This window comes from Myxocyprinus asiaticus, chromosome 1, assembly GCF_019703515.2.
Source record: "Myxocyprinus asiaticus isolate MX2 ecotype Aquarium Trade chromosome 1, UBuf_Myxa_2, whole genome shotgun sequence".
Taxonomy (NCBI): Eukaryota; Metazoa; Chordata; class Actinopteri; order Cypriniformes; family Catostomidae; genus Myxocyprinus; species Myxocyprinus asiaticus.
The window spans coordinates 12,881,308-13,025,486 of record NC_059344.1 but is presented as its reverse complement, the minus strand read 5'-3'; the positions used below and the strand labels follow the sequence as shown (position 1 = coordinate 13,025,486).

Below are 144,179 nucleotides of genomic sequence, written 5' to 3'. Positions count from 1 at the left end.
TTTTACCATACTTGAATGAGCTAGTGATGGTAGGGAAAACCTCCTGATGGTAACCAACATGTTTTCCAAGTTTGCACAGGCATATCCTACACCAGACCATAAAGCAAGTACGGTCATTCGCATTCTTACTGAACGATGGTTTTACATATATGGTGTTCCGAAGCGGATCCATTCAGACCAAGGATGGAATTTGAGGGCGAGTTACTGAAACGCCTTTGCCAGTTGTATGGAATCGAGAAGTCAAGTACTATCCCTTACCATCCAATGGCAATGGGCAATGTGAATGTTTCAACCGGACCTTGCACGATTTGTTGCGCACTCTACCCCCAGAACAGAAAAGGAGATGGCCTCAACATTTGCCTCAGTTGCTGTTTGCTTATAACACCTCAGTGCATCGGTCCACAGGATTCTCCCCTTATGAGAAAGCCTCTCCTTCCTATAGATTCGCTTCTGGGACTAACAGAGGATGTGACATCAGGTGGGACAGCAGAAGATTGGGTTCATGAACACCAAAGGCATCTGACATCGACCTATCTTAAGGCATGAACTCAATTGGAAGCTGCAGCCGTTTATTGAGCACAACATCATTCTATCCCTTTGCCTATTCTGCCTATAGGTTCAATTGTGTACAGGCAATGTCATCCTTCTGGTCATCATAAAATCAAGGACCAATGGGAGCCTGTTTTGTATGAAGTGGTATAGTGCCTGGATGAGGTCAGGGTACTTTATAAAATTTAGCCCAAGGGTCAGCCTGGCCCAGAGCAGAATATTCATCGATAGGAGCTGCATCCATTGCCGATTGACCTATGCTCCCCTCACACTCATGCGACTGATGCAGAGTTAACTAGTGATATGCCCCAGGGGAACATGGCACCCAGCCCTCACCTCAGTACAGATGAGGAATTGGACTTTGTGGTGTAGCCACCCCTGAATTCACACGATTCAGCAGGGCAGAAAAGTTATGCTGCCCCATTTCTATCTGATGAGCAGCCATGTGAACAGTCTGCTCTATCAAGCCCTGACTCTACTGGATTGAGTCGATACTCCGAGGGTGGTAGTCTTGTTGAGGAAGAGGACCACACGGCTAAGTGCAGGCCGACATTCCAATCCATTCCACCTTCCTCGTGCAGCAGCAAGAAATGTAGAGGACGGGGAAGAGGCTACAAATCACCCTACTGTCAATTCATTGAACGTTGTGTTTAGACCCTGGTGTTAACCTTATTTTGTCTTGGTCACCGGGACAGTGACATTTTACAGGGGGGGTGAATGTAGCGAGTAAGATATTAGGACCCAGTAGACGCCACCTTTGAATGCTCTGTTTGTTTAGCTGCCTATATAGCGTGACAAGCCAAGCCAGCGTGTCAGCACAGTGTGTCAGCACAGCGTGGGGAATGAAAACACAAAGGATACATCCTACAAACATTGTTCTTGGTTCAGGTATGAATATTCCTGTGAATATTGAATGTATGTTAGGTAACCTGCTCTCATGACTTTTTATTATTTTTATAGGGGAACATGTCCAGTCACTGTTTTTCCTTGGTATTTGTATTTATATAATTACTTCATGCCTACCATAACTTGTTTAAGGTTGTGTCTATACTAAGCGCCCTGTGGGCGTGCTGTGCTGTGTATTTTATTTTATTTTTTTATTTTTTTTTAATTATTTCTGATAACATTATGTATACTCTATGGGGTTCTTTTAACAAAAATATTTATTGGGTTATGTGCAATTTTCAAAGAGACAAACGCTGCAACTGTGTGCTGTGTGAGGAGGACATTGTAGTGTGTCACATCTGTAAGGGATTTAACTAAGTGACCATGTGGGTTACTGTATTTGTGTGATTTTTGGTTTTAGGAGTGAAGTGAATTATGGTGTTAACTGAACTCTAACACGTCTCTAGGGTGAAGCTCTGTACATGCTCGTTTGTTATTTGGTGCCTTATTTTTAGTGTAATTTCTTGGAGTATATCATAGATGTGGTGTTTAAATGTCTATATTACTGATGAAAATTGTGAATTGTTTTTTTGATACACCAGCTCCCATCTGCGTACTTTAATTAGGGTGGTCTGTGTGGGACCCATGTGGGCCTATTGAGCAGGTTAAATATTGCTATAGTAATTGGCTGTAGATACACTATATTGCCAAAAGTATTCGCTCATCTGCCTTTAGACGCATATGAACTTAAGTGACATTCCATTCTTAATCCATAGGGTTTAATATGACATCGGCCCACCCTTTGCAGCTATAACAGCTTCAACTCTTCTGGGAAGGCTTTCCACAAGGTTAAGGAGTGTGTTTATGGGAATTTTTGACCATTCTTCCAGAAGCACATTTGTGAGGTCAGACACTGATGTTGGACGAGAAGGCCTGGCTCGCAGTCTTCGCTCTAATTCATCCCAAAGGTGCTCTATCGGGTTGAGGTCAGGACTCTGTTCAGGCCAGTCAAGTTCTTCCACACCAAACTCGCTCATCCATGTCTTTATGGACCTTGCTTTGTGCACTGGTGCGCAGTCATGTTGGAACAGGAAGGGGCCATCCCCAAACTGTTCCCACAAAGTTGGGAGCATGGAATTGTCCAAAATCTCTTGGTATGCTGAAGCATTCCGAGTTCCTTTCACTGTTTGTTCTTGTTCTTGAGCTAATCTGAAGGCCACATGAACTTTGGAGGTCTGTAGCGATTGACTCTGCAGAAAGTTGGCGACCTCTGCTCACTATGGGCCTCAGCATCCGCTGACCCCGCTGTCATTTTACGTGGCCTACCACTTCGTGGCTGAGTTGCTGTCATTCCCAATCGCTTCCAATTTGTTATAATACCACTGACAGTTGACTGTGGAATATTTAGTAGCGAGGAAATTTCATGACTGGACTTGTTGCACAGGTGGCATCCTATCACAGTACCACACTGGAATTCACTGAGCTCCTGAGAGCAGCCCATTCTTTCACAAATGTTTGTAGAAGCAGTCTGCATGCCTAGGTGCTTAATTTTATTCACCTGTGGCCATGGAAGTGATTGGAACACCTGAATTCAATTATTTGGATGGGTGAGCGAATACTTTTGGCAATATAGTGTATATTAACTCATCAACCTTGGGATAGTGCACATTGTGCTTCCTGCTGGCCACACAAGGAAAATAGTGACACAGCCAGCCAAAACATCCACTGCTCAGGGATACAAACCAGCCTGAGCCCCACCCACAGTGTTCTACAGTTGGACTGTGACAAATTAGAATGGCTCCAAGATACAGTACCGGAGGACGAATTCCTAGAGGAAAGCCAAGGAAGCCAAGACAACATACTTCAGCCTCCAGAAACACCAGAGCCACCAGAGCCACAGTCCCTCTCACCTCAACCTCTATTCCTCTCATCAGCGGAACTAAGCTCTTCCACTCCATTGCTGTGAGCCCCCAGATATCAGTCAAAAAATGGCAGGACCCTCTATCACCAAAGCCTCTAGGCACAGCTCACCCTCCTCCTTCCTCTAAGAGAGCTCTCTGGCCACTGCCACAATGCCAGGGCCCATACCGTCCTTCATCTGCTCTGGGTGAACAGCAAAGAACTGATAACAACTCTCAGTGATATGTGTCGTGTCCTCGCTATGGTAGCAGCAACATTCACCAGTGTTCGGGAACCCAATGTGCCTGTAGCTTTCTCTATATCTGTTGTATCAAGTGATAGAAAGACTAAAGCCTTCTCAAGATGTACGGAAAACCTAATCTAATTAGGTCTAATCTAAAAAGTCAAATCTGTTGCCTATTAGACATCAGTCTGAGATTACTGTGGAGCCAAAGACATGTACTGTTAAGTTAGCACTTTTAAACATCCAATCACTTGTCAATGATCTCATCACCACAAATAACCTGGATTTTATGTTTCTAAATTAAACTTGGTTTGATAACAGCTGCAGTGCAACTGTCCTCAATGAATCAGCCCCTCCAAACTTTACTTTTATGAGTATCTGTAGAGCTAGTAGAAGAGGTGGAGGAATAGCTGCTTAGTTTAAAGATGTCTTTCATTGCAAGCAAGTGTCTCTTGGTGATTACTTGTCCTTTGAGTATTTAAGTATTGTACTAAAAGGTGCTCCACGCATTCTATTTATAATTATTTACAGTGCATCTGGAAAGTATTCACAGCGCTTCACTTTTTCCACATTTTGTTATGTTACAGCCTTATTCCAAAATGGATTAAATTCATTATTTTCCTCAAAATTCTACAAACAATACCCCATACTGACAACGTGAAAGAAGTTTGTTTGAAATCTTTGCAAATTTATAAAAAATAAAAAAAAATTCAAAAAAAAAAAATCACATGTACATAAGTATTAACAGCCTTTGCTCAATACTTTGTTGAAGCACTTTTGGCACCAATTACATGATGCTACAAGCTTGGCACACCTATTTTTGGGCAGTTTCTCCCATTCTTCTTTGCAGAACCTCTCAAGCTCCATCAGTTTGGATGGGGAGCGTTGGTGCACAGCCATTTTCAGATCTCTCCAGAGATATTCAATCGGGTTCAAGTCTGGGCTCTGGCTGGGCCACTCAAGGACATTCACAGAGTTGTCCCGGAGCCACTCCTTTGTTATCTTGAGGTGTGCTTAGGGTCATTGTCCTGTTGGAAGATGAACCTTCACCCCAGTCTGAGGTCCAGAGTGCTCTGGAGCAGGTTTTCATCAAGGATGTCTCTGTACATTGCTGCATTCATCTTTCCCTCAATCCTGACTAGTCTCCCAGTCCCTGCTGCTGAAAAACATCCCCACAGCATGATGCTGCCACCACCATGCTTCACTGTAGGGATGGTATTGGCCAGGTGATGAGCGGTGCCTGGTTTCCTCCAGACATGACGCTTGCCATTCAGGCCAAAGATTTGTTTCTCATGGTCTGAGAGTCCTTCAGGTGCCTTTTGGCAAACTCCAGGTGGGCTGTCATGTGCCTTTTACTGAGGAGTGGCTTCCGTCTGGCCACTCTACCATACAGGCCTGACTGGTGGAGTGCTGCAGAGATGGTTGTTCTTCTGGAAGGTTCTCCTCTCTCCACAGAAAAACGCTGGAGCTCTGTCAGAGTGACCATCGGGTTCTTGGTCACCTCCCTGACTAAGGCCCTTCTCCCCCGATCGCTCAGTTTGGCCAGGCGGCCAGCTCTAGGAAGAGTCCTGGTGGTTCCAAACTTCTTCCATTTACGGATGATGGAGGCCACTGTGCTCATTGGGACCTTCAATGCTGCAGAAATATTTCTGTACCCTTCCCCAGATCTGTGCCTCGATACAATCCTGTCTCGGAGGTCTACAGACAATTCCTTGGACTTCATGGCTTGGTTTGTGCTCTGACATGCACTGTTAACTGTGGGACCTTATATAGACAGGTGTGTGCCTAACCAAATCATGTCCAATCAACTGAATTTACCACAGGTGGACTCCAATCAAGTTGTAGAAACACCTGAAGGATGATCAGTGGAAACAGGATGCACCTGAGCTCAATTTTGAATGTCATGGTGTAGGGCTTTACTGGTTGTTTAGATCAGTGTTACTATCAGAAATAATTAATAATTATTTCTTTAGTTATTAATTAATATTTAAATTAATTAATTGAATCTAACTCATTAAAACCTCATATGGGGCTCCAGTAAATGTAGTGTGCTACGTTTAGGAGCAAGTTTGGTTATTAGCAATAATTAATAATTATCAAAGATAATTATTAATTATTAAAATCAAGAGAACATTGATGAGAATCAATGTTAGCTTTTTTAATCCTTTAAATCAACAATTATCAAAGATAATCGTTAATTGTTAACATCGATGAAACATTAATTAAAATTAACACTAGCTTATTGATCATTCAAATTCAACAATCATCAAAGATAATTATCAATTGTCAAAAATCAATAGAATATTAATAAGGATTAACATTGACAGGGCACCACCCTGAAATCAGGGACTAATAACCAGATAATAAAACAGTCTCAATATTAGATTGTTTTCTTAGGAAAATCGACATCCGAAGAATATCGATTTTCGGGAAAAAAACAATGAATGAAGGTTTGAATCCGAGCACTGACATCCCGTCAGCATGACACAGGCGTATACAAAACAAACCAAAACACTTCTCTTTGTAATATAAACAAAGTTTATTTATGCAGTAATATCAATTAATAATTAATACAATGCAGTCAATAAACTTCCAACTTACAACTACAAACTAAACAGTGATATGATTAGATATGGAAATAAAAATAATCCTATAACACATAAGGTGTGTGTGTGACAGTGTGTGTGTGTGTGTGTAAGGAGGGGCGTGCACAAAATGGCGGACGTGACTCTCGTGGAGAGTATGTCAAACGAGACTTCCGGCCAGGGAATATGACCTTGAATGGGGCGGAGAGAAACCAGTCAATGGCGTCTACCAGTTACCGTGTGTATCCGCTTGTATGATAGCTTAGGGACAAAGCTGGGCTTTAGCATTTAAGCTATCTACGAGCCAAAATGTGTGCCAGAATGTTTGTGAGGGGTCGCGTGCGTGCATGTGTGTGTGTGTGTGTGGTTAGTACGAGAGAGAGAGAGAAGTGACAGCCCTAAAGCCGATTTCGCGATCGTGGGAGAGAAAGCAGCTGTTAGTTCATTGCTCAGAGACGCGGTGGACGGCTCATAAACAGTCCCGCGTTCTTTGACTCTTTAATGGATGAACTCAGTTTACCTGTCTCGCCCACGATGGCGAAATTGCACAACAGTCCAATTTGGTTGGACCACAATACAACAAAACAAAATCGTGATAATTAATACCCTGAGTATTAATAATGAGCGGACATGGCGGTCCGTAAACTGTACAAGCAAAAACCTTGAAACACAAGAATAACACACTATAATATTCTATCTCTGCCCAGACGTAAACCTCTTACTTGAATCACATGAGGACACAGGTAGAATGTGTTTTCCTCCGTCCTTTAACTCTGACTCGGTTCCTTGAGGCTCGGGTGATGACGGGAGGCCGTTTCCTCGCTCTGTCGGCGGGCGGTACGGCTGTTGATTCTCGGCGGGCTGGCGGAGAACTCAGAAATGTCGACTTGATTGAAGATGGAAGAGAAATCTTTAATCTCTTCACTTCTGTAGGCAAACGGATGAAGATGCAAATTGCTCGGCGGTCTCCTTCAGATCTGTTAGAGTGTTCGGTTGAACACAGAGTAATCTCAACTCATCCAGCGGGATGGAGATTGTATGGCCACAGTTTCAAGTCGGACGTTACTTCCTTGTGCCACGAGGCTGCACCTGAGAGCAACGATGAAACTGCGTCTATACAGGACGAACAAAGTTGCTGGAAGCAGAGGTATTTCAACTCCTGCTGATGTCATATTTGAGGGACGTTCTGTTGTGTGCCTCATCCAATAGGAGTTGAGAGTTCGATCCTTTAGTGAGCAAGGCTTCATGGGATTTGTAGTCTGTTTTGGACTCCCTTTGTTTGATTTTGGCAAGATTTTTATCAGTATAATTTACGACTTGGAATGTGGGGGCTTGAGTTAGGTTTTTACGACTGTGTTAGGCCTGCCTTTGTCTTCTGTCTGAATACATGAGGCCCAACAATGGCTAAGGCTGTGAATACTTACGTACATGTGATTTTATTTCGTTTAAACAAACTTCTTTCATGTTGTCATTATGGGGTGTTGTTTGTAGAATTTTGAGGAAAATAATGAATTTAATCCATTTTGGAATAAGGCTGTAACATGACAAAATGTGGAAAAAGTGAAGCGCTGTGAATACTTTCCGGATGCACTGTATAGGCCTCCAAAATAATTTTACAGAACTTTTATCAGCAATTTCATCTGAATTTGACAGTTTCATTATTGCAGGGGATTTTAAAATCCATATACTGTAGATAATCCTGAAAACAACACTGCCAAAGAACTCATAACCGTTTTAAATACATTTGATTTGACACAGCATGTAATTGGACCCACACACACATGCAGCCACACTCTAGATCTGCTTATTAGTAAGGGTCTGAACATTTCATCCACTGTTATTAAGGATGTAGTGCTATCTGATCATTTTTATATTTTCTTTTATGTACTGATTTCTCCACCAGAGGTACATAAATGAGAACACTAGTGTGCAATTTATGAAGGCTTTATATATGACACCAAGTATATCTGCAGAATCTGTTGATGTTCTCCTTGATAACTTTAACTCTAAAGTTAAAAATTCTGTTGAAGACATTGCTCCTGGAAAGGCCAGGAAGATTACTGGCAGGCGTAAAGTGCCTTAGAGAAACACAACAGCAGTGCAAAGCATGAAAAGGAAATGCAGAAAAGCAGAACGAATGTGGCGGAAAAAACTTGAAGCCCATTACAATATATATAGAGACAGCCTTCATGCTTTTAATTTGGAACTAGGCACAGCTAGACAGACTTTCTTCTCCAGCATTATAAACAGCAATATAAACAACACCTGGACTTTTTTTGCAACTGTAGAAAGACTAACTAACCCACCAACACAGCTTCCGTGTGAAATGTTCTCTAACAGCAAATGCAACGAGTTTGCATCTTTTCTCATGAGAAAAAAAAAAAAAAAAAAAAAAAATCAGTGACATTAGAATGGCAATCAGCTCGACCTCATGTTGATCTGAGGTTAGACAGCACCCACCACAACAACTTCAGAAATTAGTCAGTATGTCTGATTTGGAGGCAATTGATGTCAAAACTCTGGAAGAAACTGTACAGCAGTTTAAAACAATGACCTGCTATCTTGAAACACTACCCACATCTTTTTTCAAAAATGTGTTTAACTGTCTAGAAACCTATCTCTTAGAGATAGTTAATGCCTCACTCCTTTCAGGCACTTTTCTGAAGTCTCTGAAAACTGCAGTTGTTAAGCCCCTTCTAAAAAAAAAAGCAATCTGGATAATGGCCTATTAAACAACTACAGTCCAATTTCAAATATTCTTTTCATATGCAAGATCATTGAAAAGGTTGTTTTCAATCAGCTGAACAAATTTTTAAACTCAAATGGCTACTTGGACAATTTCCAGTCTGGTTTTCGACAGCATCACAGCACAGAGACGGCACTCATAAAGATAATAAATTATATCTGGCTAAATACTGATGTAGGCAAAATATCAGTGCTGGTTTTGTTGGATCTCAGTGCTATATTTGGCACTGTTGACCACAAAATATTCCTAGACAGACTGGAAAACTGGGTAGGGCTCTCTGGGACAGCCCTCAGCTGGTTCAGGTCATATCTACAGTGTATTCAGAAGTATTCAGATCCCTTCATTTTTTTCAAATTTTGATATGTTGCAGCCTTATGCTAAAATGCTTTAAATTATTATTATTTTTTTCACATCAATCTACACTCCATACCTCATAATGTCAAAGCAAAAACCAGATTTTTTATAACTTTGCAAATTTATTAAAAAGAAAAAACTGAAAGATCACATTGATATTCAGCCCTTTATTCAGTACTTAGCTGAAGCACCTTTGGCAGCGATTACATCCTCTTTTTGGGTAAGGTTTGCACACCTGGATTTGGGGATTTTCTGCCATTCTTCTCTGCAGATCCTCTCAAGCTATGTCAGGTTGGATGGGGACCATCGGTGGAAGTCATTTTCAGGTCGCTCCAGAGATGTTTGATTGGGTTCAAGTCCGGGCTCTGGCTGGGTCACTCAAGGACATTCATAGAGCTGTCCCTAAGCCACACTTGTGTTGTCTTGGCTGTGTGCTTAGGATCACTGTCCTATTGGAAGGTAAACCTTTGGCCCAGTCTGAGGTCCTGAGCTCTCTGGACCAGGTTTTCATTAAGGATATCTCTGTATTTTGCTGCATTCAGATTTCCTTCAACCCTGACCTGTCCCCCAGTCCCTGCCACTGAAAAACACCCCCACAGCATGATGCTACCACCACCATGCTTCACCATTGGGATGGTATTGCGCAGGTGATGAGCCGTGCCTGGTTTCCTCCAGACATGACGCTTGGAATTGAGGCCAAACAGTTCAATCTTTGTTTCATCAGACCAGAGAATCTTGTTTCTCATGGTCTGAGAGTCCTTTAGGTGCTTTTTTGCAAACTCCAAGTGGGCTTTCATGTGTCTTGCAATGAGGAGAGGCTTCTGTCTGGCCACTCTGCCATAAAGCCCAGATCGGTGGAGTGTTGCAGTGATGGTCTTCCTTCTGCAAGTTTCTCCCATCTCCACACATGATCTCTGGAGCTCAACCAGAGTGACCATCGGGTTCTTGGTCACCTCTCTAACCAAGGCCTTTCTCCTCCAATTGCTCAGTTTGGCCAGGCGGCCAGCTCTAGCAAGAGTCCTGGTTGTTTCAAACTTCTTTCATTTAAGAATTATGGAGGCCACTGTGCTCTTGGGAACCTTCAATGCAGCGGACATTTTTTTGTAGCCTTCTCCAGATCTGTGCCTTGACACAGTCCTGTGTCTGAACTCTGCAGGCAGTTCCTCTGACCTCATGGCTTGGTTTTTGCTCTGATATGCATTTTCAGCTGTGAGACCTTATATAGACAGGTGTGTGCCTTTCCAAATCATGTCCAATCAAATTGAATTTCCACAGGTTGACTCCAATCAAAGTCCAGAAACATCTCAAAGATTATCCAGAGAAATGGGATGCACCTGAGCTAAATTTCAAGTGTCCTAGCAAAGGGTCTGAATACTTAAAATATTATTTCAGTTTTTTAATTTTAATACATTTTCAAAGTTATCAAATATCTGTTTTTTTTCTTTGTCATTATGCGGTAGATTGATGTGGGGAAAAAAATATTTAAAGAATTTTAGCATAAGGCTGCAACATAACAAAATGTGGAAAAAAAATGAAGGGGTCTGAATACTTTCTGAATGCACTGGGAGGGGTTACTTTGTGAACATAGGAAACTATGAATCTGAGTGGACATCCATGACGTGTGGAGTCCCACAAGGCTCAATTCTTGCACCACTTCTGTTTACCTGTATATGCTCCAACTAAGCCAACTTATGAAAAAGAATCAAATTGCATGCCATAGCTATGCAGATGACACCCAGATCTACCTAGCTGTATCGCCGAGTGGCTACAGCCCCATAGATTCCCTGTGCCTGTGCCTTGATGAAATTAACAGTTGGATGTGCCAAAACTTCCTTCAGTTAAACACAGACAAGACAGTGGTCATTGTATTTGGCAACAAAGGTGAAATTCCCAAGGTAAGCACATACCTTGACTCTAAAGGTCTAAAGACAAAAAATCAAGTGAGAAATCTTGGTGTCGTTTTGAAGGCAGACCTTAGTTTCAGTAGTCAATTCAAAGCAATAACCAAATCAGCCTACTTTTATCTAAAAAATATAGCGAGAATTAGATGTTTGGTATCCAGTCAAGACTTAGAGAAACTTGTTCATGCATTCATCACCAGTATGGTCGACTACTGCAATGGACTCCTCACCGGCCTTCCCAATAAGACCATTGACAGCTGCAGCTCATTCAGAATGCTTCTGCCAGGATTCTCACCAGAACAAAAAAGACTGAGCATATCACTCCAGAACTTAGGTCTTTACACTGGCTTCCATTCACATTTATAATTGATTTTAAGGTACTATCACTCGTTTATAAATCACTCAACAGCCTAGGATCTAAATACATTCAGGGTTGGGAGGGTTACTTTTGAAATGTATTCCACTACAGATTACAGAATACATGCTGTAAAATGTCATTTGTAACGTATTCCGTTAGATTACTCAAGGTCAGTAACATATTCTAAATACTTTGGATTACTTCTTCAGCACTGGTAGATTTTTTCAATTGTTTTGACTATAAAAACTCTGCCAGTACAGTAAGACAAAATACACATGTTAAAAATACATTCTCTGAAAAACCTAAATATATTATGCAGTGTTGTTTCTAAAACAAGATACATCTAATTGACCTTGTTTCAAGGATTTTTTGATATTTTTACAGGAAAACAGTACAAAAATTATTATCAAGAATACGATTGTTTCCCTAATATCAAAGGTCTTGCTAGAAAAAAAGAAATTATGATCCAACATGAATTTTCTTGATAAAAAATATGATCGTGCCTGGTAACGTGCATGTAAAATGGCTAGAAATAGCATTTTAGCTTAGCGTAAAGCTGACAATTTACACAAGGTTTATTTCTATTTCTTCTGCTCCAAACTTACTTCAAACTTACTTCTCTGTCTGCTCATATCAATGTAACACATCATAGGAAAGTGTTTCACCGCTGTTCAAATGCATTTTGGATCACATCATTTATATGTATAAATGTTTTCCATCTGAAAGGACTAAATATGAAATGAAACAAATGGCAATAAAATGCAAAGTAATCTCTTCAGTAATCAAAATACTTTTTGAATGTAACTGTATTCTAATTATCAATGATTTAAATTGTAACTGTAGTGGAATACAGTTACTTATATTTTGTATTTTAAATACGTAATCCCATTACATGTATTCCATTACTCCCCAACCCTGAATACATTGCAGATATGCTTGTTGAATATAAACAGACCTCTCAGATCATTAGAATCAAGTCAGTTAGAAATACCAAAGGTTCACTCAAAACAAGGTGAGACAGTGTTTAGCTATTATGCCACCCACAGCCATAATAATCAGTTTCCAGAAGAGGTCAGGTGTGCTCCAACAGTAGTCACATTCAAGGCCAGACTGAAAACACATTTAACTGTGCATTTATTCACTGAACACTGTTCTGCACTTACTGATTGCACTGCACCATTTTATGGATGGTCTTAGGATGCAGTCTTTTCTATCTCTTCTATAGTTTTTCTCTAAATCAATTAAAGAAATTGTTGAAGTGATGGAAGCTAGGTGATTGGATGTTGTTCAGTCATCCTCTGGAACAAGAAGAATCCTGCTGAATTTACAATTACCTTTGACCCTTATCTGTGCCAGGGAAGGTTAACAACAGTTACAGTGTGTGTTAACAATTAGGTTATTGTTTGTGCTGTCAGAAAATATTAACAACAGTTACTGTATGGGTGATGTTAACAATTTAGTTATCCTCTGCTGTGCAAGGAAAGGTTAAAGAGCACCTATTATGGTTTTTAAACATGCCTAATTTTGTTTTAAAGGTTTCATACAATACATGCATCCAAGGTCAAATAAACACTTTAATTTGCTCATAAATTAAATTGCAGCATTACCTTTTTTCCCAGTGTCAAAAACAACTCGTTCAATGATCCGTTCTAAAGGATTCATTCTAAACTCCTCCTTTCAGCCTACTCTGCTCTGATAGGTCAGATGTCCCAGTCTGTTGTGATTGGTCTACCGCTTAATGTAGTGTTAGAGGGTGGGTCAAAGCTGTTCGCGAGCAGCCAGTGAATACCAGAGGCGGGTTTTTTGTTACTAAATTAGTACAGGAAGTAAGTCTGGAATTACTAACAACTCTTTTCAGGTGTTCAGATTCAGAATCGGTTCTTTCTTTTGGGAGTCAGTAACTCCACTTGTCATGCACTTTGATTTTTTAAACTTTTCAGACTTTTTTACATTCACAAACAGATATATAACACACTACATGAAAGGTAATATTTGAAAAACCATAATAGGTGCTCTAACCAATTAACAATTAACAATTAATTGTGTGTTAACAATTTTTGGCTATCCTCTGTTTTATCAGGGAAGGTTAACAGCTGTTATGGGTAGTGTTAACAACATAGTATGCTTTTTCTTTTTTATTCATTTTAATCATTTAAACATTTTTTAATTTATTTTATTACTTTTTATTCTTATTTCATGTTCTTAATTTTTTTTTATTTATCTATGTATCTTGTTTTTCTTTATCATTTTTATGTTAAGCACTTTGAATTGCCATTGTGTACAAATTTTGCTATATAAATAAACTTTCCTTGCCATGCCGTGCCTATTTTAATGTTCAAAAATAGGCCCCCATTCACTTTGATTGTAAGTGCCTCACTGTCACCCAGATTTTTTAATTTTATTTTTTTAAGAAAAGGAGGGATAAGTCCAAATAAATTTGTGTGGTAATCAATATTATGCCACAAATGCTGTCGATTGAGCTTAACTTGTATTGAACCCGGAATATTCCTTTAATTTTTCGAGGGAAAGCACAAGCTCCATATTGCGCTCATCATTGTTCATGTGAACACGTTTACTTTATGGTTTCCAGTAGTGTCTCATAGGCTGCTCTCTCGATGCGCTATCAGTAGCATCACAGGAAGAAGTAAACACATTTGAGTTGATGCAGAAATGTCTGATGGGAGGTGCCGCTTGTCAGTAATTCAGTGAAATGGCATCAATGTCAGGGCACCGGAATATTCGGTAACAACTTGTTGATTTCACTGGATAAATACAGGGTTGTGGGAATGATCTAAAATTACATTTCTAACTTTGGTAAGTTCTATCGTCCACTCATCAGATCATTTGCTTTAAACTACAAATTCTGCAATCAAGTAAGCCAGGACTGCCCTCGTAAATAAATAAATAAATAGCTGCATGACGCCACAGGACAAAGAAGATGTTCATGCTTTAAAGGAGATGTTTTCAATTTTACTCCTCACCAAGGACTCACAGATGTTTTGTAAAAGAAATGAATGCTGAATTCATTTTAGGCCATTAACTGCATTAAGATATGCTCTATGATGAGTTTGTGTAGATGAGTCAGATGCCCAGTCTTGTGTTTAATCTCAGCAGTGTATCAGAAGCCTTGACAGGGAACAGTTATAATCACAGAGTGCTCCTGACTTCTCCCCAGACTCTCACAAATTGCCTTCAAGCCTAGACACCTTCAAGGACACCATTCAGTCCTGCTGTGTTACTGTGAAATGTGTCAGCCAAAACTGAGTAATTTCCTGTTAGTTAGGTCACAAGGATAAAAGGGAAATATTGTCAATTGATTTGCTCTGAAGATTTACATTTACATTTATTCATTTGGCAGATGCTTTTATCCAAAGAGGAATAATACATCATAAGCGATTCATCTTAAGAAGACAGTAGTACGAAAAGTTCTGCATTACAAAGTTTCACTAGCATCAGAATAGTAGTATCCAAGACATATTAGAGTGCTCAAGAATATATATAATTTTTGTTTTTATTATAATTTTTATTTTATATTTTATGTCAATTAATTGACATAAAAGAGAGGAAGTAGCCACCCTAGTCCATTTTTTATGGATGTAAAAGTGAGTCATCTGTTATATTTGATTAACTATCGCTGAGAAATAAAGACAACATTAAATAGGTATTGTATGGGTACTTTTAGATACCACACAACAGGGGTTTGTGTGAACCATATACCTGTGTGAATGTATAATAACCATCTATTTGTTGGGTGACTGTTCAGCATTGGTGACTTAACAGATGTAATATTACCATTAGGTTGTGATTACAGGAAGTCAACAAATGTGAAAAACACCTAATTTATCTTAGAAGGTCATATCCATTCAATCTAGAAATAATATTGTGCCCTTTAAAAATAATTGAATATTTTACAGCAGTAAATTCCAAAAGGCTGAATTCATTAAAGGAATACTCCAGGTTCAATGTACTGAAAGTTTATCTCAGTTTACAGCATTTGTGGCTTAATGTTGATTTGCAAAAAAAAAAAAAAAAAATCATTATTTTGAAAACCTGCACAAATCATGGTTACAGTAAAGCACTTACAATGAAAGTGAATGGGCAAATCAAAAAATTTTAAGATGAGGGTTTATTTTGCAATAACAACTAGCTGACTGTACATTATCTTGCTTATGACATGGCTACTAACCAGATAAATAAATACATGGTCTTAAAATAATGGTTTGCATTGAAATTGTGTAATTATGTGACAAGAAAGATATTGCTGAACAGCTGAAATCTACCTCCGGTTTCCGAGTTCTGTTGGTGTTTATTTTGTGAAAATGATCATCTGACTCCTCATTATCCAGCCTATTACAAGACTACTTGCCAAATAAACAAATAAATGGACATGAAACATTGATTTCCATTGAAATTTTGTAATTATGTTAGAATAAATAAATAGCTGAAAAGCTGAAATCCACCTCTGGTTTGCGTCGGAGTTCTGTTGGTGTATATTTTGAAATATACATCATGCATTTAAAACTGTATATATACAGTATATATATATATATATATATATATATATATATATATATATATATATATATATATATATATATATATACACACACACATGCAAATCAGGTAACAGCATAAACATGGGCAAAAAAAAACATTTGCACACTGCAGTTCTGCATCAGTTCTCCAGCAGACTGGTTCTGATGCACCTGAACTGGCTTTAATGCCAAAAGTGTGGGCATATACACTGAGAGTCTGGATATATGCCCTGTTATAATGTTTTGCTCCACCATTTGATGAATTGCTGTTGCAATGATCAATAGATAATGTACACAATTGACTAAAATTTGCTGTTTATTGGTGCAATGCTAATTGTTGCAGGAAAATAGCGCTGGCTTTTGGGACTAAGGTGCATTCGATAATAAGACTGATTTGTATATTAAAGAGGTGTATTCACACTGAAAAGAATAGCAAAAATGTAATTTAAATATGCCTGCCACAATGCTAAACCAGCACACATAGCACATGGTCAGTTAGGACTGCAGGTGGTTAGTGAGTAATTTGCAGGTATTTGCGCTGAAATACTGCATGCTTAATTGATGTAACTGTTTAGTGAATTCGCTCTATACAGTAAATGACAGAGGGTGAGTGAATGAAAACAGAATGTTCATGTTTACACAAACTATTCCTTGATTTATTTGGAAATGAAGAACACATTACAGATGTTAGACTTTTTCTTAGATTGACTGTTAACGTGGGTGTGCAGGGAGTAATTTAAACCTCGAGCACTGCAAAGCTGCAGCCTAGCTTCGACAAAGCTATTACAATGAAATCAATTTCTCTCTGTTAAGTTCACTCATAAGCGTTAATCTGTTGCCAATATCAGTACATTTGAGTAATTTACCTTTTACTACTTAAAAAGAGTAGTCTCATGGATATCATGAAAAAGATTTGAGAATGGGCAGTTATTTAGTTAAGGTTAATATGAAGCTCCTCATGAATTGATCTGAGAATTGAGAGCTAATTTCCAGTATATTACATTCAGCCATTCGATATTCAAGTCTGAACAAACACATAAAATAGATGGCACAACATTTCATAGATAAGAAGTCACTAAGCATTAAACATGATTCAACAGATCAGGCTCACTAATTCTCTTCCAGAGTCAAGTACAGTGATATTGTTCCTGTGCATATACATGGAGGAAAATTCTTTAGTGTACATCAAGAAAGACTTGACTGAATGTAAATTATTGAAGATGAATGAACCATTAGTTAGGCTAAGCATTTAGTTTTTGTGTTTAGCTAGTGTTTGATTAAAAGGTTACGGCAAGCTATTAGCTGTTCCAACAATTAGCTCTGTGGATTACACTTGTATAGAGCTGCGTACCAATTAGCGTGGTCATTATGGTTGTTCAAAGACCTTTTATTTTATATGACAAGTTATTAGCCAACTAAACCCTAAAGAGTGGAGATGGGGAAATTATTATGATAGTCAGTACACTTCATAGACCTGTGTCCAATGGTTGCCTCTACTCATGATGAATTAATTATGAATTGTGAAAATGAATTGATTAATTAAAAGATTTTTGGTCAAAGTTTTCTTTCCTAGGGGCTGTAATATATCAAAACCTGTTTCTGCAAGAAAATGTATGGCCATGCCTTCAAATGAGAGGCAGAGGAGGTTGTGCTGGTTGGTGCTACACTAACAAGACATCACATACTGTATATAATGAGGACAGAGAAGAGACCAGAAATGTGAGATGATAATTAGATATGATCGGCACATTATTTTCTCGCAACGTTTTTGAGGCATTGATATACTACTATTAGCCGACATTTTTTTAGAAGCCTTTGTTTGCTTTCCAATTCACAGTCAGTTGGCCTTCTGTTTAATGTAGTTGAACAAGGGGGTAATATAACATTTACTGTTCTTATCAGCCACAACATTAAAACCACCTGCCTAATATTGTGTAGGTCCCCCTCATGCCGCCAAACAGCACCAACCCACATCTCAGATGCTATTCTTCTTACCACAATTGTACAGAGTGTTTATCTGAGTTACCGTAGACTTTGTCAGTTCAAACCAGTCTGTCCATTCTCTCTTGGCGCCTCTCATCAACAAGGTGTTTCCATCCGCAGAACTGCAGCTCACTGGATGTTTTGCCAGATTAATTATGCCAGATGGGCTGGTTTGAGTATTTCCGTAACTGCTGATCTCTTGCGATTTTCACACACAACAGTCTCTAGAATTTTCTCAGAACAGTGCCAAAAACAAACTGAGTGAGCGGCAGTTCTATGGACGGAAATGCCTTGTTGATGAGCGAGATCAACAGAGAATGGCCAGACTGGTTTGAACTGACAAAGTCTACAGTAACTCAGATAACCGCTCTGTACAACTGTGGTAAGAAGAATGCCATCTCAGAATGCAATTCTGAGAGGCGGGTTGGCATTTTTTTGGAGGCACGAGGGGGGCCTGCACAATATTAGGTAGGTGGTTTTAATGTTGTGGCTGATCGGTGTAATGCTAAGTTACCATCACCTCTGCCACCCTACATTTATACAGCTGGTGTTTCACATTGTGTTTCATTGTGGGTAACGTTGTGGCAGCTAATCAAATGAGAGATTTGTTTGGGGAAAAAAGAAGCAAAGTTTGAGTTATTTCGGATTCTGGGTTGATGGAGCTGGCCAATACTTGGATAAATCAAAAACAGCGAGTAAAAAGTGCAATTCAGAATTGCCATACTCCGGGAACACATCCAATAGGCCTTATTCAAGCTAGCACCATCTTTGATTTTTAATAGGAATGACAACGAGGCTGTTAGGGATAGACAAAGAGTCTCTTCAATGGGCTGTACTGTAGTTTAAAGTGTTTTTGGATCGTTCCGCAGACAAAATATTGATAAAATAGCTATCCAAGAACATTCAGGATACAAAGAACTCCAGACAATATGATTTGTGGAAAATCAGATGTGATCTAGGAGCTTTATGCAGCTTTATACCACTCGTGTCATTGAAGAGATGGTAAGTCTATCCCTCACAGCCTCATTGTCATTCCCATTAAAAATCAAAGATGGCATTAGCATGAATAAGATCTATCAAATATCCCATATGAACACATATCATGACGAATGGCAGGGACGTGCAGAGAAAGGCAGTTAACAGGACAGGTACAATCTACAATTGGGAAGCTTTGAACCCTAGGAAAAATTATCATTTTATTCACTACAAGCCATGAAGCTAACGAATTGTGTTGCTAAGTTTATAGTCAGAGATATGCAGCCACTTAACATGGTGGAGAGTTCCCTTTTCTGAAACATGTTAAAGGAAATAAAACCAGAGTTTTAGTAACACAGCTTGAGAAGGCCTGCAAGGTAAGCCTTTGCAGTGGATTTAAATATATTAAAATATGCCGATATAGACTGATAATGATCGGGAAAATTATCGATCTATATAAAATTCTGATGCATGAAAAGGGCATTTATCCCAAGCCTAATGATAGTACAACTACAATTTTGGTGCAGTCTCATTCTCTTTCCAGGGGTGTTTCTAGTCTTTTAATAGTACTGGGGCACAAGTCCCCCAAAGTGTTGTGTAGAGGGGGTTTTGGGGAATAGTTCCCCACGAGAGATTTTTATTTTTTCCAAAAATAGCACCAAAGCGTTCAATTCTGGTGAACTTTGGGAGAATAATTCGCTAGATCAAGGCATCGCTAGTTCTAATTCTAATGTTTAAAACGTTTCTCAGGTCTGTATATAGCAACATCCCTCATTAGATAAGGATTTATCAGTAAAATTGTACAGGGGCATAGCAGAAATTTACTGGGCGCTTGCTACTTCCATTATGTTATAAAATATTTTTTTATATTTTTCATTGCCCATCATTCAATGTAGGTCAACACCGTGATCTACAAAAACAATGTGTACTTCAAATGTACTGTCAAATATGTATCATATAAATGGACAAATCTAGCATTCCCTTCCATAAATGGATGAATTGAGACTAGAGAATGGCTTCAGATGATTTTCAGCTCCTTATATTGAATTGTCACCACCATCAGACTGAAAATCTGAAAGGGTTGACAGCTTAATTTTTTGACTAAATAACCATATTTAGCATATTAAAATGCGGTAAATGCAGTAGTTAGTGTTGCTAGCTATGGAAGCCTATTAGTGACATGCAATAATCAATCGATAAATAAATAAATAAATGCAATATTCATAATTTTGATTAAATAAAGATAAAATCAAATGAAATAATACTTTAAATGGTACATGAAATGGTACATTTATTTGGCAAAAAATGGCAGGTAAAGTCATGTGACACGTTTTTGTCCCATGTCTCAAGAATCAGTGCCATAATATAAATTATTATATCCAACGCTATTGAGATGCAAAATTCTATAGTGGATATAAATAACACATTGAAAATAAAGAAGGGAAATACAACAAAAACCTCAATATGCAGAAACTTTATTGGGCAATATACATACACACACACACACACACACACACATATATATATATATATATATATATATATATATATATATATATATATATATATATATATATATATATAACCCCAATTCCAAAAAAGTTGGGACAGTATGAAAAATTATATAATCATATAATGTACAGTTTTAGTGCTTTCAATATAGCAAAGGGTGAATATAATTTACAAATCACTCCTTTTTGTTTTTATTAGCATTTTTCATACTGTTCCAACTTTTTCGGAATTGGGGTTGTAGTATATTCTCCATTGTGTAACTGAGTCTGTTTAATTGTTCTATTAAAGTAAACCACAGTTGTATCATATTAAAAAGGAGAAAGAGAGCAAAAAGTACAGTACATAACTAGTGCTGAATTGTTCTTTTTATAGTCTTTGCTGGTGTCCAGTTTACCACTAGAGGCCATTAAAACACCTAACAAAGCAATAAATCTATCCTGCTCAGATGCAGAGACAAATCATAGGAGCTTACATAAGCTCTTTGTCATACATAAAAATTGAAACCTTTTATATTAACTGGCCTCTCTTTTAATCCAATTATAAGACACATTTTCACACTAATATCTGTAGCTCTCGAAATTATTTTCTACAGACAAATGGTTTCCTGCAACCAAAACAGCCCTTATCAGCATTTTTCAGTCTGATCAAAACCATTAATGTAAGTGTTTTGCATGCTATTGACTGCACCAGTAAGTCTGTCAGTTCATTAGGTTACATTAGGTGAAATAGATTTGTAGTAAGTTACTCTTTCCCTCTCTAATGTGTTTAAGTTAGTATAATGTTCGCTAAAATGCTGAGCTGCTGTTTTTCTACTTTCAAGAAAGGCATTAAATAGATTATAAATATATTGAATCATCATGACATCATAAAAGTAATCCAGACAACTCCAGTTGTTTAAATCCATGTCTTCAGAAATTATATGGTAGGTGTGGGTCAGAAAAAGATCAATATTTAAGTACTAATTTAATATATTTCTGACATATTTCACAATGAATCTCCATGATGATAAACTGAAGCAGTAAAAGTCAGCCCACTTTTCACATCCTTCGGAAACACTTTTTCATTTAGGAAAGCGCTGTGGTGGTGTTTGTTGCTATTTACTGTTTAAGGAGAAAATACAATTAAAAGAGGGGCTTGGGGGGGACCTTTAGCCCTGTTGCACCATACATATTAACCATTTAAAGGTGTTTGGTATATAAAAGCAACAGAGGAACATAATCCTGTGATTGACAGGTTCTGGAGGTACAAAAATGTAGAATTTGAGACTGACACTAACTGGGTCATTAGCTTGTCAGCTCAATAGGCCTGAGGGGAAAGCTGAGACAAAACAGGAGGAACGCCTGTCTAGTGATGCCAAATGAAAATCTGCCAGTGAATAAATTAAAGCACTGGACCGCAGGATAGTTTATAATATCCATGATGCTTTCAGATAACATGCTTTTTACAGCTGACTTAGGGTAGTTTCACCCTTTAATTACTGAACATGCTACACACAAACAATGTAAAAGTGGTCAATGTAAAAGAGTCCATGACTGAGAGCTTCATCAAGAACTGTTTTTACAGCTGATTACATAATTATCAATAATGAGCAAGACAACTAAAGCAACTTTACCTCGTGCCTCGTTAGAGCTTCAAAAAAATAAAAAATAAAATCAGAACCTAAGGTGTGCATCTGTATATTGGACTTTTTTATTAATGAATACAATTTGTATTTTTTTATTATAATATATTATTATTTTTTATATTTGTTACTTTGTTTATTAAAGCTGCACTACGGAACTTTTTGCTCTCTAGCAACATTTGTAATTAAAACTTAAAATTGCAAGCAATTTATGGAAGAACACTTTACATGAGTTGTGTTTCGGCACTGATGACTCTTGACATAATGAAAATTAAAGAAAAAAGCCCCGCACCATGGTACGATGATCACACTCATCCTCTCAAGAGAGCAGCTTGGAAGATGGAGTGCAAGTGGAAAACACAAAATTAGAGGTATTTTGCGGTGCATGGAAGGATAGTGTCTGTAGCTACAGACAGGCACTAAAAGCTGCCAGGTCAGCATATTTTAGCAAACTCATAGAAAATAACCACAACAATCCTAGGTGTTTATTCAGTACTGTGGCTAAATTGGTTAGGGATAAAGCCTCGACTGAACCAGATATTCCATTGTCAGCACAAGAGTAATGACTTCATGAATTTCTTTACTGATAAAATTGAAATCATCAGAAATAAAATTGGAATTATTCAATCGTCTGTCACTGTACCTCAGAAAACAGTGTCTCAGAATTTTCCTCACGAGCAACTTCAAACCTTCACTGTCACAGGTCATGAAGAGATAACAAAACTTATCGAAACAACAACATGTATGTTAGATCCAATTCCTGCTAAGCTTTAAAGAGTTGTAATCTCAGAACCTCTTCTTAATATTATTAACTCTTCGCTATCCTTAGGACATGTCCCCAGGTACGTTAAAATGGCAGTTATCAAACCGCTTATTAAGAAGCCACAGCTTGATCCTGGAGAACTGGCAAATTATAGACCGATTTCAAATCTTCTAAAATACTAGAAAAGGTAGTGTCCTCCCAACAATGTTCATTTTTACAGAGAAATAGTATATATATGAACAAATTCAGTCAGGATTTAGGCCCCATCACAGTACAGAGACTGCACTAATTAGAGTTAAAATTACTTGCTCTTATCATCTGATAGCGGCTGCATTTCTTTTCTAGTGCTATTAGATCTAAGTGCTGCCTTCGAAACCGTAGATCACGACATTCTCTTGAATAGGCTTGAGAATTATGTTGGCATTTGTGGACTTGAATTAGCATGGTTTAGGTCCTATTTAGCAGACCGCTACCACTCTGTCTGTGTAAATGAGGAATTGTCAAATCAAACAAAAGTAAAGTATGGAGTGCCACAGGCAGGGACGGATTAACCACCGGGCCGATTGGGCCGGGCCTATTATAAACCACCGGGCCTATTATAAATCCACATAAATGTCAGCCTTATGTGAAATACCATTTGTTCTGTCGAATTCATGCTGGACGACAGCAGAGTGAGCACAGACACTCGAGTGCGCTCTCAGGGATTCTGCGTCTCACAGGTGCTGCGCGTTTATTTGAAGGACTACAGAGAACAGAGTCTGATTTTCAAAATGCTTCCAATCACAAAGATAAGTTGTAGTTTACCCTGGCTGTGTACAAAGCTGATTGTTTCAATTCATATAAGTGACATAATTCATGCATCAGTATAGAGGACTTAAAAATGTTTAAGTCCTGCATGCATTAAATGTTTAATGATAAAGAGAAAGGTGCCTTCATACTCTAAATATGTACACAGTAACCTTTTGTTATATTTGGTTAACCGCGAGAGTTCACGAACGGTTATTCTGTTATTTGTCGGGAGTCGGACTATGGAATAAAGAAAGTTTATTGCCATGGATGCGTCAAACACAATCTCAGAAAGCAGGGAATAAAGTGCACAGTGAGATATGAGCCTAAATAGCACAATGCATAGATCTTCAAATGATAAAATCACATCAAAGTCAAACAAAGATAATCTCTGTCACTGCCTGCAACATAGTAGGCCTATTCTTAACCGATGCAATGGTTCACTTTCCATGAGGCAGTGAATGCCACGGATTACAGGAATTCTTTGGGATTGATTTTTAAATGATTCACCATTTAACTTGTGTAATTATTGTCTGCACACCAGAGCAAAAGGGGGAAAAAACATTGGCTCACCGTTTATCAAGTGCTGAAACTTTGCCAGGTGAAAAACAAACTGGAATCATGTATAACAGTCACATTAAGTCCTCTTTGCAACCTGAACTTTATCAGAATGTCGATTTTTGACACCTGAGCTGAAAAAGCTTGATGCAGCGCAACAAATGATAAAACAGAACACAGGTGTCTTGAGATGCATTAATAAATATTGAAATTATTGTTAAGTTAACAGTGTCTAAAAAAATGCGATGGTCCTGCACAACGAATTGTAAAACAGAATGCAGGTGTCTAGAGATGCGTTTATAAATATTAAAGTTCTTTTAAACTTAACAGTGTCTAAAACGCTGAAAAAAGTGAGTTCAAAGACAAAGACATCCATCCAGTGCGTGTTTACATGGCCTCAACGTTCGTGTGAACAGCCCGTAACTTGCCCTATAGCCTACTTGAAAAACTGACCCAAACCTGGCCCAAAACCTGTAGGTTTGTCGGGTAACGTCAGACTCAGATCGGGTTGAAGACCTCTAAAATAAGCTAATTGTGATTTTGGTATTTGAATACCACGCATACTATTAATAATGCATATTTTGGATCAGTTCATAATTAAAAAGTACATATAACTGGCTGTGTAAGACATTGCTCCAAACTTTTCTTCCGTCAATTTGAAAAATCCAACCAAATCTGGCAAGCGTTCTGTAACACATAAAAGTGAACGAAGTCACGTGAGACATCATGACTTTCGATGGATGTACTGTTACATCGTCTTCTACAGTGAAGAACTTAGGTGTTATATTTCATACCAATCTGTCCTTTGAAAATCACATTTCCAAAGTTTGTAGAACAGCATTCTTCCACCTCAGAAATATTGCTAAGTTATGACACGTTCTCTGTCGCTGATGCCGAAAAACTAATTAATGCTTTCATGACCTCAAGACTAAATTATTGTAATGCATTGTTGGGAGGATGTCCAGCAAGTTCAATAAATAAACTTTGGTGTTTGACAAAAGACAACGAGGCCAAAGATGCTGTGAACAACTGTGCGTCTTTACTCTCACTCAGCACATATACACTAACTCTCTACTAGGCAGAACCAATCAAACACTTCACAGTCAGGCATGCATAGTTATAACAGAACAATCTATCGTCCCATAAAACAGCATTCTCTAGTGGACACAACATTTCTCCCCCCTTTCCTCCCCTGCTGCTCTCTAAACGTTAAAAGCAACAAAGTCTTTTAAGTGACCCGGCCGGGACCATGTGCGAAGCTGATGGGCACGGGGACCCCGGGGGCAGAGGAATTACAGACAAGGTTGGGGAAACAGGGGGCTGAGGCAAAGTAAGGTCCTGGTCTTGCCTGCCAACCTGGGCACTGGGGTTTCCCACTCCAATGAGGGAATGGTACGAGACAGGTCCCTGCTGCTTTGTGGGAATTCTGGAAGTGGCACAGGCACTTTTCAGAGGCAGATAGAGTGCCATTGGGTACCATCATCCAGGAGATAGGATGCCCCGCCTAGCCAACAGGTAACTCTCAGGGGAAGGGACCAGAACGAGGCCAGTTTATTGGCCTGTGGGGCATGCGGACTCTCACCCAGGCCTCGACAGCGATGTCCAGCACTTTGACACATTTGACTCTGTTGAACCGCTGTTTAATCCGGCGTGCTGGCGAGTGACAAAGGCTTTAAACCCCAGGGGAAATCTCAGGGGCGCAGAGGGGTGAAGCCTGTCAAGTGGCAGGTTGAGCTCCCTGCCCAATATGAGGAAGGCACCCTTCGGCCAGGTGTGCTCTAAGGTCGTTTTTTAGGGACTGGTGAAAGCATTCCATGCCACCACTGGACTGGGGGTGATAAAGGGCAGTACGGATGGGTTGGATACCCTTACTCTCCAGGTAAGATGTGAAGTTGGCTAAAACTAACCGAGGGCCATTGTCTGTTGTGATGGTTTGTGGGAGGCCCCTACGAGAGAACAGCGAGTCCAAAAAGTCCACAATGACTTGGGAGGTGACGGAGCCGGTGGTAGTCAGATCAGGCCAAGTTGTACATTACCACCAGGTATCACTGGTTTTGGGGCACCCCGTGAATCTTGCCACAGATATCCAGCTGCAAGTGCTGCCATGGTCAAGAGGGCCAGGCTAGGGGCCGGAGGGATGTGGGAGGTGAGTAACCTGTCTTTCCGCTCACAAGGCAAGCTGGGCAGTCTTTAACTAGAATTTCATTCTCCCTGTCTAGGCCCAGCCACCACACCCGGTCACGGCAGCACTGCTTGAGCTTCACAATGCCTAGGTGTGCCTCATGTGCCATTGCAAACACACATGCATGAAGGGGCCCTGGGATAACAGTGCAAAGCCTGCATGCCACGCAGATGTCCTCCCAGCAGGACAGCTCGTCTTTGACATGGGAGAACGCAGCTAGTTCTCCCGACACATGTGATAACAAGCCATCTCGAATGTAGGCACTGAGCTGCAAAAGAATAGGGTCCTGTTCCAAGGCTGTTTTGAGCTCCTGTAATGACACGATGCCTTGCAGGGGTGTGTGAAGCAGCTGGATGATGTGCGTTTCAGAGTGACTAGAGTCCTCGGGCATGTCCTGAGCCAGGACGGAGCGAGACAAGAGGTCAGCCACCACATTATCACGGCCTGGGGTGAACTGTAGGCTGTAGTTATACTGACGGAGGCTGTCATACCAGTGATGCAGTCTCAGTGGTCAGGAGTAGGGAAATTTTTAGTGGCCACCACCAGATTTGAGATCCAGAGTGAAGTGTCCACTGGCTTAATGATATCAGTGTCCAGCAGGCGCTGTAGCTCAGCTCGTGCAGGGCCAGGGGGATGCGACATAGTGGCTGAATGGCAGGCGTGGTCGATGAGGGGTTGGTGCGTGAATGCGGTGAGATATCCAGGCCCTTTGAACAGTGTTGGCCACTGTTGCTGCCACGTTGTATTCACGGCCAGGATTGCAGCCACCCCCCCATTCCGTAATGAACAGTCAATGTAAGTGACCCCAGTATTTCAATTTTGAAATCGCCATAACCGCAAAGGGCCATGAAGGGCGTGGTTAGGGGAAGTGCTGTCCGTAGGTGTCAGCATTCAAAAGGGACACGCTAGCCCCCATATCCAGTAGCAGTGGAATGCAAACATCATTTAAGATTACAGTACATGATTTGAATGGCACGAGTCCTGATGTTACATTGTGGATAATAGTGGGTGTTGACTGAGAATTGCGTGTCACTGGTCTACTAGGGGCTGAGTGCAATTATGGCATGTCTGGTCCTGGGATGGACAGTTGTGAGCTCTGGTGATATGGGAACGAGATCCACAATTAGCGCAGGACTGTTGTTGTCGTGATCATGTGTGTTATTGCCACGTGAGGTGCATTGCGGTGTCGGGGATATCCGCAGCCGCTTCCGCGCCACCGCTGGGTGACTGCTCTACAGGTGGGGGTAATTCCATGAGCGCCGATTGGCTGAGTGAGGGCTTAGTTTGGTTTGTCAGTGTGGCCGCACATTCTGCTGCGCTCTCCACTTGGAATGCCACTGCTATTGCCCTAGATAGTGACAGATCATCAGGCTGTAACAGCAGGGCATCCCAAACTTTGTCATTATTAGTGTGTTCAATCAATTGATCATGAATCATTTTGTCGTGCAGTACTCCGAACTTACAAGAGTTTGCTAGTCCTCTCAGATTAGCCACATAATGATGAACTGACTCACCTGGAAGCTGGTGGTGCAGGCGGAATGTGAACCGTTGCAGCAAAGCACTCTGTGGGGCAGCGAAATATTTGTTTAAGAGAGTCATCATCTGGTCATAAGTGCCATCGTTACCGTCGCTGATCTACCTTCTACCAAGCTATATATATATAATTCTGGCCTGTTAATAGTTCCTAGAATATCAAAGTCCACAAAAGGAGGTAGATCCTTTTCCTGTTTGGCTCCTAAACTATGGAATAGTCTTCCTAACACTGTTGCAGACACACTCACTCAGTTTAAGTCTAGGCTAAAGACTCATCTATTTAGCCAGTCATACACCTAATTTAGAAACAAATTGTCAAATAGGTGTGCAGATCCAAAACCCAATTTGGGCTCAGGTGCAGGACAAAAAAATATGAATGTCAAAAAAGAAGGTAGATGTCTGCTCACTGAAATTAAAGCTCCAAACTTTTATTACAACAAAGCTATTTTTCGACCGGTTAGGTCTTCATCGGGCACAATCCAGGCACATCAGGCACAATGCATTTGGATTGTGCCTGATGAAGACCTAAATGTTCCAAACATTGCTTTGTTGTAATAACAATTTGGAGCTTTAATATCAGTGTGCGGACATACAGTTAATTCATCCATCAACTCAAAATTAGGCTGCTTTAGTTAGGTCTGCCAGTACCAGAAACATTTATCATGATCTATAACTCTGCAAAAAATGTTATGCCATCTACACTAATATTATTCTAACTATTTCCCTGTCTTCATATCCCGAGTTTACCAGAGCCAGCCAGATCCAGCTCCATTGCTGCTTGGTGTCAGACTTCACTGCTATGTGTCTCTGAGTGATGATGACTAAATGCAGCTGGTGCCAGCCAGACATCATTTCAGTCTATTACGATGGACTTCAGGGGATGAACTGATGCCAACTCCAACCATAAGACATGGGATACTTCATACTCCACTGCCTGAACCTTGGATTTAGGATAGACCTAACCGAAATGACCTGCCGGTTGAACTGCGATGCACCTCATTGATCTCTGCCTGCATCACCTTTGTTTAATTGATGGACTACACTCTTGAAATTGAATACATAGACTATCAATTAATTGCCAACAAAAGCCTTCATCAGCCAACTAACAAAGGACAATGCATCTATGTGAACTTCTGCAGTTAATCCAGGATGAACTTCAAAGACATTAGTCATTTGTCTTACATTTCATACAAAATATTTGTTTAAACACTGACCCTTAACACTTTCTTAGTTTACTTATTTTAAACCATGACTTGCACTGCACATAAATAACTAATATTGGCATTATATTCATGCCAAAGTTATTTTTCTCCATTAACCAACATCTAATGGAGTTTTGTGTTCCTTGCCACAGTCACCTTCAGCTTGCTCACTGGGGTTCTAAATACAATTATTATTTAATTGTTTATTTTTATATGCAATTTACAATCATATTTAATCAAACTACACAATGATGACTTTATAGATATTACAGTTTCATTTTCTGTTAAATACATGATGTTCTTTAAAGCTGCTTTGAAATGATGTGTGTTGTGAAAAGCACTATATGTGAGCCGGAGTCAAAATGTTTTAATTTCATATTGATATTATATTATATTATTCCAGTAAACATTTAAAACCAAAATATTACTTGCTTTGATAAAGATAAACAACATTCATATTTACATATTTTGAATGAATGTATGAATGAATTTTACACTTATAACACTTTTCTGACACTACACTCAAAGCACTTTTACACTGAACAAACCACCACCAGTTACAAGTATAATTTAATATGATCATTCAAGTATTTTATCTACTATTAATGTTTGTATTGTACTACACTTATTAATTTAATAGGTGAAACTCATGATATGGGTGAATAGGCTGATATGAGTTCAATAAAAGACTTTATTATTTTATATTATATTCTACAGCCTCAGTTGATATTGCAAGTAAAACCATAATACAACAATAGTATGTCTATGCACTGCACACAATAACACATTAAACTAAAAACATAAAACATAAAACGAGGATTCAATAATGATAGGGATGAAATATACTTTATTAAAAATGAAAATAATATGCTGAAATATGGAATATAAAAATTACAATAATGTGTGTAATTCATAATTTCTTCAGCAGCAACGTTATAATACTGTTGATAGATGCTAACACACTAAACAAATTAATATGTGCATTACTGTGCTAAGAAATCAGTTAATTTTAAACAAATTGAGATGATTTTACATTGTAAACAGACAGACTATATGCTAAAAGGACAATAAGTGATAGCTTGTGTATTTCTGTGATTGGGACAAAAGAAATTAGAAAACAGTGGAACACACACTGTTAGGGAACCTTGAAACTGCAGCAATGTAATAAAATACTCAGACTACTCAGACGTCATAAATATTTGTAAACATGTTACAGCAACTTCACCGGACAATGTAGATACATTGCGAGTATTGTTTGATTCATAAAAGCATCACAAGCAATATAAGCTTTAACATCCCTTCCAGACAACATATCCAATCATTAGCAAGTAAAGAACTTCGCCAAACAGTTAACAGATAAACATCCATCCAGACTGCAGCAATGCTGTCCTGAACTGTGTGACAGTGAGTGACTGACAGAGCTGAACAGCATAGTTTCCCCAGCCAGAATATGTGATAACCAGTACTTCTTTTCTGTGTTTACGGACATGACGTAATGATGTAAGGACGAACAATATAGTGATTTTGCGCCAAATCCGACCCAACAGCTTAAATTACAAATAACATTTGTAGGCTCACCGTAGTAAATTGCTGTAAGGTAAGGACATTGTTTTGGACATTGTTTTTTATGTACTCAATCAATAAAGACATTTTGTAATTTTTAGCAAAAAATTATTCTGTAGTGCAGCTTTAATATATACAAATATATACCAGGCCTTTCAATATTTGGATGAGCCATGTCCACAAAGTCAACAGCTAAAATGAACCAAAATATGTGTATTTACATTTCTGTTGAAATGCATTGTAAAACAGAGCACATACTTTAAATCAGTTTTGTCATGCATTTTCATTCCATGCAACCTAGATACAAGACCCAGTGATTTTAGGCAACATGATGGAGCAACGGCTAAGAGAGCAACACAGCAATCATTCAAATCTACAGCAATCTATTGATCCACAAACACCACCTAATCGATACAACCATTCGGGAAAAGCAGAAAACAAGACCACAAAAGAAAATGGACCATTTAAAAGCAGCAATGAATGCAATCAGTGATTATGTGCACATGGTTTTAACACCTTGTGCCACCCATTTCATAAACGCATTAAGATCCATTTACTTGATCTCTTTGTTGTTAGAATGGTTTTCTCAAAACTCAGACAATCCTTAGAGAGAAGATAATATTGGTGAGTGAACATTCAATCACCTGGGGCAGATATTGATTCTATCATAGTAGATTGTAAAGGTTAAAAATTTGAAATGAATATAAAAGTATTAAAAGAGCAATCTCTCAACATTTTAGATTAATCTATAAGAACTGCTTTGCCTTTCAGAGTAAGGTCCAGCAGTAGCATACTGTAGTTTGGTAATCACACCTTCAAAGAGGCTGCACACTGTTTAATTTAGTTGTCAGGTCTTGCTGTTACACTATTACAACATATCATTTCCCATAACTGTAAATGTTGCATAGGTTAGAAACTTTGTGTGCTTTGATGTCTAGCTGTCCATACTGTGTATTCGTAATAATTCGCAATTGAAAGAGCATATGGGGGTTTAAACAGAAAGACCAAAATATGGATTATATGATATCTTTATCGCACAGTCATTTGAGGTAAGGCATAATGTAATATTTCTATATTCCGTATCTGAGGCCGTATCAGTAAGAAGATTTCTTCTTTAGCAGCTGTTTTGTCTAGAATCTCTCTCTCTATCTCTTTATATTTTTTAGTCTCATTTCTGATGGAAATATATGTGCATCTAAGGTTACAGTACTTATTTGAAAGTTCCGTGGGTGTGAGGGGAGATCAGAAAGTTAGTTTAGATTGAATGTAATGTAGTTGTACTGCAACTTAAAGCCAATTGTTTTTTTACTCCTTCTGAGGCATCTGCAATTAGAAGTCAACCCTGATGGAGGCAACGTCTGTATCTGCATTTTCAGGAAATGTTGACTTGATATTTTTCCAAGGATCTACCAAAAAGTTTGTAAATCTTAAATGGCATGAAAATAAAAGTTCTTTAAGTCAAAAGTGTGTGATATAACAATTATTAAATATTCACATTATTTAAAATGCTAAAAATTGAAAATGTGCATGTAAAAATAAATAGAAAAACACTTTTTATTAGACAAACACCCAATTTTAGTTGAATTTGCTTGACCTAACCCTTAAAAATTAGTTTTGTTGGTATAACCTAATGTAGTTAGGTTGATTCAGTCATGATTTATTTGTATTTATTTATTTATTTATTTATTTGCTCTAATCAAACCAGTTACTTAGAAGTTACCACATAAATAAAAAAAAAAAAAAATGTAGGATAACCTTTTTGAAAAATTTTGAAAAACTTTTTCTGTGAAAAGATGGAACCTTTTTTTATACAATATGCTCAAGGAAACAGAGCCATATTATGAAAACAAATGTTTCTCTCACTGTGTATTTTGTGTAGAACTATATATATATATATATATATTATTTTATTTTTTTTATTTATTTTTTTTGCAGTCTGATCTCACAATGAATACAAAAACAGTAGGTTGACTTTCTTGAGCTAAACTCGGTCTGTGCTTACAGAAATTAGATGCAATGCCCCCAGTGTCCGAAGCGGGAAGTGTTTTTGAATGTAAGGGCACGTGTGAGCTCCATGTTGCAATTGATCACACGGGAAATCGGTATGTTGTTTCCCAGAGTTCCAGGACCCTAGGACTGGCCACATTATGCTGACTCATTGACAAGCACCATTTCCTATCAGACATTTTTGCATTGGCTCAAGTGTGTTTATCCTCCCTTGTTGCACAAACGAAGGTGCATTGCGTCAGCATTGTGGGAGGCCAGGGTTCAGATCTCGTGTTGAAACCAGGAAGTAATCATGTTTTCATAATCAGCGATGAGCGATTCAGAGGCTCCATTCTCCCCCTATAATATACAATTTTTACTCCACTGATGGTTAGGTTTAGGGTTTGGATTGGATTGGGGGGTACAGTTGATAAAATATGCATTCCTCCTCATTGTATTACAGCCTGTACAGCTGCAAACAACTCGCTTCACAACTAACTTTTGGTGCCCCTCCGTGGACATTACACATGGAAATGGAGCTCACACTTGCTCATACGCCCATCAACATTTACCACTTTGGCCACTTGGAGTAGTGTTTTGAATTTCAGTAAGCACAGACAGCTGAAGAAACATCAACCTACTGTTTCTGATTTCACTTTGAGATCAGTCTGAATTGATTGATGGTCTTCCAAAACAACAAATCAAATTTCTGCTAATTGTTTTCAGCAATTTCGTAAATTTGCCAACACTTTCTCTAAATAGCTTCAACCATTAACACATTACATCTGGATTGTCTTGTAAGAAAATTGAGAGGAAGGGGGTAAAGCCTTATGTGGTTGGCAGGGTAGCAAATCAAGAATACTTAATGGGTTCAGATAAACTGGATGGATACTATGGAGACAGCTTGTTAATATCCAGACAAAAGTAAATATCTCAAAAGCCATGGTAAAATCTTAAATACTTCTCAGCCTGCTTAACAGGGACTTCTTCGAACATTCTTAATCCTTTCATTTTCCCCAGAGGGATTTTAGTTCAATTTCAGTCTTCCCATTCTTCGGATCTGTACCAGGTCATAGAAGGGGCTCACACCCTCGGTTTCTCATAGCTCTGTCCAATAGGTGTAATTATTATAGATGGTGCAATTTCCAGAATCTCCTTTTTCTTTTTTTTTATTTGCCAAGGGAGTCAAATCTAGCTTTCTCACAAATGTAATGACTTTTCAAAGGAACGCACTCACAAAAGTGCATCAACAGCACAGTGTTTGAGAGCTGACCTCAGGCTAGGTATGGAAAAGCGACAAATCAATGACTAAAGCATCTAATGACACCTTTATCTTTGTGCTTTAGGAAGCCATGTTCAATGACTCATTTATGTAGTTTTTTCCATCTTACATCACCTAAATGTCAAGCCACCCTCTTATTATGTTATTTTAGTAAATAAGTGGTTGTAAAGCCAACTTCTTATTTTTTTTACAAGAAATGTCAAGTTGTGCGGCTGCAGCCTAGTCTCATAGAATGAACGTTACTATAACAATAATCTGAGTTTTACATGCCACGTTCTACATTTCACCGCAGTTTCCTGGTGAAATTAACACTAGAGGTGCTACAAAAACTGTACGTTTCATTTCACAGAAGTACAACGGCTGATTGTGACTATTAATAGTTATTTTTCTTTATTACTGACACACTGATGATATCGATACACTTTTACTCTAACACATCATTTGAAAAACAACACATTTTAATGCTTGTATTACAGACCCACCTACATTTACACACTTATTCCAATGAGATTATCTTGCGCAGTAGCTCACCTGATAGAATGTTGGACTTTGAACTCAGAAAATCAAGGCTCAAGCCCAGCCAAGCACACAAGCTGACTCGTGAGACAAGTGTCATAGAAGTGACACGAAATGACATGGTTGCTTCCACAAATGTGCTTTTCATTTCGCAATTGCGTTAAGGAGACTATTGGTTAGGTTTACGTATTGGCTTACAGTAAGTATGTCTGTTTTGTTTACCTCTCATTTGCTTTTAGGAAACTATTGGTACAGTTTTATGTTAGGGAGGTATGTTTTACTCATTAAAACCTCTTATATTCACCTTTAAAACAACACCATTTCACACGCTTTTGCCGCCCCCTGCAGAACATTTCACTGGGAAACTGTGGCAAAATGTGTTCTGAAGCACGTAATTTCTATGCCCTAAATGACTAGTACTATACTTAGTATGCCCTACATTTGGGATGGGAGAAGAAGAAAAAAACACTGATTTAATAATGTAACTTATAAGTCAGATAAAAAAAAAGGAAGCATACTTGATCCATAGTAAATATTCTGACCTGTTATTCACTACAGAAACTGTACTCTCCTCCCAACCCGGACAGTCGGATATCAAAATTATCTCAGAGTTTCCCAGTCCTTATTACGACTTAATGTGTCATTCATGTTCCAAATGGGTAACACATTTTTACCATAATTAAGATAGCATGTGAAGGCAGCAATACCCCTTCACACCAAGAAGCAATGATATAATAAATGTGACAAAAAAGGTCCTAAAACCAGAAGTTTTGTGAGTTTAGACAGTATTAACCAGAATAAACAAGGTTGTTAATCACTAGTTAATATAAATACATTTGTGATTTGTCCTTCAAGTTGTTGGTGGACCACAGGTCCAAAAATTATTCTTTATGGGATTTTTATTTACATTACATGAATTTTAAGTACACTTTGCTTTTGAGATTGTTTCCCATTATTCTCAATGGCCATTCTTATTAGATTTGCTTTCCTTTATCACAGTTTAAAAAAAAAAAAAAAAAAAACACAAGAAAAAAAGTAATACAATATATTATGTTTTACTGATTCATGTAAATCAGTATAGATTTAAGTACTACAATATTCATTTAAGTACTAACAAATACTACCATGATGTATACATACTTTATAGAGCTTTCATACATTCTTTGAAATTTTGCATTATGGTGATGACAATTTGGGGGGACAATCATCATTGTCCTAAAATAGGCTTTATTTTGTAGTAGTGGTTAGGCATTCCATCCTTTATAAAGGTTGCACAAAGTCTCCTAAGCATGTCGGTACTAAGGAAACTGAAATCTAAGCCAGACACAGCCCAAGGTGCTCCTGTGTTCACTAGGTTGGACAAAAAGCATCTTACAATTACAACATGTAATGCTGTGCTTGTTTTAGATCAATAAACCACATATAGCGTATCAGATTTTCACTCAACAATGCAGTAAATCAGTATAACAAAAGAAAGTTTCATTTGAACTGAGGAAACATACAGGCAGGTTTGTGGATTTCTGCAGATGTTGTTTGTGTCCACTGTGGCCTTTAACTAAACATACTATAAGGCTATTTGCTGAAGTCCAATACACCAACAGACTCTGCACCAAAGATTTTGCATCTTGAATTCCGCATTTTAAAGGCTAGATTAATTGATTCTCGGCTTTGTTTTTAGGGGTGGTCATTCAATTTAATTTGAAATGGGACTTGGGTCTGATCTGCAAACAGAGAGGAGGGGAAAGTGCTTTCAGAAGCTCTGTGGAAATATCAATTCTAATATTGTCAAGGAGTGTTTAATCCTCTCAGACATGACAAAGCAGCATGCTGGAGATCTGATTGAAGAGAGTGGACAAAAGAAGCAGATCAGCTAATTGTTGTTCAGCCCCTCAATAACCTCACCTGATCTCATAGAGCTGAGCTCAGCGCTTGCGGTCTTTAAAGGGAGGAAAGTTTCATACTTGCACTCCATTTATTGCTTTCTGGACTCCATTTAGATGTCTCTTAAGACCTCTAAGACCCTGTTTTAACCCCCAATTATAAATTAATCTGTTGAGGTAAAACGTATTTATGAGCTAATTGTGACTAATTTAATTTGAAATGGGATTTGGATCGAAATGTCTCTACAGCTATGCGTAATGTTCTTTTTCTCTCTGTTATAAGCTTAGGCAGTAGAGTCTTGTGTATGCTTAAGTGCAAAGATCACTATATGTATACATGAAAAAAAAATCAAACTAAAACAGTATGTCGATGTCTAATATATGGATTTATAGTGGACTTTAGATATGGCTTTGGTGTAAAATAGTAGCACCCCCACCCCCATCTACAAACTGTAGATCCCACAGCTACACTATTTCTGAGGAATTTTGAGTTTTACCAGTTAAGTAATTTCTCCTAAAAATCCCAAAACACTGATAGAAATGACTCTTGTCTACAGTTAATTTTCAGAAACCTATGTAATCAAGAGTCCTAAATAATTCATAGTATTACTAATTCCAGTTTCCACTAGCACAGCACAAAAGTTAATGACTGTGGGACTCTGACAACTAAGCGAGAAAGACATAAAAGTGCATAGGAGAAACCCAAGTACAAAGTGTTTAAATCTGACAAGACAGAAATATGCTGTCCAAAAGCATTTTAGGATTTCTTTGTATATTTTCCTTTAAAAGTGGGGAGGGGGGATCCCCACTGGTTGATCTAGCCACCATTCTTTGTTCAACTACTGCCCCCAAGTGGCAATATTTTAATAGATTGTTGGCCTGACATTTTATTGTTGCCCATTTTATTGTAAGGACAGTGGAGATAAATAATATAGAGGAAAATAAAACAATAAAAGGAATATAAAATAATATTATTTTCATCCTGCCCCAAACATTTTGAAAATACATGCAAAGATCAGATCACTCAAAGTAAAAAAAAAAAAAAAAATTTTTTTAATTCTGCATACACAGCCAGAGGAAGTGGTTTCTATTCATAGTGACAAAAATATCAATAAACTCCATCCACATACATAAATAAACAAAGGGTGTATTGATGGGAAGACACAGTGACAACATCAAATCGTATGGGACAATAATCAAAGCGTGATCAAAGTACTGATCCTGTATGACGTGTGTGACAATTTGAGAAACACCTGTATTGTTTATGTTCCTCTGATGAAGTCTAGGGACCAAAATCATGGACTCTAAATGGTGCTAAATAACATACACTAACAGTCCATTCCCCGACAGTCATCATTGTTCATTTCTTCAAATATTACAGACCCATTATGAAGCGGCTGACTTGTTTCAGGTACTCTGGCTTCAGGAAGTCCTGGAGTTCATCTTTTTTCACCCATGCAAATGAATTTTTCTCCAGGGGTAAGTGCTTATGGCTGGACAGCACGGCTTTGAAGAAAAACACCTTGGCTCCAACATTGCCCTCCTTTTGAATGTCTTTCGGGTATCTGTATTTGTAAAATCCACAGGGTGCATTGCCAAGAAAAGTAGCCTTTAGATCTGCACCTACAGATAAAGATAGGTCAGATTAAATAGAAAGTTAACTGGTAGCACCTTCAATTTGTTCTTGTGGTTAGCAGTAACATAATATTGGAAGATCTAGGTGGCCTTTAGACAAGACGTAGACTGAATTTCTCTGCACTCAAAAGCCTTTTTTTTTTTGTAGAGTGGGGTAAGAAGTGACAGTGGGTTGCCCCAACCCCATTAATCTAACAAATTATGTATAATTTTGTCATGTTGCCATTTAGTAAGGCCCCACTTTGTTTATCTAAGGTTCCATTCACACAGAACAGGTTTTCTGAAAATTAGTAAACAAAGTTGTGAGTGCTGAAAATGTCCAGGAGTCCGTTTGCTTGTAGAATGCGGTTGTCGTTAATAACCAAACGATTTCTGAATATAAAGGCCGGTTTATACTTCTGCAGTGAACCAACGCCCTAGGCTCCGTGCAGTGGCCAGCACAGTGGTTTGCATTTATAGTTCTGCGTTGGTGTGTCTGCGTTGTTCTGGGAGTACACAGCCAAAGTTCTAGTGTATTGAGATGCCTTAAATGCCTTAAAGGAATATTCCGGGTTCAATAAAAGTTAGGCTCAATTGACAGCATTTGTGGTACAATGTTGATTATCACAACAAAAAAAAATTTCAACTCATCCTTTTCTTAAAAAAAATATAAAATAAGAGCAAAAAAACGAGGTTCCAGTGAGTCACTTACAACGGAAGTGAATGGGGGCCAATTTTTTGGAAGTTTTAAAGGCAGAAATGTGAAGCTTATAATTTTACAAGCACTTGCATTCACTCTTCTGTTAAAACGTGTGGATTTTTTGAGCTGTAAAGTTGTTTAAATGGTTATTTTAGGGTTTGTTGACATTACATCGTCATGGCAACGAAGTTGTAAAATTGGCTATAACTTTACACAGAAAAGGTTAGTAATCGATTTTATAACACTAAAATTATGTTAACATGCATATTGTTTGTCTTGTGGCTATAATTTTGAAAAAGTGAGTATTTTAACGTTCAAAAATTGGCCCCCATTCACTTCCAATGTAAGTGCCTCACTCACTGTAAGTCAAAATTATTTTTTGTGGTAATCAATATTGTGCCACAAACGCTGTCGATTGAGCTTAACTTGTATTGAACCCGGAACATTCCCTTTAGTTGGGAAATAACTGTACAATTCATAAATAAACAAAGGCGATGTATTTTGTGGATTCAAAAGTGTTTATTAAAATTTTGTAGCATTAAAGTGTACCGCCATGCGGAGAGACAATAAATCAGGCATAGACTATATGCTTGCTTCTGAGTCGAATAAATAATAATAAAATAAATATTGTGGCATACTTTGACACTCCGTGATTAAAAAAATAATCAAATGAATAAATAACTGCTTCCTTGACCAACACACAATGGGTGTCATTTTAAAGCTTAGAATCTTTACAATGCATTTAGGCAAAATAATCAACTCTACAGGTGCTATTTATTCTGCTGACAAATTAGAAGCGTTCCGTTTTCATAACTAATGAAATATAATTATTTACTGTGGACCATTCAGTCAAAGCATCATTCAGATCGAAAAGGTCTTAATTAGAATACAAGTGTTGTTTCACACATACTAAATATTTATCGAGAATATATTGAGTAAAATACCCAAGAGAAAAGCAGAGTTGTAAACAGATGTGTTGCGTTTTCGCTTCTTCATGAAATAAACCGAATATAAAAACAGCAGATGGTCATAAAACATAAACGAGTCCGAATGCAATGTGATTGTGACATGATCATTGTTCATAGAGATAATCTTGGAAAAAATGCACCGCTACTTCAGATATCTTTTTTGTCATGCTGGGCAAATGTTTGGCTGACCAATCACAGTTTTTGTCGTCTGCGTTGACGCACACGTCGTTACATTTTTGAAGAGGTGCACGAAAGGCTACACTGTAGTCCAACGCTGAAGTATCAGTCGGCCATAACTGTATTTAGCACTCTAAAACAAGAATGACAAATGCATCCTGCTGCTGTGTGACCATAACCTAAATGGAAAGTACATTAAAAAGTATTACCTGGTAGACTTGCAAGTGCACGTTCGGCTGTCTGTCGAAGCATCTCACCGTTCTGCCACTGTATCTGAGGCAAGAGCCAAAGCTTTTGACTGCCAACATCTTTCTTACACAGCAAGATCAGGCTGTCTGCTAAACAACGCTCTAAAGAACTCACATCTGTCGCATCAACACCTGTAGAATCATTTGTGGAGAGTTGTGTGTATTGAGTAAGTTTCTCAAATCCAGATAAAGAATGACACTAAACTACACTGAAGGGAGAAAAAATGATTTATTAACTCAAAAACCATAACGTACGAAAATAAATAGCTTCTACTTAGAAATGTACATATTTATAACATTAGAATTACTTAATTTTCATTAATGTGTACAACACAGAATATACATTTTGAGGTGAACTTGGAGTGATACATAAAGTAAATTAATACTTCTGAGTTCCTTGAACTCTAGCTTACAAATCCATATAACGAAGGTTTTAAATACTACAAACCCAAATGTTCAAGTACAGAACTGAGGTTGCGAGGAATACCCATAATTCCTTGCACCTGAACAATTTAAGCATGTTTGTTTGAAAAAAAGGAAATTTTGTGGGCATTTAATGAGTTGTTACTAAGAATTCATATAGACTTAAGCTATTTTTAGTATTATTGATGTTGTTTTACTGTAAATAGCTGTTTCGTGTAAAGTCACCATTAGGGTGATTATAGTGTTCAATAAGTGGTCAACTTGGATCCTGCACAATCATTGTAATTTTTCCTTGCACATGTGAATATGCATAACTGAAATGCAGCTTTATGTGCTCTTCTTCGGGGAATAAAGTTTAAAGTCTGACCTTAATTATTATTTTCTTTAGGGCCAAGTAAATTAAGTAGAAACAGTGATACAAAATGTTCATTTGAAACAACTTGCTATTAGTTGATAAATCTTATATGTGTGCCATAAATTTTTAAGTAAATAAAGTTGAATGAACTGATACTGTACATTTGTGCATATCTAACAAAAGGTTTTCTAGATGTGCTGATATAAAATGACCGTAAGTTGAATATACTTAAAAAGTGCAATGCAGAAATGCTATGTAAATATATTTTAAGTAAATCAAACACATAATCTTTTCAGTGTACTGTGAAACCTCTTGAAAACAGAAATTCAATGATTTAAAAGGATAGTTCGCACAAAAATGAAAATACTCTCATCACTTACTCACCGCCATGCTAGATGTGTATGACTTACATTCTTCTGCAGAACACAAAGATTTTAAAATAATATTTCAGCTCTGTAGCTCCATACAATGCAAGTGAATGGTGACCAGACCTTTGTAGCTCCAAAAATCACATAAAGGAAACATAAAAGTAATCCATAAGACACCAGTGGTTAAATCCATACCTTCAGAAGTGATATGATAGGTGTGGGTGAGAAACAGTTCAATATTTATGACTTATATATATATATATATATATTTATATACACACTCTAAATTTCCACTTTAACTTTCACCTTTATATGTGAAAGTGACACTAAACAGGCACTACATATGACTTTAAGATGTAAAAGTGAAAGTGAAAGTGGAGATTTAGAGTAAAAAGTTACTTAAATATTGATCTGTTTCCCACCCACACCAATTATATCACTTTTGACGATATGGATTTTAACACTGGAGTCTTATGGATTACTTTTATGTTGCCTTTATGTGCTTTCTGGACCTTCAAAATTCTGGCCACCATTCACTTGCATTGAATGGACCTACAGAGCTGAGATATTCTTTCAAAAATCTTTGTGTTCTGCAGAAGAAAGAAAGTTATACACATCAAGGATGGCATGGAGGTGAGTAAATGATGAGAGAATTTTCATTTTTGGGTGAACTATCCCTTTAATCTCATTTTGAGAAAGAGCCTCTACGCAGTGAAGTGATTTTTGCAGACTGCTCACCTTTGGACCTCAGAGCAGGTTGAAACTGCTTCAGTTTCTGTTCCCACGAATCCTCCAGATCTTGTGCCGTAACAATTTCTTTGCCTCCATAATCCTCTTCCTCATCTGAATCATAGTCCTCTTCCTGTTTCCGACTCATACGTGCGGCATCCTCAAGGAGTCTCAGCTCATGGTCTGAAAGCAGACTTCTCTCGAACTCCATCTGTAACAGTAACCACTCCTGAGATGTACTCGACAGGTGGCTTGTGGCAAGTAGTTTAAAGGATAGGCAACACTATATGGGCATGCTTTCAATGCGGAGCTCTTTATTACTAAATACTAGGGCTGAAACGACTAGTCAACATCATCGAAAACGTCGACAATAAAAAATTGTCTACAAAAATGTCGTTTGATCTAATTTAACGTAACATGAGATCACATTAAACTAAAGATGGTGTGTGAGAGGAGTACCGCAGCTTGCACCTGATTGAGAGGAAGAATACACAGCTCACAGATGCACTCCAAACTTTGCAAAGAGCTTAAAACCACCTGCCTAATACAGTGTAGGTCCACCTCGTGCCGCCAAAACAGCGCCAACCCGCATCTCAGAATAGCATTCTGAGATTATATTCTTCTCACCACAATTGCACAGAGCTGTCATCTGAGTTACCGTAGACTTTGTCTGTTCGAACCAGTCTGGCATTCTCTGTTGACCTCTCATCAACAAGGCATTTCCATCCACAGAACTGCTGCTCACTGGATGTTTTTTGTTTTTGGCACCATTCGGGGTAAATTCTAGAGACTGTTGTGTGTGAAAATCGCAGGAGATCCTCAGACCTGCCCATCTGGCACCAACAATTATGCCATGCTCCAAATCACTGAGATCACACTTTTTCCCCATTCTGTTGATGTGAACATTAACTGAAGCTCCTGACCTGTATCTGCATGATTTTATACACTTCACTGCTGCCACACGATTGGCTGATTAGATAATCACATGGATGATTGTTGGTGCCAGACGGGCTGGTTTGAGGATTTCTGAGATGCATAGTGGAACATTTTCTGTCTGTTCTCACCTAAAACCAATTGGATCACTTCTGAAGACATGGATTTAGCCACTGTAGTGTTATGTATTATTTCTATGCTGCTTTTATGTGCTTTTTGGAGCTTCAAAGTGTTGGTCACCATTCACTTGCATTGAATGGACCTACAGAGCTGAAATATTCTTCTAAAAATCTGTGTTCTTCAGAAGAAATAAAGTCATACACATTTCAGATGGCACGAGAGAATTTTCATTTTTGGGTGAACTATCCCTTTAACTCAAATCCTTTTGTCTTTGATGTACTATTAAAATAGTTTATAAATAATTTTATGAACACGTGAATAACTGGTAGGAAATAATTTACAACATATGAAAATATAATTAAGAATAATAAAGAAATTATTTCATATTATTTCATTTTATAAAGTATTCAATATTATATGACGTTTAGATTTATATTTAAAATATTACATTAATTACAATATATTACACAAAATAAATTAAATATGAATTGGTTCCATAAGTTGGTTCCACAAGTTCCATGAGACTGGTTTACTCTTACCTGATGCATTAGTTCCATGAACTTCTCCTCTATGGGGTTCCTGTCATGAGAGATCACTGGCAATCTCTGCAGATAAACAGCTCCATGCAGCGCCCAGGGAGATGCAGCACTCACAGTTCTAAGACTTTGCGCACAACACTGATTATTAGAAGAAACATTTCGTACCCCGAAGCTCAATGTCCCTGATCCATGTATTATTCTCCACAACGGCCGACAGCCTTTCCTAAAGGGCGCCGCCATGTTGATCACACGTGTTCCCACAGTGCTGTTCAGAATTTGCGAAACGGACGCGACTATTTTGAAGACGGGGGGAACAGGTTTTGGAAAGCAAATGTTTGTTTATATATTTGGGGGGGGGGGGTAAACAAATGCTACATATAAGGGAATTTTATTATTCCAAATACACAATACGCTACTCAGTGCAAAATCAGACATGATGTGTTGACGTCTAAAAATGCCGGGCTTAAACATCCCCCCTCTGAAACATGTTTATTGAACATTCCTAATACACATGACCTTCAATGTCCGCAAAAGAACCTAAAGTAATGTGTGTATGTGTCCGCAGATTAACTGTATGAAATAAACACTCACACACACCATGTATCGTAGGTTATACAGCCTTTTAAGAGGTTCGTGTCAGCAGATTTTGGAGCCCTTAAATTCATCGGGAAGATTGAAGTGAAACATATGCTTGTAATAGAATCTAGTGAATACATGGACTGAAAAAAAAATAAAAAATTCAAATCAAATCCCTTTATTGTCACAACACCATATCCACAAGTGTACTGGTGTGAAAATCTTGAGATTTACTTGAGAAAATACTTACATTTGTGTAATAGACATTCATTACTATGGTGTAGTAGTGTGGGGGTGTCTTTCCTTACTCAAGGATTTGTGTGTTTTGTGTTTTTAAATAGAACTACTATGTTTTTTGGATATGTACCATGGTAGTGCCATGGTATTCTTTGAAGTACTATGTAAATACTATGGAATTGAATATAGTAATTATTCAGTATCATGGTACAAGGTATCATGGATCAAAGTACCATGGTATTCCCATCTGATCTGACACTATTATTATTGTACTATGATGAAACCGCACTATACTGTTTGTAAGGGGTCTTACTGGTTGTTGTCTCCTGCAGTGGAGGACATGTGGGATTTCAGCGTCTGCTGAAGCCAGACCAGCGGGAACCAAGTGTCCATCAGCACCCATCAAAAGATTGAAAGAGTATGGCTTAGACATAAACATTACACACTGACTGTCATGTCAGCACATCTTCTTACAAAAAGTTAACTAAGGGGTTCTTAACCTTTCTTTTAGTAAAACACAAATGATCCAAATTATTTACTTGAAGTACCTCCTCCTCACATTTCCAGTAATGTTCTAACTAGTAGCTGACCGATACAGGTTTTTCAGTGCCAATAACGATAACAATATAAAGAGAGCAGAGTGGTTGGGGATAAATTTAATCACAACGGGACATACACAAAACTACTAAAAGTAAATGAAATCTATCTATCTATCTATCTATCTATCTATCTATCCAACCGTCCATCCATTCATCCATCTGTCCTTCCATCCATCCATTATCCATCCATCTGTCCATCCATCCATCTATGTATCTATCTGTCTATTTATCTCTCTATCCATACGTCTGTATGTACGTAGCCATTGTTATCTGGCTACATAGTTAACATAGTGCAGCATCACATCATGTACTCATATTAATATGATACATGCATTATGGTTTGAATAATGTTTTCTGAATAAAGATTCTTTATTATATTTCTGTTTTAAAGTGTTTATCAATATTTTTCCATTGCTGTTGTTTTGTCTTCCTCATGTAGTCCCTTTCCTCCATTTCCTGGTCAGGAGAGCTCCTTGATGTGGGACAGCAAAAAGTCTGAAGAGTTACCGATCACACACATAAAAGCCACATACAACAAGTAAGCTGCTTGACAGAAATGAAATAGTAGAGATTGATTTTGTAATTGGTTCAGACATCTATCGGTCACAATAACAAATGCAGGATATATTCACTAATCTTTATATATCATTTCAGTTAGATCAAAAAACTTTCAGCTGGTGTGGTACCAACAGGGTTCTGTTAAAACTGATTGACAGACTGGCACCATATTGCTCACTGTCTGTTGTCTTTAATATCTTGCTTCAGCACACATATACAGGTCACGGATAGTGTGGGCCAGTACATGGTGAGAACCTTATGTGGATCAGAGGGCTTCAAGAATGTGAAGAAATCCACACGAATTGCAGCACAGACTGCAGGGATTTCAGCCGCTGCTGTATGATAGATGTGAATGCGGGTTTTCGAGGGCTTGAAGTGTGAAGTTACGGTGTTTGAAACGTGTGCGAGGCGGAATTACAGTGAACCAGAGGGGATCTCCACTTCCTTCCAAGACCCACCCCCATAATTCGCACCCTGGTTTGAACTGTATAGTTAACTTATACATCAGATATTATATCCAGAAAGATTGTTGCCGTCCACTGGATGGCAGCACATTTCTCTCTAGTAATTTACCACACCCTGCTAAATGGATACTTTCCACAGAAGGGTGACACATTTCTGCCTTAATTTTGCAGGGTAAATCTACCCTTTAATTTAATTAAAATGAAATATATATATATATATATATATATATATATATATATATATATATATATATATATATATATATATATAGGAAATGTATAGTGGATTATTTTTCTTTTGTTGTTGGACCAAATGGTAATGCAAAAATTGTGTATTTGCTATGGTCTCCTATTTACCTCTATATAAGTTAACCCTGCTATAAATTCTTGAGGCTTATTAAAGAAGTAAAACACAAACAACCTTTTAAAGCAAAACACAATAAGATGTTTATAGGAGAAGCGATCTATCTACAGGAGCCTGCAGTTGCATTTAAGTGTGTTTATTTCATAGTTTTACTTTGTTGTAGAGTGGTGTTCATTGCTAGACTTGTGCTGTTTGTTTACTGCTTTTTTTATTGATCGGCTTGTTATCATCGTGTATATATTTGACTTGAATGCTGACGCGGAAGCGGCAGCGGAAGTGGTAGCCCTCGTGTAAAGCCCTCCTCGTGTGAAGACCAGCGAGTCTACCTGTGCGAGTCCACCGACAAGGTGCCACTCACCATAGCACTTAAGTATCTTGTTATTGTATCTCTTTTCTTTTTTTCCTTCTATATATTAACATGTCTACTTCACGAATAACATATGCCTTCAAGCACATCCCTGTTATCTGTTACAGACTGTTTACACGATATCGATGCAAGACCAAACGCAACCCACACAACCTACGGCCACTTTGCACTTCAGCACCTGCTCCGCTCTCTTTCTCAGTGGGACTCTGGAACTGCCAGTCAGCTGTGAACAAAATTGACTTCATTCCAGCCTTTGCCACGCAGTCCACCCTCAGCATCCTGGCACTGACAGAAACATGGATACGTCCAGAGGATACAGCAACACCTGCTGCTCTCTCCAACAACTTCTCCTTCTCTCACACCCCTTGACACACCGGTAGGGGTGGTGGAACAGGTTTGCTCATTCATAACAACTGGACTTTTTCACCACACTCTTCACTATGTAACAATACTAGTTTTGAATTCCATGCTATTACTACAATGCAACCCACAAAAATACATGTTGTTGTCATCTACCGCCCTCCAGGTCAGCTAACAAACTTTCTTGAGGAGTTGGATGTCCTGCTGTCCTCCTTGCCGGAGGATGGTAGGCCACTTGTGGTTCTTGGTGATTTCAACACACACCAAGACAAGCCCCAGGTCACTGAACTGAATAGTCTCCTGGCCTCATTTGACTTGGAAAGACTACACACCACAGCAACTCACAGATCGGGCAACAAGCTGGACCTCATTTTTACACGTAACTGTACCAACTCAAATATTCTTGTTACTCCTTTACATGTCTCTGATCACTACTTTGTTCAATTCAACATGACTCTCCCATCTACAGTAAAACAGTCTCCACCTTTGGTTTCCTTTCACCGTAATCTCCGTTCTCTTTCACCCTCACGCCTCTCCACTGCTGTCTCTACCTCTCTTCCCACACTAAATGTATTTACCACGCTTAATGTAAACACTGCCACAGACACACTAAGCTCTACTTTAACAACCTGTCTAGACAACATCTGTCCTATCTCCTCTAGGCCAGCACGTGCTACACCACCCAGCCCCTGGCTGTCTGACGTCCTTCGTGAACATCGGATTGACCTCAGGGCAGCTGAGAGGAGATGGTGGAAATCTAAAGATCCAGCAGATCTAGGTAAATATCAGTCTCTGCTTGCAACTTTTTCAGATAACGTTAAATCTGCAAAAACCTCCTATTACCAGAACAAGATCAACAGCACCACAGACACTCGCAGCTTGTTTAGAACATTCAACACACTTCTCTGCCATCCCCCTCCACCACCTGACACATCACTGACAGCAGATGTCTTCGCCACATTTTTTACTTATAAGGTTACAACCATCAGCAATACATTCTCAGCACCACACCCTGTCAAACACCCGTCTCCTGTATGCAACTCTTCTGTCTCTATGTTCTCTCCTCTGACTGACACTGAGGTCTCTAAACTCCTCCTCTCCAACCACCCCACCACCTGATCCCTTGACCCCATTCCTTCTCACCTTCTCCAGGCCATTTCTCTGTCCATCCTACCTGCACTCACACACATAATTAACACATCACTACTTACAGGCACTTTCCCACTACATTCAATCAGGCTCAAGTAACCCCGCTGCTGAAGAAATTCGCACTTAACCCCACCCAAATAGAACACTACAGACCAGTCTCTCTCATCCCATTCATGGCAAAAACACTTGAAAGGGCAGTTTTCAATCAAATCTCTGCCTATCTCTCACAGAACAAGCTGCTGGATGACAATCAGTCAGGTTTCAAAAGTGGACACTCCACCGAGACTGCCCTGCTGTCTGTCACTGTGTCGCTGAGACAGGCGAAAGCTGAATCCAGATCATCCATCCTGATTCTGCTGGACCTTTCTGCAGCCTTTGACACAGTTAACCATCAGATCTTACTCTCTACCCTCTCCTCGCTGGGCATCACAGGAACGGTGCTTGACTGGTTTAACTCCTATCTCTCAGGTAGGTCCTTCAAGGTAGCCTGGAGAGGTGAGGTATCCAAGCCTCATCAGCTACTTACTGGGGTACCTCAGGGATCAGTGCTTGGGCCACTTCTCTTCTCTATATACACAACATCACTGGGACCCATCATTCAGGCACATGGTTTCTCTTACCACTGCTACGCTGATGACACACAACTCTACTTGTCTTTCCAGCCCAACAACATCACAGTGACTGCTCAAATTTCTGCCTGCCTGGCAGTCATCTTAACCTGGATGAAGGAGCACCACCTGCAACTCAACCCAGCCAAGACTGAACTCCTTGTCTTTCCAGCCAACCCTGCTGTTGAACACAACATCACCGTGCAGCTGGGTGCAACTACAGTAACGCCTTCCAAATCAGTCAGAAATCCAGAGGTAACCATTGACAAAAGACTAAATTTCACAGACCACATCTCAAAGACCATAAGATCATGTAGATTTACACTCTACAATATCAGGAAGATAAGACCCTTCCTCTCTGAACATGCCACGCAACTGCTTGTCCAGTCACTTGTCATAACTAGACTGGACTACTGTAATGCTCTCATTGCAGGCCTCTCTGCATGTGCAATTAGACCCCTGCAAATGATCCAAAATGCAGCAGCACGTCTGGTCTTCAATGAACCAAAGAGAGCGCATGTTACACCACTCCTTGTCTCTCTCCACTGGCTGCCGGTTGATGCACGTATCAAATTCAAGGCTCTGATGCTGGCATACAGAACAGTCACTGGGTCTGCTCCAGCATACCTAAAATCATTTATGCAGAGCTACGTGCCCACTAGAAGCCTGCGGTCAGCTAAGGAACGTCGCCTTGTTGTACCAACACAAAGAGGCACCAAAACACTTTCCCGGACTTTCAACTTCATCATACCACGTTGGTGGAACGACCTTTCCAACTCCATCCGTGAAGCTGACTCACTCTCTGTCTTCAAAAAAATGACTAAAAACACATCTTTTCCATGAGCACTTAACCAGTCATAAAAAAAAAAAAGAATTCTATTCTGATGCTAGTGAAAGTTTGTAATGGCACTTTTCATACCACTGTCTCCTTAAGATGATTCACTTATGTTTTCCTCTTTTGTAAGTCGCTTTGGATAAAAGTGTCTGCCAAATGAATAAATGTGAATGTAAATGTTAAGTTCCTGATAATAAAATAATATTTATTTTGTTCAAAATTAAGGGAAAAAAGTATTTGGACCCTTCTTGGACACTTCTTGGGCACTTCTTTTGTCAGTCTTTTGGAACATGTCCATAGTTAATGTAATGAACTACACCTGTGGTTACTCTGGTTCAGCACCAGAATTTGAGAGGAACTGACATTATAAATACATTTGTGAGACCCATCAGTTAAAGGAATATTTCACCCAAAAATGAAAATTCATCACTTACTCACCCTCATGATATTCCAGTTTTGTATGATTTCCTTTCTTCACCAGAACACATTTGAAGAAAAATAAAAAATATCTTAGCTCTGTAGGTCCTTAAAATGCAAGTGGATGGTGATCAGACCTTTGAAGCTCCAAAAAGAACAGACAGTCAGCTTAAACGTCATCCATACGATTCCAGCTGAAAAACTGATGTCTTCTAAAGCGACACAATCGCTTTTGGTGTTAAAAAGATACTTTTTAACAATAGACCATCGTTTCTGGGCAGCAATGGTATGCGCGTGTGATGTAATCGTGTTGGCATGTGAGACGCGAGAACACGCTGTACAGAAGCTTTGTTGGTTTTGGTTTAGATCTGTATTTGTGTCAGTTTGTTTACTCACAATGGTGCGTTTGTGTGCTTATCCTGGACAGGGTTCGGAGTAACGGAATACATGTAACAGGAATACATATTTAAAATACAAAATATAAGTAACTGTATTCCACTACAGTTACAGTTTAAATCATTGGTAATTAGAATACAGTTACATTCTAAAAGTATTTTGATTACTGAAGAGATTACTTTGCATTTGATTGTCATTTGTTTCATTTAATATTTAGTCCTTTCATATGGAAAACATTTATACATAGAAATGATGCGATCAAAAGTGTATTTGAACAGCGGTGAAACACTTTCTTATGATGTGTTACATTCATACGAGCAGACAGATGAGTAAGTTTGAAGTAAGTTTGGAGCACAAGAAATAGAAATAAACCTTGTGGAAATTGTCAGCTTTACGCTAAGCTAAAATGTTATTTCTAGTCATTTTACATGCAAATGTTACCAGGCACGATCATATTTTTTATCAAGAAAATTCACGTTGGATCATAATTTCTTTTTTCTAGTAAGACCTTTGATATTAGGGCAAAAATCGTATTCTTGATGATAATTTTTTTATTGTTTTCCTGTAAAAATATCTAAAAATCCTTAAAACAAGATCAATTTGATTCATCTTGTTTTAGAAACAACACTGCATAATATATTTAGGTTTTTCAGAGAATGTATTTTTAACATGTGTATTTTGTCTTACTGTACTGGTAGATTTTTTATAGTCAAAACAATTGAAAAAATCTACCAGTGCTGAAGAAGTAATCCAAAGTATTTAGAATACGTTACTGACCTTGAGTAATCTAACGGAATATGTTACAAATGACATTTTACAGCACGTATTCTGTAATCTGTAGTGGAATACATTTCAAAAGTAACCCTCCCAACCCTGATCCTGGATGTCTCACCCGAGAAAAGAACGTGAAATTACGTCCGGAACATGCCAACTCGAAATCGTCACACAAGAGACCATGTGAATTCAGTGCTCATGAATGCATATACTGATGCTTACCAGAAGCGATGGTTTATAGTTAAAAAGTACTTAAATATTTTTAAGTACTTTTTAAAAGCTTTAGAAAACATTAAATGAACCGTCAGAGTCATATTTAAAAAAAAAAAAAAAAAAAAAAAAAAAAAAAAAGGGGCAGTGGTAGCTCAGCGGTTAAGGCTCTGGGTTACTGATCAGAAGGTCAGGGGTTCAAGCCCTAGCACTGCCAAGATGCCACTGTTGGGCCCTTGAGCAAGGCCCTTGACCCTATCTGCTCCAGGGGTGCCGTATCATGGCTGACCCTGCACTCTGACCCCAGCTTAGCTGGGATATGTGAAAAAGAAGAATTTCACTGTATATGTGCAAATGTATAATGTGTGATAAATAAAGAAAATTATTAATTAATTATATCAAGGTCATTTCATCATTTACTTGCATTTTAAGGACCTACTGAGCTGAGATATTTTACTATTTTCCTTCAAATGTGTTCTGTAGATGAAAGAAAGTCATACACATCTGGGACGGCATGAGGGTGAGTAAATGATTAGAGAATTTTCATTTCTGGGTGAACTATTCATTTAAAAGTAATTGTAAAAATTGCTAAGACAAGTGAAGTTAGTAGAGTCATCCATGATTTCATTTTTCTTTTTTATTTGTAAACTTGAAACATATGTTTTGCTAAGTCTATGTTGTTGTAGTCCTAAATATAGACTACGACTCAAAAATGTTGTAGGCCTAAATTAACATTCTTAAAGCATGAATAACATAACGTGTTAGCTGAGTTTCTTCACCAAAGATAAATCACTTTGGCTATCAGTTTTCATATTTGTCATTGAAAATGTTCATATTTTCTATATTAAAATAGACAATAAATGTTACTACTCAGTCAGAGTGACAGATAATGATTATTTGTACCGCAACCAACAATACATATACTGCATATAATAATGTTTTACTAAGGTTCTTTATGTTTATGTTGGAGATTATGTTGATCAGCAGTACTTGATTGACTGTTCAGTGACGCTTATACTGATAATTAGACTGGCCAAGGTTTGAAATAACATTCAGAGCTTTAGTTTCATGTTTATACATCTCCTCCGCTACTACCATGCTATTTTATTTTTTTTCATAAGCATCTACCATGAAGAGTCTAATGAGAACTATGAGTCACAGCGGTCTGCATAATCAGCATATATCTTCTCACTGATAACCATTCATTTACTGCATGGACACAAGTTATGACCTAAATTAGCTGTTTCAGGCAGATCTCAAATTCTAAGCCCCTGCAATTTAGTTTTTCCTTTGAGATTTATTATTTTGGTAATATGCTAAATGTTGTGAGTTTATGCATTCTTTTCTTGAGCAGAAGGCGAGGGCAAAAGGAGTTTCTTATGTTCGTGTGCTGGTGAAAGGACTCTTTGTGAGTAGCTGAAGGCCTTAGTCGATGCCTTTACACAGTTATAACGGAAAACTCTCAGAACGCTGGGGGCGGTATCAGTTCCTTGTAATTAACGCTACATTTAGGGAATATGATGGCATTATCAAGACCGGGGCTAGTTGTCTCACGTTTCACCACTGAATATTTCTCAGGGTTATTTATTTTTATTTTTTTAAGTCCATTTGGGGGTTGGGGTGTTAACATTTCATGTTAAAATGAAAGTGAACCTGGTTGCAGTCAGTAAGAGATGTCAGCATCATTATTTACAAACAAAACAAACAAAAAAATTCACTGTGCCATATGATAAACTTTAAAAGAAGTGCATTTTGCAGTAAATACCAAGTTAAAGGGATAAAATAAATATGACTGCAAATGCAAATGCAAAATAATAACTAGATTTTGCATAGTTATTATAATAACTTTAGATTTCTACATTTAAATATATATATATATATATATATATATATATATATATATATATATATATATATATATATATATATATATATATATATATTTTTTTTTTTTTTTTTTTTTTATTATTTATTTTTTTTATTTTTTTTTTTTAGGTTCTAGATGCTTGCCCGTGCAGTAGTTCCTAGGTGGTTATTTACTGACAAAAAAGCTGACCCCCAATTTTCTGTATATGACATGATATGATCCCTAGATACGGCTCAGGTCCCTCCTTTAATGACTTGTGGGATTAATTAATTTTTCTGTACGCAGACGCTGAGCGTTCATGTCAAAATCGAAGTATACTTTGGGCTTAAGTATTAGAGGTAGACCGATATAACGGTTTTACAGATTAATCCGTGCCAATAGTTTTTGGAACTATAGTTATCGGCAAAACTCTATGGCAATAGTTGCCAATAGTTTTTCATCGTTTTGTTATTTCAAAATAAGAGTCCCTGTTTTGGGCTTGTATATACTTAAAAGTCCCATGTTATGCGCCAAATCGATAACGATAGTTCCAAAAACTTTTTCTGGTTGTTTCAGGGATTTTGGATGAACGATAAACTGCATCTGGGATTTTATTCATTTAGGACTCTATTTCTGTGCCCGTCATAGCAAGGAAAGGATAATATATATTTTACATTCTATAAATCCATTTTTTAAAAAAAATTTTTAACTATTGGCTTATTAATCGGTTATCGGCCTTTCCCACCACCTTAGTTATCGTATCGGCAAAATCCACTATCAGTCGACCTCTACTAAGTGTGAGCAATAGTACTGTACAATAGTAATAGTGATGCTTGCCTTAGCAAGCACTACTACAACCGATAAACAAGAAAACAAATAAATAGTACAGTGAAAGTGATAATGAGAAACACTTCCTTAGCGAAGTGCAAATGGCCAATCTGAGGTGCAGTTTGCAGCTTAGGTACACAGATGTGCTAATAAGTAAGAACAGGTTTGGTGGGGGGGGTTGCTAACAGACAATACAATACAAAACAAACAAAATAATTGGCATGGCATCAATAAATTGATTCAGTATTTTTGTGTTAAAAGAAAATAATTTAAGTGCAATTATTTGTGATTCCCCAGCCAATGACCCTTTGTAGATTAATATACTGTATGTTTAGATGATTTATATTATGATTTTTTGTTACCTTTGCATTCTATATTAGTTTGAATTTAAGATTTTATTTGTTCATCATCCCTTTATGAATGAATGAATGAATATTACATTTATATAGCGATTTTCTGACTCTACACACAAAGCACTTTACACAGTGAACAGGGGACTCTCCTCAACCACCATCAGTGTGCAGCATCCACCTGGATGATGCAACAGCAGCCATAGTGCACCAGTACACTCACCACATACCAGCTATTTGGTGGAGAGGAGAGAGGAGAGTTATTGAGCCAATTAATGGATGGGGATTATTAGGAAGCCATGATTGATAAGGGCTAATTTGGGATTTTTAATGACCATAGAGTGTCAGGACCTCCATATAACATCTCATCTAAAAGACAGTGCCTTTGTACAGTATCATGTCCTCATCACTATATTGGGGAATTAGGACCCACACAGACCCCAGAGTGAGCACCCCCTGTTGGCCTCCCTAATACCTCTTCCAGCAGCAACCTTAGTTTTCCCCAAGAGGTCTCCCATCCAGGTACTGACCAAGTTCAACACTGCTTAGCTTCAGTGGGCAACCAGTCTTGAGCTACAGAGTGATATGTCTGCTTTAATACCATGTACGCAGTGTTTATGTGTCATTCTCTGCATATGCCCATATGGGAGGTCTGCAGTTATAAGTGTTGACTATTAAATCAATACTGAAACTGACAAATGACTCTGAGCCAAGGGAGGACATTAAGGCTGGGTGTGAATCTAATGAGCCCCTCCAGAGCTAAAGCCAACAGGGTGCTTTTAACACATGCATGACTCCTTTACATACCTCTGGTTTATTCACAGTCAAGTTACAAGCTTCTAGACTAAAGTTAAATTTAAGCAGATTGCGGTGTGGCATCAATGCAAAGCCACCAACTGCAATGCTAAATTATTTGAATTAAATTACAAAATATGCAAAAAAAAATGTGTGAAGTTCTTTGCAGATCTCCAAGCAAAAAGAGATCTAGATTTTGTGGGTCAAATACATAGAGTATCGTGCATAAAATAAACAATTGCTCATTTTAATGTATATTATAAATTGGATAGTAACATTCCTGGATGCTGATTGGTCAACAGAGCATTCCAGCCATGCTAAAAAATTTAAAATAGTTACAGCTATGACACTATGACCTTTGATCACCTTTGATACTGTATCACTGTGCGGCACCTGTAGAGTAACTATTAAGTTTACATGTGAGGGACTAAATCTTTAGTGAAAGGATGGTATTTAAAAAAAGTTCTTTGTAAAATAATGTTTTAATGAAAACTTGTGTCCTTAATAGTTGTATAATCCATGTACTAATGTTTATATAGTCCATGGAAGTTAATAGTTAAAATTAGGGCTGTCAATCGATGAAAATTCCTAATTGAATTAATAACATGATGTGCTGATTATTTAAACGAATTAATCGCAATTAATCGCATATATGAATATTTTCTGACTTCTAAAAAGGCTCCCAAATAAACATAATTCAATAAATAATAATAAAATATTTATAAATAATGATATTTAAATAATTTTAAATAAAGTAATTAATTAATATTTTTATAAAATAAATTAATAAATAGTTAAAATACATTACATTATTGTGGCAGATGAGTTAAGCATTGATTAAGATAATAATTATTATTATTATTGTTAGAGAAAAATAGTAAGCCTGTCTTCAGAAAGATGTTAGCAAAATTAAATAATTGGCTTTTATATTGTTATTGTTCTAAAGCTAAAAGAAATTACAATTATATATGTAAAATATTTTCTTTGTATTAAGTTTTAGAGTGTATTTTTGTTCTTATCTTGTTTTCACTATTGTAGCAATGTAAAATGTGTAAATCTTAATATTTTGTTTAATTAAGTTCAAATGTATTTTGTATAACGTTATTCACAATAAGTATTGTTCCAAAAAAGAAAAAGAAAAAAACAATCCTTACAATTAAACACTATGGATATCAATAGAATACAACATTGTTATTAATGTCATTATTTCCTAGTTTAGAATTCAGAAACTAATTATTTATAAATTATTTGTCAAATTCAGTTGTCAAACTTTTTTTTTTTTTAATTGACATTTTCAGTGGATGCCCTCGTGGCCTCCAGAAGGCAATATATTGTTTATTTCCATATTATTGAACATAAGCCTTTTATTGGGCCATAGTCAATTTTGCAATTGAACCCATCAACCAGTCCAGACTTTGGTGAGGTAAGCGAGTGCAGTCCAATGGGGTGCTAGTCAGCAAGTCCACGAGGGTGCATTAGTGATAAAAGTGTGTATTTGGGACAGACTTCAAGACTTCAATCAGATAACGGGATTTTCGAACATTACGTTTATCATATGCATGCAGTTTCACAAATTATTATTATAAAAGTCATAACATTGAGAGATAAATGAACACGCTTTGAACTAACTCAATTAAATTTTTTATTTTTATTAAATATTTCCAAGCAACACACAATAAAGCATTAGACATTTTCTTCAAGAACCTCTGAAAAACAAAGGGCACATATAACAACAACAAAACCCCATCGTTTTAAATATTTAGAGAATAAATAAACATTATTCGGATACATGGGTGGTTACAAGCAGGTGCCTAGAACACAGTCAAATGTATAGAAAGGAGAACATACGTCTCTCACCTGCAGTAGATCACACAAAAAAAAAAATGTTTATTAAATGCACACAGCCACACTTTTTCAGGTATAAATGTCACTGTTAGACCGAACATAGCTATAAATAAATATAATGAATCCTACGAGCTACAGCTATGTGCAGGGACGTTTTCTACCCTGTCTTGATATTTGTTTGAAAAAATAATAACAAATGTTTAGTGTTAGATTATTTACTTTTATGCAAGTAAAACTATTAACATTTATGAAGAATAACTATTCAATAAAAACTGAATAGGAGTAATTCCACATCGCAGGAAACCTGAATAAAACAAAGCTTTGAACCAGTTAGATATGTTAAAAAAGGATTATTAAAATCAATATTTAATCCGCGATTGATATTGCATCGTCCGCCATGTTTTTCTCTCCGCAAAGGTGGCACTCACGAGCACTCCTTGGAGCGCTAAAATGTCAAATGGGACACAATGCGGTCTCGTGGACTTCGTGGGAATGCTCAAATGAAGGCCACAAGACTGCAAGTCCACATGAAGTGTGCCATTTGGGACAGGGCCTAAGTGTGGTTTGTTGTCTGTACAGCTGCACGTTGCCTGTTCAGCTGGAGTTGCGCTTACTGCCCCCTGCTGATCGAGACTCATAAAAACATGAAGGTGAACATTCCTTTTATGGTCCGAGGCATGATTAATTGCATACATTTTTTTAATACATTATTTTATATAATGAATCGCACTGAATTAACGTATTAAATTGACAGCCTTAGTTAATATAATTAATGAAAACCCTGTTTTTAATCTTTGATTGCTGTGGACTGTAGGCCAGTGACTGGTCTATGTTCAATGAAATGGAGATAAAACAAGCAACATATTGATTTTTAAATGTATATTCAATGATTTACTCATGTGCAACAATAATGTCTTTGTATTATTTGCATTACCCCAATTTTGCATTGCATGTAAACACCTTAACCAAATTTTTTACCAGCTTATCCAATGTGCACAAGTGTTGTGTGCACCCCTGTTTACATTTTGACGTCAAAAGCAGTGAATAATAAATCTCATGTAAACACAGTTCCCTATCTATAACTCACTCGATGTTGGTGTCGATGTAGTGACACTAGGGGTCACTCTTGGGAGCCCGAGACACCTCTGGTCTTTGATAAAAGGCCAATGAAAATTGGCGAGTGGTATTTGCATGCCACTCCCATGGACATACGGGTATAAAAGGAGCTGGTATGCAACCACTCATTCAGATTTTCTCTTTGGAGCCGAACGGTCATGCTCATTGAGCTGAATACTACTGTTCATTCACCTCTGCTGGATCTGACGGTGCATTTCAGCGGCTTCTCCCCCCTCTGCACTGGTGCACTGCAGAGAACGCCCCTGGGTGCTTCAGCAGAAAAACTAGAGAATATATTTTCTGAAAGAGCATTTTTCCCCTCTAAAAGAGTATATATTTCTCTAAAAGAGCGCACACACGGAACGTCTTTTTAAAGAAGCGTCTTTTTAAAGATGCTTTTCCAATTGTGTGTTATTCCTGGTTGTGCTCGTTATCTCTCGCCTTCTGACGGTCACGATCACTGTCTTTCGTGTCTGGGCACTGCTCACGTGGAGACAGCGTTCGTGGATGGTCATGTTCTCATTGCGAGAATATGTCCATGGCAACGTTGCGGTCGCAGCTCACCTTCGTAAGAAAGTGAGCCACCCCAAAGGCTCGCGCCTCGGTCCTTTTACCCATGGATATGAGGCCAGCGCGGCTAGCACTGGGGGCGATTTGGGGACCCCAATGGGACCGCCTCCACCGGGTATCCCCCCGCGGACCTCCCATTCCCCAGCACGCTCGTCTGCCCCAATCGGGCTTCCGGGTGAGTCCGCCGGCTCGTCTCACGGCGAGTTCGACCTCTTATTCGGAGCCCGCGAAAGTGATGAGCTCTCGAGTGCAGCATCGGAGAGTGGGCTCGTCCAGTCGGAAGCCTCAGCTGGGCTCCTCCCTTCGGGGTCGATTGCCCAGTCACAGGCTGATGCGGAGATGACGACATGCTTTCCCGGGCAGCCGCAAGCGTCGGTTAGAGTGGATTTCACTGCTCTTCCCTGAACCCTCGCGGCTCGGTGATTGGTTCCAGGGCTCGTGGCGCCGCTCAAAGCCACGCCCCGCCCCCGTTCCTTTCATCCCGGAAGTGCATGAAGAGCTGACAAGGTCGCGGGAGGCACTTTTTACTGCCCGGTCCCAATCTTTTCGGCTTCCCCGCTCTCACTACCCTCGATGGTGGGGCGGCCAAGGGCTATTCGGCAATCCCCCGGTGGATAAAGGCGCTCGCAGTGCACCTATGCCCGCAGAGTGCCGCCACCTGGCACGGGTGCCCAAAGCCCCTGTCCAAGGCCTGTAGGTTTACGTCGTCTCTGACGGCCAAGGCCTACGGTGCCGCTGGACAAGCCGCCTCCACCCTGCTCTCCTGCAAGTCCGCCAAGGCGCTAAAGGAACTGCACGAGGGTAGTTCCGCCCCGGGATTGATGCAGGAACTGCGCTCAGCGACCGACCTCACTCTCCGAGCGACGGAGGTCACGGCACAGTCTCTCGGGAGGATGATGGCCACACTAGTGGTCCAGGAGCCCCACCTTTGGCTCAACCTGGTCGAGATGGGTGAGGCCGACAAGACACGATTCCTTGCTGCCCCCATTTCCCAGGTGGGCCAATTCGGCGACACCGTCGCAGTTTTCGATGGTAGAGCAGTAGATGGATGCTAGCCGGCATATCCTGCCCCGGCGCGGCTCAAGATCCCGCACCCCGTCTACTCATTGCCAAGGGCGTCCCCCTGCGGTGACTGCACCTGCTCCACCGCAGCCCGCTCCTTCGGCCCGGCCCCGGCGTGGAGCCCACCGCAGGAAGCAGACGCCACCCGTCTTGCGGCCGCCCAGAACCCGTGAAAGGCTTCAAAGTGCCCTTGAGACGGGCGACCCAGGGACAACAAAACCCGCTGCTCTGGAGCTGGTAAGCAGATCTCCATCTTTTTGTTACCTTTTGCATTTAATTGCACTGCATGCCCAAGTGGCTGCAGTACTCAAGAGCTCAGCAAGAGCGGATTCCTTGTTCCCTGGGTCACGTATCTGGTGTACGGCCGTCATCACGACCACCGTCCACCACTCTATTTGGCAGGTTTGGCGCTCCAGCGGCGGTCTCCAGCCCCTGAGCGCCCAGCTGTGGCACAAATCCGCCCCCGATGTGACAGTCTCCACGGGTCACGAGGACAGGCCTCTTCCTCCCCCATCCCAGGCTGTTCCGGGGGTGGTCACAGGGAGCCAGGTAAGAGCTTCGATGTTCTTAGACTCAGCACGGCCACGACGTGGTGTGGCACCTTGAGCTCCGCCCCGCCGTGAGGCCTCACCTGCTGGTACATCTGATGACGTTGTCCCTTTGGTCCCCCTTGTGCGGAACTTGGACGCATGGCTTGCGCTTTCCAATCCGTCACGAGGGCTGGTCCGGACTGTCCGACTCGGCTGCACGATTCACTTCGCCGGGCATCCGCCCAGGTTCAGCGGTGTCCACTTCACCTTGGTGAAAGACAAAAACGCTGCTACCTTGCGCGGAGTTCGCTACCCTCCTACGGAAGAACCTGTCCCTCCAGCCGAGATGAAGAAGGGGTTTTTCAGCCCCTACTTCATCGTACCGAAAAAAGGCGGTGGGTTGAGGCCAATCTTGGACCTGTGAGTTCTGAACTAGGCTTTACACAGACTCCTGTTCAAGATGCTGACGCAAAAACGCATTCTGGTGAGCGTCCGGCATCAAGATTGGTTTGCGGCGGTAGACCTGAAGGATGCGTACTTCCACGCCTTGATCCTTCCTCAACACAGACCCTTCCTGCGGTTCGTGTTCGAGGGGCAGGCGTATCAGTACAAAGTCCTCCCTTTCGGCCTGTTCCTGTCTCCTCGCATCTTTACGAAGGTCGCAGAGGCTGCCCTTGCCCTGTTAAGGGAGGTGGGCATTCGCGTTCTCAACTATCTCGACGACTGGCTAGTCCAACCTCACTCTCGAGACGTGTTGTGCGCACACAGGGACCTGGTGCTCTCACACCTCAGCCGACTAGGGCTTTGGGTCAACTGGGAAAAGAGCAAGCTCCTCCCGGTTCAAAGCATCTCTTTTCTCGGTTTGGAGTTGGACTCGGTCTCCTTGACGGCGCGCCTTATGAACGAGCGCGCCCAGTCAGTGCTGGCCTGTTTGAAGGCATTCAAACAGGGAGCAGTGGTTCCACTGAAACTTCTTCAGAGGCTCCTGGGGCATATGGCATCCTCGGCGGTGGCCACCCCGCTCGGGTTGATGCATATGAGGCCGCTTTAACACTGGCTCCAGACTCGAGTCCTGAGACGGCCATGGCGCCACGGGACACACCGTGTGGCCATTACATTGGTCTGTCACAGTCTTTTCAACCCTTGGACCGACCTCTCGTTCCTACGGGCAGGTGTTCCTCTAGAACTGGTCCCCAGGCGCGTCGTGGTCATGACAGATGCCTCCAAAACGGGCTGGGGCACTGTTTGCAACAGGCACACAGTCGCTGGCCTCTGGACAGGTCCGTAACTGCATTGGCACATCAACTGCCTCGAGTTGTTGGCAATACTGCTCGCCCTGCGGAGGTTTCGGCCGTTGATCCAGGGTAAGCACGTGTTAGTTCAGACAGACAACACGACAACGGTAGCATATGTCAATCGCTAAGGTGGTTTGCGCTCTCGTTGTATGTCACAACTCGCCTGCCGTCTCCTCCTCTGGAGTAAGCAGCACTTCAAGTCGCTGCAAGCCACTCACATCCCGGGCAACCTCAACACTACAGCGGACACACTGTCAAAACAGGTTACCCTCAGGGGAGAGTGGAGACTCCACCTTCAGGTGGTCCAGCTGATTTGGAGTCGATTTGACAGGCACAGGTGCACCTGATCGCCTCCCAAGAATCCTCCCTACTGCCCACTCTGGTATGCCCTGACCAAGGCCTCCCTCAGCATAGATGCGCTGGCACACAGCTGGCCCCCTGGCATTTGAAAATATGCGTTTCCCCAGTGAGCCTGCTTGTACAGACCCTGTGCAAGGTCAGGGAGGACGAGGAGCAGGTCGTCCTGGTAGCACCCTACTGGCCCGCCCAGATGTGGTGCTCGGACCTCACGCTCCTCGCGACAGCTCCCCCCTGGTAAATTCCCCTGAGGAAGGACCTTCTTTCTCAGGGAAGGGGCACCATCTGGCACCTGCGCCCAGACCTCTGGAATCTCCATGTCTGGCCCCTGGACGGGACATGGAAGACCTAAGCTGTCTCCCACCTGCGGTGGTAGACATGATCACTCAGGCTAGGGCTCCCTCTACGAGGTGCCTGTATGCCTTTAAGTGGTGTCTGTTCACTAAGTGGTGTTCTTCCCTTTGGGAAGACCCCCATAGATGTGCAGTCAGATCAGTGCTTTCCTTCCTGCAAGAGAGGTTGGAAGGGAGGCTGTCCCCTTCCACCTTGAAGGTGTACGTTGCTGCCATAGCAGCACACCACGACGCAGTCGACGGTAAGTCTTTAGGGAAGCACGACCTAATCATCAGGTTCCTAAGAGGTGCCAGGAGGCTGAATCCCTCCAGGCTGCACCTCGTTCCCTCATCGGACCTCTGTAGTTCTTCAGGGTCTACAGAGAGCCCCCTTTGAGCCTTTGCAGTCAGCTGAGCTTAAGGCACTCTCCTTGAAGACTGCCCTCTTGACTGCGCTCACTTCCATCAAGAGGGTAGGTGACCTGCAAGCGTTCTCTGTCAGCAAAATGTGCCTGGAGTTTGGTCCAAGTTACTCTCACGTGATCCTGAGACCCTGACCGGGCTATGTGCCCAAGGTTTCCACCACCCCTTTAGGGACTAGGTGGTGAACCTGCAAGCACTACCCCAGGAGGAGGCAGACCCAGCCCTGTCATCGCTGTGTCCGGTGCGTGCTTTACGCATCTATTTGGATCGCACGCAGAGCTTTAGAATCTCTGAGCAGCTCTTTGTCTGCTTTTGGTGCACAGCGGAAAGGAAGCGCTGTCTCCAAGCAGAGGATCGCCCACTGGCTCATTGATGCCATAACTATGGCATATGTCGCCTAGGGCATGCCTTCCCCGGTAGGGCTACCAGCCCATTCCACCAGGGGTGTAACGGCTCCATGGGCCCTGGCCAGGGGTGCCTCTCTAACAGACATTTGCAGAGCAGCGGGCTGGGCAACACCCAACACCTGTGCAAGGTTCTACAACCTCCGGGTGGAACCGGTTTCGTCCCAGGTAGTGGCACGCAACACAAGTGGATAAGCCCGGGATAGCTGGCCGGGTGTATCGCTTGCACATAGCGCCTTCCACCTCCCTTGGAGCTGAAGACGTGCGCCATTAATTCCCAGTAGTGTTCACAGACTTTGTTCCCTGGTTGACTTCCTCCGAGCCCTGTGGCAGTCGAGTTTTCGGAGAGACTCGCTGCCGGCCCAGTACATGCGCTAACTAAGAGTCCTGTTCTGGGGTAGGTGCTCCGCATGTGGCAGTTCCCTGTAAGGCTAACCCCATGCGATCTATATCTTCCGCTAGTTCGTTTCCCTGCTGGCAAACTGCGTCTTCCTTGGGCAGAACCCCTCTGCCCCAGTCTCCATGTTTGTAGTAACTCCTCCCCCATTGGGCAGGATCTACCTTGAAGGCTCTCCACATGGTTGGAAAGACCATGTGACGTATTCTTCCACTTAAATATCCCCCCCCCTCTCTTGGGGTGAGGTGTGGTCTCCGCGGTGTCTTCCCCTTGGGAGGGACACCCCCAGACTAGACCTGGTGGCCCAGTCGGATAATCCCCCTTCTTTTTTAGGGAGTGGAAAAAGAGAAGGGGAAAAGAGGCCACGACTGGGTTAAGCCTGTCTCTATCTTTGGGTAGTCGACTTGTCCCCATAAAGGGCCGTTCGACACTCATAACTGTGTTGGGGGAGGCTACGTGTCGACCTGGTGTGCTGGCTATGAGGCACACAGCATGTCTGCCCACCACACACCGCCAGTTCACGTAACACAGTTCAGCCTTGTGGCATTTTGTATAGGGACCCCTAATGTCACTACATCGACACCAACGTCGAGTGAGTGACAGATAGGGAACGTCATGGTTACTGGTGTAACCTCCGTTCCCTGATGGAGGGAACGAGACGTTGGTCCCACCTGCCACAACGCTGAACTACCCGGTGAAATGGCCGGACCTTATATCGGCTCCTCAGCGTAAAACCTGAATGAGTGGTTGCATACCAGCTCCTTTTATACCCGTATGTCCGGGGGAGTGGCATGCAAATACCACTCGCCAATTTTCATTGGCCTTTTATCAAAGACCAGAGGTGTCTCGGGCTCCCAAGAGTGACCCCTAGTGTCACTACATCGACACCAACATCTCGTTCCCTCCTTCAGGGAACAGAGGTTACACCAGTAACCATGACGTTTTCTTGCATTGTCGTATTTTTTGCATAAGCTGATTTTTACAAGTTACCATTTTAGTGTGCATGTTAACATGCTAAATTTGAATCAATTGATAGCACTAATAAAAAGTTAGGCAGTATATTGACCTTTTGGTTTTCTCATTTGGAGGTATGTTTCTTTGACACAGCATCAGAGCAGTACACACTCTAGAGTGAACCCACAGCTGAATTAGCCTACAGCGATGTTTTTCCTCTGTGTAGTCTGCCATTAAAGGGTTAAAAATGGGAGGACTGGAAGTCATTTCCATCACTGACAACACCCCAGTGCCACACAATGGCTGTCACCTCGTAAAGCGAGAAGGATGTAAGGAGGAAGAAACCCCTTGAACCCCAATGTCTGTCTGTCTGTATCTTTGTATTGTCTTTGATCATCCAGTCTAAAGAGAGGTTGAATGCTCAACTGTGCAGGTCAACAAACTTAAGTGTATAATGCGTTTTTAAGGTTGTTTGTTGCAGCTACAATAAGGTCTCAAATGTTATGCTTAGGTTATTTACCTTTTTGATGATAATTAAAGTGTGAAATTTTCACTCAGTGTCTGTTTCCTTTTCTTATTGGTGCATGCATTGCTTTTGGTTTGCGTGATTGCATACATTCAAATACTTTCTAATGAACTGAAGTGTTGAAAACAGAAATAGGCGAAAAGGTGGGATAGTGGCTGATTGTTTCAGGAAATTACACAGAATTATCCTCCTATGTGTGCTTTCAAAAGAAGTTTTGTTTTTGTTTTTTTACAAACATTTCTCCTCAACATGCTAGCACTTAATCTGAGTCTGTTTCCTAATTGACAGGCAAAGGGTGGAATAGCTCCCTATAAATAAATGGATCCTTGTAAGATTATTGCCCTTTCCTACCATTACATCAGGTGCTTTGTTGTTATGGCAACAGCAATTAGCAGGAACTCAGGCAGGCACTTGAATATAAGTCTGTCCTTAGTACCCATAGCAACCAAGGTCAGGCCTGCAATGCACATCTGCCTTTATACTAGCCCAGGCTTTAGTGTACTCTATGGCTTGAGGAATGGAGACACAAAACAAAACAAAAGAATGCTAACAAGGGTATAAGCTTGGTGGACCTTTGTAATTTATTGCGAGATTGGAATGATTAAATTACATTTCAATAATTAAATTAAAGGGTTAGTTCACTTAAAAACACAAATTCTGTCATTTACTCACCCTCATGTCATTCCAAACCCATATGACTTTCTTTCTTCTGGGGAACACAAAAGGAGATATTATGCAGAATGTAAGGGACTGGCAGCTTCAGTGGTCCTTCACTTTCATTGTATGGTAAAAAAAAAAAAAAAAAAAAAAAAAAAAGAGGCAATTACAGTCAGTGGTGAGTGAGGCTAACATTCTGTCTAACATCTTTTGTGTCATCCAGAATTAAAATTTTGGGTGAACTATCCCTTTAACTAAGCAGGTGGACAACATCTTACATGCTTCATGCTTTATAGGGACTGTTCTTCTGTAGCTATTGAGCAACAGCTGTCCTTTCCCAGTCTCCTTTCACTCCAAGTGTCTGAGCCCACCTCAAAACACGTCTCATCAGCAACAAAGCGTGACTCCTAGCAACGTTTAACCCAGATGGCCGAGCATCTCTGATGTCCTCAGATAGCCCGTGCATCCGGTGGAGTCTCTGACATGGAACCTGAGACTCCCTGCTAGGCTTTTGTGGGCAGTGATTTGAAACTGGAGCCAACAAGGTTGATTGAATATAGAGTTTAATGGTTTTCCCTCTATATAGGTGGTTTTATATCATATAAATATTCTTGGCATGAGTATTATAATTTGATCACTACTGGACACTACTCCTACATCATTTGGGAAGTCTTTGTATTGTATGTATTTGAACATATCTTGTTTTTTTTTTTTTTTTCATTTCTAGGTTTGTTAGTACATTTACTGTAGAATTTATGAGTGGTCCTTGCCTGTGCCTGTTGTGGGGGGTTGCCAAGGAGCTGCTATGTGGTTGCTACGGTGCTCTGAGGGGTTTTTAGTGCATTGCTAAGCAATGGCTTAGATGTTCTGAGTGGTTGCTTACTGGCCCAAAAGAAACCACCCTCAGGATTCTATGATATTCTGGTCCCATATGGCTCAAAGTTCCTCCTTCAATATAAATGTACCATCCAACAGGCAAAAAATATTATTATTCATGCCTTTTGCTGAAATAATGCAGGATGATCTACAGTACATGTGTAGTTGAATATTTAAAGGGACAGAACATGCCGACATTGTATGGAGAAAACGCTACATGATCCCATGTAAAGTCGGCATGTTGATTCCGAGAGTTCCAGTACTCTAGTATGGAGATGGAATTGTTTCATATTAACATACAAATGGAAAGAGATTCACAAACAGAAAGTTGGTTCACAAATAAATTTAATGAGATCCACAAATAAATGTTAGGAGTTTCACAAAAATGAAATGAATTCACAAATAAAAAGAATGAGATTTATAAATATATGTTAGGAGTTTCACAAAAATAAAGTGAATTCACAAATAAATAAAATGAGATTTGCAGATATAAAGATTATTTACAAATATAATATTTAACTCACAAACACAACTCTGTCCAGCATTCATTTGTGCATCGCATGCATTTATTTGTGGGTCGCTTCCTGTGCATTTGCAGATCGCTACACACATTTGTCGATTTTGAAACAAATCTAGCGTCAAGATGTGCACACAAATCTACAAATAGGTGGACTCCACCCATCATCTACTAAAGCCAGTCAAATAATGGCCACATTAGTTGGACCAATCATAGCACGTTTTATCTTCAACCAAGTAAAACGCTTCGTTTTACTATCATGGCAGGACCAGAGTCACAGCGCTCTCATGAGCACTCAAGCACATACAGATAAGCTCCAAGCCCCGCAAACTTTGAAAGAAACAGACGTCATCAGAGGACTACTGTGACTTAAGGTTCTTATAATTTTCTCTCAGTTATAAACGTGTAGTGTCTTGTTAAATGTCGACAGCCAAAGACAATGTTTCGGTTTATTTAAATTGTGTATTGCACTTTCATTTCAAGACATGACATTGTGACTTAAAAGAAATATGACTTGACAGAAAAATAAAGAGTCTCATATTACACATTTTAAAAGGTGTCCTGTATTGGAGCTGGAACCACTGAGTTTAGGAGCAGGTGAGTCAAGTGCTCAAAGTTGATGGGCAGTACACAGGGGAAACATCTGAAAAAGATGGCAATAACTAATGAGTCAATTATCACTGTCAGAACATGATGCTGTATTTTATGAAGGGACACTGTAAAAGAAATTCCTAAAACATTCACACAAAAGTGCTAAAATACAAAATTACAACTGCTTTTATTAAATACATTAACATAATGTGAAACCAAATTATTGGCATAGCAGATCTTATACACTGTGTAATATAGGGTATTAATTTATGGTTTGTGCTCCTAAGATCATCTAATATGATTAATATTTTATAAAGACTCTATCTGAACTACTGATCTTTTGCAGTGTCTAGTAGTGTGTCTGTTTGGATCTGCCATGTAACATTAAGAGTAAAGGTTAATGTTTAACCTAAAAAATTTCTTGATTCAAAAAATTTGTAATTGAGTACAATTTAACAATAAATATAATTTAATGTGAATTAAATAACTTCATTTTAATTTATATTGTATATTATTTTTATTTTAAGTTGTTCTTCACAAGGTTCCAAGGATCTCCCAAATATAACTAATATAAATCTGTTAGAAAAGCAGGTTGACTTCAAACTTAACTTGACTTAGTAATTTTTTTCACCATTAAAAAAGAAATTTGGTTAAAATTAAAATAGCAGACACATGCAGTCAGCCAGGTAAGCTATAAAGCTAATGATCAGGATACTCTACAAATGGGCAATTTTCAGTGACATTTAACAAGACACTACACGTTTATAACCGAGAGAAAATTATACAAACCTTAAGTCACAGTATTCCTCTGATGGCATCCGTTTCCATGCTCATGAGAGCTCTGTGACTCTGGTCCCACCGTGATAGTAAAACAAAGCGTGACTGGTTGAAGACAGAACGTGCTATGATTGGTCCGAGTAATGTGGCCATTATCTGATTGGCTTGAGTAGACAATGGGTGGAGTCCATCTATTTGTAGATTTGTGTGCACATCTTGACGCTAGAATTGTTTCAAAATCAACAAATGTGTGTAGCAATCCGCAAATGCACAGGAAGCAATCCACAAATAAATGCGCGCAATTCACAAATGAATGCTGGGCAGTGTTGTATTTGTGAGTTAAAAAATAAATTTGTAAAAAAAAAAAAAATTATTTGCAAATCTCATTTTATTTATTTGTGAATTCACTTTATTTTTGTGAAACTCCTAACATACAGTATATTAATAAATTTCATTCTTTTTATTTGTGAATTCATAAAATTTTTGTGAAACCCCTGACATTTATTTGTGGATCTCATTAAATTTATTTGTGAACCAACTTTCTGTTTGTGAATCTCTTTCCATTTGTACGTTAATATGAAACAATTCCATCTCCATATCTAGCATCCACATTATGCTGACTCACTGACAAGCACCATCTCCTTTAAGACATTTTTGCATCAGCTCCAGCATGTTTACCTTCCCTTTTGGCATGGCAGGAAGCATGTTGAACCAGCAGCGTGGGAGTCCCGGGTTGGGAACCCGCTTTGAAACCAGGAAGTCATTACAGTACGTTTGCATAATCAGTGACAAGCCCGATTTGGAGGTTGCATTTTTCCTTCTAACATTACATTTTTACTCCACCAATGGTTAGTTTGAGGTTTGGGGTATGGGTTAGAGGGTACAGTTTATAAAACATTAATTCCTCTCCACGTTATTACAGCCTGTACAGTAAAAAACAGAAAAAATAAATAAATAAATAAATAAATTTGCTTCACAGCTCGATTTTGGAAAAAAGCCCAACGCCAGTTACTTCTTTGGCCACTGTGGGCAGTATTTCGAATTTTGGTAAACTCAGACCGATGTTAGCTAAAGTAAACTCCACCTGCTGTTTCTGATTTCACTTTGAGATCAGTCTGTCAGTTCATCCTTTAAAATATCTTTGTATTCCACAGAGGAAAGAAAGTCATCTGAGTCTGAGATGGCATGAGGTAAGTAAATAAGGAGAGAATTGTTATTTTTGGGTGAACTATCTTAAGGTTAGCTCATATTTGTATGAGCAATAGTGATGTTTGCCTTAGAAAACACTTCTAACAAATAAATTTTTATTATTATTGAATGAATGTTAACAAAGCAAACAAAAGAGTATTTATTAAATGTGACAGCCTTTCATTACAAGCTTAACCAAAGTTGCTGTGTTTGCAACTTTGCATACAAGAGAATTTGTCATGAGTGTTCCAATAAGACATTCTCTTGAAATAGATCCATTATATTTTGTCTTCACCTAAATGTTTCTTCAGAGCCAAGAGTTAAACTGGCTGTGATTATTGATGTACTTGGAGGCAAAACTGATGGATTGAGGCATCTATTTGCACATAATAGTAGCACACACTTTTTTATTCACTGCATAGATTTTGCAATCATAATATGCATTCTCCATTTAATTGCACACTTATAGGATATATATAGGAGGTAATCATATGAAAGCCACATACAAATTTTACCTGGAACAATTTATAAAAATCCATTGAATAATTACAAATTCTGTAACCCTGTTGTGAATACGGTCTCTTATTTAACAGCCAGACTACCCGCAAGCTGTCGGACTACACAACAATTCCATGTGACAACCAACCCAACTAACCTTTCAGGTTGACCTCCTCCAGCATACCTCAGCACAATCTTTGTTGCACTATAGCACTATAGTTAAAAGCACAATACACTTTACAAACCATAATGGAACTTCTGCCCTTCAACTTAAGTATGCATTGTTCAGTTTTGTAATGCACTGTTTTACTTGCACTTACTTTTATTGTTTATCATTTAGGTTAGCATCTATGGTCAGCAACCATCATTGGTTCTTTCATCAAAAGAGGTATGTTTCATATGTCTACATGACAAACAAGTCTGGGTCATTTCACCACAAAATCAAAAGGAAAAGAAAAAGAAAAAAAAGGTTAAATAAAGTTTATTGGGACCCTAGTTTTTTATTATTATTATTATTATTATTATTATTAAGTTATGTTTATTATGCCTTCATTAAATCCCACTTTCATTACTGTAATGCAAAAAGTAAAAAAAAAAAAAATTAACATGACATTTTTACATTTATACATCATGGAATTTGTTGCGCTACCTTTAAATAAAATTGTATCATTATAAAAAAAATTACTGTATTACAGTGAGAAGCTAATTACCATTGAGGATAATGGAAATTACTCACAAAGTAAAACATCCAACCTCACGTTACATGCAAAAAAGGTTTAACTTCCTTCATGCAAAATGGAAATTCCTGTTTTCTTTTGATTTGGGGTGAAATGTAACCTGGACATATTTTTGTGAGATTCACCCAAATATATTGAAATGAGAGGAATGACTTGATTCAAGTTGGGTTGTCTTCAGATTTGTCAGAGAGCGAGACAAAGAGACCCAAGAGCAGAGGAACAGTTCAAAGGACTTTAACTGTTCTGGTGAAGAATGGAGATCCCGGCACCAGCTGCAGTTGAGGGAAGGAGTTTTGGGGATGATTGCGTGCATTAGCTGCACAATAGTCAGATCCGTGAGTGTGTTCGTAGTAGAGTGTGCTTTGTGGAAATCAGGAGCAGATTTGTAGGAATCCTCCATTTAAGCGTAGTGAGGTGCAGAGAACACCGAGCAGATTGGAAGGCAATCACTTTCCAGACATGCGGGCAGAGACAAGGAATCCTCCGTTGAAGATCTGTGAGCAAGCAGGAAGGTAACCACACTCCCAACACACAGGCAGAGACGGGCAACCAAACAGATGCACAAGACAGGACCAACTAGGCAGAGAGAGTGAGGTAAGTTACTTTACATCAAACAACAATCTAGCAAAGATACTGAGAACACAAAGGGTTTAAGTAGGGAGTGAATTAGAGGAGAACCAGGTGTTGCTAGCATGCCAATCAATGTTCCCATGGAAACACTGATCATGCATGCCGGCTTCGCCTGCGAGCATGAGGGAGAGAAAATAACAAAACAATCAGAATAAACCGACAAACTCACCAGAGCCGTGACAATTTTTGCCTAAAAATGAGACTAATGCAATAAGCACCACAAAAAACAAAACAAAAAAAGACTAAATGAAACTCCATATAAGACATAATTTCTTCTTGTAAATCATGTTTCTTTTTTATCTTTCAGCAGTCATATTTCTTCTAAAATTTCTTCCTCAACAATTCAAGTTGGAAAATGTAAGAGTATTAACAATACCACTCCATGTGTGGCTTGAGTGCTTGATAATGGGCTCCAATCCAATTATCCGCTTCTAAGAATGTAGACATATAAGATGTAATTTTCTGTAATGGCAGGCTGTGGTCATGGGGGAAAAAGGAAAAAGTAAATAAAAAAAGAAGACGACAACGTTAGAAAAACTATGATATGCGCATTGCTGTATATTTTTCAGATTTTGAGGTATTTTTGGACCACAAGACTTATAATGCGCAGCCCTTTAGAAAATGTTGAAGTGTAATATGCCTGTGCCAGCTCCGCAAAAGCATCTTGAAGACGACCTCTTTCCCTTTTTATTTTCATCCAAAAATGACCTGTAACACCCCTCCCTCTCCTCGCTCAGGCTTTTAGCAGCTGCTGGCGAAGGTACATTATCAAATGGAAAAGGAGGCAGAGAATGGAAGATTATAATGCTCATTGGCTATTTAGTCAAGAAGACTAGTGCCCACTTGAGCTCCATTTGGGTGCTCTTACCTGTCCTGCTGCATTGAATAGCACCTTTGTTCTAACAACGAAGAGCAGGAGAAGATTGCAGAGCTGCTGAGGTTTACCGGAGTGAACGTAAACAGTAGCACAAAGCATAATGCGACACAACAGTGCATATTTTGTAGATGATATGATGAATGAAAGCCAGGGACAGGCACTAATTGTTGAAACATTATATAAATTAGTACTTTTTATACCTGCTTTACTCATGCCTTTTAAAGAAAAAAACATATTTTATAGCTTCCCTGGGGGGCACATATCTGCAATACACTTTGAGAGGTACATGTCCCTCCAATATTCAGATCATAGGTTGATCAATATTGGTTGTTCAATGACAGATTCTTTAACTTTTACATATTGAATATCTGGTTAGGCCCCATTTGAATATTAAGATATTCATAATTATCCACAAAACAATGTGTTTCTTGATTCAAAAAATTTAACAATAAATATAATTTAATGTGAATTAAATAACTTCATTTTAATTTATATTGTATATTATTTTTATTTTAAGTTGTTCTTCACAAGGTTCCAAGGATCTCTCAAATATAACTAATATAAATCTGTTAGAAAAGCAGGTTGACTTCAAACTTAACTTGACTTGACTTAGTAATTTTTTTCCCCATTAAAAAATGTTTTACTCCTAAAGAAATTAATTGTAATTTTGAAACATATGTATAATATCATGACCACTCACATGAGATGAGGACACTAGTCATATCAGTAACCTTATAAAAGCTATTTTATTCTACATGGGGCAGGGGCGCCCTCATGGGGGCTGCCATTTTAGAATCACATGACCAGCTGAATACTACTGGCTTAATCTCAGTAACTGGCTTGTAATTGGACACTTTCACTCATGGATTAAATTAATCATGACTGATTGTGAATAGTGAATTTCTACAATGGCATCTGTATCTGAAAACTATTGATTTTGAATGATGCTGCATCCACACCACTAGGTGTCACTGTAAGTCCAAGATGATACGATCAAAAAGTCACTGAGTGCACTTTTAAAACTGTTTATTTATTTATGTATATAGAACAGGGTTGTGTCTAGTAGGTAACCATCTGGCTGCTAAAGTCTCGCAAAAGTCACATACAATGTTCGCACACTGTTTATTTGTAGTCCCACAGAAACCCTACACCTACCCCTAAACATAACCCTAACCTTAACCCTACCCCTTGATCTAACCCTAATCTTAGTAATAGCAAATAAGACTTTCGCAAGACCAGCAGCCAGACTGTTACCTTCTATACACATCTATGGAACAGGGCTACGTCATGGGTGCCGCCATGTTGAGATCACATGACCAGGCAAATGCTTCACGCTTTATCTCGATAATTCCCCCATTATTGTACTCTTTTGCTCACAGAGTAAATGAACCATGGCTGATTGTGAAGTGTATTTTTTCAATGGCATCAGTAACTAAATAGCCTACTATTGCTTTTACATGATACTGCATCCACACAGCTAGGTGTCGGTTAGCCTACAATTCCAAAACAACTGCTATTAATATTGTACATAAACCAAAGAGTACTGATAGCATTTTTAAAGTGCAATGGGACAAAGGTGTCTCGAGGTGTTTTTGGTGGGCTACTCAGACTAACAGACTCCATATGGTTAGTATTTGGGATGGGGCAGGGTTAGGGCATTTGCTGCCTGCCTGGAACACAGCAAGGCACCTTTGTACAATGGGCCTTTTAAGCACCATTTTGTGAAGTTTTTCAAAGCATCTTTTTGTTGCTCCTGCACAACTCTGTTTTAAGGAAAATGAGTACCTTCAAGTTACGCCAAAGTGTACCAAGTGACATATCAATGTACCCAAGCAGAGAATTATTGTGACTGAGTGACTAAAAGGTCATCGTAGGAAAATTCTACACACATCATGTCAGTAAACTGGCAGCTGCAAAACAAACTCTCCACATGCAGCATTTGGTTTGTCAAAGAGGTCCAATGAGGGACTGCTTGGATGATTAGCCATAAAAATGACAGGTCTCTGTTGCTTAGGAACATGACGAGACTGCATGAATTGATGCATCGCTTGATCTTCTCCAAGCAGACTCACACTGACAGCAGTTGTATTTTCCTTTTCAAATGTGTATGTTTACTTACAATTATTGCACACAATCTTTTGCTGTCCCTATTTGTCATGCCCTGTCATGCAAGTGTAGACAGCAGGGCTTTAGTGCCATGTAATGTTGACAACTGTTAATGCAATTTTTTTTTTTTTTTTTTTTTTTTTCTAAGGGTGCCATAAAATACATCCAAGTTTGAATGGACTGGCCCTCACTTGCAAACATTTCTTGCTGTAGTGGTTGCTTTATGATGCTGGTTACTATGGTTACCTCTGGGCACCAAACAAAAGGGAAGGGGAGGGGAACCCAGTGCAAGCTGGTGACTGCCCTTGCTTTCTGAGTTTCATTTTGTAACAGGACTGTATATGTGAGGATAAGGGTGATGTGAGTTGTGTGTATCTGTCTAGGCTACCCTTGAGTAAATGTAAGCCTCTAGTTCTGTTCCTCGATTTTTTCCAGATATTTTCATGCAAGGCTGACATCCAACCACCGACCATTTCAAAATAAGCATCCAATTTTCTTGGTTTAAATGTAGACTATATGATATATCATACAATTTGGTCACTATTTGGATACTTTATTGATACTGTGTGGAAAACTGGGGAAATAATTTAGATTTTTATTAATTATATAATGTTTTTAATTATGGTTTTACAACCCCAATTCCAAAAAAGTTGGGACAGTATGCAAAATGCCAATAAAAACCAAAAGGGGTGATTTTTAAATGTACTTGGACTTGTATTAAAACAAAAACAGTATAAAGACAGGGTACTTCATGTTTTACCTAATCAACAGCATTGCTTTTTGAAGATATATTGTACATTTTTTTTTTTGTTTTGTTTTGTTGTTTGTCTTAAATTGATGCCATGTCCTTCATGAGCAAGAATGGGTTGAGGTTTGCTAATTTGCCAACAGATGCAAACAATACATTTAAAAGATTTAAGGGATCTGGTCAAAACTTAGTGCGTAAAGGGCAAGGCCAAAAACAACTATTGGATGCACGTGATCTCCGATCCCTCTGTCTTAAAATCTGTCATGCACCTGTAATGGATGTCATGACATGGGCTCTGTAATACTTTGGTAAACCTTTGTCAGTCAACACCATTCGCTGCATAGTAAAGTTAAGGCTTTACTATGCAAAGCAGAAGCCATACATCAACACTGTCCAGAAGTGGCGCCGACTCCTCTGGGCTCCTCTTATCTCAGATGGAAAGTAGAACAGTGGAATCACAAGATAAAACATCAGACAATGTGTTGTTTAAGTGCTTTCAATATAGCACAGGTTGATTAGTATTTACAAATCACTCCTCTTTTGTTTTTATTGGCGTTTAGCATTTTTATGGGTTATATAATAATAATAATAAAATAATAATATAAATAATATAAAACAATGCACATTATGTTCTGTAAATTATTTTATAATTTATGTAATGCATCTATAATATACATTATGCATTATAATATAGCCTTAATATAAATTATATATATATATATATATATATATATATATATATATATATATATATATATATATATATATATATATAGTATATAATTTATATGAAGTATTTATTTATTGGTATAAGATTCTTTTTTTCCATCGTCCCAATTGCGGTGACGTCATCGACGTTGTTTGTTTCCCCCTCTAGTCCCAATCGCGGTGACGTCATCAACCTCCATGAAATTGACGGGCCACCTGTCGGTGGAATCGACCTCGCCTTTAAGAAGCTCTTGCGGGATGAAGACTAGAGCTGTTCACAGCACATGGTACTGAACGAAGCCGCTGAGACATTATGCAGAGCGATGACAACACCAAAGAAACACTGTTGTGCTGGAAGAAATCTGAGCAGTTTCAAGAGGAACCGAAGGAGCAAGACATCGTTTTCACAGTGTGAAGCTTTCGCTTTTTCTCAGTTAATAACCATGTTGATAAAATATCATCTGTTTGCGTAAGCGTGGGAGTGAGTGCCGAAGACATGACTGGACGAAGCAACAGGTAGTTTTCATCATTGATAACATTCTCGATTTCTGTTCTGTTTCTATTCACCAGGAAACTAAACCGAGAGCTATAATTCTTATTCTGTTTTAAACTTCTCAGGGTAACTAGTCTGTTAGAGATGTTGAATTGCACATAGGCTAAGTCTGAAAGATTTCAGTGTTCATCGTCCTCTTTGTCACTCCCATTGCACAGATTGTGAGGTTTGTCTATTTGGTGAATTGAGTGTCAGAAACCTCTTATTATGCTTTGCTTTTGTTAATGTTTTCATTTCTGGTCATTTGCAATGATAGCCTATGCATAATTTTTTTTAATTTTTTTTTTTTTTTTTTTATGTGTCATTCAACAGTTTTTGTCTTTAATCTCCATTTTTAATGTCTTTAAACAGAATTTTGCTAGGTTTAATAGCATACTGCCTATCACATAGTGACAGTCCACCTGTTAAAGGCCCCACAGTGCCTTTTCATTTCTAATATATTTTAGAGAAGTCCAGTACACATTCATGAACAAGACTGTTTCATTGCTGGTCTTGTGTTTTTATCTCCAATAGTCCAATAATATATCAGACTAATAACAATATATATATATATGCTACTTCTTTTCCAAATTATAATCCAATATTATAGATATTTTAATTTTAGGCTGTGACCATAGCTGGCAAATTTGTACAAATCTTGATCCCATTTATTTATCAGATATGCATGCTGACCAACACTGGTGGCTTTCTTAGTTTATTAAATACTGTATATATTTATCTATGCAAACATATTGCTATAACTGCCTGACTGCAACGTACTGAATGCATGTTTACAGTTTACTCTCATGCATTTAACGTATTGCCGTATATATTGTCCGTATATATACTTCACATATGGTATTGCCACGAATGTACACACAACTTTGTAGGGACCTGCTTTTGAAGGAGCAAGCCTTTTGAAGCCCCACACGACCTTAGAAAAAAAGGAGATCAAAACTTGATAGAATGTGTACAAAATGACCAGTTCAGGGACACATCTGATGTGTCATCACAATCAGGCCTGGAGGAGACCCTGAACCTGCCCTATAGTCCCTACAGGCTGGCAATGACCTCTTTTAATCTGAATTTTGAATTTACAATATATATATATATATATATATATATATATATATATATATATATATATATATATATATATATATATATATATATATATATATATATATATATATATATATATATATATTGTATTTACATTGCAACATTTTTGCTAGATACTGAGAACATTAATCAGCCTTGGATGGCAGGACTTGTTATAAATCTTTATCTGTGACTTTAAACCGTCCATAAAAACCTCCACTGTAGCCTAAATTTGGGCAATGTTTGTGATCTAATGACAATAATGTGCCGTGATTTACTGTCATGCACTATTTCCATATTTCAGTGCTTCATCTCTCGAGTTGAAGGCAAATGAAAACTATCCAATAGATACTTGTAAATAGAGTGAGAACAGCAAATGAGGTTAACTCACAAAATTGTCTTATAATATGATCATGCTGGTGTCACAGGATTTACTGCAGGGTCATATCTGGTGTGTTACCCAGCAAGAGGCCTTAATGAGGGGCACGTTTACAAAAAACAGTTACCTAGTCTTTTGATATGTTATTGAGCAATTCTGATTCCTCCATGTTATTTTAAAGCAGTACTACATTTCAGAGGTTTAGGTATAAATATGTAAAACTAAGCACTTCAAGACACTACTGATTATACATACATTGCAGATTACAAAGAGATGTATAATCGGCAATAGTTGTCTTATTATCACTATTTTCCTATTATAATCGTTCACAGTACTTCAGGCTGTGGTAATTGGTAAACAGTATTTCCGAGGCAATTCTGACTTGTTTGTGCATAAACATGAACAGACCATTTTTTAATGTCTTATCACTATTTTTCCTCCATGAACATTCACAGGACTAGTTCAGATAGTGGTAATTGGTGGTAGTTAATCAACCATCTGTGATTTAGCCGAATCATGGAGTCAAAGGATTGTTTGTGAAATGTAACTGATATCTGATGTACCACAAAAAATAGTACTACAGAATCCTTCCACTAGAATTAAGTAAGCATTTTCAGGGTTGATCGTTACATCATGAAACATTAACATTTATTACGTAATTACTGGCATTATGACATACAATAAGATACGGTACGATAAATGTTTTCCTTTATTTCTATTATTTAGTTCTGTGTTGATTGCATCCAAAATAGTACAAACCTACAAACATAGAAGGGTCATCATTTGAATAAGTAAACTTGTCCATGATGGGCAATATTATGCCTTCTTAGCTAACACGTGTAAAGATGTTTGTTCTTATTATGCATCCACACTAATTGACTATGTGAGGTTTTTATTGCATGATCAGCCTCTGATTAGTTTCCCCTTGAGATTTAATAGCCTCCTATTAAACAAACAACTAAACAAGACAGTGTAACTGTACAACCGCATTATTTGTGTATATGTGAGTGTGATTGTGTGTTTGTGTGTTAGTAAAGGAACAGTTCAGGAGTAGAAAAATAAGATACTAAAATAATGCCTATTTTTGCCAGGAATTTCATTTCAGTGCTCAGGGAGGTAGAAATTAATAAAAGGAATATGAATAAAGCAGCACATTAGACTTTCCTGTCACACTCTGTGAGAAACAAGCTTGCTTGATGAGGCATCATAATCAAATTACAGTAGACGATAGAATACTGCCCAAATTTACAGGCATTATTTTTAAGTAAATGCTATTACAATATATGCACCTCCAACTGAATGTTAATTTTGTTGTTATATATTGTTTTGTTATTATAACCCCCAGAGTTGTTATTGATATTTATTGGAGCTGTATGTGTAATTACTTTATTTATTTATTTTATTTTTTTTTCACTTTAAGGTTATTTATAGATCCACAGCTAAGATAAACATAAAAATAAAAACAAATTAGTAAAATCAAAATAAAAAGTGAGGGTGTCTGAGGAGGATGCAGTGCTACTAAGCAAAGACAAATAACTGAGAGGGAGAGAAATAGATTAATTTGACAAAATAAATGTTGTTTTCTTTTTGTTTTCCTATTCATTTAGCAAAAATGTGTCATCTAATAATGAATCAAATGGTTACCATCAAATAAGGAATTAACTTCACATCTTGTAAAGCATCGATAATTCCCTGAAAACATGATCTGTTAATTTTCTCTCTATTCTTACATCTGTCACTCTCTCAAACATAAATGGCTATAGAGAGTCTCTATCTATTCTTCCAACAAAACCGACTAATTAAGGCATTATGCTGAAATAGGGAGTCCAGTTGTTTATTTTAACAATGGGCACAATTTTTCCAAACAATATTTCTGTTGTTTGAATTGTTTTCCTCCTTATTTCCGAGTGTGAAAATGGTTCATGTGTGTCAAGTCAAGTAAGTTCCACAAGTGCTTATTATGACCATTTATGTCTATTCAAACCACACAAGAACAAAACTAACCACTGCATCCACTTTTCCCCACAGCGCTTCAGTGAAAATTGTACAAAATTTAAGACATTCTTTGCAACTGGAGGACATGATTTCTTAACATTTCAATAATGCATTATTATTCAACTATTACAGTATATCTGCCAAGAGGCTGATTGGACAGCCAGAAGTAAAGGGGACCTTTTTCATAAAACAAGACTTTTAGTAAATGCCTGAATCCATGCATATACTTGCAACATGGTTGAAAAGGGTTGGAATTGGTTTTTGAATGCAGTCTTGACTATATTAGGACACCCTGTATAACCCCAATGTGATTTAATTGTTCATTTGAATGGATGGATGGATGGATAGGTGGGTGGATGGATGGATGGGTGGATGGATTGCTGGATGGATGGATGAATTGGTGGATGGATTGGTGGATGTGTGGATGGATGGGTGGGTGGATGGATGGGTGGATGGATTTGTGGATGGATGGATGAATTGGTGGATGGATTGGTAGATGGGTGGATGTGTGGATGGATGGGTGGGTGGATGGATGGGTGGATGGGCGGATGGATGGGTGGATGGATGGATGGATGGATTAATGTTAACATAGGGAGCAGTTACAAATGAATGGTGTTTTTATAGGTGCAATCAGATCTGATCTCAAATGGTCAGATTGATACATTTAACATTTTTTGAACCTCCAGGCAAGAGTTAAAATTATGCAGCACAGCTGTTTACAGATAGCATGTAAATCTTTTATGAGGGCAGCCCCTCTGAATCCACATTTAACAAACTGGTGGTAGCCAGCATTAAAATGTACTAAAGGATCAGTCTAAGAAGCTTGAGTAATGAGGAGTCTGTTGATAACCTGTGGATATAAAGACGGATATGGACAGCAGAGACTGCATCTGGAAAGGGCATGGGGATTCAGTGGCTTGACATTATTAACAAGAGACATTTTTTCAAGACTGTGTCTTCAAGTCACTTTATATTAAAGGAGTCTTTTATTGGCTCTCTGGTGTTTTTCATCTTTTTTTTTTTTTTTTTTTTTTTTGTAATCCATGTGACTGATGATCAACATTTTTCTGTTTTATTTATAATGTAACACTGTAAAACATGTTTTGTCATGTAACCTAAAAAAAATCTAAATAAAATCTAAATTATTAACTGTTTTTACAATTTAGTCAAAAATCGTATTTAGTGTGACAAAATCAACTGGAACACTTTAGGTTACAGCAACAAAACTAGAAATAGCAACTTGAAGTAACAACCGCTTGTAACAACTTTTTAGTGTATTCATAATCACAAATAACATGTTGTGTATTGTTTCAGCTGCGCTTTACATCGGAGTTTCTGTTATTTTTGGGCACCATGGAAGACTAGTGATTTTGTTGTTGTAAAGTCACCAGTGCTGACAACAAATCACAGTCTGCCTCAGTGACCAGGATCCAGTCACCGTGAACTTCATTTGCCTTTGATTGACAGATCATCCAGAGCATTCCGGCTTCCCAGAGGACATTGATCTTTGATGCTGTTGTTAATTAGTGTAAAGAACCAGTGATGTAGAGGGTGAAAATGTCAAATAATAATGATAGTACACTTATTTATTACAAAACACAGTGTTCTGTTATATTTAAAGTTTTGTAATAACATTTGAAATAACTGGCAGCCTTCTTTGTTCTGACCTTACATAATGTGATATTCACAGTATTGTTGTTCACTCTTTTTACTTGTTCACTCTTATTATTACAGTCTTATTACTGTACGTGTACTAAGCTCTATGTTGCTGTGGTCTCCAAATAAAGAAATCAGTGAAATAAATAAGCCTTTCCTTTTTTCCCCCTATTGGAACCTATTTAATGAAAACAGTACATTAAAAAAAAAAAAAAAAAAAAAAAAAAACCTGACTGATGTGCAAGACAACCGAATGATTTCACTTACTGTTGTGTAAGACATTTTCAAATAGAAATGTAGCACCTGAGAATGAAAAGCTGAGAAAGAGAATGTGGCTCGTTGCATGAGATACTTTACTATACTTTGCTTCATTTAATACATTTGAACCTAAAATCTGGATGTTAAGGTTCATGTACATGTTATTTGTCAACTACCCTAATATTGTTCGATAAAATTACTGATGTTCCTCCACTGATCCAATTTCATAAAAATTAACCCCTAAATACATACCTCGGGTCTTTAGTGACCCAGAACCTCATTTCACCTCCTTTACCTCATCCATTTTTTGGAGTTATGCCCCCACTTCTTTAGTATTCCTCAACCTTTCTCTTATGAATTTTATAACAATAATAAAAAAAGCCAAAATTGCAATAAATTAATAAATAAATACAGTTGCACTCGAAATTATTCAAGGAAGCAGTGGCAGCACAGAAACCAAAGAATGTCAATGAGCTGGAAGCTTTTGCTCATGAGAAATGTGTAAAAATTCTAACAGAGAGGTGTCCGAAGCCTGAGAACACCTGTAACATTTATTTGCTGTTATTAAGGATTAAGGATGTTCCACAAATGATTGATTTTGGGGGTTGAATATTTTTGACATGACATTTGTAGAGAGAATTAGTTATTTTTTCATTTTAAAATTTGGGTAAACTGAACTCAAATCACTCAAATGTGTATTAAAAACTTACTTTGACTGTTTACTGAGGTTTTAGTTGATGTGTTTTAATTCACATCACCAGAATGTATTGCTGGACAGGGGGGTTGAATAATTTCGATTGCAACTGTATAGCCTATATATATGTGTATAGGGTCGCAATATATATTTCCCATTCTATAAATCATGTTTTAATGATAATTTAATATCTTCTAAGTTTACTATTACTGGATCTCTCTTTGTTTATTACTTTGTTATTATTTTATTTAGAAATTAGTGTCATATTTATACAAATTACCAGTATCCCATGTGATTGTACACAAGCATTTTAAACATGTTTCCAAAAGTTTGGAATAATGTGCAGATTTTGCTTTTTCGGAAGGAAATTGGTACTTTAATTCACCAAAGTGGCAATCAACTGATCACAAAGTATAGTCAGGACATTACTGATGTAAAAAAAACAGCACCATCACTATTTGAAAAAAGTCATTTTTGATCAAATCTAGACAGGCCCCATTTCCAGCAGCCATCACTCCAACACCTTATCCTTGAGTAATCATGCTAAATTGATCATTTGGTACTAGAAAATCACTTGCCATTATATCAAACATGGTTGAAAGCTATTTGGTTCGTTAAATGAAGCTTAACATTGTTTTTGTGTTTGTTTTTGAATTGCCACAGTATGCAATAGACTGCCGTGTCTTAAGGTCAATATTAGGTCAAAAATGGCAAAAAAGAAACAGCTTTCTCTAGAAACTCATCAATCAATCATTGTTTTGAGGAATGAAGGCTTGAAATTGCCAAAAAACTGAAGATTTCATACAAAGGTGTACACTACAGTCTTCAAAGACAAAGGACAACTGGCTCTGACAAGGACAGAAAGAGATGTGGAAGGCCAGATGTACAACTAAACAAGAGGATAAGTACATCAGAGTATCTAGTTTGAGAAATAGATGCCTCATGTCCTCAGTTGACAGCTTCATTGAATTCTACCCGCTCAACACCAGTTTCATGTACAACAGTAAAGAGAAGACTCAGGGGTGCAGGCCTTATGGGAAGAATTGCAAAGAAAAAGACACTTTTGAAACAGAAAAACAAAAAGAAAAGGTTAGAGTGGGCAAAGAAACACAGACATTGGACAACAGATAACTGGAAGAGTGTTATGGATCAGCTTTTGTGGGATCAGCTAGACTGTAAGGTGCGTGAGAAGTGCCTGACAAGAAAGCCACATCTATGTCAAGTGCTACAGGAAGTGTGGGGTGAAATGTCACCTGAGTATCTGGACAAACTGACAGTTAGAATGCCAAGGATCTGCAAAGCTGTCATTGCTGCACGTGGAGGATTCTTTTGATGAGAACTCTTTGAAGTAGTTTAAGAAGTTCTTAAAAAAAAAAAAAAAAAAAATCAAATTGAAATAGTATTTTTTCACATTATTAATGTCCTGACTATACATTGTGATCAGTTGAATGTAACTTTGGTGAAGAAAAGTACCCATTTATTTCCATAAGAGCAAAATCTGTACATTATTCCAAACTTTTGGCCACCAGTGTATAGCAAGTGTAATACATGTACAGTATGATTCGGCTATTGTCATTTGGGTGCAGGCTACTACTGAAATTCTGAAGATTGTGTTTCTGTTTAGACTCAAAAAGTGCCTGAGAAAATACATTTGTGTAGCAATGTGTTAAGTGTAGCTCAATATGCGTTTGACAGCCAGTTGAGTCTCATAAAATTACAGGATGGAGATAATGAATCCCGTTCGATTATATATCAGAATATTTTCTTTTCTAATTGTCTTAAAAATGCTTTGAATTTTAAACTATCTGGGCATTTTAGTAGGTCCATTGGTGACAGATATAAGGGCCGGGACGCTAGAGGCCCAAGGTATGTATTATCTGGCAAAACTACCATGCATTTAAGAGTTCATCTAACAAGTATGCTATTTGACCTCCAGTCGCCCAACAAAGAAATTGATATTGTGAAGGAATTAAACTGCTAAGCAGGCCTACCAGTAAAAAAAAGTTCAAATTCTTAAACTACATTGGTACACAAAGGTACAAAAATGAACTCTTTTACATGTGTATGTAACACAAAGGTTTAGTTAGTTAGATAGTAAAGACAATTTGTCTTTAGTGATGACATAAATACTGAAGCAGACTATTTTATTCAGGCATTTGAGAAGCCGACTGAATGATATCGCTGCATCCCTGAGCTCGTCGTGGGCAAGACTGCTCTCAGTCCAGGGAATGGGCTCTGGATTGGGAGTGTGTTGTGCCCTGCAGACTCAAATTGTTGGACTGGGAAACAACAGTTAAGTTTGAAAGTTGTGAAAAAGCACTCAAAAGTTCTCACCACAGAAGTAGCGTTTGAGTGCATAATGCAAACGCGTTGTGTGTTTTAATATTTGCATGCATGTTTCCCTAAACTTTGCGGCGATTATGTGTAGTGGGTCTTTAAAAAGATCAAAACATCACATACACTTTTAAAGAGTTTGCTTGCGGACAAACATTTGTAGCAGTTCGTCATCTCGTCGCTGTCGTTGTTTAGTCTGTCTTGAAAATATATTTTGTTTCTGCCAGCAACACGTTGTTTACTCTACATATATTTCTGTTTAGAAACTGTTGATAAAATATAAACTGATATGCAAACCTTTCTTTTTTTCTTTTTTTCTCAAACTAGTTGGGACTGTGTTAGCACCGAAAGTTATCAGTTATCAATGATGCTGGTATAGAACCGTTCAACAACATTTCATGATAATTGATCAGATATGTATATAGCTGATACAGTGTTCCCAAAAACCTGACAATCATCTAATCTTTAGTTTATCTTGCGTTTTTTCTTCTTTTAAAATGCTTTTATTTCTGTTTTAGTAGTGATTTGTATATTCTTATATATATATATATATATATATATATATATATATATATATATATATACAGTGGTGTGAAAAAGTGTTTGCCCCCTTCCTGATTTCTTATTTGTTTGCATGTTTGTCACACTTAAATGTTTCAGATCATCAAACAAGTTTAAATATTAGTCAAATATAACACAAGTAAACACAAAATGCAGTTTTTAAATGAAGGTTGTTATTATTAAGGGAAAACAAAATCCAAATCTACATGGCCCTGTGTGAAAATGTGATTGCCCCCTAAACCTAATAACTGGTTGGGCCACCCTTAGCAGCAACAACTGCAATCAAGCGTTTGCGATAACTTGCAATGAGTCTTTTACAGCGCTGTGGAGGAATTTTGGCCCACTCATCTTTGCATAATTGTTGTAATTCAGCCACATTGGAGGGTTTTTGAGCATGAACTACCTTTTTAAGGTCATGCCACAAGATCTCAATAGGATTCAGGTCAGAACTTTGACTAGGCCACTCCAAAGTCTTCATTTTGTTTTTCTTCAGCCATTCAGAGGTGGACTAGCTGGAGTGTTTTGGATCATTGTCATGCTGCAGAACCCAAGTTCGCTTCAGCTTGAGGTCACGAACAGATGGCCGGACATTCTCCTTCAGGATTTTTTGGTAGACAGCAGAATTCATGGTTCCATTTATCACAGCAAGTCTTCCAGGTCCTGAAGCAGCAAAACAGCCCCAGACCATCACACTACCACCACCATATTTTACTGTTGGTATGATGTTCTTTTTCTGAAATGCGGTGTTACTTTTACGCCAGATGTAATGGGACACACACCTTCCAAAAAGTTCAACTTTTGTCTCGTCAGTCCACAGAGTATTTTCCCAAAAGTCTTGGGGATCATCAAGATGTTTTCTGGCAAATATGAGACGAGCCTTAATGTTCTTTTTGCTCAGCAGTGGTTTTCGTCTTGGAACTCTGCCATGCAGGCCATTTTTGCCCAGTCTTTTTCTTATGGTGGAGTCATGAACACTGACCTTAACTGAGGCAAGTGTGGCCTGCAGTTCTTTGGATGTTGTTGTGGGGTCTTTTGTGACCTCTTGGATGAGTCGTCACTGCGCTCTTGGGGTAATTTTGGTCGGCGGCCACTCCTGGGAAGGTTCACCACTGTTCCATGTTTTCGCCATTTGTGGATAATGGCTCTCACTGTGGTTCTCTGGAGTCCCAAAGCTTTAGAAATGGCTTTATAAACTTTTCCAGACTGATAGATCTCAATTACTTTCTTTCTCATTTGTTCCTGAATTTTATTTGGATCTCGGCATGATGTCTAGCTTTTGAAGATCTTTTGGTCTACTTCACTTTGTGAGGCAGGTCCTATTTAAGTGATTTCTTGATTGAGAACAGGTGTGGCAGTAATCAGGCCTGGGTGTGGCTAGAGAAATTGAACTCAGGTGTGATAAACCACAGTTAAGTTATGTTTTAACAGGTGGGGCAAACACTTTTTCACACAGGGCCATGTAGGTTTGGATTTTGTTTTCCCTTAATAATAACAACCTTCATTTAAAAACTGCATTTTGTGTTTACTTGTGTTATCTTTGACTAATATTTAAACTTGTTTGATGATCTGAAACATTTAAGTGTGACAAACATGCAAAAAAATAAGAAATCAGGAAGGGGGCAAACACTTTTTCACACCACTGTATATATATATATATATATATATATATATATATATATATATATATATATATATATATATATATATATTATGTTTTTATTATTCTAAAATATGAAGAAAATCCCTGTTTTTGTTTCTAGTTTTGTTTAACTCTGTTTTTGTATGCATTCGCTTTTTTGTCCTATTATAGAGGACCACCTTTTTGTTGTTTATTATTTTCTTGATTATCATTTTTTTATTATGATCACATATTATTATTATTATTTTGTAAAATAGAAATGCTACACATATTAATAATAAAACAGAGGTTGGAAGAGAACACTTTTTGTCAGTAGTTTTGACCTATACTCTGTTTAAAGGAATAATTCACCCACTTGTTTTTCTTGTGCAGAACACAAACAAAGATTTTTAGAAGAATATCTGAGCTCTGTAGGTCCACACAATGCAAATGAATGGTGACCAAAACTTTGAAGCTCCAAAAAGCACATAAAGGCAGCATAAAAGTTATCCATACGACTCCAGTGGTTAAATCCATGTGTTGTTAAAGGGATAGTTCTCCCAAAAATGAAAATTCTCTCAGCATTTACTCACCCTCATGCCATTCCAGATGTGTATGACTTTCTTTCCTATGCAGAACACAAACAAAGATTTTTAGAAGAACATTTCAGCTCTGTAAGTCCATTTAATGTAAGTGAATGGGTCCCAGAATTTTGCAGCTCCAAAGTCCACATAAGGGCAGCATAAAAGTACTCCAGATAACTCTTGTGGTTAAATCCATATCGTCAGAAGCGATATGATGTGGATGAGAAACAGATCAATAATTACGTTTTTTTTTGTTTTTTTTTTAACTATAAATTCTCCTCCCTGCTCAGTCAATTTTCACTTACTTTCACTTTGACATTCTCCTTCTGTTTTTGATGATTTAAAGTCTTCATGCATATCACCCCCTACTGGGCAGAGAATTTATGATACAAATATTGATCTGTTTCTAACCCAAACCTATCATATCGTGTCTGAACACATGGATTTAACCACTGGAATCATCTGGATTATGTTTATTCTCCTTTTAAAATTAGCTTAAAGCTTAAAATTTTTGGCACCCATTCACTTGCATTGTATGGACCTACAGAGCTGAGATATTCTTCTAAAAATCTTTGTTTGTGTTCTGCAGAAGAAAGAGAGTCATACACATCTGGGATTGTGTAAATAATGAGAGAATTTTAATTTTTTGGTGAACTATCTCCTTAAATGTTCCAATTTTTTATGCAGTGGACGGAAGATGACCGAAGTCGTGTCACAGACCTATAAAAGGATGAGGGGCTGAGAATCAGTTCAGCAATGTCTCCCAAAGGACTTGGGCAGAGTAAGGTAGAGGAAACGGCTGTATAGGTGGCTGTCCGGGTGCGTCCACTGCTGCCCAAAGAGATTTTGCACAACCATGAGCGTTGCGTCACTGCAGACCCAGAAGAGAGGAGGGTCATCCTGGGAAATGACCGCCACTTCCACTGTGACTTTGTTTTCGAGGAGAGCTCTAGCCAGGAGGATGTGTATACAGACTGCGTTCAGCCCCTCACTGAGGCTTTCTTTCATGGATTCAATGCCACTGTTTTTGCCTATGGGCTGACAGGCTTGGGCAAAACCTACACCACTGGAGAAGCCAACATTTGTAAGTCTTTTATGTGTTGTTCTTTTAAGTATCATATATGGACGTGCAATGCATTATTGTAGCTGATGTGTTTAGTAAACAGATAAAAAATGTGCCTTTCTGGAGTTGCTTACAGCATATTATTAATTGGGCTTCATCTAGACAAGTTTTGATTCACAAGGCTAGGAAAGGTTTGTCTGTGTCTTGTTAAAATGCTTCCTTGTGTTTGCACGTTGGTGCTGCCAACAGCACCTCCCCCGGTTCAGTTGCCACCGCTTCCCTTGCCTTCTGAGATCTTGCTTTTTAGCATTCTACCTCACGGTGTTATTCACTGACCTGCTGTTGTTTTTTTTTTGGCCACAGCCACTTTTAGGAATGACGAACAGGGTATCATTCCCAGAACTGTGGCCGAGATCTTCAAACTGCTGGACGAGAATGACCTCAGTGACTTCTCCGTCCGGGTATCATACATTGAGGTTCACAAAGAGGTCTTCAGAGATATTTTGGAGGTTGAGACAGACATAAAGACATACATATTCAAGTGGATGAAAAGGGCAATGTAGGTAAGTTGCATGAGAAGAACTAATGCAAGTTTGCTAAGAGACTTCTGGAATGCTCCTGGGTAGTATATATGTATATATATATATATATATATATATATATATATATATATATATATATATATATATATATATATATAACATACAGTGCATTCAGAAAGTATTCAGACCCCTTAATTTTTTCACATTTTGTTATGTTGCAGCCTTATGCTAAAATGCTTTAAATTATAATCTTTTTCACATCAATCTACACTCCATTCCCTATAATGACAAAGCAAAAAACAGACTTTAAAAAAGAGTCTGAAATATCACATTGACATAAGTATTCAGACCCTTTGCTATGATACTTGAAATTTAGCTCAGGTGCATCCCATTTTTCTGGATCATCATTGAGATGTTTCTACACTTTGATTGGAGTCCACCTGTGGCAAATTCAATTGATTGGACATGATTTGGAAAGGCACAAACATGACTTTATAAGGTATCACAGCTGAAAATACATATCAAAGCAAAAACCAAGCCATGAGATCAAAAGAACTACCTGCAGAGCTCAGAGACAGGATTGTGTCGAGGCACAGATCTGGAGAAGGCTACAAAAAATTTTCACTGCATTGAAGGTTCCCAAGAGCACAGTGGCCTCCATAATTCTTAAATGGAATAAGTTTGGAACAACTAGGACTCATCCTGGAGCTGGCCGCCCGGCCAAACTGAGCAATCAGGGTAGAAGGGCCTTGGTAAGAGAGGTGACCAAGAACCCGATGGTCACTCTGGTTGAGCTCCAGAGATCATGTGTGGAGATGGGAGAAACTTGCAGAAGGCCAACAATCACTGCAACACTCCACCAATCTGGGCATTATGGCAGAGTGGCCAGACGGAAGCCTCTCCTCAGTGCGAGACACATAAAAAATCACCTAAAGGACTCTCAGACTGTGAGAAACAAGATTCTCTGGTCTGATGAAATGAAGATTGAACTGTTTGGCCTCAATTCCAAGTGTCATGTCTGGAGGAAACTAGGCACGGCTCATCACCTGTGCAATACCATCCCAACGGTGAAGCATGGTGGTGGTAGCATCATGCTGTTGGGGTGTTTTTCCACGGCAGGGACTGGGGGACTGGTCAGGGTTGAAGGAATGCTGAATGCAGCAAAATACAGAGATATCCTTAATGAAAACCTGGTCCAGAGTGCTCAGGACCTGAGACTGGACCAAAGGTTAACCTTCCTACAGGAAAATGACCTGACAGAACTCGAGAGGCTCTGCGAAGAATAAAGGCAGAAATCCCCAAATCAAGGTGCACAAATCTTGTTGCATCACACCCAAAAAGACTTGAGGCTGTAATCGCTGCCAAAGGTGCTTCAACTAAGTACTGAATTAAGGGTCTGAATACATATGTCAATGTGATATTTCAGTTTTTTTCTTTTTAATAAATTTGCAAAGCATTTTAGCATAAGGCTGCAACATAAAAAAAATTAAGGGGTCTGAATACTTTCTGAATGCACTTTGAACATTACAGTGTGTGATATATATACTTACTTACTTATATACGTACTTATAATTTACATGACCGTTGAAAGTTTGGAAATACAAAGAAATTTTATTCTTGATAGAAATTGATGCTTCTCTTAACCTCGTTAAATTGATCAAAAACACTACCTTGAACATAAATGCTGCAAATTATTATACAATTAAATTGTTTGAAATAGCTGTTTTATTTATTTATTTAAACATTTAATTTTTACCCCATTTTCAACAGTCCTACTCCAATCTGCTAAGAAAATAATGTCATGTAATCGTTAAGAAATTATTCGAATTTGCTTATGTGGTACTCATTTTTTAAAACACTTAAACACTTTTTTTTAATTATTTTTTTTTTTTTATTAAGTATGGACATCTTAAAGGAATATTCCGGGTTCAATACAAGTTAAGCTCAATCAACAGCATTTGTGACATTATGTTGATTACCACAAAAATGAATTTTGACTTGTCCCTCCTTTTCTTTAAAAAAAAAAAAAAAGCAAAAATCTGGGTGACAGTGAGGCACTTACAATGGAAGTGAATGGGGCCAATTTCTTTATTGTATTTCTTGCAAGTCACTTTATTCTTGCAAGTCAAATTTTTGGTTTAAAAATGGCCAAAAAGAAACAAATCTTTCTAGAAGTGCATCAGTCTGTTGTTTATTTGAGAGTTGAAGGCCATTCCATGCACTTCTGTCTTGAGAGGGAAGTGGGACGGCCCAGATGCACAACAATAAGAGGAGGAGTACATTAGAGTCTCTAGTTTGAGAAACGGACCCCTCATTGGTCCTGAACTGGCAAATTCAATGACCAGTACATGCCAAACACCAGTTTCATTTGGGATGTTGGTATTTTAGGCAGACTTTCAATGAAAAAGCCACATCTGAAACTGGCACACACACAATATTTAAAGGGTAAAATGTGTGATTATTTTCTTTTACAATTAAAAATGTTATAGTGTTTCAAACGTTTGAACTGTAGTGAACATATGAGGAGAAGTGTTTATCTTAGGCCCTGGTCACTATTTCAGTCTTTTTAAAATTGTAAGTTTTTCACCACTTTAAATCAACTTTTAGCCATCATTAGTTCATTGTAGATTAACTAGACCTCCTATGACAGCATAAAAACCGCATGTATACTAATTATTGTAGAATTGGGGAAAAAGTTTTAGATTATTTGGGCATTGCTGAAATTGCTTGAAATTTCATGTCAACTAGCCTCCTACAATATCCTTAAGGGTAATTTTAATATTATTTTCTGCAAAAGCATGCCTTTTCCAGTATATAACAAGCATATATCCCAAATAAATGTTTTTTCAATAAGTTCTTTGGGATAAAATCTTATTCAGGAAAATACAGACATCTTTTGTGTTTATCCGCAGTGCTTTGCGGTGTGAAGGAATGTGAAGTGGAGGGACTTGATGAGGTTTTGAGTGTCTTAGAGTCAGGCAAGATGGCCCATCACATGGGGGCCACCCAGATGAAGCCCCCATTCCAGTCGCTCTCACACCATCTTCACGGTGCTCATGGAACAGAAGCGTGGAGGTTCTCGAGCAGCGAGTGAAACTGCGCAGATCCTCTCTTCCAAATTCCATTTTGTGGACCTGACTGGATCAGAGCGCATCCTCAAAACCGGCAACACCGGAGAGCGGCTCAAAGAGAGCATTCAGATCAACAGAGGACTTCTCGTTCTTGGAAATGTAATTGGAGCTCTTGGGGACCCCAAAAGAAAAGGCATCCATATCCCAAATAGGGATTCCAAAATCACCAGGTACAGATCACTTTGCTCATTTTATTTAATGATGGTTCTAGTATGCTTCCAAAAAATAGTCTAAATCAAACCTTTTTGGCTAATTCATAACATAACTAGAAATTCAGTAATGCAATTTTCATAAGAATCATCAAAATGTAGCATGTGTGATATCTAAAAATGACACACAGCTGTATATTTCTTTACACTATTTTAGGTTTTTACTACACTGCTCAACTCTGTTTGACCAAATAGTTTAGGCCAGGGGTCGGCAGCTTTGTGACAACCTTGTAAAAAAAATTCTAGTTTATTGGTGTGCCATATCAGCATTTGGAAAACAAGTGCTTATGTCATCCCTTCAATTACAAATTATTGTGTTAGAGCAAAAAAGCTAGCCAAAGTCAATCACCGCTGTGGCTCTACGGTGAATGAGTGTGGGACGACAGTACCAAATGAGTCCAATTGGCATTTTGTGCAATGCTGTTTAAAATGGTCTGCAGTGCACAGTTGAAATGGGTCTGCATCACAATACACTGTCTGCACTGTGCTGTCCAGTGGGTTACGCAGATAATTGGTAATAGCTATGCGTTGCCTATGCTGTAGGTTCGATGCAGAAGTATATATCAGCCTTAAGGTTGTTGACCTTTGGTTTAGTCAGTATGATTGCAACAAACTGTATGCATCTTTGACTTAAATGACTAAATTCAGGCATGAAACTCTACAACTCTATAAGCTGATAGGTCTTTGAAATTGTTAGCCAATCAGCTTGCTAACAAGTGTTATGTCAAGCCAGTCTGCTCACATGGTCATTTGACATGTAATTGGGTAGCCAATCAGCATTTTCTCTCTTTGCTTAACATTTAAATTAGCTAATTTAGCAAGTAAGCCAGTTCCGTGCAACACGCTACAAGAGTTTTCTATGAAACCCTCCACGTCCCCAGTACCACATGTCTAGCTCTGCTATATGGGGATTGTATTTATGTCTAATTGTGCAGCAGCATGTAATACATGCTTGAAGCAGCATGTCTTGTGTTTGTCCAGTTGTGCTGCAGCAGTAGCATGTCCACATGCTTAACTCAGTATGTTTATGTTTGTTTTAGCATTTGCAAGTCTCTGTGCTTGCTCTGCAGCTTTTGAATTTGTCAAGCTGCATTACTTGCTTTTCTCCATTCCTTATTGTTGTCAGGACCTTAAAGGACTCTCTCGGAGGCAATGCCAAAACACTCATGATTGCTTGCATAAGCCCCTCCTCTTCAGACTTTGATGAGAGCCTAAATACACTCAACTATGCCAAGCGGGCTCGTAACATCCAGAACCGGGCCACGGTCAACTGCCAGGGGGAGCCTGACTGCGTTGATGTCCTGAACTTCAAATCAGTCCACTGAGACGAGCCCTTGTAAACCGCCAACGCTCTGAAACCCGCAACATCACTCGCTCTGACCCTCAAAAGAGGCTTCAGCCCCTTGAATTGGACGTTAGCAAGCTGCAAGCCAAGAGCATCCACTACAGGACGTGCACAGACTCAGCCTACAGGCTTTTTACAGAGTTGCAGGGGGAAGGGACTCTGAACGCAGGTCAGCTCCTGCGGGTGAAAGGGTGGCTGTGCGCCGTAGAGGAAGAACGTAGTGGCCTGACCTCAGCATCAGGGCTAGACAGCGGCATAGAGAGCAGCTCTGCTGAGGACAGTACAGCACTCAAAAAGGGACAGGCAGCACTGAGTAACCAGGTATGCTGTAAGCAGATCCAGTTTGAAAGTTATTTTTGTTTAAATAAGTTTTCGTAGTTACAGTTCATCATAAAGGGTCATTTACTGTATATACGTTGTTATGAAATTAAAGGTGCTTGCTGTTAGGTCTTGGGCTGCACAACTGAGTGAGTAACTGAGATTACAATTACAGCTGCCAGGATTACAAAGTTACAGACATTGCAATTGCTCACTTTGTGTAATTTAAAAACAAATTTGAACAGTTTCATGCTAGTCAGAGTGTCATTAAATGGGTCTCCATACACATATTTTAATGCGCATTTTGAAATATCACATAAAAACTGCTGGATGGAAACACCAAGATGCGAATAAAATCTTTTTTCTTTCATGAGCAAGCACCACTCGTGTTTTCTTGAGAAAACATAAACATTTTAAGTGAAGTCTTAATTTCTGAAATACCATAATGTCAACTTTTGAATGTTTACATGATTCTCACTGCAGTGCCATTTATTTGTGCCGAATGACCGTGAACATGTGAAAGAGAATTGGAGAGGAGACATAGAGGACTACGTTTCCCAGCTGCTAGCCAATATACAGCAACTAGAACAAGAAAACACTGACTTCTTAGCAGCCTTAGAGGATGCAATGGAACAATACAAACAACAGGTGAGGGAATACAAAAAGGTCTTTACCAAAGTCTCTGTGGTTAAAAATATGTTTGTTTGTTTTTTGTCTTTTTTTACATGGAGGAGGTCGGCCACTTATGGGTGTTCCCATATTGACATTACATGACCAGCTTTGTCATGCAATTAACAGTTACTACTACTACTACTACTAATAAAACTTTTTACTTTATATAGAGTATAAACATACAAGTAGGGTACAACAGGGCTAAAGGCACCCCTTAAGGAAATTTAGTTTTTTTTGTTGGTTTTTTTTGCTAACAAAATGTCAAAATGTCAATTTTTTATTGAATATTGATGGAGCAACATAATCTGTTTAAAAGAAATAATAATGGAAGGTTGTTTCGATTAAAATTCAGTTTTTAAAAAAAGGTGGTGAGGGAGTCTTTTACCCCACACTTTGGTTAAAAGGTTCCCTCACTTGGGGTAAAAGGCCCCTAGGGGGTTTAAAGTGATATTGTATTGTGTAGATAGCAGGCCAATAGTTATGGGGCACAATTTGTCTGCTAATGCAAATAATTTTGAGACAGCAAGATGCTTTTTGAATAACAAATTAAGATTTCTCTTTGAGCTTACTCAAAATAACTACTACAGAAAACGTTACACATTTGCCATTTTATTACATCTCAAGTATACTATAAACAAACTAATCTCTATTATGATTGGATCAGTCAATGTGAGCCCACTTTGAACATTTTTCATAACAAATATATTCGCCGCACTTAAGAAAAAACGTGTTTAATAGGGGCCTTTAGCCCCTGCAGCATGGGGGGCTTTTTACCCCAAATACTATCCTTACACTTATTGAACAGCTATTGAAAAATGTTTGATTTAATGAACTTAAACAAAACAGAAAATGATGAATAATTTTTCTCAAAAGAAATGTGTTAAATTCAGGGATTTTCATTAGCTGCAGAAATTTGCAACATTTTAAAACATCATAAAAATTAGATCAAATTGCCTCAATCAACCTTTAGACACCGCACAATATGATCTCATGGAACAGGAAAATCTTCCAGTGCATAGGGACAGACGGGTGTTAAGGAAAGTACTGTGGTAGTTTTTGTTGTTATTTAGTGTTTTAGGAGAAAAAAAAAAATCAGTGGAGCCTTTTACCCCGTGGAGCCTCGTTGTACCCTACATATAAACAAAACAAGCACACCAAACTATATATTGATTGGCTGACCCTGCACTCTGACCCCAGCCTAGCTGGGATATGTGAAAAAGAAGAATTTCACCGTATATGTGCAAATGTATAATGTGTGATAAATAAAGAAAATTATTAATTATTATATTAACTCAATATACATACTACAGACACAATATAATGGAGCCTGACTCAACCAGAGTCGATGGTATGATGCTATGCGACTCACCAGACAGTCCAATTAGATTGAGTATAAGTGAAAAATGAAGTGTTCAAACAAACAGTGATGAACCGCAGCTCTCACTACAAGATCAAGGACAAATGCAGTGACATCAAGCACAGAGCACGAACAATGTGGAGGAAGTAGAGAACAAGTTGTTTTTGCAGCTTGTTTTCATAAATGCTGTTTTTGCAGTTAGGAGGAAGATTTTAGTTCTGAAACTTACACCATGTTCTTATAGTACAATGAACTCTTGTCAAAAGATCAAAACAATTTATATATAATATATAAAATATATAGTCTATTTGTTATGTTTAAACTGCATTTACGTTAGTGGTCAACCAACATATAAAAAAAATCTGCTGATTATTAAAAAAAAAATGTAGTTATTGACATCGGCCGTTACATTTTCTCATTTTGGCCGCAGTTAGGGGTTAGAGTTAGATTGTTAAGCTGCGAGGGCGCCGAGAATAGCCCGCTGGCATGTAAAGGAGCCGTCTGTGACATGTAAATGAACAATCACAGTTTGTTTTGTTACTGCCAAGTTCTCACAGTGGCTGAAGTAGTAAAGATGCTAGCACAGAGGAAAGAGACAGACAGCGTTTTGGTTAAATAGCAAGTGCATTTGTGTGGATTGGTTAAGCGCTCAAGGAACAGATGTGTTTTCTGCTGTTTCTTGAATGCTGAGATGGTATCAGCAGATTATGTGGAGGTTGGAAGCTCATTCCACCACAGGGGAACAGAGAGGTTGAATGATCATGACTTTGTGCCTCTTTGCAACAGGACCACCAGGCGCCGCTCATTTGAATCCAAGCAGCAGATCTGGGCCGAGTAAACTGGAAGCGGTCAGTAGATTGCTGCTCTCGCTGTATCCGCACTAGCACGTTAGAGTAACTTTAAAGTAAAAGCGCTTTATGTGCGCTATAAGTAAATGGCATATTCACTGTGCGCTGTATTTACTATTAGTTTGATTCAGTCTTTTGTGAGAAAACCCGTGGTTGCTGGACTACTGTGTGCACTGTTATTTCCTTCTTCCTAATATATTCACAATTTATTTGTGCAAAAAAAATTACTAAAATTGGATGACAAAACAGAAATCTGCTTTGGTCTCTATCTACCATTTAAAATACAATTGTATTTTTTTTAAAGATGATTTTTACAAAGTTAAAGTTTTGTGTGAAATTGAGTAAATATATTGCTAGATAAAAGTTCATTTTTTTTATTCTTTTTTTTTAGCAATTTTATGTATTTGTTATTTACTATTTTAAATTTTGTAATAGATCTGGATTATATTCGCCTATAGGACACCCTGCTCTCTGGATATCTTTATTGGCCATTAAAAAAAACCATGTCGGTTGACCGCTAATTTACATTACATTTACATGTATTAAGTTAAAAGACACCTCTTCAAAGCGAATTAAAAATTAAAACAATACAAGCAGAAGCAGTTCATTAGCATAGCATTCAGAAGCATATTGTTTTCTGTGCTTTGAGACACATGATGGTAGGAGAATAGTACAGTGTTGTATTGGTGTGATACAGAGAAAAGTACAAGACGAGTAATTTTGTTTGCTGTGACTTGATGTTTTAGCTGTGATACAGGATGTAATATTTATCAGTTTAAATCTGTCACAATTTTTGTAAAAATAATTTTGCAAATCACTATATTACTATTTACTAAATACTATTTTTAAAAAAAAGAGATGTCAAAGTCCATTTGTTTGTATATTCAGGTTTTTTTCTGTTTTTGTATATATTTTACCCATTGAGATTGTTTTGACTTGGTATCCCTGACCACAAAAATATCACTGTAACACAAGCAGGCAACAAAGCAAAGCCATCAGGGTGATAGATAGAATATGTGACTGATCAGAGCTCAGCTCTGTATCAAATTGTTCAGCATGACCAATAACCACTTTAATACTTTCAGTTCTGTTTTCAATTGTTACAAAATCTTAAATTTCCAGTCAGAGTGTGGGATTTTGGATCCGTTTTCCCCAAGCAGTGTAGTGGAGAAATTCTTGCAAAACCACCTCAATTAAGAGAGACCCTGCTGTGCTAATTATCTGAGCTCAAATTGAAGTCACAAGTGAGCCGCAGTCGACAACTAATCTGTCACATCTGACATACGTTGCTGTCAATCACTAATATCAGAACTATATCAGCCTTTCTCAACTTTTGAAAAATCTCTGAAAATAGGGACATTGTGTGGTCGTTGAGCAAGACAAATCTCCTGTTAAATGCTTGGGTGGAGGAGGGAATAGAACCATAGAGTTTTTGGTCACATTTGAGAGCTGCACAAAATCCTTTAAAACCCAATACAAAGGCTTGGTATATTTACTGTCGTCATCTGTCACTATGGTTACAGGCATTACTCAAGGTTTTCTTGAGCAAAAGAAGGAGATTGACCTCAGTTACCTGTCCATGCAGACATTATTTAGTCCGCTTCTGTCTGCTGTTGCATGCACAGAGCAGTCTGAGTGTCACACCTGTTAGTAAATACCATTTCTGTGCATGTAGCACTAAAAAAATTAAAGGCTCTTGAAAAACCTCATGTAGTTTTTTATAAGGATTTTAAAACGATCTCACTTTAAAGGGTTAGTTCATCCAAAAATGAAAATTCTCTCATCATTTACTCCCCCTCATGCCATCCCAGATGTGTATGACTTTCTTTCTTTTGCTGAACACAAATGAAGATTTTTAGAAGAATATTTTAGCTCTGTTGGTCCATTCAGTTCAATTGAATGGTGGCCAGAACTTTGAAGCTCCAAAAATCACATAAAGGCAGAATAAAAGTAATCCAGACAACTCCAGTGGTTTAATCCATGTCTCCAAAAGAGATATGAGAAGTGAGGGTGAGAAACAGATCAATATTTAAATATTTTTTTTTTACTATCAATCTCCACTTTCACATTCTTCTTTTGTTTTTGGCGATTCACATTCTTCGTGCATATCACCACCAACTGGACAGGGGGATGAATTTATTAGCCCAGCCTGGTGGAGTGGGGCTGCTGCAGCTGAAACAGAGACCTCACACTACTTCCATCAACTCACTACTAGAACTGTCAGACAGCTCCGGCCGTGATGCAGAGAGAAGCTTCACCAGACAGGTAATTGATGTGTTTTGATTTGTCTCCCAGCATCCGTGACCACAAATACTCATCAACTTTAATTTATAGGTGAAATCCACAGCTGCCGCCACTGTGGCTGAGCTGTTGGTCGTACACAAATGTCTTCAATCAACTACCACCTATCCATATAATTCTGCGCTGACTCCACCCACAGATCTACATTTGATGATTATTTTTCAAGTCTGTTGTTTGTTTGACAAGGAGGCATTTGATGTAACATCTGTAGACAGAACTATTCGTTACTGCAATAAGCCACGGGAGGGTGTATTTCAGTGATTTTACCACAAGTAAGGGATGTTCTCTGATTTGTGTGTTGTATAAAATCTCCTTAACCATGTTAAAATCACTGTTACACACGCCCTCTTATGGCCTATTGCTTTTAAAGCAATCCGATAAAAGACCAAATTTTAAATTTGAAATGGATGATTATTAAGGCTGTCGATTTAACGCATTAATTCGGTGTGACTAATTGTACAAAAAATAATGCGTTAAACAAATTAACGCAATTAATCATGTCCCTGGACCGTAAAAAGGAAGATTCATAGCACCATCAGAATTTAATCTTGAAGTACCACCTGTTTTCAGCAAGGGGCAGTATGCGAAACTCCAGCTATTTAGGCAACATGCAGCTGTACAGACAACAAAGCACACCAAGGCTTGCTTGACTCTAGTGACAACACGATGAGAATGCGTTCTTACGTTCAAACAGCTGGACGGAGTGCAATTCAGAATGCAGGGATCTCAAGACATGTTTTTCTCATTTTGACACAGCGACGTAAAAACGCTGAGTTTATGTCATGATGCAACCAAAATGCTCTAAAAGCTTCCACACCTGTCTGACGCAGGTGTACATTGACACGTCCTTGGAACAGAAAAAAAATGGTTTGCTGTGGATTGTAGGCCAATGATAGGCTTATGTTCAATAATATTGAAATAAATATCTTGCCTTCTAAAGCCACATTTTGTCTTATCAATGCTTTACTTGTCTGCCACAATAATGTAATACATTTTAATTTTCAGAAGTTTTATTTTTATAATACATATTATATTTATAATTATTTAAATAGAACTATTTATAATTATTTGATCATTATTGAATTATTGTTATTTGAGGGGCTTTCTCAGCAAATATTTATATAAGCAATTAAATGCGATTAATTTAATTAATTATTCGCCATATCATGTTATTAATTTGATTAAAAATGTTAGTTGATTGGCAGCACTATATTTATCATTGTTAATAATATTTAATAATAATATGGATTTAAGTTTTAAAATGGCTCATTGCTTGGGAAATTTTTCAGATCCAACGATATGCTGCACATGCGCCAAGTGTGAATTCCGTAAACTGGTAGCATTGTGGGGCGAAAAGTATATGCGCCGTTCACGCCCCACAAATGCAGAATGTGTGAAATGGGCCTATCTGTTGGTGATATTGTTGATATATGGACTTGGCTCACTAATATAGAATTCAAATAATTTGTGGTGTGCATGAATCGGTTATTTTGGCTTTGAACGTGGTTCATACGATCAGATTTCAGAGTTGGAACTATCCCTTTGGTCATTTTGTTACCTTTGTGTGAGCTGTTTCTTAGGTTGGAATTGGTGCATCTGTAGATAGCGGCTCATTTTCAGACCAGTCCCAGTGGGGGAATGAAAATACAAACTATGAAAGCACAAACTATGAAACCTTTGGGAAAGGAGTGAACCGAGATTGTGAAGATGGCCACATTAAAACCGGCAGAGACAAGCGCAAGTATGGATGAAATTGGTATTTAGCCTGCATTGATAAGAAGGTCTATTGAGAAGAAAAGTCTAAACCGTTTTGCATTGGCAACATTCTTGACAGATCCATCAATATTACCTGGACAAAGAAAGATGCTTCATCGCTCCAAGTATCCTCTGCCGTTTTCAGGGCAGCTCTGCCTCAAGTGCTTGGGCTTAGCCATCCAGTTGTACAATGCACCAGATCCACATGTGAGTCAAACATCCATGAAAACATTCGACAAGCTTTGGAGGTCTCAGTGTTTGTGTTTCACTTTTTTCCCTCCATTATTCATTCAGGTCACTTTGACTGTTTTGATTGATTCTCCAGCTAACAGCAGCATTGGCGAGAACTCAGTGTGGGAGAGTGGGAGAGGTTTTGGAGGTGAGTTTTGCTCAGAGAGAGGGCTTTTCCAGGCCCAGCAGAAGATCAGAGAGCTCTCCATTACCATCCGGATGAAAGAGGAACTCATTAAAGAGCTGGTCAAAACAGGTGAGCATCATGCACCAAAAGAATCATGCCCATTAAAATTGAGGGGCACGTGCCCCCTCGGATTTTTGAGCCAGGTGGATTTTGATTCAACTTTCAAAAAAATTAGGGCTGTTGATTTATGAAAATAAATAAATAAATAAAACAACGACTAATCATGCCTGTTCGAAATTTCTGTAAAAAGGAAAGCTCCGACCACCTGAGCAATTGCTGTTCCACCTTGATGCAGAAGGGGGCAGTCAGTGCTCTAGCTTTAAAGGCAACACGCCTCATCAAACCAACGAGAGCAGGCAGCACAGCCTTCCACAGATGCGCTGTTGCACTCAATGACAGTTGGACCCAGCACAACAGCATACAGGGTGTCCTAAAAACACAGCACTTATGACTAGAGATGCTGAAAACTAGTGAGACAACATGCAACCAAAGTGAGATGCTCTAAAAGTGCCCGTCTGATGCATTAGAACATAGATCAGCAATTAAAAATAGAACAGAGAGAAGTAGGTCAATAATAGGGTTATGTTCAATGATCTGAAACTAAAACAAACAATATTTTCACTTTTAAAGCCACTTTTTATATTGTCTACTCTAAATGCTTTGCTTGTCTGTTGCCACAATATTATATAATTTATTTGTATTATCTGAATTATGATATTTATTAAGCGTATTTATTATATTTTTACTAGGGCTGTCAGTAGATTGCATTTTTTAAATTGTGATTAATCTCATAATTATTCATAGTTAATCGTGATTAGCCTCAGATTTTAAAAAGTAGTAAAATTTGACTCTATATATACTTATTTCCTGTCATAATGCATTTATTTGTTCTTTGGAAAGAACAACACAGTAGAACAAAACAATACAGTATGTAATGTAAATGCTTTAACAATTAGAATTAATAATACTGTATATAAATAATTATAATTAATATAATTAATAACAATTAATTTCCAAACACCAGTATAAAGACAGAAATACTCTAAAATAGCTCTAATTCGAGTAACATTAAACATTTCCCATAGTCTAGGTGGGATGTTGACTGATTGAATAAAACTAGTATTCATTAAAATGTGCATTAAACCCTCATTTAATGAGGGTTGGCTGTCTGTCTTTTCACTTTAGATATGGAATGCACGTGATTTGTGTCAGGGATTCCAGCGCTGCATTAAACTCCATATGAAAATCACGTCTTGTTCTGCTTTTAGCGGTGGCACTTCCAATATAAAGATAATTCATCCGAACTGTCTGGTGATCATTAGATGACACTTCAGAAGCTCGGCGGCAACAGGTACAAAGTTGAGATTATATGAAATTTGAGTAGAAAAACTAGCTGCTCAGTGGGCTTGTAAGAATTGACATGCTTATGTGGTAAAATGCTGACTTACAAAAGATGCGTGAAGGACTTCATTGCAGTCCCGCGAAGCCCTGTAGCATTAGTTTTATAAGAGGTTCTTTCTCCCGCACTTGATCATTGGCACGGACTTTAGTGTGTATATGAGTGTAATGTCCCCACTAAACACATCGCAAAGGTTCTGCCCTCAAACATTGTTTATAACTCACACGGAGCCGAATAAAATGTCAGAATCTAATGTCAGATCGGTACACACCTTAATTGCGTTTAAGAAAAATTAACGCGTTAAACATTTTAAATTAATCGCATGCGTTAACGCGTTAAAACGGACAGCACACATTTTTACCATAATTGTTTTAATGATTCAAAATTGCCTTTATTTGGATGCCTTTTTCTGTAAATATTGGAAAGCGATTAATTGCAATTAATTCGATTATTCGGTCCATCAAGTAATTAATTCGATGAAAACATTAATTGACACATCTTTGATAATTGTTGTAGGTTAGAAGAGTGTGTATCTGAAACACTGTGGCAGAAATCACCCATTCACATATCAATCCAGTCGAGTCCAATATCTGCACAATCCATAGATTATTTGCTTTAAAATGAAAATTATCTACCAATCCTTATGTTGTTTGAAATTCATATGACTTTTTTTCTGTGGAACACAGATGTCAAATCTACTCATTTCCAGACTACGAAAGTGCATGGTATCTGTCAAGTTGCAATTTTTCTTGGTTTAATAAAAATTAAAAAATTATAAATAAATAAAAAATGATATATTACGTCGGGATTTGAACCTGGGTCCCCTTGTGCGCTAAGCATAAAGTGTTATAAAAATAAACTTTTTTTTTTCTTTGGTCATGTCCTGTCTCATCTAGGGCATGTGTACCAGTGATCCAGGACTGCCACTGGCATATATAAAAGGAATAATATATAGTCAGCTGGTCATTATCGCATAATAAACCCAGACAAGTTGATCAGAACCCTGGCTGCCTGTACATTGTTCTGCTTATTACATGCCTACTTACCAAATAAATAAACAAATGGACTTTAAATATTGAGGTGAATTATCTGAGTTGAAATGATTTTGTTATATGAGAAGAAAGAGATGGCAGAGATATATACTGTGATGTAATATAGTTTAAAATGAATTATAATAATAAAATTACAGTATGATGTGAGACTAGTGATGATTTAATTTAGATGTTCAGAAAAAATATTTATTATAATTAAAATGTTTATATATTATAGATTTTTATAGGTTATTAAATTGACATTTATTACATAGATTTTTCATACAAGTAATTAAAGGTGCAATCAGTAAAATTTGTGCTTATATAGCTGCATAGATTCAGCATCGCACAAAAACAGACGTTCATTGTTACCGATGTTATTGTAAAATGCGCTTTTTGCAGTCAGCCATGGTTAATTTTTTTCATGAGTGAAAGGCCTAAAATTTCAGGTGATTATTTTGATAAAGCGAGTAATAGTCGGCAGGTCATATGATTAAATTCAATGAAAATGAATAAGCTGTGCAATGCTAGGAGCTCATTTTAAACCCATGTAGGATTTTTTCTTTGTATATACTGTAATTATCTTTCATTATGAGTCATTTAGATTGTTTATTAATTTTGTTTATAATGTTTCATATTCCTGTACTATTGCAGTCATAATTTTCTCTTTGTTGTTCTCTCTCTCTCTATAGGTAAAGATGCCCAGGATATAAACAGGCAGTACAGTCAAAAGATCACTGAGCTGGAAGCAGAGCAGGCCCGTATGGAGTTCACAGAGGCCCAAAAGCAGCTGCAGGACCTGGAGGTGCAGGGCAGCCGTGACGCAGCTGACCGCTCCAAAGCACAGGAGTGCAGGAGGAAGATCGCAGCTGCACAGAGCAAAGTTCAGGTCTGAGTCCTGCGGCTTTGGCTCGCCGAGAGGCATCATTATGGAAATCCCTTTTGAATGTTTATCTGTGAAGGTTCACACATTTTTATCTGTGCAAGTATTCTACAAGCACAAGAACAAGTAATTGATTTTGCAATTATTGCTGTTGCATATGTCATGATTTTGCAGGTTTCTGACATTTAAACAAACAAACACCCCTGTGACAGGTGTGTAGGACACGGTCTGATGTGGGAAGAGTCGAAGAAGCCCTGCACACTGTCATAGCTTGCAAACGTACCATATGTTTGGCCTGTTGATCTTTAGCCATTTAAAAAGAGTCAGAAACGTTTACTACTACAGTAAATATTTGCAAGCTACAACTACTGTATATGCGGTATTCTGTTATTCTACTGATTCTGTCAATAAAAGTTAAATGTGAAAATAGATTATATAATTGGGTACTTGATGCATTTCATGTCATCTCTCTGCACGTGGTCCTGCTTTCAGGTGTTGAAGCAGAAGCAACGGGATACTGCACGACTGGCTTCCTTGTCTACGCAGAGCGAGCGGCGCGTACAGGAACTTGAGAGGAACGTGGAGAACATGAGGCAGCAGCAGGACCTACTGCAGCACCAACTGCGAGAGGAGAGCCAGCAGAAAAGACAGCTGGAGAGTGAGATGCAGAAGGGAAAACACAGAGTCAAGGTGAACCGACTCACCTCAGTATTGTGTTCTGTCTTTATCAGTGTAGGTGGGGGTACGAAGCCATGTGGAAATGGAAAGTAAAAATGGAATGAAAGGTGAAGCATTTCATTTCTGCACTAGCAGCACCAAAATAATTTGTTTTCAAACAACTGCAATGCATTACTGGTGGTGCTTGTTAAGTTGCTATTTGAACAAACCCCTAACCTTGCGTATTAAATTTAGATGCATAACCCATCCCACGCTGTTTGTGCTGCATACATGAAAGATAGTCATGTGGCTTGTTGAGGAGAGGGGTAATATTACTTTTCCAAAGTGATCTTGACTTAGTGACTTATGATTTTTGCCTGGTAGATAATTAAGGGGACAAAAAAAACATAGACTTGCAGCTAGACTTGCAGCCAGAATAGCACAGAAACTTTGGGGTGGACTCTTTTGATTTTGACTCTTTCTGCTACCGATACTGGTATCGGAATTGGGTCCAATACTGCACTCAAGTACTTGTACACGTGCTTGTAAAAATGCTCCTGTATAATCTGACAAACGAACATCATTATGTAAACATTCAGCACACAAATTAAAATCATGTCCTAGTGTGATTATTAAACTGCAAAGGCTGAGATTTAATAAGATAAATATACAGTTTGCATGAGCTACACGCTTCAAATGTGAGTGCTTGTGAATGTGTGAAGCCAGTGTTGTGCTTATGCTACCTGCTTTTACCTTTTAGAGCTCCTTGGCTCATACACGGATAACACCATCATGAGCATTGTGTGCCTTGTTTATAGCAGATGACAGCGAGCGGAGCGCTAATTCATTTTGTTGTGCAAGGCACATACAGACTACATATTTATTTAATTAAATAGGATCCTTTTGTGGTTTAATAATCACACTGGGTCATGTAGTGATCTGCTTTTCCGGAAGTGAGAAGCTATTGTCAAAACAACACAGAAACTCTTCAAAATAAAAGCCTCCGCCAAAATAAAAGCTCAATTTCAATGGGAAAAAGTATGAAAAATATATTACTACTGTATAGTTATGTAATATTCACTGTATTACTACTACTACTACTACTACTACTACTACTACTACTAATAATAATAATAATAATAATAATAATAATAATAATAATGTCAAAATTAATTGTGTTATATGTAAGCAATACCTGTGATGCTCTGTTATGCAGCACTTTGTTTGATAAAAATAAATCCAAGGTTGTATATTGGATTGTGCTGTGAGGTTCTGTATAAAATAACTTTATTTAATAAAAATAATAGGATATTTTATTAAAAACTAATTGCTAAATTGTTGTATTTTAATTTGGTTTGAAGATTTAATTAATTAATTTCTTTAGACACTATTTTTAATGATAGCATTTAAATAAACTGTTGATATGGAATTCAGGAAAAATAAAACAAATAAACTGGTAATGTTATTGGCGAGTACCGAAAAAGGGAAGTATGGTATCGGGACATCCCTACACAACACCCTAGCTTTGTGGCATCAGGTTTTCCAAGCACCATGTGCATGTAAAAATCTACTTATTCTTTTGTTGTCTTGTTGGCACAGAAATGACACATTTCACCTTTTAAAAGTCTTTTTTTATTTTTATTTTATAAAAGTGTTAATCACAGACTTTTTAAAGAACTGTGATTTGTTCTGTGATGATCTTTTTGATCTTTTGTGACCTTTGTTTCAGTATTTTAAAAAAAGAAAATAAAAAAGTACTTCTCAGTGTAATTTCTCAGTTATTCTTGTGTTTGTCAGTAGTGGTTCATTTAACAAACATTGTATTTCTCTTTAAAAAGGAGTTGGAGATCAAGAACGAACAGCAGCAGAAACTTCTGAGGATTAAGATGGAGGAAATTGCAGCGTTCCAGAGGCAGAGGAGAAGTGGAAGTAACGGCTCTGTCATATCACTAGAGGAGCAAAATTGACAGCATGCTCTTTTTCATCACGACCTTCCCTCAGCTATCACGCAACAAAATGTCCTTTTTTTTATAACTATTTACTCTGCCATGGTGCTTAATAGTTTGAAAGATTTTTGAAAGCATTATATTATTTATTTTTTTCGTGGCCAAGAGTATCTTACAGTAGTTTGTTTCAACATGTTCAGAGTTCAGTTTGCCTAAATTTCCTCTCAGTGTGGTAGTAGTATGTCTTTGTTGAGATTTACTAAGGGTAATAATCCTATTGGAGTGTGTTTCATTGTGTGACTTTCAAAGGATTTATGGATATATTTGAACTAGAGCTGTCATTTGATAATTACTTGAAACACTAATTTGAATTGAATGAAAGGTGCGGTCTTTTGAGCATTTTTTTTAAGGATGTCTTCTTGGACTTACAGTGACACCTAGGGGCATGGATGCATCATTCAAACACAGAATTCAGTTACAGATGCAATTGTAGAAATTCACTGTCATGATTCATTTTATTCATGAGAGAAAGTGTTCAATAATAGGGCAGTCACTGAGATTGAGTAATATTCGACTAGTCATGTGATCCTACCATGTCTCACCCATTAGGGGACCCTCTCCATGTAGCTTAAAACTACATGAGTGCAAGTTCTCATGACTTTAATACATACAGTTGAATTCAGAAGTTTACGTACACCTTAGCCAAACACATTTAAACTCAGTTTTTCACATTTCCTGACATTTAATCATAGAAAACATTCCCTGTATTAGGTCAGTTAGGATCACTACTTTATTTTAAGAATGTGAAATGTCAGAATAATAGTAGAGAGAATTATTTATTTCAGTTTTTATTTCTAGGTCAGAAGTTTACATACATTTTGTTAGTATTTGGTAGCATTGCCTTTAAATTGTTTAACTTGGGTCAAAAATGTTGGATAGCCTTCCACAACCTTCTTATAATAAGGTGCTGGAATTTTGCCGCATTCATCCAGACAGAACTGGTGTAACTGTCAGGTTTGTAGACCTGCTTGCTCGCACACGCTTTTTCAGTTCTGGCCACAAATTTTCTATCGGATTGAGGTAAGGGCTTCGTGATGGCCACTCCAAAACCTTGACTTTGTTGTCCTTAAGCCATTTTGCCACAACTTTGGTGGTATGCTTGGGGTCATTGTCCATTTGGAAGACCCATTTGCGACTGAACTGTAACTTCCTGGCTAATGTCTTGAGATGTTGCTTCAATATATCCACATCATTTTCCTTCCTCATGATGCCATCTATTTTGTGAAGTGCACATGATGCTGCCACCCCCATGCTTCATGGTTGGAATGGTGTTCTTCGGCTTGCAAGCCTCACCCTTTTTCCTCCAAACATAACGATGGTCATTATGGCCAGACAGTTAATTTTTTGTTTCATTAGATCAGAGGACGTTTCTCCAAAAAGTAAGATCTTTGTCCTCATGTGCACTTGCAAACTGCAGTGTCTTCTTCATTGCTGAGCAGCCTTTCAGGTTATGTCAATATAGGACTCATTTTACTGTGGATATAGATACTTCTCCAGAATCTTCACATGGTCCTTTGCTGTTGTTCTGGGGTTGATTTGCACTTTTTGCACCAAACTACGTTCATCTCTAGGAGACAGAATGCATCTCCTTCCTGAGCAGTATGATGGCTGCGTGGTCCCATGGTGTTTATACTTGCGTACTATTGTTTGTACAGATGAACGTGGTACCTTCAGGTGTTTGGAAATTGCTCCCAAGGATGAACCGGACTTGTGGAGGTCCACAATTGTTTTTCTGAGGTTTGGCTGATTTCTTTTGATTTTCAATGATGTCAAGCAAAGAGGCACTGAGTTTGAAGGTAGGCCTTAAAATACATCCACAGGTACACCTCCAATTTAGTACACCTCCTATCAGAAGCTAATTGGCTAATTGTCTAAAGGCTTGAAATCATTTTCTGGAATTTTCCAAGCTGCTTAAAGGCACAGTTAACTTAATGTATGTAAACTTCTGACCCACTGGAATTGTGATATAGTCAATTAAAAGTGAAACAATCTGTCTGTAAACACTTGTTGGAAAAATGACTCATGTCATGCACAAAGTAGGTGTCCTAAACAATTTGCCAAATCTATAGTTTGCTAATATGAACTCTGTGGAGTGGTTAAAAAATGAGTTTTAATGACTTCAACCTAAGTGTATGTAAACATCTGACTTCAACTGTATGTTTCAGAATTACAATGAATATTCTTTAGAAGTAAAACATTTTAAATAAGGAAACAAAAATGACTGAGTGCAACCAAGGGCATAGCCAGGAAATTAATTTTGGGTGGGCTTCAACAGAAATGAATGGACCAAGTATTCGCTCAATTAAAAAAATAAATAATTTCTTAACAACAGAGAAGTGGCGCTTTTAAACAGTTCTTTCACACTTTTAGAAATCAAAATGGTGTTTTTTTTTTTTTTTTTACTATTTTATAAATATATATTTGAAGTCAAAGAATAATCCCAAATATTCTCGGTGGGCTTGGCCCACCCTTGGCTATGCCACTGAGTGCAACTTTATTCACAAATAATCAAATATATCAATATTTGCTAAGACAAGCCCCCAAATGAATATAATTCAAAGACATTACATTATTGTGGCAGACTAATAAAGTATTGAATAGACATTAAAAGATGTCATTTTTGACAACTGGAGAGACATTGTCATATTGTATTTAAGCCTATCATTTTGTTTTCAGTTCACAGCAATAACTTTTTTTAATAGAGTTTCTTCAATCTGTCCCAGATTTACAAGTATTGGGTAAATTATTGAAGCATTAATATATATAAATATAAATAATATATATTTATATATATTATATTAATAATAATAGTTATATTTTTTATATAATTAATTGTATTAAAAGTACCTTTATATTGAGATGTTACATTGACATAGCAAAATTATACATTACCTCAGCATTGCTTGTTTACATTCTGTTTCTATTTAATTATAAAATAAATACATTCAAAATATCTCTGGGTGAGCAGAAGATCGAGGAGCAGAAACGCTGGCTTGATGAAGAAATGGAGAAGGATTTGGTACAAAGGCGAGGTCTGGAGGATCTAGAAGGAGAGCTCACCAAGAGAGAAGAGATCTTAGCCAAAAAGGAGGCCTTGCTGTTGGAGCACAGCAGCCTGGAATCCAAAAAGCTTCACTCTAGCCAGGTCTCTTTGAACTTTGTTACTTGCCATGTCCCATCATCCAACAACCATCTTAGTATTTAGCAGTTAAGTCCTTCCTGTTTTGGTGAATAATCATGTCATCTAATTCCTCTGAAGGCTCTTAGTAAAGACCTGGTGACCCTGTCGAGTCGAATCGAGTCTCTGGAACGGGAACTCAGTAAGAGGAATGAGCAGTTGTGCAGTGGCAGTGCTCAGGACTCCCAGGAAATCAGACAGGAGATCTCCAACCTCAGGCAGGAGAAGGAACAGCTCCTCAAACAGAAAGTGGAGCTGGATGACAAACTGAGACAGGGGAACCTGCTCTCCCCTGAGGTGGAGATTTTTTTATTTATTTTTTTACCCAATGAAATATTTACTGATATCTAATGGTTTTGGTAGCTAAGAGAAAAGTAGTCTCTGCTGTATTTAGGGAACTTGAATTTAGAGAGGGGGAGAGCACGAGGATGCTACAACAAAGTGATGTTTGAAGATTTCTAACTAACCCTTATAATAACACAAGTTAAATACTAACAATTTATAGGTTTTAGAATGTATCATTTCATAATTGTACAGAGAATGTTGAAACCAACCTTGTTTGCATGGTTTTTAAGTTTAGAATTTTTTAACTTTTAGAAAGAACATCCTAACCAATGTTGATTACATGATTTAGAATCTAGTCTGATTTCACTACATTTACACCTCTCATCTACACTAGAACGGCATTCAAATTACGAAAACGGAACATTTCAAATACGCTCTCCATTACCGCATACTTTTGGAAAACAAATATGTTTTAAACGACAGTGGATTAGTGTGGATGTGGCCTCAGCCAAATGTATTTGCTTGCTCTAGAATTTAGCATTTCAAAATTTTTTAACTAAAGGCCGTTTCATGCAGCTGCATATTAATATTAAAATATAATTTATTTATTTATTTTTTTTTTTTTTTAAGATGGGTCTATTCAATTTGATGGAATTTTATGAAATTGAAATGCATAAAGCTTATAAAGAAAAAGTTTGAGTGTATGTTCCATCATAAAGGTCAGCTGTATATGGCAAAATATTATATTGCTAAAGATTATAGGCCTAAAATGCATTTTCACCCATGGTTTGAAAAAAAAGAAAAATGCCTGTCAGACTTGATGGACGGTACGATAAGTGCAGACAAACAGCACTTTCTATTCAGTAAAACTGAATAAATCTGACTGGGTTTGGGTTCCTCAGTAGAATAATTACATTTTTAATGTATTTTCCTTCTCAATTTAATTAGATTTCATAAAGATAAAGTTTATAATAGTTCTCAATGGCCCACTCCCAATAACCAATTTATAATTTATGCCCATTATCAAAGGAAATGTTTAGTGTGATATCCCAGAAATCATGTTATTTTATAGAGCCACAGCTCTGTTGGCAGTGTGATAACTCTACATGCGTCTGCTGTTACAGTTACAGTGCAGCATTGCTTAAGTGTTTGCCAAAAGGCACCTGAAGGACTCTCAGACCATGAGAAACAAAGATTGAACTCTTTGGCCTGAATGACCTGAATGGCAAGAGTCATGTCTGGAGAAAACCAGGCACCGCTCATCACCTGGCCAATACTATCCCTACAGTGAAGCATGGTGGTGGCAGCATCATGCTGTGGGGATGTTTTTCAGCGGCAGGAACTGGGAGACTAGTCAGGATCGAGGGAAAGATGAATGCAGCAATGTACAGAGACATCCTTGATGAAAACCTGCTCCAGAGCGCTCTGGACCTCAGACTGGGGCGAAGGATCATCTTCCAGCAGGACAACGACCCTAAGCACACTGCCAAGATAACAAAGGAGTGGCTCCGGGACAACTCTGTAAATGTCCTTGAGTGGCCCAGCCAGAGCCCAGACTTGAACCCGATTGAACATCTCTGGAGAGATCTGAAAATGGCTGTGCACCGACACTCCTCATCCAACCTGATGGAGCTTGAAAGGTCCTGCAAAGAAGAATGGGAGAAACTGCCGTGGTGTGGAAATTTATTTGAAGAAGTGCAATCTATTATTGCAACAACTGGCAGACTATCATAATGCATCTCCAAATACCAATAAACAATATAAACATCTCCAAGTCTGTGTTTATCACAGCCAAACATTAGTTAGCCTCTGTGGGAACATTTACCCTATTTTGGCAAATGTAAATAATGCAGTTTTAGTCATGAATGTTTTCTTACATTTCCCATGGACTCTCTTACTTTTAATAAAATCAAATGGAACTGCTTAAAGGGATGGGTCATCCAAAACAGAAAATTCTCTCAACATTCACTCACCCTGATGCCATCCCAGATGTGTATAACTTTCTTTCTTCTGCTGAACAGAAGTGAAGATTTTTAGAAGAATATTTCAGCTCTGTAGGTCCATATAATGCAAGTGAATGGTGGCTAGAATTTTGTATCTCCAAAAAGCGCTTAAAACAATAGCATAAAAGTAATCCATAAGACTCCAGTGGTTAAATCAATGTCTTCAGATGCGATATAATAGATGTGGGTGAGAAACAGATCAATATTTAAGTCTTTTTTTACTATAAAACTCCACTTTCACTTCCACATTCTTCTTTTGTTTTTGGCGATTTGCGTTCTTCGTGCATATCGCCACCAACTGGTCGGGGCTGGTCAAAGGTGGGGATTTATTGTAAAAAATATTACTTAAATATTGATCTGTTTCTTACCCACACTTATCATGTCTCTTTTGGAGACATGGATTAAACCACTGGAGTTGTATAGACTACTTTTATGCTGCCTTTATGTGCTTTTTGGAGATTCAAAGTTCTGGCCACCATAGACTTGCATTTTATGGACTTACAGAGCTGAAATATTCTTCTAAAAATCTTTGTGTTCTGCAGAAGAAAGTCATACACATCTGAGATGTGAGGGTGAGTAAATGATGAGTGGATTTTCATTTTTAAGTTAACTATTTCTTTATCGTATCAGGGAACAATATGTATTGTGAAAAGCACTGTACAAATTATGTGAAATTGAAAAAACCATTTATTTACTGACCAGCTGACCCATTCCTTGATGGGTGACCAGGTGTAAAGCTGAAAATTTGCTTAAATGATTATGGATCAATGAAAACTACTGTAATGGAAAAGGGAACATGTATATATTGTATGACTTCAGAGGAGACAAGGAATCTATTATAATGCCCATTTGTGCTCGTGAAGGTGGTGTCTCTTCGTGAGGAGTAGCGGAGGTTGCAGATGGCTCTAGCTGAGCTGGAGCTGAGAGTCGAGGAGCAGCAGAACTTGGTTGGATGGTTGGAAGCAGCTCTTGAGAGACAGCACCTAGATGCAGACCGCAGACTCACCCAACAACAGAAAGAGAACGAGAGAAATGTCCAGCTCCTGCTGCAGCAATGTCGAGGTTTGAGTAAGATACGGTCAATGTAGTCTTCATATTTAAACAGACTCCAACATAAATATACCTCCTGCACACTCAATTAGGCCCATTTAACACATACTTCATCCTTCTGGTGCCTATATTAACAGGTCACAGCATTCACACTGTGTGTGTGAGCTGTGCGGCAGTAAGAGTTCAGGGCACATCAGAAAACACATTAAAATGCATTGTAAACCTATTTTTAACCTCTTTTACAAAATAGGATTTATAAAGCAGCAAGACACAAACAGTACATCCTGTCTGACAGAATACTGATGATTTAAGCAGTTTATAGTCTTTATGCTATTTTTCATATTCAGTTTATATTCTGCTCCTCAAACATAATAGATTTCGTGACAGTCAAGCTTGTAATAATTCTGAATGACTAAAGTCCTGACCATTTCACAATTTATGGCAGTTATCACAGGAAAAACTCAGTGTGGTATCCCAGAAATCACTTTATTCTATGTATAGAGCACAGCAGAAACTCTGTCAGTGTGAAAGCTAAAGGTGCCCCTGCCGTTTCCATTCATGGAGCAGTGTCGTTCACACCCCGCAGGCACAGTGTGTGTGAAGTGTCGCTGTTACAGTGTAATTACCCAAGTAAGTACAGAGTACTAAATAATGTAATAACATGAAACAACATGTACTTAATAAGTAATTATGGAATGGCATTTACTTAAACACTGTAATTATGTAGGTATAATGGACAAGTGTTATTACATGTGTATAACAGGCCAATCTTGTTACATAACTATTTGTGTAATAGGAAGATCTTGTTACATACGTGGAAGACCAATGTTGATACGTGTAATAGCTTTATAATTACATTACAATTACACAATATTACATAGTATTAATCACTGTAAAATAAAGTGTATCTAGACTGTTCTTAAACATACTCCATGTATAATTATATATCTTAACAATCTGTGCTTAAGTTTAAATTAACTCGCTAGTATACATCTCAGTAGATGCTAATACAAGATTTAAGTGTACTTACACATTCACCTGCCTGGCATGGCATGGATATTAATGAACGAGATGCACAAATGTATTTAAGTATAGAAAACCTTTATTATAACATCACATTTACGGTAAAGGTTTCTCATTGAAAGTTTACCAGCTACTGCCTTCTGAAATATAAATTAACATTTAATTTTCTTTAATTTTTTCTTCTTCTTTTTTTCTCCTGTAGCTGTTAATAAAGTAAATACATAAATGTACATTCTCAGAATCAAGACAGAATACAACAAAATACATTTAAGGTACCAATAAAAAAATTAACCAAAACTTAAAACATCTAGACACTTTACAGTAATAAACGGCATAATAAACAGCAATTATTTTATTTATTTTTTAGGGGAAAATATGAAACAGACCTGGTTGTCATATTCAACAAACAATACTGTTAGGACAACATGAATTATTGTCAATAATTAACTATTAAATAATGGTAAAACCATGGTTTAGTAATCACTTAATTTTATATTAAGTTGTGGCTACTAACTAAACATTTTCTTTTGTAGACAATATTGTAATGAAATAGAGAAAACATTTGGCTATAATGCATAACTATAACTATATACACTACCGGTCAAAAGTTTTGAAACACACTCTTTCTTTATTATAATTTTTTTTTTTTTTCATATTTTATAATAATAGTAAAGTCATCAAAACTATGGAATAACATAAATGGAACTATGGGAATTATGTTGTGACTAAACAAAACCGTGTTATATTTTAGCATCTTCAAAGTAGTCACCCTTTGCCTAGAATTTGCAGACATGTACTCTTGACATTTTCTCAACCAACTTCTTGAGGTATCACCCTGGGATGCTTTTTAAACAGTATTGAAGGAGTTCCCATCTATGCTGGGCACTTATTGGCTGCTTTTCTTTATTATTTGGTCCAAGTCATCAATTTCAAAAACTTTTTTTAATTAAATTGTAGTTTTATAATAAAATAAATTAATATGGTGGCACAATTATATTTTGGTCTACAAAACTAATTTCAAACATTTAAACATACGCCTTCAGATCAAAAGATTTTTAAGATCGTGAGAAACATTTCAGTCAAGTGTTTCAAAACTTTTGACGATAGTTTGTATGTGTGTGTATATTTTATATATATATATATATATATATATATATACGCACACACACACACACACACACACACACACACACACACACTGGCGGCCAAAGGTTTGGAGTAATGTAAAGATTTTGCTCTTATGGAAAGAAATTGGTACTTTTATTCACCAAAATAGCATTCAACTGATCACAATGTATAATCAGGACATTAATAATGTGAAAAATTACTATTACAATTTGAAAAAAAATGTCTGTGTTTCTTTGCCCGCTCTAACATTTTCTTTTTGATTTTCTGTTTCAAAAGTGGCTTTTTCTTTGCAATTCTTCCCATAAGGCCTGCACCCCTGGGTCTTCTCTTTACTGTTGTACATGAAACCGGTGTTGAGCGGGTAGAATTCAATGAAGCTGTCAGCTGAGGACATGTGAGGTGTCTGTTTCTCAAACTAGAGACTCTGATGTACTTATCCTCTTGTTTAGTTGTACATCTGGCCTTCCACATCTCTTTCTGTCCTTGTTAGAGCCAGTTGTCCTTTGTCTTTGAAGACTGTAGTGTACACCTTTGTATGAAATCTTCAGATTTTTGTCAATTTCAAGCATCGTATAGACTTCATTCCTCAAAACAATGATTGACTGTTGAGTTTCTAGAGAAAGCTGTTTCTTTTTTGCCATTTTTGACCTAATATTCAGCTTAAGACATGCCATTCTATTGCATACTGTGGCAACTCAAAAACAAACACAATGTTAAGCTTCATTTAATGAACCGCCACCACGAGGACTTAGAGTGCATTGGGAATTGGGCATTCCAAATTGGGGAGAAAATCCTCCCCCCCCCAAAAAAATGGTGATGGTGCTGTTTTTTTACATCAGTAATGTCCTGACTATACTTTGTGATCAGTTGAATGCCACTTTGGTGAATTAAAGTACCATTTTCCTTCTGAAACAGCAAAATCTGTATATTATTCCAAACTTTTGGCCGCCAGTGTGTGTAATATATATATATATATATATATATATATATATATATATATATATATATATATATATATATATATATATATAGACACCTCACATGTCTTCAGCTGACAGCTTCATTGAATTCTACCCACTCAACACCAGTTTCATGTACAACAGTAAAGAGAAGACTCAGGGGTGCAGGCCTTATGGGAAGAATTGCAATGAAAAAGCCACTTCTGAAATAAAAAGAAAAGGTTCGAGTGGGTAAAGAAACACAGACATTGGACAACAGATAATTGGAAAAGAGTTTTATGGATGTTAACCCCATTGAGCTTTTGTGGGATCAGCTAGACTGTAAGGTGCGTGAGAAGTGCCCGACAAGATAGCCACATCTATGGCAAGTGCTACAGGAAGTGTGGGGTGAAATGTCACCTGAGTGTCTGGACAAACTGACCGCTAGAATGCCAAGGATCTGCAAAGCTGTCATTGCTGCACATGGAGGATTTTTTGATGAGAACTCTTTGAAGTAGTTTAAGAAGTTCAGAACATTTTTTCAAATTGTAATAGTAATTTTTCATGTTATTAATGTCCTGACTATACAATGTGATCAGTTGAATGCCACTTTGGAGAATAAAAGTACCAATTTCTTTCCATAAGAGCAAAATCTGTACATTATTCCAAACTTTTGGCCACCAGTGTGTGTGTGTGTGTGTGTGTGTGTGTGTGTGTGTGTGTGTGTATATATATATATATATATATATACACAGTACTATGCAAAAGTTTTAGGCACTTCTGAAAAATGTTGCATAGTGAGGATTTCTTCAAAAATAATGCCATAAATAGTTTTCATTTATCACTTATTGTCATACAAAGTCCAGTAAACATAAAAAAGCTACATCAATATTCAGTGTGACCACCTTTGCCTTTAAAACAGCCCCAATTCTCCTAGGTACACCCAACACAATTTTTCTTGGTTGTTGGCAGATAGGATGTTCCAAGCTTCTTGGAGAATTCATCACAGTTCTTCTATCTATTTAGGCTGTCTCAATTGCTTCTGTCTCTTCATGTAATCCCTGACTGACTCGATGTTCAGTGGAGGGCACTGTGGGGGCAATGCCATTCCTTGCAGAGTGACCTGTTCTTCTATTCTAATCTTTTCCATTTGCAAAAGTAATGTTTGGGAGTCTAAAATGTATTTTTCCTATTGACACACTAAGGCTGAAGATTTAAATAACCATCTTAAGACAGTAGTTTTTGTGAAACATCTTAAGTGCCTAAAACTTTTGCACAGTACTGTATGTATGTGTATATATATATATATATATATACAGTGGTGTGAAAAAGTGTTTGCCCCCTTCCTGATTTCTTATTTTTTTGCATGTTTGTCACACTTAAATGTTTCAGATCATCAAACAAGTTTAAATATTAGTCAAAGATAACACAAGTAAACACAAAATGCAGTTTTTAAATGAAGGTTGTTATTAGTAAGGGAAAACAAAATCCAAACCTACATGGCCCTGTGTGAAAAAGTGTTTGCCCCACCTGTTAAAACATAACTTAACTGTGGTTTATCACACCTGAGTTCAATTTCTCTAGCCACACCCAGGCCTGATTACTGCCACACCTGTTCTCAATCAAGAAATCACTTAAATAGGACCTGCCTGACAAAGTGAAGTAGACCAAACAATCTTCAAAAGCTAGACATCATGCCGAGATCCAAAGAAATTCAGGAACAAATGAGAAAGAAAGTAATTGAGATCTATCAGTCTGGAAAAGGTTATAAAGCCATTTCTAAAGCTTTGGGACTCCAGAGAACCACAGTGAGAGCCATTATCCACAAATGGCGAAAACATGGAACAGTGGTGAACCTTCCCAGGAGTGGCCGGCCGACCAAAATTACCCCAAGAGCGCAGCGACGACTCATCCAAGAGGTCACAAAAGACCCCACAACAACATCCAAAGAACTGCAGGTCTCACTTGCCTCAGTTAAGGTCAGTGTTCATGACTCCACCATAAGAAAGAGACTGGGCAAAAATGGCCTGCATGGCAGAGTTTCAAGATGAAAACCACTGCTGAGCAAAAAGAACATTAAGGCTCGTCTCATTTTTGCCAGAAAACATCTTGATGATCCCCAAGACTTTTGGGAAAATACTCTGTGGACTGAAGAGACAAAAGTTGAACTTTTTGGAAGGTGTGTGTCCCATTACATCTGGCGTTAAAGTAACACTGCATTTCAGAAAAAGAACATCATACCAACAGTAAAATATGGTGGGGTAGTGTGATGGTCTGGGGCTGTTTTGCTGCTTCAGGACCTAGAAGACTTGCTGTGATAAATGGAACCATGAATTCTGCTGTCTACCAAAAAATCCTGAAGGAGAATGTCCGGCCATCTGTTCGTGACCTCAAGCTGAAGCGAACTTGGGTTCTGCAGCAGGACAATGATCCAAAACACACCAGCAAGTCCACCTCTGAATGGCTGAAGAAAAACAAAATGAAGACTTTGGAGTGGCCTCGTCAAAGTCCTGACCTGAATCCTATTGAGATGCTGTGGCATGACCTTAAAAAGGCAGTTCATGCTCGAAAACCCTCCAATGTGGCTGAATTACAACAATTCTGCAAAGATGAGTGGGCCAAAAATCCTCCACAGCGCTGTAAAAGACTCATTGCAAGTTATCGCAAACGCTTGATTGCAGTTGTTGCTGCTAATGGTGGCCCAACCAGTTATTAGGTTTAGGGGGCAAACACTTTTTCACACAGGGCCATGTAGGTTTGGATTTTGTTTTCCCTTACTAATAACAACCTTCATTTAAAAACTGCATTTTGTGTTTACTTGTGTTATCTTTGACTAATATTTAAACTTGTTTGATGATCTGAAACATTTAAGTGTGACAAACATGCAAAAAAATAAGAAATCAGGAAGGGGGCAAACACTTTTTCACACCACTGTATATATATATATATATATATATATATATATATATATATATATATATATATATATATATATAAGCTACAATTGCATTGCACCATGTCACAGTTCATTCACTTGTTGCCTTAAATTAGAGGAGATGATCCAGGATTCCATGCGAAGTCACTATAATGGTCAAGTGATAAAGCGGTTCAGTGAGGCGTCGGTGCCAAAATAAATTGGCGAAAAACCAGAAGAATCTCATCAGTGAAAATTTAAAGATGACATTATACAAATCATTAAACACAATATTAGACGGAAGACCTCACAACAAAAAAGAAAACATTAAGCTTATCAAATGGCTGGAAATAAAAAAGTTTTAATGAAATCAATCAGAGGTATGGTTTTCATGATAAAAGTTCATTTCTTTGACTTTTTTTATGTAATTGTAATTTTAATCGTTCACTTAAATAGTGTATTATTATGTGTTGAGATGTATAATAGTGAGTTAATTTAAACTTAAGCACAGCTTGTTAAGGTATATAATTATACATGAAGTACACTTAAGTACAGTCTAGATCAGGGGTTTTCAAACTAGGGTCTAGGGACCCCCAGGGGGCCGCAATGGGGTGCTAGGGGGTCCGCAGAAAATTTTAAAGTGTAAAAAATTATTTAATTATATAAATTTTTATAAAAGTAAACAGTTACCAAAATGGTAATTATTAACGTTTCATTTGTTTATCTAAGGACTAAAACTGATTTCAGTAGAATTAAGACAATATTTTTCTTCACATTATAAACACAGTATAAATGGGTCTTTACACATAAAATATATCACTGCGTTTTTGTTATTCAGCATATATTCAGGGGTCCTTGGCATCAAAGAGTTTGAAAACCCCTGGTCTAGATCACATAACTTGGCGTTTAAGTCTTTTTAATGCTTTACATTGATATTTCAGTGTTTATTGACGTACTTGTGCAGTGTATTCAGACACTGCCAGAGGACACTGAAAAACATACTGTACACTTAAATGCATCTTGACACACTTTATGGGGCATAATACTTATTACTTTTTAAAAAGAGTATGAAGCCATTACATGCATTCTGTTGTGTAATTGTGTGCTATCGTGTTATAGTTTTTGATTCTCTGTCTCTAGACTGACAGGCTGGTGGAAGTTTAGTGCAGCACTAAATACCAAATATCAGTTTTTTTTTTTTTTTTTTTTTCTTTAGATATAATTTCTACTTGGAACATAATGCAACAGTTGAACAGGAAAACCAATTTTGACAACCTGACTGATGCCCATTCACACAGTAGACCCATGCTGCTTAGAATAATTTATATGGAAATCACATGTAGAAAAGGTAAGAATTTGAATGTGATATTATTTGACCATGCAAACCCAAACACCAGTGTTTTGTAATAAGATTTGTATTTTCTTATTACACAAATAGGTATGTAACAAGACCGGCCTGTTACTCACGTAATAATTCTTGTCTATTACACCTACATAATTACAATGTGTAAGTATATGCTGTTCCCTAACTTAATTACATATTAAGTACATGTTGTTTTATGTTATTAAATTATTTAGTACTCTGTACTTACATAGGTAATGCACTGTACCAGCGACACTGTAAAATAAAGTGTTACCACGAAGGATATAACACATGGAAAATGAAACCAATCAATGTATTACCAGTGTAATACCAGTTTAATTGTATTGAATACCATAGTAAACACATGTATGGGTCAAAAATGACTCACATATGGTAACTATTGGTAATGATGCAAACTCCCTGTATAATCTAAAAAAATATAAAAAATCCAATTAAATGTTAAAATTGTCAGTTCACATGGTCAAAAACACTTTAACTGAGGCATTCCTGGAGTGTCAGATAAAAAGACCATTTCATGTAAAAATTATAGCCAAAAAGTAGACGGCTGGGTCATTTTTGACCCATGTATGCATTTTAGGGTTGTCAAATCTGGGCAAATTTGGTGATCATACTCGTTGATAAAGGGGACAATCATTACATGTAAATATATTGAGTGTTAATTGTGTTTCCAGAGCAAATTGATGAGGGTCTGGCTGGTAGACAGAGGCAATATGATGGCTTGATTCACAACCTAAGCAAAGAGCTGAATTTCTGCAAAATAGCCAATCAGGAGCTAAGTAGCAAACTGAGGGAAATGTGTGGTCCTGTCAATCAGGCTGGAGAACAAATTAAAGGTGAGAACTGATGTTACTAAACTAAAATGTTGAGAGTTCCTGATGCAATTTCCAGTATTTTAGTATTTTTATATTTTTTTTTCAGCATTTTAATATTTCAGTATTGAGAAAAATGTTTTTTGACAGTCACTGCAGTTCTTGCAAGTAAAAACTTTTGTTGATTTACATTAAACACTGACACAAAATCTAACATTGACACTATTGTAATATTTGCATAATGAATTGTTATTGGTCTTTTCTTTGTAACGTCTGTTTACACCATGTTGCTGTCTTTACACTGCAAAGAAAGAAAACAAGATCTGTGCTGAGGATCATGCTCAATGGCAGTTCTGCCCTTTGCTGCCTTTTAAGCACTGTATTTAAATGCAAATCTAGTTTTGTATTGCTTTTGGAGGTAAAAAGTATAGTCGACTTGGACTACAGCTGCAAAGATCATACTTTTCAGTAAAGTCCATGGAATTGTAAAGGAATAAGGTAACCAGTAAAGATGTAAATATTTAACCAAGAATCGAAGGAAAGGTAAATGTACCAATTTCTATGTACCAATGTCTTCATTTTTATTTATGAAGGTGATTGACCGACTAAATGTTGGGTTAGGCCGTAACGGAATGCATGTAACAGTAGCTGCTTTTCCACCATCGGGCAGAACGGTTCTTAGCACAGTACGGAACGGTTACAGTAGCATTTCCACTTAAGTATGTTTCGGCATGATTATAAACCATTTTTGGCCCGTAATTCTCAGCACGATTAGCTAACTGTACTCAACCATGCTGGTGGAATGGCTTTAGTATGTAGCGACTCACGATTGTCAATTTGCCAATGCCAAGGTAACTTATAGCGCTTTAAGTTGTTTCTAGCTTGCCAAGTTCACTAATTCTTCATCACATTCTACTGATCTCACCCCACCACAGTGGAAAAAGGAACCGCAACCACGCCAACTGGCCCGGATTGGCACAGAACGGTACAGTTTTGCGACGAGAACTGTTTGGACGATGGTGGAAAAACAGCTAGTATTACATATTCATAATACAAAAATTAAATAACTTTAACAAAATAAAATTAAAAAACGAAATATTTTAAGTTTTATTCATTCAATTTTGTATTTTTTAATTACACATTTGAATTTGATGGAATTTTGTTTTGAAATTGAAATGCGTGAATGTTAAAAAATAGGTACATTCATGTAACAGTGTTACATATTCAGAGCATAAAAAATAAGTAACTGTATGTGTTTCAAGCAAATGTATTCAGCCCTCGTTACGTTTTCAAGCACCTGTATTCAAAATACAGTTACTTTACTAAATTTTGTTAGAATACTTTTAGAATACTTCTCACACAATGAGGCAGATGTGAAAGAAAAAAGTGAGTGTTTTTCTGAGTGTCCTCTCTCTTCAGAGCAGCTGCAGCACATATGCAGTTTTGCCAGGGGTTGTGCTTTTACAGCAAAATGGGCTCATTTGAACATACAACCAATGGTTAAAATGATAGAGTTGCTGTTTTTGGAAGACTTTTAAAATGTACCGCTTTCGCCAAAAGGTTTGGTGGTAGGCACTAAACATGTAACATTTCACTTTTTAGAGGTACGTGCCGAAAAAAGTATACACTGTATTCATGTAAGAAGACCACATATGTGTACCAGACATGTGTGCAATTCATGTGAAAAAAAGAAAAATACACTGAACCCCAAGTGCATTTACACAAACTTAAGAAAACCAAAAAATGAGATCATTTTTTGCACAGCTATGTAGGAAATCTGTCATTAAATGTAAATATTTGACCACAGCATGCTGTGATTGACAGTCATAATTCAGTATTCCAGAGAGCTGTGTAATAATTATCATTACATTTCGTACCCCTTTCTAAGGTACCAGTTGTGACAGTCGGCGCTATGGTAGTGTTGAAAGTGTCCAGGGCAGAGTTACTGAAGATGTGGTCAAGTCTACCCTTGATGAAGACCGAGTTCAGAGGTCTAGGGAAGAGATGCCTGACTTGGCGCACGCCCCTCTTCCTCCAACATGGAGGCGCTCTTCCCTCCCCTCAGAGGACCAGTACAGCATGGAGGAGCTGAGACAAAGAGCAGCTTGTGAACTGCCAAATAACAGAATAGTTCAGCCAGTATGAATTCTGCGCACTGGAGTGGGACAGCCTCCTTGCCCATTTCAAGGCCGCAGAGAGAATTTAGGAGATCAAGCCTCAATACGGGACTGCTGTATTCTAATTCAGCAACAACTGATGTTCGGAGAAATCCAAGTAAAATTTTGTACAGTTAATTACTTGGGTATCAGTCCAATACTCTTTGGTTTTTGTTATATTGAATCTTGTATTTTTTATTGCTAGGGATTCCTGGTGGTGTTAATTGTGTAATTGTACTTTGTTTTGCTTTTTATCATCCTTGAAATGTACTTTTCATGTCATTGTATTGCATTTCAAGCATTTTTTTTATGGAACTGTTTCAGGGTTCAGACCCTCTTGGACACATCTTTTGTGAATGTAAAAGGCTTGTTCTTTCATGAAAATGTAAATAAAAACAGAAAGAAAAAATACTTCTGAAGGCATAGTATTTCTATTGGATTCGAGTTGTCTGTATTGTATTTTATCTCGAGCCATTAATATGATTTTGAGAAGAAAAAAAAAATTTCGAGCCAGCCAGGAGTCGAACCTGGAATCTTCTGATCCGTAGTCAGACGCGTTATCCATTGCGCCACTGGCCCTTATATTAAAACACGGGTTATTCATTGTATTTTAATGTTGGTATACAGATATATAATTTGTATATTGATAATTTTGACTAGATTAGAATGCTTGCTATTGTTAGAATAAAAGAGGCACTCGTAAATTATAAAAATATTTTGCTTTTTTGTTCTACGCAGTTGCGTAGGCGTAACTATAGTCGCCTTTGCTCATTTTGGTCATTATAGTCATGGCTTTTATCAGTTTGTTTGTAGTAGTCCTTTTATTCTATTATTAGTCATTAATATCTCGGAAACCTGAATAATTTGACTCTCATTTCGTCTTATAGCAGTATATTTTCCGTGAGTAAATGATCTGTTGTCTGTTTGCCCCCTCTGCTGGTACATCTGTGGATATTGTAATATCATATAGAAATGATCATATTCCCAATAAATACGAGGGTCTCGTGGCCTAATGGATAAGGCGTCTGACTTCGGATCAGAAGATTGCAGGTTCGAGTCCTGCCGGGGTCGAAGTTTTAGAAGTGTTCAATATAAATTTGAAATGAAGTTGTACATGGGTAAGACATATCATTTCATATAAAACTGTTATACATATAGCCTATATTTCCCAATATACAGGGTATGTATTTAACGAGATGTATTACATGGTACTTGCATACATGAGTTTATAATTATTGCCAAAAAAAGCAAATATATAAATATTTGTTCCTTGTGGATTAATAATAATCTTTCTGTTTAGAAAAACAAGAACGTCAGACGAGGAGATTTGTTTAGTAAAAGTTTCTGTTTTGCATTGCAGATTAGCCTTTAGGCAACAAGAGCAAACAAATGTCTAGAACATAGCGAAAATTTAATTTAAAAAAGTGTTAAAGGTTCATTAACGTTATTAAAAGAAGATTTAGCTTTTTCAGATTTATCTACGGGATTTACACAGATCAGCTCTTGACAGCGCAGGAATAACCACCAGGTGGCGACATAACACCATATTTCCCAATCTAGATCGCTGAACTTTGCCCGCCAGTATTTTCCGTGTGAAATTTCATCGATTAAAAAAAAAAAAAAAAAAAAAAAAAAAAAACATATATATATATATATATATATATATATATATATATATATATATATATATATGATATATATATATATACTGATTGAAATCATATTACTATTAAATTATTATTATTATTATTATTATTATTATTATTAAATAAAATAAAAAATCAAGGGTTTTAAAACCTACATGACAGTCATTCCGGACAAGTTAAAAAGTATTTGATAAAAATACATTATGCGGCCATTTTTTTTTAACGTGCATTTTTAAAGATAACACGGTCATTTCTTCAGACCCATAAGAACTGGGTTTGCTTCAACTTGTTACAAGGTAATACTACACGGTAAAGATATATAGCTATAAGATAAATATGCTACGATTAAATATGAATGCATGAAGAAGGAAACACAAATACAAGTCAGAGAACAAAAAGCAAATAGATTTTGATCGTTTCTGTACAATTTGGCTCTTTCTTTCTTTTTCAATTTGGGCATTTATTAGAGAGGCTGTAGACAAAACTTTTTATGAACAAATGCTAACAAAACCATTAACAAATTCTGAACCTCTTAAAGAAACACCATTTTACATGAACATTTACACAAAAAATACAAACACTGTAATATAGCAATATACATTGATACTAATATATAAAATATTATAATACAACAAAATTAAGATCAGAATTTGTTAAACAAATAACCGCATTTGACACAAAATGGCACGGTTACATTGGGAACCCATTTTAAAAGAAATATAAATGCGTTCACGAATTAATCACACAGAATTGTTATTTTATTTATGAGAAATCAAGCCGCTAGGGGTCACTGTTGTCAAAGCCAGACTTCCATATGTCAATCAGTCAGCGCTGGCAAAAACCTGTTTAAAAGACCCTGGTTACTCTCTACATGGCTGTGTTCACGTTATACGTATTACGTGTTAATATTATGAATTACCAAGGGAATAAAAGCGGAACTGTCTCATACAAGCAAACACTAGGCTACTAAATAATTCTACGTGATTAAGGACACGTCCATTCGTATAACTCAGTAGGCGACGCACATTTGTAATGTAACATGAAGCCTGATGTAAAGACCCGAGCAAGGTCATTATCTCCAAACATTTGAAGTGAACGATCTGAGATAAAGAATTCAAGTTATTCTGGCTGATGCCGTTTCACATCAAAATGGCAAGACATGGACTATAAGTCTAAATGAACCTTGAGGCAGAAATGCATTCTACTAAAACGATTGAAGTTTAACGCGATCTGGTTAAAGTCCCATTTAGTGCTCGATGGCTTGAAATAAACATGTTAGGAAATGCTGTAGCTACAGCGGCACGTCCGAATCCATTGCAACGATCTGTCACTGATACAGGACATCTCGTTAACCAGATTGAAAGACAGAGTCACGTGCCATTCTTTTGAAAGGGACCTTTCTAAAGGCATATGTACTCAGACGGCAATGCCATTATGCTGAGAAATTCATTCTATACAATCAAATGAGGTGCAGAGAAATAGTGCTTATTTATTTCCAATATCCATCCTACATGCATATAACAAGATAAAATAACTTTTATGTTAAATGAGAATAAGAGCAACATAGGGAGCCAGTCATATGCAAGCATGCGGATTTTAAGAGAAGAAAGTCTTATTTTATTGTCAAAATGTATTCTCCTCACATTAACATTCATGTAAAAATTGAGCAACTTTGAATAGAATCAAATATGATATCAAGCTGAAATAGATGGTCAGTATATAGCAGTATAGCCTATCACAAATATCTGCTCTTTGTTTGATAATTCTATTGAGAAAAATGTTTATGGTTTATTTGAACATCTGTGTTACATTTTAAAACAAAAAGTATTACTGTAACCAGGTAATTTTTTTTTTTTTTTTTTTTTTTTTTATTAATCTTTTCTCTAGCAGTAAGTTGTATATGTTGGTTTCAAACACCTATAGTACACATTTGTCTTAATAATAATAAACCCACAATGGAATGCAACCTGTTTACAATTTTTCATAAAGTATTTATTTTTATTTTTATTTTTTTATCAATTGTAAATCTTCAAATTATTTCAATTTCTGTTGGCCAAAACAATGGTTTGATATTTGTGTACGTTACCCATTAGCCTCGTTTTTGCTGTTTGGTGAATTGAAGGCTGTTTCACAATTATTTGACTTTTTCAATTGAACTGAAAAGCACTTTATTTGTTCACTTTATTTATTACTTTATTTGTTCACTTTATTTACTACTTTATTGTCATTGTGATAACTTTTTTTGTTTTTCCTTGACAATAATGGTGGAATTATTATTATTATTATTTTATTTCATTTTTTTTTTATTAGCCAAGACTTTTTAATAGGTTTTTACCTATATATAAACTGAAATTTAAAAAATAATTCTACCCTGAGAAATATAAAAAAAATAAATAAATAAAAATCTCAGTCTTTGAAAACTGTATAAGATGCACAATTGCAAGGCTGTTGTCACATGCGTTTATACATAAGAGCATCATTGTTATTCCTATGTTGGATTTTCTTTTAATAAATCTCTGCTATTCCTTAAAGGCAAACTAATGCTGGGTCGACGATGAGAGAATGGAATTAATTAAAATTATAGGTAGGGCCTACTTCATTTAGGGTACAGTCGTGAACCCCTAAAGGCCACTTAACATCGCTCTCGAGTCAAGCCAGCGAAAGCGCGCGCGAAGTGAACGAAAGGAGAGAGAGAGGGGAGAGGAGAGGAGACAAGAGGAGAGGAGCGCGCGCTTGGATTGTGATAGGTCGCTCTGCTGCCTGCTGCTGGGGTGACGTCACTGCAGGAGCGAACTGACAGAGGAGGATGCATTTAGTCAGAAACTAGACACTTCCAGACTGAAGAGAGACCATCACATCCACGGGAAGAGCAGAGCGCAGACGCTCTCGACTGCACAGGGGAAACGGAATGGGACATTGCATGCAGGTTATGCGCATGCATGGTTTGATAAATAAGCGTGCATCTCCTCTGACATCCACGCATGAACACTGTAAGCAAGCTTTCAAAGGAGGAATTCCCCATCTTGGAAATTAAACGGCATGTTCCGTTCTCTGGATTGCTGAGAGGCAACATTCGAGGGTTGAACACTTAAGGACTTTAAATGGGGAAATGCATCATTGAAGAGCTGAAAAGGTGGCACAGAAGAGTATGGTTTTGACAATACAAGCTTCTGCACTTTTCGGAGATTTTTGCGTCAATTTCTAACGCGAGACGCACGGGATCCTCTATTTGTCCCCTACACACAAGCACTCGTAGCTTACTTTCTGACCGCGAGGACTGTGCACGTCATTGTTATAAAAGTAAGATTTTAAAATGATCAGAATTAATTTTAACCTTGTTTCTAATCATTTCTTCACAGCTTGTCTTTTTTTAACTGTTTTGGTCACCATAACGTCAGTAGCCTATTCTGAAGTTTACTTGGAATACATGACAAATAAATGCATATTATTAGAAATGCAAAAAATCATGCACTTGCTTTTTCTAACAGTTTAGGTGAATTGCATATAACTGACCCCATGTGACAGACAAGGCCACGTTTAGTGATAAGTGTGGCCCTCTCTACTCTCAGCATTAGTAATAAGACTTCGTAGATACTATGATTTTAATTAAACATTGAGTGTGCATATCTTAACCAGTAATATGACTGGGCTTCATAGTATCTTTAAAATAATCTTGAAGACATGTTTACAGTAATTCTGGATTATACACACTTAGATACATGGTTGCTGCAGCTTTGGCTCTTTAATAACTTGTTTGTGAAACTAGTGGCATACGGTTTGTTTCACTACTCTTATACATATTTATATTTATATATATGTAGGCCCTACATATAGTTATGATATCTAATCATACAAAAATGTTGGCTTTTAATACATGCTTATTAAAATATCTACTTTAGCATGTAGGTTTTTGCGTTATCCGAAATGCTGTGCTTGAGTAGGAGACTTTGCATTATTTAGAAACAACAACAGGTTTGTCCATCAAATGTACTGTAATTAAAAATAGATTACACTATATGACGTCACTTAATACGTTAGGGAAATAGGGGTTCAAGAGACATCCTTATTAATAAAATGTTATCTGACCTAGCCTTCTGTTGGCCTAAAATTTGGATTGTTGTTCTATAGCATACCATTAACTGTCAAGGCTTAATTCTGGCAACATTCATTAGATGTATTTGATCTAACCAGACTGTTCATTAGATTAAATGTCTTAACATTTGTGGAAATATAATGCGAATTAAGCTTGAAGGTGAAATGAAACAAGACATGGTGATGTGGGCCTGTGGAGGTGTGATGACTTGCATGGGGCCTAACCATACAGCCAAATTAAATGCTGACTATATGTGGTTCTAAAAATTATATTAAAGACTACTAGTTACTAGAAGGGACAAAATCCGGTTTGCCTGAATGGAAACCCGACAATGATTCTATAAAGGCGAAATTTGAAACAGAGATTGCAGCTTCAGGCCAAGAATATTATGTATTATGTAGCATAAACTATGGGTGTATCTTCGCCACGTGGCGAATCCCATAAGCCTTTTCAACACTTGACTTGTTAACAGTATTTACAGGTCTATGAAAAGAGTCTTGAGGCCATTAAATGGAATTTGAGTGTTGTTTATTTGTCTGGTTCATTGCGCATTAACCCTGTTTTCGTTTATCAGGTCAACTTTATGAGATGTTCCACGTTTTAAAAAAAAAAGTGTTGATAGGAGGAGGTTGCTGTCTTTGGTTATCTAGCTGTATGAGTGATTATCTGCCTTCATAAAGCTAGATAACCGAAAGTAGAAACGTCCTCCTTAACTGCACAGTGAACAAAATCACTTGGAACTGAGAGGTACGAGCATGAGGTAAGCAGGACCCCATTTAAAATGTGAGTCGTACAGGTAATTTAAACGTCTGCAGTACAAACTAATAGCCTATGATCTTGAGTAGGTCACCAGCAGGGATGTTTATGTATTTGAGAAACACTAATATTACACACACACACACACATATATATATATATATATATATATATATATATATATATATATATATATATATATATATATATATATATATATATTCATTACCGACTTTGACAGCTAAACCAACTTTGATGATTTTAATAAATGAATATATATATATATATATATATATATATATATATATATATATATATATATATATATATATATATATATATACATACATATATATGTGTATATATATATATATATATATATATATATATATATATATATATATATATATATATATATATATACATATATATATATATATATATATATATATATATATACACATATATATGTATGTATATATATATATATATATATATATATATATATATTCATTTATTAAAATCATCAAAGTTGGTTTAGCTGTCAAAGTCGTTAATGAATCTATTTGCCTATTCCGCAAAATTGTCCAATAACCATAATGGGAAATAGGATTTAATAATCTGTTGGGGAGTCAAATGTTTTGTTCGATGTACATTATATACCTAGGCTACTCATTGAAAAATGATATTTCAAGGGGAAAAAGCACCGTCAACGTTCTTTTTCACGTTTATTTACTTGCATCTCAATCGAGTAGGCCTATTTTGTGTTTTATTTGTTACGCAAAACTCTTCAGAGGCAAATAGACATCTTTGTCAACACTGTTTGGCGCTGTTGACTGTGTACTGAATTCGTATTTAATTGCCTTCCCTGCGGCTTTTCATGAATCATGACTCAAATAATTCAACATACCTTACACCACGTGCTATCTTTACCTCAACAAGGCAAAAAGCATTCCTGACTGGAGAACAATCGCAAAAATGAGGCCTACACTAGTGCTCAATTGGGCGTGTAGTGTATCTCACTAGCTGTGACAGTGCCACTTTAATTGGATTTGAGCTACAATGATCTAGAAGGCTTCCACTGAACTTTTCTGTAGCCCATATTTTGACGCCATATTCAATTATCGACGACAAATAAGCGTTTGTGTGTTGAAAACCTCTCCTCCCGAACACATACAGTCGCACTGCTGAATATATTACATCATGCTCAACCAGCTTCATTATGTTTGGTCATATTAAGCAGGCTTTAAAAATAAAATAAACATTGCGTAAATCTTTGCTAATAATAATAATAATAATAATAATAATAATAATTGCAAAATAAAAATAAGAGTACAAAATGTTTAGAGCGTCACGCGGAAGTAGAACAACACAAGCTGAGGCCTTTGTGTTGCGATGCTGTTAACTGAAGCATTTATTAAATCACATTTACGCAAAACTGAATTGACCAGTAAATACATAAATAAAAAAGGAAATAAAATCGTTGTTTTTAGGATAGGGTATTTAAGGTGGCCTACCAAAAGAAATGGAAAAATCCTAAAATGATCAAGAAAAAATACAATAGCATATCCACTTTGTAACATGTAGGACTATTTGGGGTTATGCCTCAATGAGGAAAACAATAAATGGTCAAACATCGTGTAAATCTTTCAAAACTGAGAAAGAGATAATAATATAGAACAAAAATGTCCATGCGCTGAATGGGCAGATAACATTTTATATTCCCCCCCAATTTTTCAAAACACTGTATTTCACCTGCCCTACATTTTTATTCAAGGGATCATTATCTGGCTGTCATTTAATTTATTTATTTATTTTTCATTTGTAAAATATGTCAAACATGTAAATGTTCATTCTAATTGACAGGTCTATGTTAACCATAATATTCTGAATATTTTCTAATTCCAGTGTGTTGTATAACTTTATTCAACTTCAGCCTCTCAAACCCACAGTGTCTTTGTGAGAGACCAGAGGACTGGAGCTACAAGAAAAAAGACCATCTGGTAAGTGCAATCGAAGCTTAATGCAATGCAACATTGTAATTAGAACAAGTAGTTGTAGAGTTAATCTGTTACTGCGATAACACATGCAGTAAATCAGAAATTATATAATAATTAATGCTTGCAGTTGAAAGAAGTCAAATGCAAATATAAATCCCCAATCATGTTGAAACTCAGTGTGTGCATTGCATGGATCTTTCATCTGAATATATCTCTATGGAAAATCTCTCACTCTCTAAGTGTGTAGTAAGTTTGTGAATGATTTGTTTGTGGCAGCATGACCTAAATCTTTTTTCCCTTTTTATGTGTCTGTTTTTTTTCTTACCACTTTTACTCTCATCCACCAACCAACCGCAACAATCCTCAAGTATTCTCTATTCAGATAAACTGTCTGTACATCATAGACATTTAGCCTTTACTGGCACTAATATCAGTTTCATGTTTGTGCAGGCAGCCTATGAGTAGATTTCTTTACAGTGAAGTGCAGGTCACAGTCAAAAAGGCTCTCTTTATTATCCTGAATACACTGTATTACTATTGCATAATGCTGTATAGTATATATTTGTGCTTTTCTGACAGAGGTTTTGTAGTTGTAAACACACAACTTTTGGAAGAGCTTGCTACGGTTAATAATAACAGAGGACAATTATCTCAAGAAAAGCCCTAATAACATTAGGTTCATGTAAAAAGAAAGAAAATACATCTAAATCAGTATGTATCAGTATGGCCAAGAATAGTTAGTATGACTCCAGGACATAAGGCCAGAGGCTTCAATGCGATAAATGATCAGAGAGAGGAAATTATATGTCTGTCTCCATCTCGATAATAAGAATGTATGGGCTACTATCACACTGCATATTACTGTATGTAAAATTAATGTGAGCAAATAAATTCTGTCCACATTCATTAACATTTATCTTTTCCAGCTAAACTGGTTATCCAGTACAATTGAATAAGTTTGTGCAATGAGATTATGGGTGGACAGCAATTGATGTGGGCTGATTCAGTATACCTTCATAGTGACCAGCAATATTAAAACACAAAAGCCAAGGGTGCATGCCTTTGCACAATTCGTATGACCACACACTGAGTATACACAAATTATTTAGACTATTAATGTTGCGACTGTCTCTCCCTGGAGAAGTTAGTTCGCATGAAATAAAAAGAAATTATAGTTGCGCAATACCATTAGTATTACCTTAAGAAACTTTATTAAGCCGTTGCCATGGCATCTGTTTTGGCAGTTATAAAAGGGGCTTTTTTGTGCTTTATTTTCTGGTTTTCCCTTAGCAACTGCCAGCCATTTACACTGCCTTTGGAGCTAGAGAGGGACTGTGGAAAAAGGGTGCAATTGTCCATATGAAAGAAAAGAAAAATAATAGTCAACCCTCATCCTTCTCCTACCAGCTCCACTTCCTTCATCAACGGAAGCATTTAGTGCCATCTGTGCCCCCAGAGAAAAGAAAAAAGAAAGTGAGTGAGAGTCTACATCCAAGTGCCAATGGGTACAAAGAGGCTGCCAGTTGCCACGGACCACCAGATGCTGGAAGACTGAATGAGGGGTGTGCTTTCAGGAAGCCATCTTGATGGAGAAACTGGCTGCAGCTCTCTAAAATGGCTGTGTTGGCATGAGGTAGGCTGCATCGTTGCCTATATCAGATCAGGCTGCTGCATTATCCCGACCACACAGCACTGATTTTAGTCCTCAGTGTCCTCCAATGTGATCTCACCAGTTATTTTGGCAGGTAATTTGAAAGGAATATTTACAAATGTTTACGTAAGAATGAGACACTTGAAAAGGACTGAACATGTTTTGTGTTCAGTGGGTAGGTGTTGTTGTCTTCGGATTTGGCCATTTAGACATTGGCAGAGTGAGATTAGGCCCTGTTGCCAGGCTTTCAGCCAAAATCATTTTCCTTGAAAAAGAAATATCACACTCCAATCTCTCCTGACTAATTAAAAAATAGCACCTAAGTACCCCGTTATCTACACACAGAGATATACACAAAGAGCTTCTGATTTGTAGTGAGCTTTAAACGCAAATTAATCTACCCTGCTCCACTTATTTTCAAATGAATGAGAATTAAAGTAGCTATTAGTAATGATCAGGAGCTTGCATATGTGTCCGTAAGGGTAAAAATGTGTCTATGAAACAAAGCTAAACTAAGTCTTAAGCTATACCACTTCAATACGGCTGCCCCACCATACAAAAACGAACAGGTCTTCGCTGCTTGAACTCACAAGAGACTACTCAACTCAAGTTAATTGACCTACAGCATCCCCTTGACCAATGCAACAGGGTCAACCTTTACTGAAGAGCACTCTGCCTTTGCTATCGAATATGATTTGTTAATGATACACTAAATTACTGATAAAAAGGTGTGCAAAAAGTGCCCTCACCAGCTTACAATAACATGCACCCTGCCCTTACTTTAATGTTAGAAAAGAGGTCTACAGATGCTCACTATGCAATTCCCACTGTGCCATGATTTTAATGATGCGTGGTGCTCTCCCAAAATATCCACAGTTTGTATCATTAGTTGGTCAGTGCTTTGGTCAAAAACTCAAAACGCTGAGAAGTGCGAAACATTGCTTGACACATTCAATTTACTAAGATGTTATGTGGGGAAGGACATTTACACAGGTCTCTTGTTTGCAGAAAGCTGCATGTTATGTCACTGAAATGTTCTTCAACATAGAAAGGTGACTGGTTGCGTCATAATGGATTGCTGATGATACGCAATTAGTCATGCTGGTCTGTATAATTCTAAAATTCAGAATCGGCATAATTGGAGCACAAGCTTATTTTACATATTTACTCAGGATGACAAATTTGCTTTGCTTTTAGACTTTAAACACAATATGAAAAATGAACACACTGAAATGTATTGAAATGTGAAGACGAGACGAAATGAATGCGACATCCATTGAATATTTAAAGTCACTGAATCCTCATAAAAACGGAAAAGCGTTTTTGCATACTTACTGAACAAACTTGTCTGCTTAAAAAAAGACACCAATGTCCGTTCATTCTTCGAAATCATCGATTAGCAGTCTGCTAACGTAAACAAAGATTTTAAATGAACATTTCTAAAAGAATGATATATTAAACGAAAAAATAAACAAAAAATAGCCCGTCAAAATAAACGTGTAAAAAGATCACTGCTGTACGCATGGTGCCCGCAGAGCATACAAATAAAGGAAACAATGATGCAAGCGGTTCTGTTAATGAAAAAGACCAGACAAGCTCCGCATATTAACATAATTGCATAGGAACAAGCAGAGAAGACTGAGCCCCCAATTAAAGGCGCAGCAGCGTTTTATCAACGGGAGCGTTCTATAATTTGAATTTTTAATTTCAAATTTGAAATGTAATTCTGTTTGCATTTCAAAGCATAAAACCCGTTACATTTTAAATTAGTATGTGTTCTATCTAAGTCCAGAAATGCTTTTGTAGATTTCAGCAGCTCTGCACCAGTGGCAGTTGCTATATTATTAATATATTTAATGGAAATGGTCTGTGTACTTCGTACATGTTTTCTACTGAGGGTCTCTATTTATGACCAAATACTCTAACCACATTTTAAATTTGTCTGGAAATGAGGGGCTGTACCTTTAATAGGGAATTTCTGATTAGGCAGTGTATCTTGTTGAGGGGGAGGGGTTTCCTCCCTGTGCATCTCTCAGGGTTTTATGTAAAAGACCTTCACTGCTTAAATATCTCAGACAGGGCCACAAAACAAATTTTATACCCTTGAACAAAAAGCCTAATACAGTATTGTTACACAGTAGTTACATTTGCCTGAATGGTAGGTAATTGTATTAGTTAACAACTGTAGATGGTTCAACAACAAGTTTGTGGTTTATAGAAAAATGCATAAATGTATAGAAACCAGAATTATATATATATATATATATATATATATATATATATATATATATATATATATATATATATATATATATATATATATATATACATTTTTTTATTTATTATTATTATTTTTTTTGTTTTTGTTTTTTGCATGTGTATGCAACATGCATATGTTCGTGTTTTGTGTGTGTGTGTAAATATGAGCTCTCGGGCAGGGGGAGTGGATGCTTGACAGAGCATAATGTGACTGCTGCAGAGCAGTGGCTGAAAAGTGTTAATTATGCCACTTGGCATGGTGCCAACCCCAAACCAGAATTTTCCAGTTTTCAATATGCAGATCATGAGCTGAACTGTGTATTGTTTTTGTGGTTTACCAATACAGTTCTTTGTGTTTTTCAGTAAAACAATGTAATATTTGAATCCATATACATAAAGGATATAGGATACAGGCTATTTTTGTCCTTTTTGTTTCAAGCATGCTATTCCGCTCAAAAGCTAGAGGACAATTGTACCATATTGCTCTACTTTTGCATTTGGGCTGCAAATTACTTCTGGTAAATTCTGGTAACTCAGCTGACCAGTGAAAATTCTATTCCTTGTCATATTGGATTACTTTCTGTAGCTCTGTGTAATAACAGCTCAACTAAATGTGCTTTATGTAGATGACATATGTGGATTTTTAGGCATGACTGTGATTACAATTTTGTCATGGACTAAAAAGGCAATTCCTGAATATATCTCACAAAGTGTCTGGATGATATTTAACTGTTTATCATTTTAAGACAAGGTAATTTACCCCAAAATTATTACACACAAAATGAGCTCACACACATGCTTCCATACAACTACAATATATATATATATATATATATATATATATATATATATATATATATATATATATATATATATAATGCTGTTCAAAAATGTTGAATTCATGATGAATTAATGGCAAATCTGCAGCTGTAGACTTTGTGTTTGTAAACAGTTTGATAGTGCCCACATTATTATTCCAGGCCCCTCTCCTCTTCTACAATGGCAGCATTGTACCGGGGGTACTTGACGTGGGTCCACAGTCCCCCCTTTTTCCCACCATTGTCTGTATGGATGGAGTGCCAGAGACAGTGGAGGGTAATAAGCTGAAAAAAGATGCTCAGGCCCAGACAGAGCCAGATGCCTAAATTAGCACCCAAACCCTAAGAGACTATCCTCAGGGAATGGCTGAGGATAGGGCTTTATTTTTCATCACTGCATGTGTGGCAGCGTGAGAGTGTGTTAGCACGAATGTATGCTTGTGAAGAAGAGTTAGGAATTGTATGAGCATTTGCACAATCATGTGTGTTCACACAGATGATGTGATTGTCTCTGTGACGTGTTTGCAGTGCAAGAGTACAAGGTTTTTGTACAAAGGATTTGTAAAGTTTACATAGTTTGAAGGCAGTGCTTATTAGTGAAGTATCAGCGTGTCCACAACAGCATTTTTTTAGACCAACGTGTGTTAGTGTATGCAGTTTAATTAAATAATTAATTAATAATATGTATGTGATCACCATCTAATACTCAAGCAGTATAATGTATTATAGCACATATATGCAGCAAAGTATTTAGAAATCATACAGTTCTTTAATGTGTTTAGTATGTAGGACCAAATATGAGAATTTGCAAGGGGCATTTCGTTCCTCTCACCCTTCTGCTAGGGCACAGCAGTTGGGCAAGCAATTAATTAAAGCTCCATTACAATATAATACCCAGTAAAATTGAGGCAGTGATACAGAAAACCAGAGAAAAGGTTTGCACTGGGACAGAGACAGTATTGCACTGCAAAACAAAGGCAAATTACAAAGAAAGGAGGAATTATTTATGCTAAATAAAAATGGGAGGCAGTGAAGGAAGAAAAGTATTGCAGAAGAGTTAAAGGACTTTAAAGCAATACACAGAAGCACAAAGCCAGCGAGGACATGATGTCATCAACTGAGGAAGATCGGGAAATATAAACAAATGACGTTAATAAATACACTGATGAAAAATATAATATGGAGAGAATGCGTGTTTGTAGAATAGATGTGGTGTATAAACGGGGAGAGGCTTTTACTGTCTGGCTCAGTCTGTGGCCCCATGTGGCATTTGCTGCAGCTGGCATGTTAATATCAAAGGCCTATGGGAGGTGGCTATCTGGGAATATTTGTCTGGCATACTAACAGTTTTCTCTCCATCATATGTCATCTTTATGTCCAGTATTATGCGATTTACAGATTTATTTCTAAAAGGCTGTATGAGACTCAGGCAGTGCCGATGTCATTTTTTGCTCTCTTGATAAAAACGTTGTGCCGGGTTAGATTTGGAAATGTATATGTGTGACTACAGTGGAAATGGTTCCTCTGTTGCATTTGTTTTAAACAGCTCCCACATATCGTATGCCTTATATAGAAATCATATTATTGTTTTTTTCATTCAGTACTGCTTTTGAGGACAGGATGAGAATGAATAGTGTAAATGAAAACACTTAACAAGAGCAGAAGAACATTACAAATGTGAAAATGAACAGTGGGGAGAACTGACAGAATCAAGGGATGCACACACAGCCTATTGCAGAAGCATCTCTTGGGTTCATGTTAAAGACGATTGTGTGTTTTACAGCAAAATGTCCTTTTTTCCCCTTGTGGATACCTCAGCTGTCGATCCCATCTTAATCTAGGGATAAAACCGATTATCCCGCAAAGGGCTGTTCTCAGCTTTGTATCAACTATGGGGGAGCTTTGAAATAATTTCCCCCCACCTATGCCTCCTCTTGCTTGGACGAGTGGCCATGAGAGCCTGGGATTGGGATTCCCGAGCAGGGCTCTGGAATAACTGGAAGCAAAAAGAACCACCATCAGCGGAGAGAGCAACGTGCAGACAAGGCTTTCGAAATATATAAGCTGAACTATTAGATACAAGCAATCCTGAACAACAATGAAGAAATTAGGATCACAAAAGTGATAAAGATTGTGACCTCCTAAGAAGCTGGTCAGGCAAATGCAATAGAGCATTGCACCTTAAGTGGGCTTTTTAGACTATTGAAAGCTTAAATGAGTAGCCTCATGTACTGCAACTTCAAATCAGTGTAGATGTCAAATATGATGCAGATAAGCTCTTTTGCTTCACAATTTCCCTTTGTAATTCAGGTCTAGACCATTAAAATCATGATTTTGGTATCGTATTGAGGGTAAAGCTTTTACTGGAAACCAGCTCTTTCAGTCTTAAAAGACTACTTTTTATTGTTTACATGGCTTTTTGATAACACAACAGAGTGATGCTGATTACGGTAAAATTGTGGTTTGAATGACCTGACTGGAGTTGAATTAAGAAGTTGTGGCAATGTGCCTTGTAGTTAAGTGATTTTAAGTACGACCAGTGTCTTCTCTGCACATTCTAAAAGCAGCCACTTACAGGAACATCAGTTACTGTATCATGTGGATGGGAGAGCAAGGGGGGGAACAGTTGAAATTGGAAAAAAAAAAGGAGAAAGGAGACCAGGGAACACCATTATAAAGGAGCTTGAGATATAATAATCCTCACTTTATTGCCTTGTTATACTTTTTATTTTAAATATATTTAAGACCTGTGTCAACATTTTGAACATTTGTTGAAAATATTGCATCATCACACATTACAGCATTGTTGATCTTTGATTATCTCTTTCACTTTAAATATTACCTCATGTGAAATTTACAATGAGTCTGATACTTTTGCTATACATATGCAAATATTGTATAAGGAGGTGTGATTGGTATGGGAGTCAAGTTCAAGTTCATTGCCTGTGGGATTCCCGCCAGACTGGGAATTTCTTCATCCACCTCTGTGAACCAGCTCACCCCCTGTAACCCACACCCTATATCTGCCCCTTTCCCCCTCCTTTTTTTTTAGTGGCTGGCTGGATGGGGCTCTCCACTCTGTGTCGTTGCTAAGGGAGAGAGAGCTGACTGACCCAGCAATGCGCTGGTGAAAAGGCCTGCCTGTCAAAGTGTCTGAGGGAAGTCAGGCTGGTTGGCTCCCCCTCCATAGAAACACCTACTTGTATATACACAGACACACACACCATCTCTAACAGTTGGAGTGTGTATATGTTTTTCAGACCCTGAGAATGGCAGCAAGCACTTTATATTCATCAGGCCCTTTGACAATAACCCCCCCCCACCCACTGCTGCCTTAAATGTCTCGTCTACTTTCATCCCCATATCCCCCCTCACTGCAAGTTCACTTTTCCATAGGAAGAACATGTCTGTGTACGTAAGCATCACAGCAGACCTTGGGGTTTATAAAACATCTAGTATAGTACAGAGTTCCCCATCTTTATCCTGTGAACCTGCTTTCCCAAGATGATCGCACAGGAAATTTCAGTTTTATAGGCCTATGCATTCTGGGTGGACAGTGCAGCATGTTGCAGGGATTTTAAATTATTATTATGTTTGTCTTACTGTATTATTAGTGGTCATTTTGTATTTACACAGGGCATTAGAACGTCATGGAGTGCTCCGTTCCCATTACAGTAGCGTGTGAGAATTAGTAAGAGTTGAGAGAGTGTATGTGTTTTCTTGAGGTCTCATTCAAGGCTGAGGATGAGAACTGAGAAGAAAAGGTCAGTGATTTGCATAAACTGCATGCTGTCTGAGGGTTTTTTTGGGGGGGGGGGGGGGGGTGCTAGAGAAAAAAGATATGAGGGTATATAAAAAAAGAGAAAGAAAGAAACCCCACATTGTAGAGGCACAGAAAGAAAGAGGGGCTTTGAATGAGGCAGAGGGTGAAAATTGACAGAGAAAAGGGTATTGCCTAGTCTTCAGCAGGGATTAAATTGTCCATAAACCTCTCTACATATAATTTGGGAAAACTGGTAATGGCGTTGGTACACATCATACACAAATTCTAAGGGTATAAAAATTATTTGTACCACTTTTGAAAACAATTGAAAAAGGAATTGTAAACAAATACAGTCAAAGTGTTGTATGCATTACCCTTGCCTAATCAAATTAGGTTTACTTAGTGCATTATTTTAAGCAATATAAAAATCATCAAAATGAGCTCAAAATACCATCCGTTTTTTAAGACCATAATGGCCACTAAGCTGAGAGAACATATTGATGTAGTAAAATTGTAAAATCACACACACACACACACACACACACACGTTTGTTTCACTATATAAGTGAGGACATCTCATAGACTTCCATTGATTTCATAGCAGGCTAATGATATTTTCTATCCCCTAACCCTACCCCTAAACCTAACCCTCACAGAAACCTGTGCACATCAGTACATTTAAAGCTAAACATGATTTGGCAGATTTATGAACCTTCTTTTTTTTTACTAGTGATGACCACCTAAAATGTCCTCACTCGTGGGTTTTCAACAAGTCTCACTACATTAGTGAGGACATTTTCAAAAATTTGGCACTCACAAATATAGTGAAACCTGTACACACACACACACACACACTGCCATTTAGATGCTTGATTATTCTCATTAAAAACAAAAACAATTTAAAAAGATGCCACCCATAACAAAATCTCCAACCTTTGGAATTTTAAGAGCTATGAAAACACATAAATCCACAAAAATCTTTCCACCATTATAAATATGGCTTAAAAGTGTGTTTTGCATTAGTGTTTCAGGTCACCATTTTCATTGTCACAGGGCTATTAATTCTGAATAATCTAAACTGTCCTTGAAAGATCTATAGATTTATCTAGAATGCAGCACACAAGGGAAGGCAGGTTGTCATTTGCAATTCAGTTATATTCTCTTCCAAGTTAAGGTGACTGCAATTGTTTATTGTAATTTATAAGGTGTACAGAGATTCAAGAATGTGTCAAAAGCATCTGTCTCAGGATTCTCTTTATAAAGTTTTTTTTTTCTTTTTTTTTTTTCTCTTTTTGGTAAAGTCTCAAAATCGAAGAGGCATGAGCACAAACATTTAAAAAAAAAAAAAAAAAAACTACTTTAGGGGCTTCATTGAAAAAACAAACATCAATGGTGGCCATGCAACACCAGATCATTGCATCTGCTTCCAATGTTAAAGTTGTTTTTCATTTCCACATCTTTAAATAGCACTACAGCAATTACCATTACAGAGAAAATCAAACTATCTTTAATCTTTCAAAGTGAAGATTTTGCACATTGCTGTTCATGCCAATATGTTATCTTACATTTGTTTCATAACAGCCATGCTGTATTATTACTTAAATGTAATATCTTTTTTTTTCTCCCTCTCTCTGTAACCAGGCTCAATGATCAAACTGTGGGGAAAAAACATCACTGTCATCAGCTGCCAGAGAAACCATGGACATCTGGCTATTTTTGAATCAGATGTTCAATCACAGCACCTCAGGAATCTAGCATCTCTCCCATATGGTTCACTGAGAAATTTAAAACAAGCAGATATTAGAGATGGATCTACAACTTGCACTAATTGAATTAACTGAGTTTCTTAAACCTTTACGCAATCAACAGTACCTGAAGGTGGTGAATGATTTTGTACAATGTGTGTGGATGGGAAGAAATTCTGACTGTTCTCCCAGTTAAACCTTAGAAGTTCAAGATATTCAAACAACGTGTTGTACAATCATTGACAAGACTGAACAGAATAATGATGGAAAATAATAATGTGCCTTAATGTGTGAAATGTTTACAATGAAAATTGCACTTATTTAAATATCTCTCTTGGTAGATAATACCACACAATATGAATGACTAATTTGAGGTCCATATTTTAAATGTAAATTGAACGTCTCTTTGTCTTAAATGAAATGTATGCACTTTCATGTTGAAGATTACAGCCATTTAAATATTTGCCTGTGTCATTTAGATCGACAGGAAATTGTACTTATACAATCTGCTTGTATGTAAAGGTGCTTCCTACTGATTTTTTGTCATAGCCTACTTGTTATTTTGTATGATAATGTGATGCATGAAATAAACCCATTAAACTGAATCTTTTGAGTCCTTCTGTTGATCTTTGATAAGACGAATACGTCAACAACAGCTTCACTTGAAGTGGCCACAAGCAATTTTGTAACCACCAACTAGATGACAACATGACAGTTTCTAGAGATGGCACTCTCGTCAGTACCTTGGACAGCACACAATAAGGTGACGTGGGAAAAATAGCGGTTCAAACGAGTCACCTTTTTATTGATGCGGAAGTCACAAAAACAAATGTGCGAGCTTGAGTAAGTGAATCAGCTCATCTGTGTGTGGTGATCTGAGTTATGTCACAGTGTTTTTGAGGTGATG

The 144,179-nt window shown here is 37.7% G+C and overlaps 1 protein-coding gene, 1 long non-coding RNA gene, 2 other non-coding genes and 2 pseudogenes across 9 annotated transcripts; 4 read left to right on the top strand and 2 right to left on the bottom strand.

The window, feature by feature from the left end:
- Positions 1-35,557: 35,557 nt before the first annotated feature.
- Positions 35,558-43,819, bottom strand: LOC127444898 (39S ribosomal protein L46, mitochondrial-like). The gene is made up of 4 exons (XM_051704529.1): positions 43,573-43,819; positions 41,990-42,191; positions 40,067-40,237; positions 35,558-38,021 (listed from the first exon to the last, which is right to left on the bottom strand). Exons 1-4 carry the CDS (start codon positions 43,810-43,812, stop codon positions 37,774-37,776), a joined length of 861 nt encoding a protein of 286 aa, XP_051560489.1. The 5' UTR covers positions 43,813-43,819; the 3' UTR covers positions 35,558-37,773.
- A 1,486-nt stretch (positions 43,820-45,305) lies between these two features.
- LOC127454501 (28S ribosomal protein S11, mitochondrial-like) lies at positions 45,306-64,923 on the top strand (annotated as a pseudogene).
- Positions 64,924-88,494: 23,571 nt separating this feature from the next.
- Positions 88,495-124,881, top strand: LOC127454455 (kinesin-like protein kif7; annotated as a pseudogene).
- A 166-nt stretch (positions 124,882-125,047) lies between these two features.
- On the bottom strand, positions 125,048-125,120 carry trnar-acg (transfer RNA arginine (anticodon ACG)). Its single transcript has one exon. It is a non-coding gene; the product is annotated as a tRNA-Arg (tRNA).
- Positions 125,121-125,539: 419 nt separating this feature from the next.
- On the top strand, positions 125,540-125,612 carry trnar-ucg (transfer RNA arginine (anticodon UCG)). Its single transcript has one exon. It is a non-coding gene; the product is annotated as a tRNA-Arg (tRNA).
- Positions 125,613-129,033: 3,421 nt separating this feature from the next.
- LOC127446910 (uncharacterized) lies at positions 129,034-143,877 on the top strand. 6 transcript variants are annotated; one of them, XR_007898270.1, is made up of 4 exons: positions 129,034-129,487; positions 132,973-133,039; positions 134,327-134,669; positions 143,169-143,877. It is a non-coding gene; the product is annotated as an uncharacterized LOC127446910 (long non-coding RNA). The 6 variants fall into 6 exon arrangements; XR_007898268.1 differs by lacking the exon at positions 129,034-129,487 and adding an exon at positions 130,894-131,040; XR_007898265.1 differs by lacking the exon at positions 129,034-129,487 and adding an exon at positions 130,955-131,040 and having other exon boundaries at positions 132,989-133,039; positions 134,444-134,669.
- The last annotated feature ends 302 nt before the right edge of the window (positions 143,878-144,179 follow it).

Bases quoted from the DNA above. Each gene is read 5' to 3' on its own strand.
- LOC127444898 (XM_051704529.1), bottom strand. From the start codon at position 43,812: ATGGCGGCGCCCTTTAGGAAAGGCTGTCGGCCGTTGTGGAGAATAATA. The intron at 40,238-41,989 runs GTGAGCAGTCTG...ATGATTCTACAG, and splicing joins ACCTGCTCTGAGGTCCAAAG to GTGTTGATGCGACAGATGTG. The intron at 38,022-40,066 runs GTAATACTTTTT...CTTTATCTGTAG, and splicing joins TGCACTTGCAAGTCTACCAG to GTGCAGATCTAAAGGCTACT.